This window comes from Oncorhynchus mykiss, chromosome 15, assembly GCF_057628025.1.
Source record: "Oncorhynchus mykiss isolate SJ-2025 chromosome 15, ASM5762802v1, whole genome shotgun sequence".
In the NCBI taxonomy this organism is placed as follows: domain Eukaryota; kingdom Metazoa; phylum Chordata; class Actinopteri; order Salmoniformes; family Salmonidae; genus Oncorhynchus; species Oncorhynchus mykiss.
In genome coordinates this window covers 52,301,352-52,444,965 of record NC_143036.1, presented here as the reverse complement: position 1 = coordinate 52,444,965, position 143,614 = coordinate 52,301,352, and the positions used below count along the sequence as shown (strand labels likewise).

General features: G+C 44.2%; 6 protein-coding genes across 14 annotated transcripts in view; 4 read left to right on the top strand and 2 right to left on the bottom strand.

Annotated features, from left to right (window-relative positions):
* The window catches only part of LOC110490216 (arg8-vasotocin receptor-like), a 5,464-nt gene extending 1,757 nt beyond the window's left edge, over positions 1–3,707 (bottom strand). The window contains exons 1-2 of the mRNA XM_021563483.3: positions 2,566–3,707; positions 1–1,456 (exon numbers count right to left, since the gene is read on the bottom strand). The exon at positions 1–1,456 is cut by the window's left edge and continues 1,757 nt beyond it. Of these exons, the coding sequence (XP_021419158.1) occupies positions 1,152–1,456; positions 2,566–3,496 (1,236 nt within the window). The 5' untranslated portion in view covers positions 3,497–3,707 and the 3' untranslated portion in view covers positions 1–1,151. The remainder of the gene's footprint in view (positions 1,457–2,565) is intronic.
* A 63,942-nt stretch (positions 3,708–67,649) lies between these two features.
* LOC110490212 (SLIT-ROBO Rho GTPase-activating protein 1) lies at positions 67,650–99,021 on the top strand. 2 transcript variants are annotated; one of them, XM_021563475.3, is made up of 23 exons: positions 67,650–68,293; positions 82,685–82,880; positions 83,015–83,069; positions 83,186–83,293; positions 84,611–84,673; positions 85,262–85,453; positions 85,566–85,694; positions 85,805–86,026; positions 86,162–86,263; positions 86,765–86,962; positions 87,059–87,143; positions 87,421–87,448; positions 87,565–87,598; positions 87,679–87,739; positions 87,896–87,973; positions 88,059–88,193; positions 88,820–88,925; positions 90,522–90,743; positions 90,964–91,037; positions 91,419–91,599; positions 91,999–92,112; positions 95,038–95,356; positions 96,921–99,021. In XM_021563475.3, the coding sequence occupies exons 1-23, from the start codon at positions 68,227–68,229 to the stop codon at positions 97,332–97,334; spliced, it is 3,183 nt and encodes a 1,060-aa protein (XP_021419150.1). In that variant the 5' UTR covers positions 67,650–68,226; the 3' UTR covers positions 97,335–99,021. The 2 variants fall into 2 exon arrangements, with proteins under 2 accessions (XP_021419150.1, XP_021419149.1); XM_021563474.3 differs by having other exon boundaries at positions 95,035–95,356.
* Positions 99,022–99,180: 159 nt separating this feature from the next.
* Positions 99,181–106,474, bottom strand: LOC110490215 (KICSTOR subunit 2). Of its 2 annotated transcripts, none has more exons than XM_021563482.3 (3): positions 105,945–106,474; positions 102,924–103,212; positions 99,181–102,246 (listed from the first exon to the last, which is right to left on the bottom strand). In XM_021563482.3, exons 1-3 carry the CDS (start codon positions 106,183–106,185, stop codon positions 101,427–101,429), a joined length of 1,350 nt encoding a protein of 449 aa, XP_021419157.3. In that variant the 5' UTR covers positions 106,186–106,474; the 3' UTR covers positions 99,181–101,426. The 2 variants fall into 2 exon arrangements, with proteins under 2 accessions (XP_021419157.3, XP_090056425.1); XM_090200299.1 differs by lacking the exon at positions 105,945–106,474 and adding an exon at positions 105,253–105,397.
* On the top strand, positions 105,570–117,297 carry parp12b (poly (ADP-ribose) polymerase family, member 12b). 3 transcript variants are annotated; one of them, XM_090200298.1, is made up of 8 exons: positions 105,570–105,669; positions 108,126–108,261; positions 109,454–109,718; positions 109,818–109,913; positions 111,622–111,748; positions 115,763–115,931; positions 116,277–116,397; positions 116,625–117,297. In XM_090200298.1, the coding sequence occupies exons 3-8, from the start codon at positions 109,529–109,531 to the stop codon at positions 116,723–116,725; spliced, it is 804 nt and encodes a 267-aa protein (XP_090056424.1). In that variant the 5' UTR covers positions 105,570–105,669; positions 108,126–108,261; positions 109,454–109,528; the 3' UTR covers positions 116,726–117,297. The 3 variants fall into 3 exon arrangements, with proteins under 3 accessions (XP_090056424.1, XP_021419155.1, XP_090056423.1); XM_021563480.3 differs by lacking the exon at positions 105,570–105,669 and adding an exon at positions 105,982–107,715; XM_090200297.1 differs by lacking the exons at positions 105,570–105,669; positions 108,126–108,261 and adding an exon at positions 108,943–109,288.
* Positions 117,298–117,528: 231 nt separating this feature from the next.
* LOC110490211 (UPF0606 protein KIAA1549) lies at positions 117,529–133,946 on the top strand. Of its 2 annotated transcripts, none has more exons than XM_036944487.2 (21): positions 117,529–118,004; positions 118,651–118,873; positions 120,938–122,263; positions 122,520–122,605; positions 122,852–123,020; positions 124,253–124,383; positions 124,518–124,704; positions 124,955–125,014; positions 125,118–125,272; positions 125,408–125,585; positions 125,800–125,984; positions 126,226–126,431; positions 126,515–126,645; positions 128,268–128,464; positions 128,543–128,787; positions 129,107–129,254; positions 129,385–129,585; positions 129,911–129,963; positions 130,052–130,179; positions 130,263–130,417; positions 130,586–133,946. In XM_036944487.2, the coding sequence occupies exons 2-21, from the start codon at positions 118,744–118,746 to the stop codon at positions 130,811–130,813; spliced, it is 4,299 nt and encodes a 1,432-aa protein (XP_036800382.2). In that variant the 5' UTR covers positions 117,529–118,004; positions 118,651–118,743; the 3' UTR covers positions 130,814–133,946. The 2 variants fall into 2 exon arrangements, with proteins under 2 accessions (XP_036800382.2, XP_036800380.2); XM_036944485.2 differs by having other exon boundaries at positions 129,385–129,687.
* A 190-nt stretch (positions 133,947–134,136) lies between these two features.
* Positions 134,137–143,058, top strand: svopl (SVOP-like). 4 transcript variants are annotated; one of them, XM_021563467.3, is made up of 17 exons: positions 134,138–134,305; positions 134,552–134,712; positions 135,411–135,569; positions 135,680–135,771; positions 135,888–135,986; positions 136,086–136,157; positions 136,287–136,411; positions 136,497–136,560; positions 136,633–136,758; positions 136,964–137,092; positions 137,172–137,245; positions 137,466–137,665; positions 142,079–142,190; positions 142,330–142,411; positions 142,535–142,624; positions 142,753–142,866; positions 142,978–143,058. In XM_021563467.3, the coding sequence occupies exons 2-17, from the start codon at positions 134,646–134,648 to the stop codon at positions 142,987–142,989; spliced, it is 1,617 nt and encodes a 538-aa protein (XP_021419142.3). In that variant the 5' UTR covers positions 134,138–134,305; positions 134,552–134,645; the 3' UTR covers positions 142,990–143,058. The 4 variants fall into 4 exon arrangements, with proteins under 4 accessions (XP_021419141.3, XP_021419142.3, XP_021419144.3 ...); XM_021563469.3 differs by having other exon boundaries at positions 134,147–134,305; positions 135,404–135,569; XM_021563466.3 differs by lacking the exon at positions 134,552–134,712 and having other exon boundaries at positions 134,137–134,305.
* The last annotated feature ends 556 nt before the right edge of the window (positions 143,059–143,614 follow it).

Here is a 143,614-nt window from a genome sequence, read left to right as displayed (position 1 = left end):
AACGTCAACAAAACTAAGGAGATGATTGTGGACTTCAGGAAACAGCAGAGGGAACACCCCCCTATCCACATCGATGGAACAGTAGTGGAGAGGGTAGTAAGTTTTAAGTTCCTCGGCGTACACATCACAGACAAACTGAATTGGTCCACCCACACAGACAGCATCGTGAAGAAGGCGCAGCAGCGCCTCTTCAACCTCAGGAAGCTGAAGAAATTCGGCTTGTCACCAAAAGCACTCACAAACTTCTACAGATGCACAATCGAGAGCATCCTGTCGGGCTGTATCACCGCCTGGTACGGCAACTGCTCCGCCCACAACCGTAAGGCTCTTCAGAGGGTAGTGAGGTCTGCAAAACGCATCACCGGGGGCAAACTACCTGCCCTTCAGGACACCTACACCACCCGATGTCACAGGAAGGCCATAAAGATCATCAAGGACAACAACCACCCGAGCCACTGCCTGTTCACCCCGCTATCATCCAGAAGGCGAGGTCAGTACAGGTGCATCAAAGCTGGGACCGAGAGACTGAAAAACAGCTTCTATCTCAAGGCCATTAGACTGTTAAACAGCCACCACTAACATTGAGTGGCTGCTGCCAACACACTGACTCAACTCCAGCCACTTTAATAATGGGAATTGATGTAAAATATATCACTAGCCACTTTAAACAATGCTACTTAATATAATGTTTACAAACCCTACATTATTCATCTCATATGTCTACGTATATACTGTACTCTATATCATCTACTGCATCTTTATGTAATACATGTTTCACTAGCCACATTAAACTATGCCACTTTGTTTACATACTCATCTCATATGTATATACTGTACTCGATACCATCTACTGCATCTTGCCTATGTCGTTCTGTACCATCACTCATTCATATATCTTTATGTACATATTCTTTATCCCTTTACACGTGTGTGTATAAGGTAGTAGTTTTGGAATTGTTAGTTAGATTACTCGTTGGTTATTACTGCATTGTCGGAACTAGAAGCACAAGCATTTCGCTACACTCGCATTAACATCTGCTAACCATGTGTATGTGACAAATAAAATTTGATTTGATTTGAACATACGACAGCCGTCGTCGCTGTGGCACATAAACTGAACCATATGGACAGTGTTTAGTGTGAGCACGGGGTCAAGACTCCACCGGGATTGATTGACAGTTCCTGTGGGAGTGGTGAATGCAATCTTTGCAAGAGCTTTTCTCTGAGCTCCGCCGGGGTAGGGCCGGGAGTGGTACCCGGGTCAGGAGTGTGGTGTGGCGGATGCTGCTGTTCGAATCCTGATGGCCGAACCTGTGGAACAGCCTCCGGCAGCACGGCAGACAGTGGACCATGTCAGAGAGGAGGTGGCCGCTGAAGATCATGTAGATCCACGGGTTACAGCAGCTATTCAGACTGGCCAGCAGAGCTGAGATGATGACTGCGGTGTTCTCGGAGTCTGGAGAGAGAGACACGGGGAAGAGGGGGTGTCGGCCAGTCAGTGAAGGAGAAAACATTCAAGCTTGTTCTGTTTATCTACTAGCAGTGACACACACTATTTATGCATACTCTCGAGGGAGTCTCAGCAAGCCACTAGTTCTGAAGGGTCACTGACTCTCCAGCAAAATATTTAATTAATGTTTGGAGATCTCCAGGAGAGATTAGAGTCAGTGCATCCATCTCTCCTGGAATAAGTCAAGGGATCTGAATAGTTTCCTAAAGCACTGTGGTTTTAACCATATTTTTTAGGTTATACAGTGTTTGTTCACATTTACTTTGTTTACTAACATTGGCGTAAAACAAGCACATGTTTTCGGTTCTAATGTGGTACGACAGTTTATAGGGCATTTATGAGTTATATTCTTCAATAATCAGCGGGTACGTATTCTTCACTTATAAGTCTAAAAATAGATGAACAACTGATGATTGCCTCTAAGATGAATGCACCAACTAAGACCGATGGTCGTTTTCACAACTGTCTGTCACACCTGCACAACGGTTGCTTTATGTATGGCCTTTAGGTGATTCTGCTGTTTTTCTATTCCGCACTGTCCCATAAATCAAGCCACAGCAGATGGAATAACATCAGCTCCATTCAGACCTCATCAAGGCAATGGATTATGAGTTAATGCACAGAACTGATCGTCAAATTACTTCCAGTAAGATATTTTTGTGCGCGGTTATTCCATTGCGGTCACAAGAATGTACCCCAGGACTCCAGTTTGCACAGTCTATAGCTCAAGTAATGCGTATTGACTGTCTGTATAGTCTATTTGTTTCAGTTAGGTCTATGTATCTGAGAAGGAGTCATAGAGTTTTTGTCTCACTATATCCGTGGTAAACTGTTGCGTAAAAGCTATCTAAATTTGGAGAGCAGTGAAGCAGATTTTAGGGAAGCCCCTTGGGTAATGCATGAAATATGTGCTGATGCTGTGCACTATCACCAACATATTATTCAGTAAGTAGGCCTAAGCAATAATAGAATGTTTAAAATCACAATAAACGGAGACATGGCACCAGCGCGCGCTGCCACTAACTCACAGCTCAGAGCCGAAATACAACACTTACCATCCCACGAAAAGCTCTCATCCCACACCGACCACATCTGTACGGTGAAAAACGGAGCCCAGCACACCACGTACGCCAGCACGATCACGAAAGTCATCTTCACTGTGCGCAGCTTGGCGCGCGAGATTGTGGTGATGCTGCTGACTGAACTCTTTCCGATCAGCCTATTCTTGGTCACAAGTGCCATCGCAATCGTGCTCTTCTGGGTCTTGTACTTTATGTTCAGCCAGATGGATCGGCAGATGAAGCCGTAGCAGAGCATGAGCACGGCCACGGGCACGAGGAAGATGCCCACGGTGATCCAGGTGATGTAGGCGCGCACACCCCACGGCTGGATGAAGTGTCCCCAGCAGTCATACACGGCCGAGCCCGGGCGGACCTCGCTCAGTGAGAAGATGAAATACTGGGGCATGCTCAGGGCAAGACTACACACCCAGGTGGCCCCGATCATCATATAGGCGCGCTGCGTGGGCTGGTGAATGTTCTGCATCGGGTGACAGATTGCGATGTAGCGGTCCAGCGTCATCATCACCATCATGTAGGTGGACGCGAACATCCCTAGCACCTGCAGGTGCTTGACGATACGACACAGAAGGTCAGGCCCGTAGAAGCGGAAGGTGATCTCCCAACAGAGCTGCGGCAGCACCTGGAAAAAGGCCACAGCCAAGTCCGCGAGGCTCAGGTGTTTCATGAACAGGTGCATGCGCAAGGGCTTCCGTCGGCTCATGTACATGGCCAGCAGCACGCTCAGGTTCCCCACCACAGCCACGAAGAATGTCACGCTAAGCACCGTGATCTCGATCTTGGCGACCTCCTCGTTCCGGCCAAACGGGTCGCTGGAGTTCCCAAAAGTGCCGGTGTCGTTCCCAGGGTCCTCCATCATCCCCGGCTTGCCGGTAGGGTCGAAGCCTATGTTCACATTTTCTTCCATGAGGGTGAGTGAGCTCTCTGAAGGGAAGAATGCGTCTCCGGAGAAGTGCCTGACTCTCCTGAACCAATCCGCGTGCACGACACCTGCTGCCACCTAGCTTTAAATTTGAGCAATTCTTAGTCTATCGTCTACATAAACTCGCTCTTTGCGCACAGACCAACATTTGTGTTGGCTTGGCAAAGATGTGGAGCACTTCATGGTGTGAAACTGTATCTGTGCGCAGTCGCCACCAACCCTTTTTAAATAAGTGTATACCCCAGAGACCGCCAATACCCTCCTCGTCGCCAACAGCCTCTAAACAGCCTAGGACACAAAAACAACAGCAGAGAGAAACAACATGTATGGCAAACATTATTGTTTGTATTTGTGGAATTTCTCTGAAAGAGTCGTTACCACTTGCAAGTAAATAGGGAACACATCGATGTTTTATATTGTAAATGTCTCCAGAATCTGTACTACAAAGCCCAATAACGAATGGTGCAATCAGTGGGTAAATATTCACAATGTGCGCTACTGGTCAGTATTCCATATCCATGTACTTATCAAACCTCTAAGAATCATTTTTGAAAAGGTAACAACAATCTTTTTTAAAACATGTAAGGTGACCCATTTTTGTATTTGAGATGATGAGATGTTCTGATGTCATGTAATGTTTTTCTGTGATGTTTATCATATTACTGTGATACCAGAGGGACTTTTCCACATTGTGTGGACCAGGGACGTCGCTAGGCCTATTTTAGGGGGGCTTTATCTGTCGTCTTGTGAAACAGTGGATGTATAGAATCTAGCTAGCTGAAGTATTAACTGTAAATTGAATGTACAATTTTGTAAGCATGCCATGCAGATAGATTTAATAACGTAGCTAGCTAGCTATGTTCTTGCTTAGTGTGCAGTGATGGAACAAATACCTGTATGCCTATGGATGTGTAGCTAGCTATCTAGCCGATCTGTGTATAGACCCAGACGTTTGGTATACATATTAGTTCAGAACCTAGCTATGAACCTCAGCTATCGTAGCCAGTTGTATCAACTTCAAAACAGTCTGAATTACATTAATGAAGCCTATGGATTGAGTAGAATATAATAAAACTTTGCCAAGGATGCAAGTTGTATATACATGTAGTTATTACCATAATTGAGATCCCCACATTGTAGTCTGTACATTTTAATATATTCACTGATCATGTACTCTACCTTGGCATATAAATGTGCAGTTCAGGTATGAATGTCTTTGAGATTATTTTTTAGTCATATCCAATAACAGGAGTATCAAATTCCAGTCTTTGAATGACTGTGTCTGCATGTATGTATTACAATTATACACTTCAACAGGGTTTGCTAATTTTGGTCCTGGGACATCAATAGTTACACATTGAAGCTAATAGACTAGAAACAGGATTTAAATAGTTAAAGGCTGGTTTGTAATTCATATATACAGAAAAACAGTACACTACACTTCCAATGCATCATGTAAATAATCTAAAACTGGTTCATCTCAATACCGAATGCCCTTCATCTGCATTGATCTGATAAACACAGGATAGTTGTAGTATTTAATCAAATTAGACTTAATTTCAACCAGTAGAGAATGTAAAATGCTTTATTGAAAATCTCATTATCCAAGTGTTATAAATACATGCATTATAAATATTATAATGGTAATGTTATAAATTCAAGTTCAATCTGTACTTCAATGCACATCTGTTGTGCATTATGAAGAAAGAGGTGGCGGGAGAGGTGTAAAAGGGAAAGGGAAAGAGGTAAAACATAGGAGCAGGGAAGGCAGCATATGATTCATGAATCACAGTGCTACCTAAATATTCTCAGTTCCTCACCATTACATAAGTATCACTCGACAGCCCAAAGGTTATCTTAAAAGCAGGTGAGGTGGCGATGATAGGACTGGGGGTTGGCATCCCCTCTCACATCAAAACATATCTGCAGACAAGAGACAGATGGAGAGAGAGCATGTTTAAGCCTTATTTTTATTCTAACGTTGTTAGTCATCAATCAGGAAGTGAAATGCAAAACTGACCTTGGATCATTAACTCTGGGACTACTTCATCTCTATTTCAATGTAAAGCATCTCTTTAATAATACTTCATGTTGACCTGACCAAGTGACCTCTAACCTCTGATCATGTTGTGCCCTCTATGTAGCCAGTTCAGATGTGGGAGGGGTTCACTGACACAGCTGATATAACCTAGAGGATTTAGGGAGAAGAGAGAGGGATGAATTGAACGAGACTGTTATTGAAAAATAAGGTAGTTAAAGTGACTGTGTTCAAAAGGAAGCTCTGTGCGGCCTCTCCTAGTGTCCACACCACACTAAGTGGCTGCAGAGTACTTAATGCAGAAAAACATGAACGGACACACGGGACAAACAATATAGAGTAGTTATAGAAATAATGAATTATCTTACTATTCTCCATGGTTGGCCCTCTTGCCTATTTTTTGAAGGTGGAAGGAGCCACAGTTATACACCTAATCCTGCTTACTGCACAACACAATCCATCAATCATATTGATACATGAGTGTGTGGGTTATAGCGTGTCTAATTGTTTTTTAAAAATCAATATGGGTGATTTAAAATAGCCTGTTTTGTTTCTGTACAGACATCACACCCTTGGCTAAACAGCACCCTCATCTGAGAAGTTGAAATCAAAGGGAGAGAAACTGGGAATTGAATAACTGCTGTTGACATCGTTAAGTAAATGGAAGAATACTCTTATTGCAATGTCAATGGCTCTTAAAAGAGCCTTTGGTTGTGCATAGTGTAGTCAATGGTGTTACCAGGGAACAGCAACATCTTCGAAGAAGTAGGAGGTGAAGATCTCCCGCACATAGATTTCCTCTCTTGCTGCGTTGTTAGACCCCATCCTTGAAACATCTCACAGAGCAGCAGACGTCTACTCTGGCACACGGCGGCAAGCTGCACATCCCCTCCTGGTCCTCGTGTCCATCCTCATCAAGTTATGCAGGACACAGGTAGCCTTCACACACCTGAATTCCCCCAGGAGGCAGTCCCAGGTGGCCCTGGTCACCCAACCTTGCAGTGCCCTATATGTTAACTGTAGGCAATCGTTTTGAAGGAATCTCCAGTTACAAGGTATCTGTAGTAATATGGAAGACAATGTAATTATTAGACTTTTACATCACTGGGTCATTGTGGATTACTAAAGTATAATATCCCTTATAACAACTCATGAAAACATTGGATATCAAGATGAATGGGCACACACGTGCATATATAGCATGTGACAATAACAGGATCATATCAAAGAATGAATACAGAAATACCACTCGAAGCTTGATGAGTTGATCAACTGAATCAGCTGTGCTGAGACCCCAGGACTGAGAACCACTGCTCTTCATATGTAGACCGGCTTTCATAGCTCTCTTTATCTGAGGACAGAACACCTCACAAGAAACAGACTTCATTATAGTCCAATTATACCGTACTGAATGTTATGTTACTATTACCTCTGTCCTCACTTCAAAGGACAGGAACTACACAAAAGTACCTGCCCTATCCAGAATAGCCTACTCTCTCACTTTTGACAGTTCGGCTGCTATCCTTTCCCGCTCCTCCATGGCTGTTAGCTAGCTAACTTACCTACAAATGCATTTGGAGTTAGTTTTTTACAGTGATAAATAAATCAAGATACCGAGCTAATATGAGGTTAGGTAGCTGGTGATATTTAATTAACTTAGCTAGCTATCTATACATTATGTGAAGTTGGCAAGCTAGCCAACTAGCTAGTTCATTTAGCAGCTCATTTGAGTTAGCCTGCACTGTAGCTAGTTAGCTAATAATACGTCGTTTTTTCTTACATTTTTGAAATGTATTTACTTTACTTGAATAGGTTCTCCCAGCCATGTAGATAATTTGAAACAGGGCAGCAAAGTTTGTTTGTCACTAGAGCGTTTTAGAGGACCTGCCCACCCATGGCACTGCCTCCCTCTGACTGCTGAAAATGATCCCTGGTCAGGTCGTCCACCTCTCTTGTCTTCTAACATAAGATACAACATGTGTGGGGTGTGTGAAACACTCCTCTACTTACTGAGCTCTTCTGATCTGAATTACAACATTGTCCCTGTAACCTTACAACAATTCCAATGTTTAATCTATATGCAGAGAGTGAAAACCAGCAGAGAGTGATGTGATGCAGCTCTCACAGAAGAGCATGTTTCTCATGTCAAAGAGTCGGAACCAGAGAGAGAAGGCCAGATGAGTGGTGAGTTATGTAACATATTGTTAGATGACAAACAATGAAGGGTAATGGGAATGTCACAGTATATGGATTCATGAAACTGGCCAGTCATTAGGCATGTCAGACTCTCACTGCAGGCAGTGATACATCATTCAACTCCATGTATCAAATCAAATATACACATATTTAGAAATGCTTGTGTTCCTAGCTCCAACAGTGCATTAATATCTAACAATACACAACAATACACACATCTAAAAGTAAAATAATGGAATTAAGAAATACAGAAATATAAGGACAAGCAATGTCAGAGTCCGGAGTATAAATATTTACTTAACAAAAATATAAACGCAACATGCAACAATTTCAATGATATTCCTGAGTTGGAGTTCATATTTAAATAAATTAAGCCCAAATCTATGGATTGCACATGACTGGGCAGGGGCGCAGCCATGGGTGGGCCTGGGAGGGCATAGGCCCACCCACTTGGGACAAGGCCCATCCACTGGGGAGCCAGGCCCAGCCAATCAGAAGGAGTCTTTCTCCACAAAAGGGCTTTATTACAGATTGGAGTATTTCTCAGTTTCATCAGCTGTCTGGGTGGATAGAATATATAGTATATCTGTAGAACACCTAGGATAGAATACTATTTGTACAGTAATAATTTAATAGGATGGCCTTGACTAGAATACAGTATATATATGTGAAATGGGTAAAACAGTGTGTAAACATTATACAATTTATCAGTGTTCCGTTATTAAAGTGACCAGTTTTCCATGTCAATGTTCATAGGGCAGCAGCCTCTAAGGTGCAGTAACCCGCTGGTAGCCAGCTATTGACAGTGACTAAGTTCAGGGCCTTGAGATAGGAGCTGTTTTTCAGTCTCTCGGTCCCAGCTTTGATGCACCTGTACTGACCTCGGGTGGCTGAGGTCCTTCATGATCTTCTTTGCCTTCCTGTGTCACGGGTGCTGTAGATGTCCTGGAGGGCACGAAGTGTGCCCCCGGTGATAATATAGGCAGACCGCACAACACATCACTGACAATCTGAAATGGTTCACCCACACAGACAATGTAGTGAAGAACCCTCTGGAGAGCCCTGTGGTTGTGGATGATACAGTTTCCGTACCAGGCGGTGATACAGCCCAACAGGATGCTCTCATAGGTGCATCTGTAAAAGTTTGTGAGGGTCTTAGTGGCCGAGTTGCATTTCTTCAGCCTCCTGAGGTTGATGAGGGGCTATTGTGCTTTCTTCACTACATTGTCTGCGTGGGAGGACCATTTCAGATTGTCAGTGATGTGTACACAGAGGAACTTGAACATTTTCACCTTCTCCACTGCGGCCCCGTCGATGTGGATACAGCTGTGCTCTCTCTGCTGTCTCCTGAAATCCATGATCAGCTCCTTCATTTTGTTGACGTTGAGGGAGAGGTTATTTTCCTGGCACCACTCCGCCGGAGCCCTCACCTCCTCCATGTAGGCTATCTCGTCATTTTTGGTAATCAGGCTGTTGTGTCATCTGTAAACTTGATGATTGTGTTGGAGGCGTGTTTGGTGTAATTTTGCTCATGATATGTGTTTGATATGTGTTTGCGGCATATGACACACATGATTTGGTATGGTCTCTGCCTCAATTTATCTCTCTAAGTGGCCCCCAGTGTCAAAGAAATTACCAGGCCTTTGTGTGAGTGAGCACAGCCCTGTGGAAGACTGTTGAATCGAGCAGTGCCAGATCAAAATATACAGTCCACAGGAGTGTGTGTATGGGGTTGTGTGTGCGTGTGTTTAGCAGAGAGGTCTGGGTCTGTCAGACCAAAGCAATATGAAGCTATAGTGAGTGTTGTTTGACTCAGAATCCACTGAACAATAGCTGAGTCATTGAGTTTGTTTGGGGAGAAGGAATAGGCTAGGAACCTAGAGGGCTGGTATATAAGCCTATTCAACCAAAACAATCATTAAAAACCCTAAAAGCTCAGGAAGAGGAATATTGCATTCCACTTATTCACAAAAAACTTTTTTACGTGTTCTATAGAATAGAGCCCCTGAGTCTGAACTGAAAACAAAAGTAATAACTATAAGTAGTAACTATATTTGAACCACTGTTCCGGGAAGGAAGTAAAACATATATTTCTAAATCATTTAATTCATGTGTTTTTGTGAGAGCAATGAGAGAGAAGAGTCTCCATGTTGCCTCAACATTGCCCAGTGGTCTGTAGAAGAACAGGTTGTTCTTTGAGATGTTCTGCTGGGGAGTAAAATCAAATAAAATTTTATTGGTCACATACACATGGTTAGTAGATGTTATTGCGAGTGTAGTGAAATACTTGTGCTTCTAGTTCCGACAGTGCAGTAATATCTAACAAGTAATCTAACAATTCCACAACAACTACCTAATACACTCAAATTTAAGTAAAGGGAGGTAATAAGAATATATACAGTGGGGAGAACAAGTATTTGATACACTGCTGATTTTGCAGGTTTTCCTACTTACAAAGCATGTAGAGGTCTGTAATTGTTATCATAGGTACACTTCAACTGTGAGAGACGGAATCTAAAACAAAAATCCAGAAAATCACATTGTACGATTTTTAAGTAATTCATTTGCATTTTATTGCATGACATAAGTATTTGATCACCTACCAACCAGTAAGAATTCCAGCTCTCACAGACCTGTTAGTTTTTCTTTAACAAGCCCTCCTGTTCTCCACTCATTACCTGTATTAACTGCACCTGTTTGAACTCGTTACCTGTATAAAAGACACCTGTCCACACACTCAATCAAACAGACTCCAACCTCTCCACAATGGCCAAGACCAGAGAGTTGTGTAAGGACATCAGGGGTAAAGGCTGGGATGGGCTACAGGACAATAGGCAAGCAGCTTGGTGAGAAGGCAACAACTGTTGGCGCAATTATTAGAAAATGGAAGAAGTTCAAGATGACGGTCAATCACCCTCGGTCTGGGGCTCCATGCAAGATCTCAGGGGGGGATCAGGGATCAGGGATCAGCTCAGAACTACACGGCAGGACCTGGTCAATGACCTGAAGAGAGCTGGGACCACAGTCTCAAAGAAAACCATTAGTAACACACTACGCCGTCATGGATTAAATCCTGCAGCGCACGCAAGGTTCCCCTGCTCAAGCCAGCGTATGTCCAGGCCCGTCTGAAGTTTGACAATGACCATCTAGATGATCCAGAGGAGGAATGGGAGAAGACCATGTGGTCTGATGAGACAAAAATAGAGCTTTTTGGTCTAAACTCCTCTCGCCGTGTTTGGAGGAAGAAGAAGGATGAGTACAACCCCAATAACACCATCCCAACGTGAAGCATGGAGGTGGAAACAAAGGGGACAGGACGACTGCACCGTATTGAGGGGAGGATGGATGGGGCCATGTATCGCGAGATCTTGGCCAACAACCTCCTTCCCTCAGCAAGAGCATGTAAGATGGGTCGTGGCTGGGTCTTCCAGCATGACAACGACTCGAAACACACAACCAGGGCAACTAAGGAGTGCTCCGTAAGAAGCATCTCAAGGTCCTGGAGTGGCCTAGCCAGTCTCCAGTCCTGAACCCAATAGAAAATCTTTGGAGGGAGCTGAAAGTCCGTATTGCCCAACCCCGAAACCTGAAGGATCTGGAGAAGGTCTGTATGGAGGAGTGGGCCAAAATCCCTGCTGCAGTGTGTGCAAACCTGGTCAGGAACTACAGGAAACGTATGATTTCTGTAATTGCAAACAAAGGTTTCTGTACCAAATATTAAGTTCTGCTTTTCTGATGTATCAAGTACTTATGTCATGCAATAAATGCAAATTAATTACTTAAAAATCATACAATGATTTTCTGGATTTTTGTCTCTCACAGTTGAAGTGCATTATTAAAGTGACTAGTGATCCATTTATTAAAGTGGCCAATGATTTCAAGTCTGTATGTAGGCAGCAGCCTCTCTGTGGCAGTGAATGCAGTTTAACAGTATGATGTCTTTGAGATAAAAGCTGTTTTCAGTCTCTCGGTCCCAGCTTTGATGCACCTGTCCTGAGCTGGATGATAGCGGGGTGAACAGGCAGTGGCTTGGGTGGTTGTTGTCCTTGATTATCTTTTTGGCCTTTCTGTGACATCGGGTGCTGTAGGTGTCCTGGAGGGCAGGTCGTTTGCCCCCAGTGATGCATTGTGCCGATCAAACCACCCTCTGGTGAGCCTCGCAGTTGTGTGCGGTGCAGTTGCCGTACAAGGCGGTGATACAGCCCGACAGGATGCTCTCAATTGTGCATCTGTAAATGTTTGTGAGGGTTTTAGGTGACAAGCCAAATTTCTTCAGTCTCCTGAGGTTGAAGAGGCGCTGTTGCGCCTTCTTCACCACACTGTCTGTGTGAGTGAACCATTTTAGTTTATCCTTGATGTGTACACAGAGGAACTTAAAACTTTCCACCTTTTCCACTGCTGTCCCGTCAATGTGGATAGGGGTGTTTTGTTGACATTGAGTGAGAGGTTGTTTTCCTGATACCACACTCCGAGCGCCCTCACCTCCTCCCTGTAGGCTGTCTCGTTGTTGTTGGTAATCAAGCCCACTACTGTTGTGTCGTCTGCAAACTTGATGATTGAGTTGGAGGCGTGCATGGCCACGTGTAACCGATGTGAAATGGCTAGCTAGTTAGCGGTGGTTCATGCTAATAGCGTTTCAATCGGTGACATCAGTCGCTTTGAGACCTTGAAGTAGTGGTTCCCCTTGCTCTGCAAGGGCTGCGGCTTTTGTGGAGCGATGGGTAACGATGCTTCGAAGGTGACTGTTGATGTGTGCAGAGGGTCCCTGGTTCGAGCCAAGGTTGGGGTGAGGAGAGGGACGGAAGCTATACTGTTACACACGCAGTCATGGGTGAACAGGGAGTACAGGAGGGGGCTGAGCCAGCACCCATGTGGGGCCCCAGTGTTGAGGATCAGCGAAGAGGAGATTATGTTTCCTACCTTCACCACCTGGGGACGGCCCATCAGGAAGTCCAGGACCCAGTTATACAGGGCGGGGTTGAGACCCAGGGCCTCAAGCTTAATGATGAGCTTGGAGGGTACTATGGTGTTGAATGCTGAGCTGTAGTCAATGAACAGCATTCTTACATAAGTGTTCCGCTTATCCAGATGGGATTGCCTGCAGTGTGATGGTGATTGTATCGTCTGTGGAGCTATTGGAGCGGTATGCAAATTGAAGTGGGTCTAGGATGGCAGGTAAGGTGGAGGTGATTTGATCCTTGACTAGTCTCTCAAAGCACTTCATGATGACAGAAGTGAGTGCTACAGGGCGATAGTAATTTAGTTCAGTTACCTTTGCCTTCTTGGGTGATGGTGGCCATCTTGAAGCATGTGGAGACAGCTGACTGGGATAGGGAGAGATTGAAAATGTCCGTAAACACACTAGCCAGCTGGTCTGCGCATACTCTGAGGACGCGGCTAGGGATGCCGTCTGGGCCGGCAGCCTTGCGAGGGTTAACGCGTTTATATGTCTTACTCACGTCGGCCAACGAGGAGAGGGGGGGCACGCTTTCCTTGGTAGCGGGCCGCGTCGGTGGCACTCTATTATCCTCTTGTTATCTAATAGTTCTTCCCAGCTGTATGTAATAACACTTAAGATTTTCTGGGCTAGCAATGTAAGAAATACTACATTAAAAAAACTAAATATGGCAAAGTTTCCTAAGGACTAGAAGCGAGGCAACCCTCTCTGTCGGCACCATGTACAGATGATCATGAGATGGTTTAGTAGCCAGTCAGCCTATAGACCATACAGTGTGTGAGGTAATGACAGCACTCATAGTATGACAGACGCCAGCCATACCTCCCAGCATTGTGATGTGTATTAGGTTAACCCCCCAGGTTAGGTTACAGCCTCTACCTTCAACTCACCTCACCTCATTCCTTACTCTCCTCACTCACCACAGGGGTCTGCAGACCCCACTTTGAGAACCCATGCTCTAGTGCACGCATGCACACACACACATACACATGTACTCACTGTCTGGTTGGAATGATAGGTGTGTCCGCAAAACATCAAATCCATTTTTTCAATGTGGTTGACATGATGACAGTTTCCAGGCAGATATAAGGGGTATGAAGGGAATGAAGTTTGATTTGTTGGAATTTTGGCCAACTAAAGTTTTCACCAAAACAAAGGTGTTCTAATGAGAACATATCTGAAGTGCCATTCCCCTGTGCACACTCATAAGCTGTCATTCCTCAAGTCTGGTGTAACGTTCGTCGTCTTCCTCCGATGAGGAGTAAGAGAGATCGGACCAATTTGCAGCATGGTAAGTGTCCATTTTAATAAGACAAACTGAACACTACAACAATGCAAAATAACAAAGTGACACAAACGAAACGGTCCGTGTGGTAACAAACACTAACACGGAAAATAATCACCCACAACTCGAAAGTGAAACCAGGCTACCTAAATATGGTTCTCAATCAGGGACAACGATAAACAGCTGCCTCTGATTGAGAACCATACCAGGCCAAACACAGAAATCCCAAAACATAGAAAAAGGAACATAGACAACCCACCCAACTCACGCCCTGACCAAACTAAAACAAAGACATAATAAAAGAACTAAGGTCAGAACGTGACATCTGGGAACTCTTTGAGATGTTATGAGCTGGGTTGTATTTACAAAAATACTTATTGATAGCTGGTGGTTGGTCCTGGAGTATGAGAGAGCTTATTCTGTGGGGGGAATAGGCAGGGTCTCCTATTGTTTCTGTCTGTTGTATTGTATATCATGTGGGTGTTTTTTTTAGGGAGAGATCTTAGTGAATTCATGTTTTCTCTCTGTGGAGTTCCTATAATGTGTGTGTTTTGATGTTTGAATAGTGTGTTGTGAAGAATGTGAAAGAACAGTTTGCCATCAGTCTCACTGCCAGTGTGGTGTTGCTGTAGTTAGCTTGTCATGACTGTGTGTGTATTTGTGTATTTTTGTTATGTATTTATTTTATGAGTGGTTCCATGTTGGTGTTATCTGTCAGCCATACCAAAACTCATGGGAATCTTTGCATACCTTATCAGATTGTATATACTTTTAACACCCCCTATACACTCTTACACGTGTAGGAACATGCCATTATGTAAAGACTTTGGGATACTTGCGAACATTAGAAACAGCTTACATTTAAACAGTTTCTCTGACTCAAAATGAGCATCAGCTAATTAAAATCATCGATTTACTTGCACGTGATAGGACGTTGCATTGTAGCTGGACCCATCAGATCACCTGGGACACATTAGCCAGGTGCTATATATTGGCCAATAAGAGGCTTTGAAGCGACATTTTGGCCATATTGGCACTCCCCAGAAGAACCAGTCCTCCGTAGGAATATTTATATTAATTGTTTCATAGACAAAATTACATGTATTTAAGTATTTTTGTTGTTGGAGTGGGGACAGTAACATTAGAACTTCTTAAAAATTATACTTTTATGAAAATGATTTAGTATATTTTTTTCATTTTTTATTGTTATGTGTAGCTCACATAATATAATGTAAATGTATGCATTATGGTGTCTGTAATAAAATAAATTGTAGGTATTAATAAATGCATTTCTATAACTTCCTAAATATTTTTTACAACGATGAGGGAGTGCCAAAATGGAAGCGTGGTGGCTTCAGAGCCCACTGTTAATCATCTAGTGTATATATAAATCATTGGTTAGCCCTATACTTAACCATGGAAGTCCAGAGAGGACATATGAATAAAAAAGTAAGTCCCTCATTATTTCGAGATCACAACTTATTTGTCTCATGATCACGACATAACAAAAGTTGTTTTGTCGAGTTCACAAGATAAACTCTATAAATAGGAGTGGACGTATTGATAGATTGACAGTATGGTTGAGGCGGCAGAGCCCACTGTGGATCAGCGCATTTGTTTTTATTGATTGCTACACTAAGGGATGGTACATTTCATGCTAACATCATGCTTTCATTTGTGTTTGGCGCTCATTATCAGTTTATAAGGTAGAATGTTAGCAAGCTAAATGTCCCTTAACTTGAGCTAAGAGTTCTTGGGGCATTTAAGCCCTGAACGATGCCTGACATGCAACCCTGTCTCCCAGGTTGTATGCCACCCCCAAGACCATAGCCAATCACATGCAAGCAACAACACTAGCTTGGCTAGTCTTGTGAGTGAGTAAGTTAGCCAGGTAGTCTTGATAGCTAGCTTGTTATCTATGCTGGTTGTTAGCTTGCATAACTGGTATGTGTACAATTGTAAGGGACACTTCATGTTTTGTGGATAATATTTACATTTACAGTGGGTGAGCTCCATTCCTGACAGGCAGATCAGACTTCATTTCAGCCTCAGAGCTTGATCAGATTCAATATCAGCCTGCAAGCTAACAACCAGCATAGATAACAAGCTAGCTTACTAGCTAGCTAGCTAACTAGCTTACAAGACTACCTAGCTAATTACCTAGCTCACGCTGGGAAACAGGGTTGCCTGTCAGGCATCGTTAAATGCCTGCATTGCGCAACACGCAGCCTTGATTTAAGTGGTTATCGTGCACCTGAACAAACTAATGGATGATGTGTGGTACTTTTGATTATCTCATGATCTCTCCAAAACAACTTTTGTCATGTTGTGATCATGAGATAAATAGGTTGTGCTCTCACGAGGGTACTAGTTAGCTTTTTTGTTTACCCCTTTTTCTCCCCATTTTCTTGGTATCCAGTTGGTAGTTACAGTCTTGTCCCATTGCTGTAACCCCCGTACGGACTCTGGAGAGGTGAAGGAGAGAGAGCCATGCGTCCTCCGAAAAATTACCCAGCCAAGCCGCACTGCTTCTTGACACAATGCCCGCTTAACCTGGAAGCCAGCCACACCAATGTGTCGGAGGAAACACCCTGCACCTGGCGACCGTGTCAGCGTGCATGCGCCCGGACCACCACAGGAGTCACTAGAGTGCAATGGGACAAGGACATCCCAGCCGGCCAAACCCTACCCTAACCAGGATGATGCTGGGCCAATTGTGAGTCAATGTAGAAAATAGTAAAAAAATAAATAACGATAAACCCTTGAATGAGTAGGTGTGTCAACATTTTTGACTGGTACTGTACTGTAGATGGACGTGAACAAAAACTATTCCATAAGAGCATCCTTAACAAAGTCAAGCACTCTCGTTATCATCCTAAAGATGGCAGTATTGTAGTACTAGTGTTAGTTATTTTAAAGAAGTTTATCGCAAGTCTGGACTCGAGCATCCATACCAGAGGAAAGTGTATTGTTTATCGTTCTACAGTACACCTGTCAATCAACTGATCAACACATCCTATGGCACGCTGTAGACCTATTATTAATAAGGTGGTAACCTAACATAGCAGGTGTAAAATTAATGCCTGAGCGGCGTTTCTTTCTTTCCAGTCCTGACGAGAGAACAAAAACTGTCGGGAAGGTCTCATCTGCACTGTTGAACCAATCCAGTAAGTGTGGAGGAGAAGTTAAGATGGAGTGTCACCTTGTTAACATCCAAAAACAGGCTCTCTTTCCATTTCCCCTGAAAACCAGATGCATCCGGTTGATTCTGGCCAAAGGTATCACCCCAATTCACTTTCACTCCTCAAATTTCCTCTAAAGTAAATTTGGCCTATGCTGTAGTTCTGCTTTACATACAGCAATTACCAAGAACAAGCCTGCTTCTTTCTTCGGATAGACTATAAGCTAGTATAAAAAATAAAGGTCCTATAGCTTTTGTATGGAAATCTATCCTGACGGACCTTATGGGTCCTTGAGGCAAATTTGTTCAGCATGTGGAAAGACAGCTACATATAAAGTTTAAACCTAACAGGGTGGCGGATATGAGGGTTTAAATGAGCTTGCTTATAACGGCGCCATCTATTGGCCGATCAGTGCCATTATTTTTGACCAACTTACTTATGGCCTCTAGTGTCTGTGTGCCAAATTAGAAAAAAGTGACCAATCTATGCTTGGTTTATTTGATCATGTCAAGGAAAAAAATTATAATCGCTGTGAACCCCTAATAAGTATCCAACAAGTTATTGTAGTCTGGCTTTTCCTGTGACTCCACAAGATTTAAGAGGATTATCTGAGGCAGCGGAGAGGCCAGGTGCGTACTTGTGCAACATAACAATGGAGACAAACAGGCTTGAGATGTGTAGCCTAAGTTAGAAGCTTATGCATATTAGCCCATTATTCAACAGCTCAATGTTAGGATTACACACACACACACAGTAGTAACCCTCTGTAATATTACCACCTAATAAGTCCCGCAGAATTTTCAATTGATGTACAGTGAAGGGATACAAGCCATCCACTGCTCTGAGGTCAGCTTTGAACTTCCCTATTTCCCCTTGGTGTCTAACCCTTTGATCCTGAATCAAAGATAGACACGAAAGGGTCAAAGGCTTGAGCAGTGAATAGCAAAACAGATGATAAATAGATAAACCTTATCCCTCTCTCCTTCCATCCCTACTCCTCCCTCCCTTCATATTGTGAAGATGAGTCTTGTGTGGTTGAAAACCCACCATCATACAGAGACAGTAATATAACCCAACAGTCCCAAGGTGGGGTTGATTAAATGGAATCAAAATTGATTTATAAAGCAAACATACAGTACCAGTCACAAGTTTAGACACACCTACTCATTCAAGGGTTTTTCTTAATTTAAAAAAAATGTTCTACATTGTAGAATAATAGTGAAGAAATCAAAACTATGAAATAACACATATGGAATCATGTGGTAACCAAAAAAGTGTTCAACAAATCAATTAAAATATATATGTTAGCCACCCTTTGCCTTTGTAACGATGTGAGCTGAGAGTCTGGAAGCAAGTTCAGGGAGTGAGTGTTTAAAAAATTAAATGAATCATAATACAAAACAAGAAACACGAACAAAGCACAGACAGGGAACTGAAACAGCATCAATGACGCCTGGGAAAGAAACCAAAGGGAGTGACATATATAACAAAGGTAATCAGGGAAGTGATGGAATCCAGGTGAGTCTAATGACACGCAGGTGTGCGTAACGATGGTGACAGGTGGGCGTCATAACCAGCAGCCTGGTGACCTAGAGGCCGGAGAGGGAGCACATGTGACATTACCCCCTCCCCGACGTGCGGCCCAAGCCGCAGAACGCCGACCAAAAGGACGATCCCAGGGATCAGGAGCGGACCGGTCGCCTCTGCTGAGGTGCGGGAAAACCTGTCAGTCCGGCTGAGATGTGGGATCATGGTGACTTAGAGCACCAGAGAGAGCATACATGGCGGTACCCCCTCCCCGGCGCGTTCGGCTCCAGCCGCAGGACGCCAACCAAAGGGACGATCACAGGGATCAGGTGCGGACCAGTCACCCCTGCTGATGTGTGGGAACCTGATGAGCCAGCTGAGACCTCCCCGGCTACCTCGATCGAGGCACGGGAACCTGTTCACCCACCTGAGGCATGGGAGCCTATCGAGCACGAACAAAGCACAGACAGGGAACTGAAACAGCATCAATGACGCCTGGGAAAGAAACCAAAGGGAGTGACATATATAACAAAGGTAATCAGGGAAGTGATGGAGTCCAGGTGAGTCTAATGACACGCAGGTGTGCGTAACGATGGTGACAGGTGGGCGTCATAACCAGCAGCCTGGTGACCTAGAGGCCGGAGAGGGAGCACATGTGACAGCTGAGGCATGGGAGTCTATCAATCCTGCTGGAGTATGGAAACCCGTAAATCCATCTAAGGCAGGGGAACCCGTCGACCCCGCTGATGCATGGGAATCCGACAAAGCAGCTGAGGCCTCCCCGATAGCTCTGGTTCTGACACCCAGACCCGACATAACCTCCAACACGAAAACAAAACAAAACTCCCTAATGCTTCCCTTTGGTGGGGCGTCATTCTGTAACAATGTGCACTGAGAGTCGGGAAGCAAAAGGAACACCTACAGTATGTGAGAGTGCTATTCATTGACTACAGCTCAGCGTTCAACACCATAGTGCTCATAGTGCTCATCACTAAGCTAAGGACCCTGGGACTAAACACCTCCCTCTGCAACTGGATCCTGGACTTCCTGACGGGCAGCCCCCAGGTGGTAAGGGTAGGTAACAACACATCTGCTACGCTGATCCTCAACACGGGGGCCTCTCAGGGGTGCATGCTCAGTCCCCTCCTGTACTCTCTGTTCACTCATGACTGCATGGCCAGGCATGACTCCAATACCATCATTAAGTTTTCAGACGACACAACAGTGGTAGGCCTGATCATCGACAATGATGAGACATCCTATAGGGAGGTCAGAGACCTTGCCGTGTGGTGCCAGGAAAACAACCTCTCCCTCAACATGATCAAGACAAAGGAAATGATTGTGGACTACAGGAAGAGGAGGACCGAGCATGCCCCCATTCTCATCGACGGGGCTGTAGTGGGGCAGGTTGAGAGCTTCAAGTTCCTTCATGTCCAGATCACCAACGAACTATCATGGTCCAAACACACCAAGACAGTCGTGAAGAGGGCACGAAAAAGCCTACTCCCCCTCAGGAGACTGAAAAGATTTGGCATGGGTCCTCAGCTCCTCAAGAAGTTCTACAGCTGCACCATCGAGAGCATCCTGACTGGTTGCATCACTGCCTGGTATGGCAACTGTTTGACCTCTGACTGCAAGGGTAGTGCGTATGGCCCAGTTTATCACTGGGGCCAAGCTTTCTGCCACCTTTATACCAGGCAGTGTCAGAAGAAGGCCCTAAAAATGGTCAAATTGTAAGTAAGAATTTCACTGTAAGGTGTTGTATTTGATTGGTTTGATTTAAAAGTTCATTTGTGCAATTTTTTTCCTTCTTAATGATTTTGAGCCAATCAGTTGTGTTGTGATGAGGTAGGGGTGGTATACAGTAGATACCTGTCACGGATTCCCCCGGTACTGCTGCTCATTCCGTGCACCAGTCTTGGATGTCTACTTCACCGGCCTCTAGGCGTCACTGAATCGTCTCATTACGCACACCTGATTCCAATTCCCCTGAATAGTAATTGTATATATGTGCCCTCTTTTCACCCTTGTCTTGTCGGTTATTGTTCCCATGTTCGTTCGTCTTGTGAGTACCTGTGCATTGTTGTTTCGGCTTTCGTGCTGCATGTATTGTGTACTCATTATTACGGGTCTCGTCCCATGTATTGTTATCACGTGTCTTGTCCCTTGAATTTATTAGAGGTTTAACCTCGCTCTTTTGCTTGGGTTACATCCCTTTGTTTTTGTATACGTGTTTGTTTTGGGCTTCGTCCCCGTGTCTTTTCATGGCATGTTGTATTTTTAGGTGGAGTATTAAAACCCCCTATTACGTATTCCTGCGCCTGTCTCCAATCCTTTATAGAACGTGACAATAGCCCTATTTCGTAAAAGACCTAGTCCATATTATGGCAAGAACAGCTCAAATAAGCAAAGAGAAACAACAGTCCATCATTACTTTAAGACATGAAGGTCAGTAAATACAGTGGGGCAAAAAAGTATTTAGTCAGCCACCAATTGTGCAAGTTCTGCCACTTAAAAAGATGAGAGAGGCCTGTAATTTTCATCATAGGTACACTTCAACTATGACAGACAAAATGAGGAAGGAAAATCACATTGTAGGATTTTTTATGAATTTATTTGCAAATTATGGTGGAAAATAAGTATTTGGTCAATAACAAAAGTTTATCTCAATACTTTGTTAATAAATACCCTTTGTTGGTAATGAGAGGTCAAACGTTTTATGTAAGTCTTCACAAGGTTTTCACACACTGTTGCTGGTATTTTGACCCATTCCTCCATGCAGATCTCCTCTAGAGCAGTGATGTTTTGGAGCTGTTGCTGGGCAACACGGACTTTCAACTCCCTCCAAAGATTTTCTATGGGGTTGAGATCTGGAGACTGGCTAGGCCACTCCAGGACCTTGAAATGCTTCTTACAAAGCCACTCCTTCGTTGCCCGGGAGGTGTGTTTGGGATCATTGTCATGCTGAAAGACCCAGCCACGTTTCATCTTCAATGCCCTTGCTGATGGAAGGAGGTTTTCACTCAATCTCACGATACATGGCCCCATTCATTCTTTCCTTTACACGGATCAGTCATCCTGGTCCCTTTGCAGACAAACAGCCCCAAAGCATGATGTTTCCACCCCCATGCTTCACAGTAGGTATGGTGTTCTTTGGATGCAACTCAGCATTCTTTGTCCTCCAAACACGACGAGTTGAGTTTTTACCAAAAAGTTATATTTTGGTTTCATCTGACCATATGACATTCTCCCAATCTTCTTCTGGATCATCCAAATGCTCTCTAGCAAACTTCAGACGTGCCTGGACATGTACTGGCTTAAGCAGGGGGACACGTCAAGCACTGCAGGATTTGAGTCCCTGGCGGCGTAGTGTGTTACTGATGGTAGGCTTTGTTACTTTGATCCCAGCTCTCTACAGGTCATTCACTAGGTCTCCCCGTGTGGTTCTGGGATTTTTGCTCACCGTTCTTGTGATCATTTTAACCCCACGGGGTGAGATCTTGCGTGGAGCCCCAGATCGAGGGAGATTATCAGTGGCCTTGTATGTCTTCCATTTCCTAATAATTGCTCCCATAGTTGATTTCTTCAAACCAAGCTGCTTACCTTAGTTAGTTAGATTACTTGTTGGTTATTACTGCATTGTCGGAACTAGAAGCACAAGCATTTCGCTACACTCGCATTAACATCTGCTAACCATGTGTATGTGACAAATAACATTTGATTTGATTTGATTTGACCTATTGCAGATTCAGTCTTCCCAGCCTGGTGCAGGTGTACAATTTTGTTTCTGGTGTCCTTTGACAGCTCTTTGGTCTTGGCCATAGTGGAGTTTGGAGTGTGACTGTTTGAGGTTGTGGACAGGTGTCTTTTATACTGATAACAAGTTCAAACAGGTGCCATTAATACAGGTAACGAGTGGAGGACAGAGGGGCCTCTTAAAGAAGTTACAGGTCTGTGAGAGCCAGAAATCTTGCTTGTTTGTAGGTGACTTGTAGGAATACTTATTTTCCACCATAATTTGCAAATAAATTCATTAAAAATCCTACAATGTGATTTTCTGGAAGAAAAAAATATAATTTTGTCTGTTATAGTTGAAGTGTACCTATAATGAAAATTATAGGCCTCTCATCTTTTTAAGTGGGAGAACTTGCACAATTGGTGGCTGACTAATTGGTGGCTGACTAAATACTTTTTTGCCCCACTGTATATGCAGTTACCAGCCTCAGAAATTGCAGCCCAAATAAATGCTTCACAGAGTTCTAGTAACATCTCAACATCAACTGTTCAGAGGAGACTGTGAATCAGGCCTTGGTGGTCGGATTGCTGCAAGGAAACCACTATTAAAGGACACTAATAGGAAGAAGAGACTTGCTTGGGCCAAGAAACACAAGTAATGGGCATTAGACCGGTGGAAATCTGTCCTTTGGTCTGATGAATCCAAATTTGAGATATTTGGTTCCAACCGCTGTGTCTTTGTGAGACACGGAGCAAGTGAACAGATGATCTCCGCATGTGTGGTTCCCATCGTGAAGCATGGAGGAAGAGGTGTCATTGTGTGAGGGTGCTTTGCTGGTGAAACTGTCATCCCATCTGATTCGCACTTAGTGGGACTTTAATTTGTTTTTCAACAGGACAATGACCCAAAACACAGCTCCAGGCTATGTAAGGGCTATTTGACCAAGGAGAGTGATGGAGTGCTGCATCAGATGACCTGGCCTCCACAATCACCCGACCTCAACCCAATTAAGATGGTTTGGGATGAGTTGGACCGCAGAGTGAAGGAAAAGCAGCCAACAAGTGCTCAGCATATGTGGGAACTTCTTCAAGACTATTGGGAAAGCATTCCTCATGAAGCTGGTTGAGAGAATGCCAAGTGTGCCAAGCTGTCATCCAGGCTAAGGTTGGCTACTTTAAAAAATCTAAAATATATTTTGATTTGTTTGACACTTTTTTGGTTACTACATTATTCCATATGTGTATTTCATAGTTTTGATGTCTTCACTATTATTCTACAATGGAGAAAATATTTTAAAAACTTGAATGAGTATGTGTCCAAACTTTTGACTGGTACTGTATATTCACGGATTGCAAGTTGCATCACAATACTGTTTTGAATGTTTGATTTAGGATTGATGCCCAACTGAGCATTCTACATCCTCATTGGGCGCTGATGAAGATTTGGTGTAAAGTTCATTACTTTAGCTTTAAAACACAAATACAAATACTTAGCAGGAAAACCTTTTGTAATCATTTTGATGTTGCCAGATTGACTTTAGTTACAGTATTTAGTTACAGTCTTAGCTAGCTAGCTAAGATTAAAGGGAGACCTTCAGATTTTAGCTAGCTAACATTATTTTTGAATAACTTTGCTAGCTAATGACAATATTGCCATCTGTCCAAGATATATTTGACAACATGATTGCAAAGTTGTTTCCTACTAAATATGTGTATACTTTAGCAATGTTATTGTATTCCCAAGCCCCTGTAGTGTAATTTAGACGAAACATTCATTAGCCCTTGTTTAAAGTCCTTAGTCCCCATCCTAATTATGAGCACCAACATGGCTACGTGACTGAGTGACGGTGCAACCCTTATATAATAAATGTTTCATTAAGTTCTGAATAGCACCCCAGACCTAAACCCAAAAAGAGCCAGCTCAGGCAACAGTGGTAAGGGAATACTGCCTAGTTAGAAAAAGCAGATACTTGATTCCAACAGTGTGTTCCTATAATTCACTGGGTCATTGTAATATTTCCCTCATCATGCTGTCCTGGTCTGTGATATAACATCTTGTATGAAAAGTGTGGTGGCTCTGCTAAGCGCGATACTTCTAGAATAAAGAATTGATTAGTGTTCTATTCAAGAGTGGAATGTAGATGGTATGATCAACTCTTGTCTCAGGTAATGGTGTTGTGTGTGTGTGTGTGTTCGCTACCTCGTCCTCATCCTTTCACCCTACTGCAGTAGGGTCATTACCTCTAGGCCCTATGTACATTATTGTTTAATGTTACAGGGGTCAGAGCCCAATGATGATGCATACCCTGTTCTTATCTCTCCATCCTCTTATGATGGACACTCATCCCATCCGTTTTCACCTTTCCCACTCTTCCACATGGTTTTAGATTGGCTTTGAAACCCTTCCATAAATCTGCAGATTACTGCCAAGAGGCACTTAACCCTCCTGGATTTACCACTGCCATTGTCTTCTGTTCTTCATCTCATCGGTCTCTACTGCTTCTCTTCTCATATGTCTCCTCTGTTTTTCAATCTCTCCCTCTCAGACCCCCCACACTGACCGGGCCAGGCCGGCCCAGGCTCTCTTTATGTCATAAAGATGTCAGACACGTTTTGATAATGATGCTATAACAATGTTATAGAGTTAGGGGATCATTTCTCTGGTTTTACCTGTATGACTAGATAAGATGTGTGTAAATGTGTCAGAGAGTCTAACTATGAGCCCTTCAGGCCATCTACTGTCTGCTGCTCAATAATCCACAGCCGCAAATATGTGATAGTCCGCAGGCTCATTATTACACATTTACGAACCTAATTTCATTGGACGCTCACGGGCGTATGTCAAATTTACCGTGCAGCTCGGCGGCTTTGAACTCAGTAGCACACTCTGCTGTGCTCCGCTGAACCCAGTCCTCTGTGTTAATGACTGTCAATCATTATAAACTAATTTAGAGGTAAACTAATACATCAGAAACATTGAACATTCATACATTGAATCAAAGCGTTGGTGTTGGTGACTGATAACGCACCCCAGGCTAATCGTAGGCTAATTACAACAGACTGATCAGAGAGAGAGATGCCAACCATAGTTTGTCCTGTGTAATTAAGCATTTGTAAAAAAAAAAATGTAAAAAAAATTAAAAGTGTGTGTTACAGGCTTTGGTTTTTAAATTTTGAGGTTGGACATTAGCACGTAGGGTGCACCGATTGGTGTCACCTCGTTAGTCAGAACACTGTGCTGGTTGGTCAGCTCGTTAGTGGGAAGGTGTTTCTCCTGTGCTGGCCCAGGTTCTATTTAAGAGTGGCTGGCGCAGTTCTTCAGTTGTCTTGAGAAACATGGAGGGTTAACACCTTTAGTTAGTTCTCCCAATTTGATTTCCAGACAAACAATCTTTTATCTGATCTTCCGTTTTTGTTTTGCGTCCTGTCTTTAAGTTTGGTGTGGGATTTTCCTTTGTTTGCCTCTTCTTGGGCAAATTTAGTGGGTGCTGATAGTGGATGTCTTTTAGGTCCCAGTTCTTGCTGCTAGTCAACTTTCAGTGGACACTCCCATGAGTGTCTTTCAAAACACCTCCTAAATCCCCACCAATTTGCTCTGTTTGTCACGCACTGATCTGTTTCACCTGTCTTTGTTATTGTCTCCACCCACATCCAGGTGTCTCCTGTTTTCCCCATTAGTCCCTGGGTTGTCACAGATCCCCCCGGTACTGATGCTCATTCTGTTCACCAGTTCCTGAGGTCTACGTCACAGGCTTTCTAGGCTTCACTGAACGGGATTCATTATCATCAACCCCGGACTGTCTTGTCTGATTACACACACCTGGCACCTAACTTCCATCACCCGTCCACCCTTTTTTTGTGATTCTGCTGTGGGGAGACCAATCTAAGTCTCTCCGGGTGCTCATTGACTCTGGGGCTGATGAACATTTATGGATGCTACCATGGTTTCTGAATGAGGTATTCTCACTCAACTTCTCTCTGTCCCCATGGATGCCAGGGCACTGGACAGTTGCTCTATTGAAAGAGTCACCCATAGCACTGTGCCCATTCATATACGGGTATCAGGAAACCACAGTGAGACCATAACATCTTCATCGATTTCAATTTTTTATTTCCCCCCCCATGTTCCTGTGGTTTTGGGATTTACTTGGCTCCAGAAACACAATCCTGTTATTGACTGGACCACGAGCTCCATCCTGGGTTGGAGCCCGTTTTGTCATTCTCATTGCCTAAAAGCGTCTCAGCCTTCCTTGAGACGTTCCCCTCAGGACATAAGCAAAGCCACAGATGTTTCTGCCGTCCCCACTGAGTACCATGACCTCCTGGAGGTCTTCAGTAAGGCACGGGCTACTTTTCCTCCCCCGCACCGCACTTATGATTGTGCCATTGATCTCCTCCCAGGCACCACACCACCTCGTGGTTGGCTATATTCTCTATCCAGCCCGGAAACCAATACCATGTTCTTTGTGGAGAAGGCCAAGACCCTGTGCCCGTGCATTGACTACCAGGGTCTGAATGATATAACGATCAAGAACCGTTACCCCTTACCACTCCTCTCCTCAGCTTTCAAACCTCTACAGGGGGCCACCATTTTTTCCAAACTGGATCTTCGGAATGCCTACCACCTGGTTCGGATACGCGAAGGTGATGAGTGGAAGACAGCCTTTAACACAGCCAGTGGACATTATGAGTACCAGGTCATGCCGTTTGGACTCACCAGGCTCTAGTAAACAATATGCTCCGGGACATGCTAAACCGTTTCGTGTTCGTCTACCTTGACGACATCCTGTTTTTTTTCCGGTCTGCCCAAGAACACATTCTTTATGTCAGACAAGTCCTTCAGCACCTCCTGGAGAAACAATTGTTTGTGAAAGCCAAAAAGTGTGAGTTCCACCGCTCTACAATCTCCTTTCTGGAGATGTCATCGCTGATGGAAATGTCCAAGTGGATCCAGAAAAAGTGAAAGCAGTGGTAGAGTGGCCTCAACCTACATCCAGGGTGCAGTTGCAATGCTTCCTGGGGTTCGCTAACTTCTACCTCCGTTTCATTCGGGTCTACAGCACCCTGGCGGCCCCCCTCCCTGCACTCACCTTTCCCAAAGTACCGTTCACATGGTCTCCAGCGGTCGACAGGGTGCCTGCCACATCGGTCGAGCCTTCGTGGACCTGAAGTATCGGTTTCGGCTAACCGGTTGTTTGTACCTAACTCAGTCTGGTCCCTGTTCCTGGAATGGGCTCATTTCTTCAGGCTGACCTGTCATACAGGTTCCTGTCATACCCTAGCCTTCCTACGACAATGTTTCTGGTGGCCCACAATGGTTCCTGGCATTTCTGCCTTCGTCGCAGTGTGCACAGTGTGTGCTCAGAACAAGACTCCATGGCAAGCTCCTTCTGGCATCCTTCAGCCACTGCCTGTCCCTCATCGTCCCTGGTCCCATATCTCTCTGGACTTTGTCACTGGGCTTCCCCCGTCTGATGGCAACACTATCATTTTGGCAGTTGTGGATCATTTCTCCAAAGGATTCCCATTTCATCCCTCTCCCCAAACTACCCTCTGCCAAGGAGAAGGCCCAGCTTATGGTGCAGCACATCTTCCAGATCCATGGACTCCCATTGGACATGGTCTCCCACCGGGGTCCTCAGTTCTCATCTGGAAGGCGTTCTACACCCTTATTGGGTCGTCGGCCAGCCTGTCCTGCGGATTCCATTCCCAATCCAACAGCCAGTCGGAGCGAGCTAACCAGGACCTAGAAACCACCCTAAGATGCCTGGGCTCAACCAACCCCACTACCTGGAGCTGACAACTGGTCTGGGTGGAGTATGCCCGGAACACCCTTCCCTTTTCAACCACGGGACTCTCCCCTTTTGAGTGTTCTATGGGGTATAAACCTCCACTCTTCCCAGAACAAGAGGTCAACGTACCCTCGGCCCAGATGTTTGTCCGACGCTGTTGGCGTACCTGGAGAAGAGCAGACCAAGTCCAGGTATCGTCGACAAGCGGATTGCCACAGGACTCCAGCTCCCCGCTACCGCATTGGGCAGAGGGTATAGCTTTCCAGAGGGTATAGCTTCCCAGCTTTTGGGCAGAGGGTATAGCTTTCTGGACCTGCCCCTTTGGGTGGAGTACCGCATACTGTCCCCCAGTTTCATTGGTCCTTTTCCCATCTCTAGGGTCCTTAGTTCCACTGCTGTCCATCTTGTGTTACCCCGTAACTGCCGTATTCACCCTACTTTCCACGTGTCTAGGATTAAGCCTGTGTCTCATAACCCTTTGTCTTCTGTCTCCGTGTCATCGATGGCCATCCTGCATACACGGTGAAACGTCTCCTGGGTGTTCGACCACGGGGCAGGGGTTTCCAGTACCTGGTTGACAGGGAGGGTTACGGCCCGGAGAAGAGGTGGTGGGTTCCCGCTAGAGACATCCTGGACCCGCTCCTCATCGCCAACTTTCCCCGCTGACATCCCGGTCAGCCAGGTATGCGCCCAGGTAGGACGCCGGGTGGCATCCCTAGAGGGGGGGAGGGGGGTGCTGTCACTTCCTGATCTGTTTCACCTGTCTTTGTGATTGTCTCCACCCACCTCCAGGTGTCTGACCTCGAGCCTGCCTATCGCCTGGTACTGTTTGGACTCTGACCTGGTTTATGAACTCTCGCCTGACCTGCCTTTTGCTTTCCCCTTTTTGGTATAATAAATATCGGAGCCTCCTGTGTCTGCATTTGGGTCTCGCCTTGTGCCCTTATACTGTTTTTTAGACAAGTGAAACACAATCTTTCCTAAATAAGTTCCTCAAAATGATTTTGCATATAGATTATTCAATGCTTCTTTAGTACATTCATCAACATGATGTGTAATGTTAGATTTTCTGTTGTAAGTCTTTTCTCTTTTGTATTTGAAATTAAAATTGTATTGAATGGCCTTTAAAAAGATACATTTAAAGGCATCCCATACGATAATTGGGTCTGCTGAACATGTATTGTGCTAGAATTTTTATGAATTTCTTCGTTTTTGTGAAGAAAGTACTGTCAATCCATAAACCCTGGTTCAATTTACAATATCCCTGTCCTTGTGGAAAGTCTGTCATAGTCATAAGGAGGAATATAAGTTGATGATCTGATTGAAGGACTGCTACTTAACTTGGCAGACTTCAGTAGCTGTGCTAATTTATAGACACTCCTGTGAATCTCAAATGGCTGCAAATCAATCAGGAAGGCAACTTTGTGCAAATTGTCCCCATGGCCTACAAGTCAGAACGTGGGTCTCAGTCTCTCAATGCAATCAAATTCAAACAAGATTTAATACATTGTAAATGATGAATGATAAAAAATAACACACATCCAAAGCAGAGAGCTGCAAATCCAATTAAAGGTCCAATGCAGCCATTTTGGCAGAAAGGTTTGGAACATTGTGATGCCACTATGGAAAGTGGAAACTCCCGCCCTTGCAAATCTGCTGAATAGAAGGTCCTTGTAGATTATATTTTTAACCAGCAACTATCAGGAAATAACACTACACTCTTAGAAAAAAGGGTTCTTCAGCTGTCCCCATTGGAGAACCCTTTGAAGAACTAATTTTGGTTGCAGGTAGAACCCTTTTTTTGTTTCTGGCAGAACCCTTTTGGGTTCCATGTAGAACCATCTGTAGAAAGGGCTCTACATGGAACCCAAAACAGTTCTACCTGGAACCAAAATGGTTTCTTCAAAGGGTTCCCCTATGGGTACAGCCGAATAACCCCTTTAGGTCCTAGATAGTAAATGTTTTTATTGTAGCTATGTTTCCATGCAAATATTCTAAAATCCAAACAGAAATTGCTGCGGCTAAAAATCATTACGTGATGACATGCAGCACACAAAATGTACTTTTTTGCGAATGTTTTCATAAAAATCTAAAGTTCAGTGTGTTTCTATCACATTTTCAACTCTACGGATTGTTTTGTCACAAAAACTGTTGAATAAAATAGCAAATGTGCCAACTCTGGTCTAGGCACGTGCTCTCTACCCAACAGCTCGCAGATACAGTGCGGGTGGGCTAGTCTACATTTAATTGATTATTATGGATAAGAGCGAGAATATTTGAGCGAGTGGCACAGCGGTCTAAGGCACTGCATCTCAGTGCGTCACTACAGACCCTGGTTCAATTCCAGACTGTATCACAACTGGCCGTGATCGGGAGTCCCATAGGGTGGCGCACAATTTGGGGGGGCTTTACTTGGCTCATCATGCTCTAGTAACTGCTTGTGGTGGTCCTGACACCTGAAGGCTGACCTCGGTCGTCAGGTGAACGGTGTTTCCTCTGACACATTTGTGCAGCTGGCTTCCGGGTTAAGGGGGCGGGTGTTAACAAACGTGGATTGGCGGGTCATGTTTCGGAGGACGTATGACTCGACCATTGCCTCTCAAGCTGTTGGGGAGTTGCAGTGATCTGACAAGATCCAAATTAGGGAGAAAAAGGAAGGTAAAAAAAAATGGTATTGGTTGATTGGCCGATACACTTGAGTAGGAGTGCTGATCTAGGATCAGATCCCCCCTGTCCATATAATTGTATTCATCATGATCTAAATCAGGCAAAACTGATAACAGATCAGCACTCCTACTTTGAGGCTTTCAGAGTAATTGTGAAGACTTTCTATGAATGTGGCCTGATTTAGACCTTTTTTGTGAATCGGTCTCTATTCCCCCGAAATGTGACCTGGAATTGTGAGGGTGGGGATGTGGTGGGATTGACGGATTTCACACCCATTCTGGCTCCTCAGAGGAGGAAGGGGAGGACCATCCTCAGTGAAGTTCAGAAAAATCAACATTTAAAAAGTTATCCTTTTTAGATAAAACTACACAAAAAACATATTCACTCCACCAAATAATTGATAACACACTATTATGCAATGAAGGTATACAGTAGCCTCAACAGCACTCTGTCGGGTAGCACCATGGTATAGCCTTAGGACACCTAGCTTCAGTCCTCCTCTGGGTACATTGACTTCAATACAAAATCTAGGTGACTCATGGTTCTCACACCCTTCCATAGACTTACACTGTAATTATGACAACTTCCAGATCACATTCTTCAACCTATCAGAGCTCTTGCAACATGAACTGACATGTCCGCCCAATCAAAGAATCAGAGATTTAATCTAGTACTGAAAGCATACAGTGCATTCAGACCCCTGGATTTTTTCACCTTTGTTGCGTTACAGCCTTATTCTAAAATGGATTACATTTAAAAAAATCTCAATCTACACACAATACCCCATAATGACAAAGCGAAAAACGGGTTTCTAAAAATGTTCACAAAAATAAAAACAGAAATGCCTTATTTACATAGGTATTCAGGTCCTTTGCTATGAGACTCGAAATTGAGCTCAGGTGCATCCTATTTCCATTGATCATCCTTGAGATGTTTCCACACCTTGATTGGAGTCCACCTGTGGCAAATTCAATCGATTGGTCATGATTTGGAAAGGCGCACACACCTGTCTATTATATTAGAAGATCCCACAGTTGACAGTGCATGTCAGAGCAAAAACTAAGCCATGAGGTTGAAGGAATTTCCCGTAAAGCTCAGAGACAGGATTGTGTCGAGGCATAGATCTGGGAAAGGGAACCAAAACATTTCTGCAGCATTGAAGGTCCCTAAGAACACAGTGGCCTCCATCATTCTTAAATGGAAGAAGTTTGGAACCACCAAGACTCTTCCTAGAGCTGGCCGCCCTGTCAAACTGAGAAATTGGGGGAGAAGGGTCTTGGTCAGGGAGGTGACCAGGAACCCGATTAGTCACCCTGACAGAGCTCCAGAGTTCCTCTGTGGAGATGGGAGAACCTTCCAGAAGGACAACCATTTCTGCAGCACTCCACCAATCTAGCCTTTATGGTAGAGTGGACAGACGGAAGGCACTCCTCATTAAAAGGCACATGACAGCCAGCTTGGAGTCTGCCAAAAGGCACCTAAAGTACTCTCAGACCATGAGAAACAAGATTCTCTGGTCTGATGAAACCAAGATTGAACTCTTTGGCCTTAATGTCAAGCGTCATATCTGGAAGAAACCTGGCACCATCCCTACGGTGAAGCATGGTGGTGGCATCATGCTGTGGGGATGTTTTTCAGTGGCAGGTACTGTGAGACTAGTTAGGATCGAGGGAAAGATGAACGAAGCCAAGAACAGAGAAATCATTGATGAAAATGTGCTCCAGAGTGCTCAGGACTTCAGACTGAGGCGAAGGTTCACCTACCAACAGGACAACAACCCTAAGCACAGAGCCAAGACAGTGCAGGAGTGGCTTCGGGACAAGTCTTTGAAAGACCTTGAATGGCCCAGCCAGAGCCCGTTCTTAAACCTGATCGAACATCTCCGGAGAGACCTGAAAATTGCTGTGTGGTGACGCTCCCCATCCAACCTGACAGAGCATGAGAGGATCTGCAGAGAAGAATGAGAATAACTCCCGAAAAACAGGTGTTTCCAAGCTTGAAGCATCATACCCAAGAAGATTTGAGGCTGTAATCGCTGCCAAAGGTGCTTCAACAAAGTACGGCGTAAAGGGTCTGAATATCTATGTAAATGTAATGTTTTTTATTTGGACTACATTTGCAAAAAAAACTGTTTTTGCTTTGTCATTATGGGGTATTGTATGGAGATTGATGAGGAAAAAACCCAGTCTGGTTAATTTTAGAATAAGGCTGTAACGTAACAAAATGTGGAAAAAGTAAAGCGGTCTGAATACTTATATTATATTTTGTGTAACTGGCCTACCTCCAATGCCCAATCATGTCAAAGTGGAATTATGTTTTTAGAAATAATAAACAACAAAAATGAAGAACTGAAATGTATTCAATCCCTTTGTTATTGCAAGCCTAGATACGTTCAAAAACAAAAAGTCTTTATATCTTATAGTCTGAGAACATGGCAACAATGTTGATCGAATATTCTCCTAAACATCAGAAAATGTTTTTGCACCGTCTCTTGAAACTTGTCCAGAACAATATATTGTATACTCTGAGGACCAGAGGGGACTGGTGGGAGGAGCTATTCCATACATTACAATGATCCCATCCTTCTATAGTTTCTCTCACCAGCCTTCTTTGCTGAACACATGGTAACCACATTCTAGGTGAGTTCTGTTTGGCAAAACACGCTAAATTGGTTCTCATTTGGTTTTTTCCAACATACAGTTGAAGTTGGAAGTTTACATACACCTTAGCCAAATATATTTAAACTCACTTTTTCACAATTCCTGACATTTAATCCTAGTAAAAATTCCCTGTTTTAGGTCAGTAAGGATCACCACTTTATTGTAAGAATGTGAAATGTCAGAATAATGGTAGAGAGAATAATTTATTTCAGCTTTTATCACATTCCCAGTGGGTAAGAAGTTTACATACACTCAATTAGTATTTCGGTAGCATTGCCTTTAAATTGTTTCACTTGGGTCAAACGTTTCAGCCTTCTTTTTTTAAATGTTTTATTTCACCTTTATTTAACCAGGTAGGCTAGTTGAGAACAAGTTCTCATTTGCAACTGCGACCTGGCCAAGATAAAGCATAGCAGTGTGAACAGACAACAAAGTTACACATGGAGTAAGTACACAATTAACAAGTCAATAACACAGTAGAAAAAAAAGGAGAGTCTATATACATTGTGTGCAAAAGGCATGAGGAGGTAGGCGAATAATAAAAATGTTGCAGGTTAATAACACTGGAGTGATAAATGATCAGATGGTCATGTACAGGTAGAGATATTGGTGTGCAAAAGAGCAGAAAAGTAAATAAATAAAAACAGTATGGGGATGAGGTAGGTAAAAATGGGTGTGCTATCGGTTAACTGCTCAGATAGCAGATGTTTGAAGTTGGTGAGGGAGATAAAAGTCTCCAACTTCAGCGATTTTTGCAATTCGTTCCAGTCACAGGCAGCAGAGAACTGGAACGAAAGGCGGCCGAATGAGGTGTTGGCTTTAGGGATGATCAGTGAGATACACCTGCTGGAGCGCGTGCTACGGATGGGTGTTGCCATCGTGACCAGTGAACAAGCTTTCCACAATAAGTTGGGTGAATTTTGGCCCATTCCTCCTGACAGAGCTGGTGTAACTGAGTAAGGTTTGTAGGCCTCCTTGCTCACACACGCCTTTTCAGTTCTGCCCACAAATGTTCTATAGGATTGAGGTCAGGGCTTTGTGATGTCCACTCCAATACCTTGACTTTGTTGTCCTTAAGCCATTTTGCCACAACTTTGGAAGTATGCTTGGGGTCATTGTCCATTTGGAAGACCCATTTACAACCAAGCGTTAACTTCCTGACTGATGTCTTGAGCTGTTGCTTCAATATATCCACGTCATTTTCTTACCTCATGATGCCATCTATTTTGTGAAGTGCACCAGTCCCTCCTGCAGCAAAGCAACCCCACAACATGATGCTGCCACCCCCGTGCTTCACGATTGGGATGGTGTTCTTCGGCTTGCAAGCCTCCCCTTTTTCCTCCAAACATAACGATGGTCATTATGGCCAAAAAGTTATATTTTTGTTTCATCAAACCAGAAAAAAGTACGGTCTTTGTCCCCATGTGTAGTTGAAAACTGTAGTCTGGCTTTTTTATGGCGGTTTTGGAGCAGTGGCTTCTTCCTTGCTGAGTGGCCTTTCAGGTTCTGTCGATATAGGACTCGTTTTACTGTGGATATAGATACTTTTGTTCCTGTTTCCTCCAGCATCTTCACAAGGTCCTTTGCTGTTGTTCTGGGATTGATTTGCACTTTTCTCTAGGAGACAGAATGGGCCTCATTCCTGAGCGGTGTGACGGCTGCGTGGTCCCATGGTGTTTATACTTGCATACTATTGTTTGTACAGATGAATGTGGTACCTTCAGGCGTTTGGAAATTGCTCCCAAGGATGAACCAGACTTGTGGAGGTCTACAATTTTTTTTCTGAGGTCTTGGCTGGTTTCTTTTGTTTTTCCCATGATGTAAAGCAAAAAGGTACTGAGATTGAAGGTAGGCCTTGAAATACATCCACAGGTACACCTCCAATTGACTCAAATTATGTAAATTAGCTGTTGTGGGGGTTCTAAAGCCATGACATAATTTTCTGGAATTTTCCTAAATGTTTAAAGGCACAGTCAACTTAGTATATGTAAACTTCTGACCCACTGGAATTGTGATACAGTGAATTATAAGTGAAATAATTTGTCTGTAAATAATAGCTGGAAAAATGACTTGTCATGCACAAAGTAGATATCCTAACCAACTTTCCAAAACTAGTTTGTTAACAAGAAATTTGTGGAGTGGTTGAAAAATGAGTTTTAATGATTCCAGCAATACATACAGTACCAGTCAAAAGTTTGGACACACTTACTCATTCAAGGGTTTTTCATTTTATTTAGACTATTTTCTACATTGTAGAATAATAGTGAAGACAGACTATGAAATAACATGTGGAGTCATGTAGTAACCAAAAAAGTGTTAAACAAATCAAAACCTATTTTATATTCTTCAAAGTAGCCACCCTTTAGCCTTGATGACAGCTTCCTGTTTATTAGTTGCAACACGCATGCACATGGTGCTAGCAACCCAGCTCATCTCGAGGTGATATATTATACCCATGACCCACCTGGCAACCCTGGTCTTGTGGATCAAAGGTGATGTTAGATGTTGTGTAATTTGTCTCCATTGCTCTCACACCCTTCAATCCTTCTTATTTTATCTCCTTCTGTTTTTCAATTCAATTTTATTTTACATTTAAGGGATTTATTGGCATGGGAAACACATGTTAACATTGCCCAAGCAAGTGAAGACGATAATACATGAAAGTGAAATAAACAATAACAATTAACAGTCAACATTACACTCACAGAAGATCCAAAATAATAAAGACATTTCAAATGTCATATTATGTATATATACAGTGCTGTAACGATGTGCAAATAGTTAAAGTACAAAAGGGAAAATAAAAAAATCTAAATATGTATTTACAATGGTGTTTGTTCTTCACTGGTTGCCCTTTTCTTGTGGCAACAGGTCATACGTCTTGCTGATGTGATGGCGCACTGTGGTATTTCACCCAGTAGATATGGGAGTTTATCAAAATTGGGTTTGTTTTCAAATTCTTTGTGGATCTGTGTAATCTGAGGGAAATATGTGTTTCTAATATGGGTCATACATTTGGCTCTGTTTCTCTCCCTCAGTCCTCTCTCTCTCTCACTTCTTCATTGTCAGACAGACCATAATTATCCTACTCCGTAGACACTTCAATACCACTGCCTGTTAGTGAAAGAGCATCCGTGCATGCCTGAGTGCTGGCGTATGTGTTCAGACTATGCAGATTAGGTCAATGTAGTTTTATTGTAGTAGTGTGGTGAAGTGTCATTAACCGTCTGTTGTGGAAACCCAGAAACAAAGTTTATTGGTGCTAGGTGTTGACTGGGGCCATAAAGAAGTTCCGCCAATCAGATGACTAAGCTGAACGAGCCTCTCCATCTCTGGGGGTGTGTCTTTGTTGCTATGCCATCTCTGGCCAGAGTGAACCGCTCAGAACTAGAACCATGAGACAGGTTTATGGTCAATGATGAGCATTCAACCAAGGGTTTATGTAGAGCAGATGGGCATTTTGGAGAGGGACATGTTTTGAGAGCAGTGACCTACAGTACTACAGTCATGCCTCTTTGTGCTAATTCAGACCCGGCCTCGCTTCCACTCTCTTTCTCTCACTCTCTTGATCTCCGTCTGTCTCTCGCTCCCTTTCTCCATCTCTCTTGCTCTATTTCGCTATCTCTGAAACACAAGTGCAAACAAATAGATTCAGTACACTAAAGCTCTAAGTAAAACAAAACGCCTCCCAGGAGGCTTGAGCAAAGCAATGAACATGAACACAAACACACAGCCAACACTGACTTTGACTGTATCATTTAATCTTGACACAAATCAGCGGATAGAGTGAACACTGAGACCTAGACCTACAGGCCGCACTCTGCTCTCACACACACACACACACACACACACGGAAGGGTTACATATCAACACCTAGCATATCTGATCCTGTATTTCTACTGTGTGATGTTGAGCTTTGGGGGACTATACTGAAGAGAACATTGATTATGTGTTGTGTCCAGCGATCCCAGGCACAAACAAGCTACTGTAGATCACTAGCTGTACATGGTCCCTGTCAAATAAACAAATGGAAAGTTTCTCGAAACTTTGCTTGTAACAGTAATCTATGAGCTATTTGCAAAGTAAACAGCATCTTTAAATTAAGCACTTGGGGTTGCTGACCCAAGCACTAACTTCCAGTTCATTGGGAGGAACGAGGTCAGGTCACTCTATATGACAAACAGTTATGGTCTTCTCTGATGTGTTCTCCATTTGGCCGTGTGTCTGTATTTTACACAGTGGTGGATTTAATGTAAAGGAGACATGGGCAGCCGCCCGGGGCGGCATCTTGCCGGTGGCAGCATGGAGCGCCCACACAATTTTTGGGGGAATGGTGACATTTGCGAGATCGGTTTTCTATCGCTCATTTGCACGTCACGTCAATGATATCATGTCACCGTGTGGGACTGTGGGTGAATTAACCGTGTCGGAATGGGCCCCTGATTCTAGTTGGGCCCCTGAGCTAGGTAGGCTACTGCCTGGGAAGGTCTCCCCACTCAGAAGTACGAGATGGGGAGGGGGGTGGGGGTAGGTTGACCTCAGGTCTCCCCACTGGAAGCCCGAGGTAGGGGGAGCGGGGGAATCTATCAAATAGCACCCCTCTAACTTTGTACAGTACTAATGCAATTAGTAAAATCAGTCACACTACGAAATGTTACCAAATAAACCACAATTCATTCATAATACTGTGAATACATAGTTTCAAAGACATATCATTTTCTTTCTGGGTTGTTTTCAAAATCGTTAAGAATAATGTTAAACCAGTCTGCACACCACCAAGGTGAATTGGTTTAGTCTTGACTTTTGGTTGACTGTGTTTGGGGATGGATAATGTATTGATGTTCGAGTGCCAAATCAACACATTTGTTTCTATTTATCTTTGTTACTTCTTTCTGATATTTATGAGTCTTTTTTTATATTATTTATATATATATTATCTATATAAGTATATATTTTTATACTTATATAGGGGGGGGGGGGGTGAACGGGGGGGGGGGGGTTCGCCCAGGGAGCCATACAAGCTAGAACCGCCACTGACTTTGCATCTCGTGCTCTTATGGTCTTATGAAGTCAGGGCTCTTAGTATTTTTAGAAATACAATTCAGAGACAGTTATACTGTTATTACTGTGTGTGTGTGTGTGTGTGTGTGCGTGTCTGCGTGTGCGTGCACGCATTTGTGCGCGTGTGTCTGACATGTCAGTGACGATGTGGCTGAGGGATTCTGTTCCAATGTGATTTTGATCAAATCCATGATTCTTTCCAGCTGTAATCCAAACAACAAGTCAGTCAGTCTCTCCCTGGTCAGTGTACCGGAGGAGCAGCAGTCAGGGAGAGGGAACCCTCTGCACCGCCTACGGTTTGTTTGTCAGCGGCACGGACCACAGCAAAACACATAAGCCATGTTTCAGTGCAATTTTGTGTTATTGATAACAGCGTCTGATTCTGCATCTAGCAATTGACCCCAAGGGAAACTGGACACACGGAAATGTAAATAAGACATTAGGTCCCACACTCTGGACTGTTAAACTCCCATAACTGAGTGAGTGTATGAGTTATATACATGTACAGTACACTATATATGCAAAAGGTATGTGGACACCCCTTCAAATTAGTGGATGTGCCTATTTCAGACACACCCTTTGCTGACAGAAGTATAAAATTGAGCACACCGCCATGTAATCTCTTTAGACAAACACTGGGAGTAGATTGGTCTTACTGAAGAGCTCAGTGACTTTCAATGTATCACCGTCATAGGGCGTCACCTTTCCAACAAGTCAGTTCGTCAAATTTCTGCCTTGCTAGAGCTGCCCCGGTTAACTGTAAGTGCTGTTATTGTGAAGAGTGAAATGTCTAGGAGCAATAACAGCTCAGCCACAAAGGGGTAGGCCACACAAGCTCACAGAACCGGTGAGGGCTGAAGTGTGTAAAAATCAGTTTGGGACTACAGAGTCCCAAACTGCCACTGGAAGCAATGTCAGCACAATAACTGTTCATCGGTAGCTTCATGAAATGAGTTTCCATGGCCAAGCAGTGGCACACAAGCCTAACATCATCATGTGCAATGTCAAGTGTCAGCTGGAGTGGTGTAAAGCTCACCGCCATTGGACTCTGGAACAGTCGAAACGCTCTCTCTGGAGTGATGAATCAGGCTTCACCATCTGGCAGTCCGACGGACAAATCTGGGTTTGGCAGATGCCAGGAGAACGCTACCTGCCCCAATGCATAGTGCCAACTGTAAAGTTTGGTGGAGGAGGAATAATGGTCTGGGGCTGTTTTTCATGGATTCAGGCTAGGCCCCTTAGTTCCAGTGAAGGGAAATCTTAACGCTACAGCATACAATGCCCTTCTAGACGATTCTGTGCTTCCAACTTGGTGGCAACAGTTTGGTAAAGGCCCTTTCAGCTTGACAATTTTCAGCTTGACAATGCCCCCGTGTACAAAGCGAGGTCCATACAGAAATGGTTTGTCGAAATCGGTGTGGAAGAACTTGACTGGCCTGCACAGAGCCCTGACCTCAACCGCATCGAACACCGTTGGGATGAATTAGAACGCTGACTGTAAGCCTAAATGCCCAACATCTATGCCCGACCTCACTAATGCTCTTGTGGCTGAATGGAAGCAAGTCCCGCAGCAATGTGTCAACATCTAGTGGAAAACCTTCCCAGAAGAGTGGAGGCTGTTATAGCAGCAAAGGGGGGACCAACTCCATATTAATGCTCATGATTTTGGAATGAGACGTTTGACCAGCAGGTGTTCACATACTTTGAGCCATGTAGTGTTTGTATACTGTGTGTGTGTGTGTGTATGTGTGTGTGTGTGTTGTATCAGGTCGCTGTTGCTCCTCTGTCTGTTCCACCATCCCTCTACCTTAACATCCCTTATTCCAAGTAGGCCTTTACCCTGCTCCTGTCTCCCTCACTCTCTCTCGCTCTCCCTTTTTCCCCTCGCTGGAGTCTTTCGTGACTTTTAAAAATCCATTATCCCCATGTACGGGAACTGTGTCATTTCACTCTCACACTCACACACTGCTCTGTGGTTTCATCCTGGGCTCTGGTGGTGATTTAAATCTCTAATGGCCACTTAAGGAATTCTGAACAGGAAGGCATGTCCCCGTGCTTTGACTTTCTTTCAAGCCGCCTCACATGTCCGCCTCTGGATCTCCCACTTCCGACACCAATGTAACGAACGGTGGGGAAGGGAAGTGAACAAGGTTTGCTAGCGTGAAAGGCAGACACTATTCGCATCGCGTCAATAGGGTTTACCTTGGTGAGAATTGTAACGATTGCTACAATATAACTCACACACACACACACACACACACTCTCTCTCATAGACACACACTCATACACATACACTCCCTCACTCACATATCTCTGAATTCATTGTCCTATGAGAAGGCCACGCCCTGGCCTTAGTTATCTTTGTTTTCTTTATTATTTTGGTTAGGTCAGGGTGTGACATGGGGGATTTATGTGTTTTGTCTGGTCTAGGGGTTTTGTATGTTTATGGGGTGTTTTCTAAGTCTAGGTGTCTATGTAAGTCTATGGTTGCCTAGATTGGTTCTCAATTAGAGGCAGGTGTTTATCGTTGTCTCTGATTGGGAACCATATTTAGGCAGCCATGTTCTTTGGGTATTTTGTGGGTGGTTGTCTTCTGTCTTTGTGTCTATGCACCAGATAGGACTGTTTTGGTTTTTCACATTTGTTGTTTTGTATTTTGTAGTGTTCACGTTTATGGTCTTTATTAAACATGTTGAACACTAACCACGCTGCATTTTGGTCCTCCTCTCCTTCAACGGAAGAAAACCGTTACAAAGTGAAACCACAGAAGGAAATAGAACACTTCTCTATGGGTGACACAAGGATTCATCCATAAAGATAATGAACCCCTCTCCTCTATATATTATTCATATACCATCTTAGACAGCTTCTGTTAATGTTTGATGCTCATCTTAAATAAGTAATCTCGGAGTCAAATGGTCTGTCATCTCCTAACTGTTCCCCGAGGCATAGCTCGTGGTGCTCATATGGAGTAATCATACCATAGCACACCAAGACAGTCGTGAAGAGGGCACAACAAAACCTATAGTCCCCTCAGGAGACTGAAAAGATGTGGTATGGGTCCTCAGATCCTCGAAAGGTTCTACAGCTGCACCATCAAGAGCATCCTGATGTGTTGCGTCACTGCTTGGTATGGCAACTGCCCGGGCTCCGACCGCAAGGCACTACAGAGGGTAGTGCGTATGGCCCAGTACATCACTGGGGCCAAGCTTCCAGCCATACAGGACCTCTATACCAGGTGGTGTCAGAGGAAGGCCCTAAAAATTGTGAAAGAGTCCAGCTACCCTAGTGGTGCCCCAAGCCATAAGACTCCTGAACAGCTAATCAAATGGCTACCCAGACTATTTGCATTGCTCCCCTTTTACGCTGCTGCTACTCTCTGTTATTATCTATGCATAGTCACTTGAATAACTCTACATGTACATATCAATTACCTCGACTAACCGGTGCCCCCGCACATTGACTCTGTTCCCGGTACCCCCTGTATATATCCTCGCTATTGTTATTTTACTGCTGCTTTTAATTGTTTGTTTGTTTGTTTGTTTTTTTTTTCTTAGAACTGCGTTGTTGGTTAAGGGCTTGTAAACTAAGCATTTCACTGTAAGGTTTACTACACCTGTTGCATTTGGCGCACGTGACAAATAACATTTGATTTGATTTGATATCTGACTAAGTACAGCTCGGTAAATGGACTCCTCCTCACCAGCCCCAAGGAGAGGATACGGTGGTTCTGTCCTTGTCAGCAAAGAGAAACATTTTGATGGCTCCGAGAGTTCCATTTGATCATTTGGATAATGGCACGGTGTCATCAAAGTGCAGGATGTGTGTGTGTCTTTGTATTTTTTTTTTGTGTGTGATGTGAGTGTGTGTTGTTTGGTGAGAGTTTAAGGGTGTGACTTTTCAGCAGGCAGGGAGTGACCACAGGCTCCGGTCAGTATGCTGCTAGCTAGTACTATGCAGCGAGATACCCACCAGACAGTTTATTAGGTACACCACCCCGTTCACCAAAATTGATCGCTCATACAGACAGTCAGTCACGTGGCATTCAGTTGCTGTTCGATTGAATGCTAGAATGGGCAAAACGAGGCGCACCGGATCCAGTATGTCAGAAACGGCCGCCCTCCCGGACTTTTCACCCACGGCAGTGTCTGGGGTTTAATGGGAATGGTGCGACAAACAAAAAACATCCAGTCAACAGCAGTTCCGGGGGTGAAAAAAGTCTCGTTGATGAGAGAGATTGAATGAGAATGGCAAGAATCATGCAAGCTAACAGGAAGGCAACAAACAGAGAAATAACGGCACAGTACAGGAGTGGCGGGCAGAACGACATCTCGGAACGCACAACTCGTCGATCCTTGTCACGGATGGGCTATTGTAGCGACCACACCGGGTTCCACTTCTGCGGGGAATGCTTTCCTGGCACACGTTAGGGCCATTGATACAAATTGAGCAACGATTGAACACCATAGCATATCTAAACATTGTTGCCTACCAAAGCCAATAGAGCATCTTTGGGCTGTTCGCAGTATGAATGTACCACTGTCCAATCTACAGCAACTGCGTGATGTCATCGTGTCAGCATGGACCAACATCCCTGTGGAACGTTTCTGGCACCTTGTAGAATCCATTCCCTGAAGAATTCAGGCTGTTCTGGAGACAATGGGGGGGGGGGGGGGGGGGGTCTAAGCCGGTACTAGGTTGGTGTACCTAATAAACTGTTCGGTGAGTGTATGACATTCACATGGTAGGAAAGTTCCATCTTCGTCACTGTTTCCGCTCAGGTAATGATCATGGAAAGGTTTGATTTAATGTATGGTCTACCCACTCTAACCCCCTGATTTCCTTCTTTCTCAAGCCCCTCTATCTCCCTGCACTACCTCTGCTCTCCATCGCTTGCTCCCTCCTTCTCGACTCCCACCTCTATCCCCCTGCTCTACCTCTTCTCGACTCCCCCCTCTATCCCCCTGCTCTACCTCTGCTCTCCATCGCTTGCTCCCTCTTTCTCGCTGCCCCCCCTCTATCCCCCTGCTCTACCTCTGCTCTCCATTGCTTGCTCCCTCTTTCTCGCTGCCCCCCCTCTATCCCCCTGCTCTACCTCTGCTCACCATCGCTTGCTCCCTCTTTCTCGCTGCCCCCCCCCTCTCCCCCTCATGCCACAGTATGACCATGTCAGCACTCCCACACTCACAGCCCATGTGTGAATCCTGCATCTGCTTTACACTTCCTAATCTATACCAGAACAGTGTGAGTTCACAGTGTGTGTGTCTGCGTACACATAGTATGCGATGTGTATTTGTGTGTATGTGCAACAGCGCCTAGTGAAAGTCTACACACCCCTTCGAGTCTTTCCATTTTGCTTCCTTCGAATTACATTTAAAAAAAGAGATTCCATTCGATTTTTCTTCCTGCAGATCTACACAACCGACTCCAGATCTTCCAAGTGAAGGAAAGTTATAGAAAATGTTTCTAATACATTTTTCTAAAATAATTGCATATGTCCTCACACCCCAGAGTTAATACACAGTGGAAGCACCTTTGGCAGCCGTTACAGCTGGGAATCATTTTTGAATCATATTCGACCAACTTTGCAGAACAATTAGGGTGTGAATGGAATGCGTTTTATTATGCACTAATGGAATTTTTTGGGATATAAATCAACGGTAATGTGATGGCTGGGGATTAATCAGTTGATACATTTTACTGTTTAGAAACGGACTCATTCTCTAGCTCTGTCTCTCTCCATCCCTTCCTCTCTCTCCCTCCCTTATATGGAGCAGTTGGAGTTGCGTGAGGTAAAGGAATGTATGGTAATCTAACTACATATAGAGGAGAGCGGGGTAAGTTTAGCCATTTATTTATTTTTTTTTTTTCACATTCGGCATTACTCCGTCAAGGAGAGAGAGGAAGGGGCATACCGCCCCAACAGATCCACAGATGACGCAATCTCTATTGCACTCCACACTGCCCTTTCCCACCTGGACAAAAGGAACACCTACGTGAGAATGATATTCATTAACTACAGCTCAACGTTCAACATCATACTGCCCTCAAAGCTCATCATTAAGCTAAGGACCATGGGACTAAACACCTCCCTCTGCAACTGGATCCTGGACTTCCTGATGGGCCGCCCCCAGGTGGTAAGGGTAGGTAACAACACATCTGCCACGTTGATCCTCAACATGGGGGCCCCTCAGGGGTGCATGCTCAGTCCCCTCCTGCACTCAGTGTTCACCTATGACTGCATGTCCAGGCACGACTCCAACACCAGCATTAAGTTTGCTGATGACACAACAGTGGTAGGCCTGGTCACTGACAACGATGAGACAGCCTTTAGGGAGGAGGTCAGAGACCTGGTAGTGTGGTCCCAGGATAATAACCTCTCCCTCAACATGATCAAGAAAAAGGAGATTATCGTGGACTACAGGGAAAGGAGGGCGGAGCACGCCCCCATTCCCATCGTCGGTAGTGGAGCAGGTTGAGAGCTTCAAGTTCCTTGGTGTCCACATCACCAACAAACTATCATTGTCCTAACACACCAAGACAGTCGTGAAGAGGGCACGACAATGCCTATTCCCCCTCAAGAGACTGAAAAGATTTGGCATGGGTCCTGAGATCCTCAAAAAGTTTTACAGCTGCACCATCGAGAGCATCACTGGTTGCATCACCACTTGGTATGATAACTGCTCTCTGACCGCAAGGCACTACAGAGGGTAGTGCGTACAGCCCAGTATATCACTGGGGCCAAGCTTCCTGCCATCCAGGACCTATATACCAGGCAGTGTCAGAGGAAGGCCCTAAAAATTGCCAAAGACTCCAGCCACCCTAGTCATAGTCTGTTCTCTCTGCTACCGCATGGCCAGCGGTACCGGAGCGCCAAGTCTAGGTCCAAAAGGCTTCTTAACTGCTTCTACCCCCAAGCCATAAGACTCCTGAACAGCTAATCTAATGGCTACCCAGACTATTTGCATTGACCCCCACCCCCAATTTTGTCGCTGCTGCTAATCTCTGTTTATTAGCCATGCACTAGACACTTTACTTACATGTACATATTGCCTAAATTATCTTGACTAACCTGTGCCCTGCACATTGACTCTGTACCGGTACCCCCTGTATATAGACTCGTTACTGTTATTTTGTTGTTGCTCTTTAATTATTTGTTTTTTTTATTCTTTCTTTTTAACTTCTGTTTATTTTAGTCAATACTTTCCAAACACTTATTTTTCTCAAAACTGCATTGCTGGTTAAGGGCTTGTAAAGTAAGCATTTCACGGTAAGGTGAACTTGACTTGTTGTATTTGGCACGTGACAAATACAATTTGATTTGATGTAGGCACCCTTGTGAAAAGGGTCAGACGAGACAAATTGGACAACATAAAGTTCTGGTGTGATGCTGATGTACGAGTTTGTCCAAAATGTGTATGTATGTGTGAATGGTATGGAATGTGATTATGGAGATGTGTAGTGATGGAATGTTTTAGATATAAAATAATGTGATGTCTGGGGATTAATCAGTCATTACATTTCCCTGTTTAGAGACAGACTCATCATTTGCTCTCTCTCACTCTCTCCATCCCTCATATGGAACAGTTGGGGAGTGGCGTGAGGTAAAGGAATGTGTGGTATTCTAACTACAGATAGGCAATATAGGCAGACGAGAGACAAAGTGTGTGTGTTTGCATGTGTTTGTGTGGTCCAGCTTCCCTCTCAACCTTTTTGAAAAGGTTCTGGTGTGACTCTGATATACGAGTATGTTTACAGAGAATCCCTCAATGTCCCTGGTGACCTGAGAGCATGACCTGACATGACTGGTGAGGGGGTTCAGGCTGAGCCCTCTGTATCTGACCCCCTCATATCAGAGTTTACTAGGACAGGGCAGGGAGAGCGTGAGTTAGTGGACATGGGAAAGCCCTCTTATTGGGTCATCCACCTCAAAGTGAGTCTCACACTGTCAATGGTAAGTCAATGGGGAACTCCCTACGAAGACAGACAGATTGCTCACCTCTTTCCCTCTCTGAACTCCCTGCATCCATCTCTCGCTGATCTCCTGCCCTCCATCCTTCATTCTCTTCCTCTTTAATTTCCTGTAGGCTTGTCTCCTGTAATGGACTGTACTCATTTTTCCTTAATTCAATGTTGATATTCTCACTGGAGCTCAGACAGATTTATTTTCTCACCTCTTTAAGGATTGGGAATCAGCGTGTGTGTGTGTGTGTGTGTGTGTCATTTTGTGTGTGTGTGTGTGTGTGTGTGTGTGTGTGTGTGTGTGTGTGTATTTAAGGCTCTGCCATAGAACAACCTGTTTTCCAAGGCATGCAAAAGTGCAATCTGTTTGAACTCAGGAGAGCGGAAATGAGGGAATGAAAGAGAGAAAATGAGAGGGAGAATGAGAAAAGAAGGAGAGAAAAAGATGAGAGAGAGATCAGGACTGCTGTCTGTCTATTAGTCATACTGGAATGGGATTTCCTCAGGGGGAGAGAGAAAGGAGGCTGTTTATGTACTTTTCTTATGTACAAATACACAGATAAGCTCCATGCACAGATAAGATTGGACAGGAAACAATAGATCAAAAACAGACCATCAAAGCACAAAATGCCTCTAACCATCCACAACAGATCCACAACTCCATATGTTAGTCAAATACACACATCCACTAATTTGTTGCTCTGTACTCATATCTACAGACAGTGAGGGACACGATGCTTTAAGCTAAACACACCAGAAACACAGCCTGCGATCCAAAAACGGCACCCTGTTCCCTATATAGTGCACTACTTTTGGCCAGTGCCCAAGTGCACTATATAGGGATTAGGGTGGTATTTGGGACTAAACCACAGTCTATCTGTCATTCAGATTTGGTAAATGAGGGTTGTGTAACATGGACATGGTCCTCTCCTCTCTCGGTCCGTGGCTAACCTAATAGAGCTGGGCCTGTGGCTGGCTTAAGTGATGTGATGAGGGCACTTACTGCCTGGTTAGCCTGAACAGTCCTCAGGGGCTTCGGGTAGCCTCGTGGGGAGAGGAACAGGGAGTTTCTAGGATTTGTTTAATGGGGTGGCCAAGGGGAGACCAGGAACCAGTCATTGGTGGCCATGGGAAATCAGCAAATTATATCACAAATAGCATTACAAATTGGCTTAAACAATGACGCATTTTATTGAATAAGTGTTTATTTGTATCTGCCTCTTAACCGATAGGCTACCTGTTAACCTTTTTATTGGAACCAATTTTATTTTTGTAAATCAACATTTACCATTTTTATTCCGAAAAAAAAAGACAAATGGCATTGACACAATGATTGGCATCCCGGAGCTAGTGCATGGTTGCACAGCCTTTGGCCAAGATAACTGCAGACGAATGCTTATTGTAGCCAACAATGAGCTTGCTGCACCTTTCTACTGACAATTTGGCCCACTTCTCACCAGCAAAATGCTTTCAATTATTTCATATTTGAGGGTTACTCTCTATTGCCGTTTTCAGAACTCGCCATAGGGTTTGGATGTGATTCAGATCTGGACTCTTCTTTGGCCAGTCCAGCATCACTTAACCATTCATGGGTGCTTTTAGATATGTGTGTTTGGGGTCATTCACTTACTGGAGGACCCACAACCTTCAATGGAGACCCACCTTTTGGACACTAAGTTGAACATTGGACTATGCAAAACACCTGATAATCATGATGCCTTGCACAAGTTCACGGCCCCCAGTACCAGAAGTAGCAAAGCAACCCAATAGCATTATCAAATCTCCTGCATCTTTGATTTTAAGGAGGGTGTTCATGTCATTGAATGCTTCAAATTTGGTTGTTAGTAAACACAGCGCTGATCTGTATTGCCGAAGAGCTTGAATTGTGTTTCATTGGGACACAGAACATTTCCCCCAGGATTTAGGCTTGTTTTCAATTCAAATTAGGCTTTCTTGTGTCTCCTTCAGCAGTGGGATCTTTTTGTATTGTTTATAAAAGATAAAATAACATCTAAACATACATGTAAAAATAGAACACCCTCCAAACAATCAATTATTGGCGAGGTTTGATAATGCTGAGAAGTGCAAGGATGCCAATATATTTTGCCGCAACTGTACATAATGCACGTGCTCAGCACCGGGATTAAAAACTCTAGTTTTCACTCTAGTTAATCATTAGTCCAGCAGCAAACGAGAGCTTCTATTGGACAAATTCAGATATGTTTGTCCCCGTTTCGTTCCGTTTGCTTCCATTTAAGAAACGTTTTTCAACAGAATCGGAAGAATAAATACAAACTTGATCACATGTAAACAGTCAACTTTCATAGCTACATACAAACAGCTCGTTGTATTCCTTCTTGCATCTATGCACTATTTTCCTCTCACCTTTTCCCTTCGCTTGTGGACTCAATGCACAACACATCAGCTGTCTGTGACCAGGCAAAAAAACCTTTCCAAGCCAAACCTTCATATCATAACCGCTACACATAGCCTATATCATTGTCACCATATTAACTAAAGTAATGTCATAGTCAACATAGCTAATAGAACTAAGACATTAGTAAACTCGCTACAATCATGCAGTACAGTGTACAGTCAGTAAGCAGTTTAGCAGTTACGCCGGCGGGCCCCGGTGGCAATACATTTGTAAAACCAAAAGCTTATCTGGACTTGAAAGAGTTCCAGTGTTGGATAGTCATAGCCAGCTAGATAACATCACATTCCTCTTTTTGACCCAAGTGTTTGATTAGGCAAGCTGAATTTTCTAGCTATGTAAGTGAAAGTGAAAAGAAAATAACAAAATATCTCCTCTCTCGCTCCTCCAACTATTGTTGTTCTCTCTATTTACACTGCACTGCAGTGCTAGCTAGCTTATGCTTTCAGTACTAGATTAATTATCTGATCCTTTGATTGGGTGGACAACATGTCAGTTCATACTGCAAGAGCTCTGGAGGATGTCCTCCGGAAGTTGTCATAATTACTGTGTAAGTCTATGGAAGGGGATGAGAACCATGAGCCTCGTAGGTTTTGTTTTGAAGTCAATGTACCCAGAGGAGGACGGAAGCTAGCTGTCCTTTGGCTACACCATGGTGCTACAGAGTGTTCTTGAGACTACTGTACACCTTAATTGCAAAACAGTGTGTTTTACTCAATAACTTGGTGAAATGTTTATACATTTTGTATAGTTTTATCTAAAAAAAGGATAACTTTTTTTAATGTTTCACTATTTTTATGAAATTCACTCAGTAGGATGGTCCTCCCCTTCCTCCTCTGAGGAGCCCCCACTGATTCAGATATAGTAGATCTCTGTTCAGTATCACTTGCTTGACCAGTTGTCTGGGACTGGGATGTTGTTTAGAAGTACCAGTTCGTAGGAAAGTTCTCTGCATTTGAAGCCCATGAAACTGGACCACCAGATTTGTGATATGTTAAGCAAGCTAAGACTCCATGTCATCAGATAAAACATTGTGTGCCCCTGCTACTCTATCATAGCCTCTCTTTTGCACAGATACATGCTATTTTTGTCAATGTACCCCTTCAGGGTCATTCAGTTTATTTTTCTATGCTTGCTGCTGCGCTAATGGATTTCTTCCCTTCTCTTACTTCCTTGGCTGCTCTCTCAAGAACCTCAAGGGTGGCCAGACCCATGCTTGTTTTATGTTTGTGTGACGCACACAAATATACAGTGCTGCTTGAAAGTATGTTAACCCCTTGTGCAATTACAGATTATTTAAGTTTTTGCCATGAATTCATTTAGAACCAGTCTTTTTGATCTGACATAACAGGTTTATATTCATCAATACCATATGTGACCTGTTTCAGGAAACTAGGCATATGCCGCGTGTCACTACTTCACAGGAGAGCTGTTTGAACGTAAACATTTTTTAAATTAAAATTCGTTTTTTTGGCTGAAATGCCTTCTTGAACATGTGAACTTTCATGTGCCTTAATAACAAAACGTGTATGCCATCTGTAAATATAAATCAAATTATAAAAATTACGAGCCTAGTTGGTTTAGCCACAGAAAAAGTCAACAACCTTCCCGCTAGCCATGATTGGCTGAGATAATGAGTGGGCTTGACATGCTGAGAGATGAGCTTGGATTGGGTTGCCATATAGCACACTTCTGTCTATTTGAGCTCGTCAGTATGTGTAGGTCTAACGCTGCTTTAATTTTTTTTGTTGTGTAGTAAAACTGCATAAGTGTGGCTCTCCACTTTCTGGAGGACCGAGTTTTGAAATCGGTGGAATTCGAGTATGATAGCTAAGGAGATGGAGAAAACACCTGTCTCCCGATTACATCTTCAAACTAAGGGCAACCATGGCATCCATGACAGGCTCAGGTCAGGAGACGGGTAAGATAGTCTAGCTAGCTACATTTTCAGATATTACACGTCTCTAATTTTGACAAAGTGGTTTCATTTCAAGTTACTGTTAGCTAGCTAACGCTAGCTGGCTGGCTCGCTATGTATATGATCTTAATATTCCTATCTCAGAGCCATTTGCTTGGCTAGTTATAGCCTAATGTTAACTAGCTAACATTAAACCTGGTTGGTTAGCTACCTGCAGATTCATGCAGGGTAGAAACGTCATGAGTTGGGATTATGGTTCATTGTTTAGCTAGCTACATGTCTTAACAAAATACTCCACTATGCAAGTATCCATTTCAATAGAATGTCACTGCAACAAATGTTTCAGAGCACTCTCATCTGAGTGTGCCAGAGCGCAGAATAACTGATGAATTTACAAAACGCTCAACACCTGTTGAATATGGCTGGTGTCAGTAAACGTCGGGGGAATAAAACATAATTGTTGCCAGGAGCACAGTTAGTTAACCAACGCTCTGGATAACATGAAAACAGCCTAACCAGCTCTGCTAGGGTGAGTAAAATGGTCAGAGATTTGGTCGGGGCTAAAGCTTAAGATGATTCTTATGGCATTGCACACAGTCAAAGTGAAACAGAGTGACTTGACACAACGGGCCAAGCAAGCTGTACAAACAAAACGGAAATGACACGGGACGTCTTTTTAATGAAAGGGGTTGCAGTCTGCCGTGAAGCGTTCATATATGTATACGGAGGACATATACGGAGGACGTTAGATGGCTGGCTCGCTAGCTGACATTGCGTTTATGATCTGTGTGTAGTAATGTTCTCAGAATGCCATTCTGTTTTTCTGCTACACGCATGATTTTTCCTCTGCACCAACATTGGTATAGAGGAAATCATGCATGTAGCAGAAAAACTACATTAAAAAGGAATTAGTGCAGGTGCAAAAATAAGTGAACCCCAAGTTGCATTGGTTAAATCAAGTAGGTAAGTAGAATCAGGTGGGTAAATAATTGGGTACCAAATGAACCAATCAAAGGAGAGATTGTTAGGAAAGAGTTTGAGCGGGACTCTGATAAATAGAGATAAGAAATGTGGTAAGTTTGGTGTTACCCATCCAGGTGAATGCAAAGCAGACCATGCTGAGAGGAAAGGAGATCTCAGAGGACATCAGGACGAGGGTGGCGAGGGCACATCAGTCTGGGGAAGGCTACAAAATCATCCCAAAAAGATTTGAGCTCCATCAGTCCACTGTGAGGCAAATAATGTATAAATGGAGAGCCTTTAACATGACAGCAACTCGGCCTGGAAGTGGACACCCTTCCAAAATATCTCCAAGAGCCACAAAACAATAATAAATCAGGTAAAAGCCAACCTAAACATAACATGTAGAGATTTGCAGACCTCCCTTGCTGCATCTCAGGTAACTGTGCATGCTTCAACAATAAGAACACGGAATCGAAATGACATTTATTTAACTTGACAAGTCAGTTAAGAACAAATTCTTATTTACAATTGACGGCCTACCAAAAGGCCTCCTGCTGGCACAGGGGCTGGAATAAAGAAATAAAAAATATAGGACAAAACACACAACAAGAGAGGCAACACAACACTACAAAAAAGAGACGTAAGACAACAACATAGCAGGGCAGCCATCCATGGGAGGGTTGCTAGGAAGAAGCCTCTGCTGTCAAAGAAAGAACCAAACTGCCCGTCTTAACTTTGTCAGAGACCACCTGGACAAATCTGAAGGTTTCTGGAAGTCCATTCTCTGGACCGATGAGTCCGAAATTGACCTTTTTGGTCACAATCAACACCGGTATGTTTGCCGAAAACCCAACACTGTCTACCACCAAAATAACCTTATCCCAACAGTCAAGTGTGGTGGTGGGAATGTCAAGATCTGGGGAAGCTTTTCCTCCTCTGGACCTGAACGACTACACATTATTATTAGATGTTTTACCTTTATTTAACTTTAACCTTAATTCCCTTAATTTAACATTAAAGGAACCATTAATTATTAGGTATACCAGGAGATTCTTGAACAGAAGGTCAGGCCATCAGTCAAGGAAGTTGAGCTGGGCCAAAAATTAGTCTTCCAACAAGACATCATTCAAGCAAATCTACCAAAGGGCTCAGGAGAAACAAGATTGGTGTTTTGGATTGGCCAAGTCAAAGTCCTGACCTAAATCCAATCGAGATGCTGTGGCAGGACCTGAAGCGGGCAGTTCATGCCAGCAGTGGCGGATTTAGGTAGAGGTGACATCGGCAGCCGCTCAGTACAGCATGTTGTCGGGGGGTTAAACGGGGCACCCGCACAAATTATTTTTGGAATGGCGACATTTGCGCGATTGGTTTTCTATCGCTTATTTGCACATCACATCAATGATATCATGTCACCGTGTGGGACTGTGGGTTAACTAATCTTGTCAGACTGGGCGCCCTGATTGGTAAGGTCTCCCCACTCAGAAGTACGAGATGGGGGGGGGGGGGGGGGGGCAGGGGTAGGTTGACCTCAGGTCTCCCCACTAGGGGGAGCGGGGGAATCTATCAAACAGCGCACCTCTAACTTTGTACAGTACTAATGCAAATTAGTAAAATCAGTCACACCACGAAATGCTACCAAATAAACCACAATTAATTCATAATACTGTGAATATATAGTTTCACACACATATTGTTGTCAAGGGGTGCGTAACTGGTGGCATGGAAGTCAAACGCAGGAGAGCAGAACGTGGTAAATGACCGGAGCTGTTTAATGTACATAACTACCGGCTTACAAAAGTAACAAAACACATGGGCACAACAACCCGTATCGCACCAGTCACATAAAGCACACGTACTTACAATAAACAATTCCCGACAAGGACATGGGGGAAACAGAGGGAACATGTACAACATGTAATTAGGGAATTGAAACCAGGTGAGTGCGACAACCAGACAAAACAAATGGAACATGAAAAATAGTTCCAGGTTAGGGTTTGGTAGGCCGTCATTGTAAATTTCAATTTGTTCTTAACTCACTTGCCTATTAAATAAAGGTAAAATATGTTTTTTTATCTGGTTTGCACTTAGTGGGACTATCATTTGTTTTTCAACAGGACAATGACCCAACACACCTCCAGGCTATGTAAGGGCTATTTGACCAAGACAGAGAGTGATGGAGTGCTACAACAGATGACCTGGCCTCCACAATCATCTGACAACCCAATTGAGATGGTTTGGGATGAGTTGGACCACAGAGTGAAGGAAAAGCCAACATGTAATGTGCAATATTAGACTCAAATTATTGAGATGGTTAACTACATAGTCCATGAGTTTGGTGATCTTTGAAAGCAATTGAAAATAGTTTTAACCCGACTGAAAAACTGTTTGGTATTTTCCCCATTGTAAGTAATGGATGTTGGCTAGGTTGCTAATGGTTTATATGTAAGAGAAGGGATTAAGATGGCGTCTGAACTTTTTGTACAATGTTTTACGTCCTATTTGTTTTATTTTCTATGAACAAAGGCTCAGTTTAGTTCAGGTAATACAGTATATGTGATGTCACGATAAAATATGTTGTTAATATTTATATGGAAATAGCATTTAACAGTTTGCTAGATTTATGCTAACCAAATTTAGCTTGGCTAAGGACTAACTAGCTCTAGTCTAGGTTAGTTGGTTTCAGTTAATGTTAGCTGACATGTTAATGTTTATGATGCAATGGTTGTAGCATTGTTTAGCACAGGCCTCCAGTCATTTATAGCGGTTTCTAAATTGACACTAATAGTACATTTAAGCAATAAGGCCCGAGGATGGTGTGGTATATGGCCCATACACCACGGCTAAGGGCTGTTCTTATGCACTATGCAATGCAGTGTGCCTGGACACAGGCTTAGCTGTGGTATATTGGCCATACATCACAAACCCTATAGCTTTTATAAACCGGTTACCAATGTAATTAGATCAGGTAAAATACATTTTTGTTGTACTCCTGGTATATGGTCTGATATACCACGGCTGTCAGCCAATCAGCATTAAGGGTTCAAACCACCCAGTTGACAATGAGTTATATATAATGTGAGTGTGTAGATGTATGGTGATAATTTTTTGGAGACCTTTTATTTTTGATACTTGGTTATGGAATGGGAAGAATTAATAATACAATGAAGTTGTAATCTACTGTTTAATTGATTTTGAGAAGATTAACAAAAGAGAACAATATTTTAATACATCTTGGAGAGTGCCTACTACTAAACACTAACGTTTCTCCATCTCATCATCTCACCCTGTTAGTTCAGGTTTCTCATCTGCTGACCACATCTCAGTCCAAGGCGTGTTACATTTGTATACATTGGGCGGGAAGATAGTCCATTTTTATTGTTACAAAGCAGATATCTTGAGTTCATACGCATGTTACATTGCAAAAATACTATTAATATGGAGGGAATTCCAACCTGAGTTATTCATGAGATAATGAAACTTAATTCCCGTTTGATTCACTATGCTTATTCTGACCTTGAATTTAAGCATGAGAATGTCATACTATTCACCCGCTATTCTATAGATAGTCCATATTCTGACATATTCCCTCATAATGTCACCATATTTACCCGCGATGAAACCGTGAAAAAAGGTTGAGCGAACCGGATCCAAAGTAGAAAAAACAGCTTTCTTTCCCCCTCCCCAATAGAAATAACAGCATTCTCCAATCACTGTAATGTATAAATCGATAAAGAGATAGGTAAATGAGTAATCCGTTTGGAGACCGGGATTGTAAATACAAAGAGTAATTGTTTTAGATTATTTTTCCTTATGATCCCTGGAGACTAATGTGAAACCAGTCATAAGGAAGCAAACTGAAAATCATTACAACATGACATGTATTGCGGCCCATTTTCCACAGTGAAGTAGGCTATAAATAGCTGTGCCTTTATTCAACATTTTAATTGTAATTTGCGGGGATGAAATTTGCAGACCCAAGGGAAGGGAAAGGAAAATCGAGTCAGTTGCAAAGCATAATGCATTCAACCAAAATGTATCTTCTGCATTTAACCCAACCCCTCTGAACTAGAGAGGTGCGGGGGCTGCCTTCATCGGCTCCGGGTAGCAGTTGTTGTTGGGGGTTAACTACCTTGCTCAAGGGCAGAACAGAAGATTTTTCCACCTTGCCGGCTCGGGGATTTGAACTAGCGACCTTTCGGCTACTGGCCCAACGCTCTTATACGCTAGGTTGCACCAAGCTATAGGCTTTTGTAACGCCGAACCGATCAAGTTGATTTTTGCGCATTATTTTTTAATGATATGCCCTGCCTTTTCTCAGTTGTATTTTACAATTAGTAGAATGTTAAATATTAGCCAATATCAGTAATGCCCATATAATTGTAACTTTAGTGTTAGTTTCCTTCAATGTGTAGACTAAATGTTGCATCATTCCATTCCGTTAACCTTTCTCTGTCACATCCGTGTAGTTGTTCCGGAGGGTCGCTATAGTAGATCATATTAGGCTAACGTTGTGCAATAATTTGGGACATGTAGCCTATATGAATCCTTATGGAATGCAGACCATACGTAGCCGTATGGTCTGGAGCCTGGCGCACGGTTCACGATGACTGACCTTGGTCATTACAGTTCCGTTATTACTGAGGATTAGGGTAGATTTGTTGGACTAGCCAATTGTTCAACCCCTATTGTACACTTTTTTCACCTTCCAATATTTAACGGTTTGAACTTGAATATGGCAACTTTCAGGATGAATTCAACCCCCAAAAATTATTCAGCAATACATTGTGTGTAAAAGCTCTCCAAATTACATTCCTAACCTTAAAATGTGCCTAAATAATCTACAAAATCAGAATAATTTTTAAACCAGCTGGTGCCGAAACGGAGACAAATATGCATATATTTAGATGGCTTCCTTTCATTGATCACTTATATTCTGAAACTGTTATTTCGATGCATTCTAGTGAGTCGGTGACCATATTAAAAGGTATTTAAAGGGATGGCTTAAGGTTAATGTATTAAAACTAAATTGAATGAAAACTCTACTAGAAAATCTGTTGGCCAGCAAGTGGGAGGGTTTTCAGCGGTTTAATCAAATGTATTCAGACTGTGGAAGGGAACCATGCCTGCAAAGTCGGTTACGCGTCTGCATAAGGTAAGTCTGAATACCAATTACTGAGAACTGCGTAGTAATGACATGCGTAGGAAAAACGTACATTTGCTAAGTCTGAATCGGCTCCATAAGCATAAAAGAGACAATTTACCCCATGGACATTGGCTCAAGTTACCCCAAGGCAAACATTTGTACTATTTTAGCCAACACAGCAACAAGGATGCACTTTCATTCTAGGTTTAAGACCTCATATTGTAGACCCCAACTGATGTAATGAACAATCTTAAAATTATATACTTATGTTTCATGATGCTTGCATCTAAACCAAACACATTCATTTGACTTTGTGAAAATCTGTTTAATGAACCTAACTTGGTTACCACCTGTGTTGGGGAGTAGTGAACTACATCTAGTTCAATTAATGTCTTTAACTACATTTTGCAGTAGGTGGAAGCTGAACTAAATTTGAATCTAGGTAGTGTTTTCAGTACTTACTTGTTTGCCATGCAGCAGTGTAGCTAACTACTAGAACTACACACTTTTTTTGCTAAACTAAAATATGGGTGAAGTAGGCAATAATATATTTTTCAGCATCAGACCTGCCTAATTGACACTTGAATTTTTGGGGGGTGTTTTAATAGGCTAAATTACACATTTTGTTAACATATGACCCCACAAAGTAGTTTGGATGGAGTGAACTACTTTTTAAAAGTAACTATAGTTAAGTAAACCATTTTTCTTAAGAGTAACTTTAGTGTAGCTTAACTTCTTCCAGTGTGAAGTAATTGGTAGCTTGGTAAACTATATTTTCAGTGTAGCTTCCCCAACACTGGTTGCCACTTTTCCATGTGGTTTCTTCCTTCAGACTCCATGAAATGATGACATCTTCCTAAATATTTGGTCACATGATTAATTGTGTATGGTTTCCGCGAAACAGGTTCAACGAACCCTTTGGCTCAACTTAACCCACTCTCCCCTACAGCTTAGCTGGCATAAACAGCAATTTTGGGGCAGCAATTTTTCACCTAACCTTTACCTGGCGATAACATTACGTCCTCTCAACCTGGAAGTTACCGGTGTCTTCATCTCCCATCGATAGATGGAACGTAAGAACTTAGAAAATTCTCTTAATAAATTGAATACATTTTTGCTCCATGGGGTAATTAAATTCATGTAAATAAATGATAGTGAGAAGCTGAGACTCTGACTGGATGAGACGTCCATCAATGTCAACAGTGCAGGTTTGTTTGCATGAACACCATAGTAACAGCATACAGCAATATTACTCATAGCCTATATGACTGACTATGCACAGATTCCTGCAGATGAGCATATGCTCTGAACCTCTCAACCAGGCCCAACATGATTGATTGTTCTCTGTCTGTAAAGGGCCTGTGTGGGTGCAGAGTATTATTCCAGCCCAGTAGCATGAAGTGCTTTGAACCTGATCATGTAAACCCCTCCCACAGTATAATATCCTACATCCTCTCTATCCTTAATTTATCAAGCTAGATATGGGAGACCACTAGGGCCAACACAACAGCACTGCCTGCCAGTGGGGTTCTGACATATTATTTAAAGGGTAATTCTACCACTTGTCAACCTCATATTCATTATCTCCACCAAGAAACCATGTATTATATAAATATCTATACACACTATTCTATAAAGAGCTAGGTCCAGAGGATGTATAAGTGGAGTAACTAGCAGGACTCTGCTGGCATCTGGTGGCAGGGCCATAGGCAAGACTGCATCCTGAAGAGGGTTCTGTAGATATGTATAGTGTCACTAGATGGCAGACCAGTCTGCATCAACACACTGCGGGATGTGCAAGTCCTGGGGGCAGTGTAGATGTAAATCTTGGTGGGGCAAAGTAAAAAATAAACAATAAATAATAATGTTTTAGATTCATGCCAGCAAACCCACTACACAACACTAAACAATACATTAATTGCACTATAACGGTGACAAACGGTTCCCACAAACTGTTAGGGTCTACATAAAGCTGTCCCAACAGCAGTAGTTTCTTTTCAGCACCCTGGAGTGAATCCTTACCACCGCTATACCTGGCTATCAGCAGAGACTTGTCTGGCAGCGAAACAGTTGATTCAGCCTCATTTACTGCCTTTAAAAAAATAACAATAAATTATGATATTACTGACTTGCTTAACTTCTTGGTGACAGGGGGGCAGTATTGAGTAGCTTGGATGAATAAGGTGCCCAGAGTAAACTGCCTGCTACTCTGTCCCAGATGCTAATATATGCATATTATTAGTAGTATTGGATAGAAAACACTGAAGTTTCTAAAACTGTTTGAATGATGTCTGTGAGTAGAACAGAACTCATATGTCAGGCGAAAACCTGAGACAAATCCAACCAGGAAGTGGGAAATCTGAGGTTTGTAGTTTAATTTAAGTGATTGCCTATCCAATATGCTGTGTCTATGGGGGCAGATTGCACTTCCCAAGGCTTCCAGCAGATGTCAACAGTATTTAGAAAGTGGTTTGAGGCTTCTATTGTGGAAGGGTGTCGAATAAGAGCTGTTTCAACAAGTGGACTAGGCTGAGGCCAATCAGTTGTTTACTGCGTGGTCACGCGGGTGCGCCGTTACTTATTTTTCCTCTGTAATGAATAAGCTATTGTCCGGTTGGAATATTATTGAAGGTTTATCATAAAAAGATCCTAAGGACTGATTGTAAACATCGTTTGACATGTTTCTACAAACTGTAATGGAACTCTTTTGACTTTTCGTCTGGATTTTGCGCTCGCGCATTGTGCCTTTGGAATAGTGATCTAAACGCACAAACAAAACGGAGGTATTTGGACATAAATATGGATGTAATCGAACAAAACAAACATTTCTTGTGGAAGTGGGAGTCCTGGGAGTGCATTCCGATGAAGATCAGCAAAGGTAAGTGAAGATTTATAATTCTATTTATGACTTTTGTTGACTTCACAACTTGGCAGGCTTGCTTTTGTGGCTGAACGCTGTTCTCAGATTATTGAATATTGTGCTTTTGCCGTAAAGCCTTTTGGAAATATGACACAGCGGTTGCATTAAGAACAAGTTTATCTTTAATTCTATGTAAAACATATATCTTTCATCAAAGTTTATGATGAATATTTCTGTTATTTGATGTGGCTCTCTGCAATTTCTCCGGATGTTTTGGAGGCATTTCTGAACATGGCGCCAATGTAAACTAAGGGTTTTGGATATAAATATGAACTTGATCGAACAAAACATATATGTATTGTGTAACATTGAGTCCTGGGAGTGTCATCTGATGAAGATCGTCAAAGGTTAGTGATTCATTTTATCTATATTTCTGCTTTTTGTGACACCTCTCTTTGGTTGGAAAATGGCTGAATGCTTTCTGTGACTAGTTGCTGACCTAACATGAAATGAAAATAAAACCTAATATAACTCAAACAGAAAGCATTTGCATTTTTTCGCAGTCCAGGCAGTGCTGAGAGGGATAGTTTGGCCTGCTATATGTTCTGCTTTCGCCGAAAAGCCTTTTTGAAATCGGACACTGTGGTTGGATTAACGAGAAGTGTATCTTTAAAATGGTGTAAAATACTTGTATGGTTGAGGAATTTTAATTATGAGATTTCTGTTGTTTTGAATTTGGCGCCCTGCAATTTCCCTGGCTGTTGGCGAGGTGGGACGCTAGCTTCCCGAACGATCCCAGAGAGGTTAAACAAATGTGGTTTCTACTGACAATTGAGATGTACAAACTATTGTATAAAGGAACGATGAGCGGATCAGAGGCAATCCGTAATTTTTATGAAGACAATGAGCGTGCTAATACGGATGTAGTCAATATAACTATTTGTTAAGTACTTTTGAAATGTACAGCGACAGAATTCAGAACATGGGCCGTTCTTACAGTATTCTCCCTGTACACCAAGTCAGAATCGTAGGATAAATAAAGGGGTCATATAAACAGACAATGAAAGCTCTTACAAAATTCGATAACTTCTTAGGGCTGAGATCCCGCTAACGGGATCGATATGACAACAGCCAGTGAAAGTGCAGGGTGCCAAATTCAAAACAACAGAAATCTCATAATTAAAAATCCTCAGACATACAAGTATTTCACACCATTTTAAAGATACACTTCTTGGTAATTCCACCACAGTGTCCGATTTCAAATAGGCTTTACGGGGAAAGCACCACAAACGATTATGTTAGGTCAGAGCCAAGTCACAGAAAAACACAGCCATTTTCCCAGCCAAAGAGAGGAGTCACAAAAATCAGAAATTGAGAGAGAATTAATCACTAACCTTTGATGACCTTCATCAAATGACACTCATAGGACTTCATGTTACACAATACATGTATGTTTTGTTTGATAATGTTTATATTTATATAAAAAAATCTCAGTATACATTGGCACGTTATGTTCAGTAGTTCCAAAGACATCCGGTGATTTTGCAGAGAGCCACGTCAATTTACAGAAATACACATAATAAACATTGATAAAAGATACAACTATTATGCACAGAATTATAGATACACTTCTCCTTAATGCAACCTCTGTGTCAGAATTCAAAAAAGCTTTACGGAAAAAGCAAACCATGCAATAATCTGAGTACGGCGCTCAGAGCCCAAACAAGCCAAAAAGATATCTGACATATTGTGCAGTCAACAGAAGTCAGAAATAACATTATAAATATTCACTTACCTTTGATGATCTTCATCAGAATGCACTCCCAGGAATCCCAGTTCCACAATAAATGTTTGTTTTGTTTGATAATGTCCATCATTTATGTCCAAATAGCTACCTTTGTTTTCACATTTTGTAAACTAATCCAAAGTCACGTAGCGCGTTCACTAGGAGCAGACGAAATGTCAAAAAGTCCCGTTATAGTCCGTAGAAACATGTCAAATGATGTATAGAATCCATCGTTAGGATGTTTTTAACATAAATCTTCAATAATGTTCCAACCGGAGAATTCATTTGTCTTCAGAAATGCAATGGAACGCAAGCTAACTCTCACGTGAACAAGTGTCACGAGCTCAAGGCATTCCGGCAAAGCCCTGACTCATTCCCCTCTCATTCGGCCCCACTTCACAGTAGAAGCATCAAACAAGGTTCTAAAGACTATTGACATCTAGTGGAAACATGACCAATATCCCACTGTATCTTCAATAAGGAATGAGTTGAAAAACGACCAACCTCAGATTTCCCACTTCCTGGTTGGATTTTTCTTCTCAGGTTTTTGCCTGCCATAGGAGTTCTGTTATACTCACATACATCATTCAAACAGTTTTAGAAACTTCCTAGTGTTTTCTATCCAAATACACTAATAATATGCATATATTAGCAACTGGGACTGAGTAGCAGGCAGTTTACTCTGGGCACCTTATTCATCCAAGCTACTCAATACTGTCCCCAGCCATAAGAAGATAATGACATTTCTCTAAAACAGGCTACAGGCTACATGTGCACCAACAAGTCAGAACAGTAGGCTAAGTTATGAGGCGGAAAGGAACCACATTATTAGGGTGAGGCACATATACTGTAGCTAAGAAAGTAATACTAAGTGTATCTCCCTGGCATATTACATCATTCATGCAGCAGCATACAAGACATTTTTGGACTCAACTTGTTGTGCTGTGCTCACTTGAAAAGGAAGATGGCGCGGCGGTCCTTCTTGTGGGCAAATTTTGTCATCAAAGTCTCATTTCTCAGTTTCCAGTTGTTTTGAACACGGCAGAAGTCATGCTGGATTGACAGCATGACCGATGTAGTCAAACTTTTCTGGCCCATGGTGTTGCATGTGACTGTTTATCATTTTAAGCTTAAACCCAGACTTGGACCACACACCCTCTCCACTGAATAGCAGGCTAGTGATTGCTTTGCAACTGTTGCGGTTAGCCACTGATTCATTCCAAACCACTCATTGTTGAAATTGCGATTTGCAACATGTTGTGTAATGTTTATGTATGTATGTATGTATGTATGTATGTATGTATGTATACACACACACACAGTACCAGTCAAAAGTTTGGACACCTACTCATTCAAGGGTTTTTCTTTATTTTTTACATTGTAGAATAATAGTGAAGACATCACAACTATAAAATAACACATATGGAGTTATGTAGTAACCAAAAAAAGTGAAACAAATCAATATATATTGGCTTTATAGCCTTTGATAGATTTGCACACTCTTGGCATTCTTTCAACCAGCTGGAATGCTTTTCTGTCTTGAAGGAGTTCCCACATATGCTGAGCACTTGTTGGATGCTTTTCCTTCACTCTGCAGTCAAACTCATCCTAAACCATCTCAATTGGGTTGAGGTTGGGTGATTGTGGAGGCCAAGTCATCTGATGCAGCACTCCATCACTCTCCTTGGTCAAATAGCCCTTACACAGCCTGGAGGTGTGTTGGGTCATTGTCCTGTTGAAAAACAAATGATAGTCCCACTAAGCGCAAACCAGATGGGATGGCGTATCGCTGCAGAATGCTGTGGTAGACATGCTGGTTAAGTGTGCCTTGAATAAATCACAGACAGTGTCACCAGCAAAGCACTCCCACACCTCCTCTTCAAAGCTTCACGGTGGGAACCACACATGCGGAGATCATCCGTTCACCTATTTTGCGGCTCACAAAGAGACGACAGTTGGAATAAAAAATCTAAAATTTGGAGTCATCCGACCAAAGGACAGATTTCCACCAGTCTAATGTCCATTGCTCGTGTTTCTTGGCCCAAGCAAGTCTCTTCTTCTTATTGGTGTCCTTTAGTAGTGGTTTCTTTGCAGCAATTCAAACATGAAGGCCTGATTCATGCAGTCTCCTCTAAACAGTTGATGTTGAGATGTGTCTGTTACTTGAACTCTGAAGCATTTATTTTGGCTGCAATTTCTCAGGCTGGTAACTCTAATGAACTTAACCTCTGCAGCAGATGAAACTCCGGGTCTTCCTTTCCTGTGGTGGTCCTCACGAGAGCCAGTTTCATCATAGCGCTTGATGGTTTTTTCGACTGCACTTCTTGAAGGTTCTTGAAATTTTCCGGATTGACTGAACTTCATGTCGCAAAGTGATGATAGACTGTCATTTCTCTTTGCTTATTTGAGCTGTTCTTGCCATATATGGACTTGGTATTTTAACAAATAGGGCTATCTTCAGAATACCACCCCTACCTTGTCACAACAGCTGATTGTCTCAAACACATTAAGAACCAAAAGGACCAAAAGGCTACTCAACAGCTTCTACCCCCAAGCCATTAGACTGCTGAACAATTCATAAAAATCGCCACCTGACAATTTACATTGACGCCCCATGTACAGATTACCTCAACTAGCCGGTAACCCTGCACACTGACTCAGTACCCTCTGTATATAGCCTCGTTATTGTTATTCTTATTGTATTACTTTTAATTATTACTTTTATTATAGCCTCCTTGGTAAATATTTTCTTCTTCTTGAACTACACAGTTGGTTAGGGGCTTGTAAGTAAGCATTTCACAGTAAAGTCTACACTTGTTGTATTCAGGCGCATGTGGCAAACAAAGTTTGATTTGATGGAAAGAAATTCCACAAATTCACTTTTATTAAGGCACATCTGTTCATTGAAATGCATTCCAGGTAACTACCTCATGAAGCTGGTTGAGAGAATGCCAAGAGTGTGCAAAGCTGTCATCAAGGCAAAGGGTGGCAACTTTGAAGAATCTCAAATCAAAAATATATTTGGATTTGTTTAACACTTTTTTGGTTACTACATGATTCCATATGTGTTATTTCATAGTTGTAATGTCTTCACTATCATTCTACATGTCGAAAATAGTAAAAAATAAAGAAAAACCCTTGAATGAGTAGGTGTGGGAAGGTGGTATTTACCACATACGACTGGGAAAAATCCACATGCTGACCTATGACGTAAGCAATTACCTCGATAACAGCATTTTTGGCAGTTAAATGCAACAAAACATTATTTATAAAAAGCAATCTTGGTTTAATATGGTTTTTGAACACTATCATTTGTTTACAAGCATGATAGCTGTACTTTTAGTTTATGGTTGACACAACTTGTTGCCATTAGCCAATCAAATCAAAATCAAATTTGATTTGTAACATGCGCCGAATGCAACAGGTGTAGACTTTACCGTGAAATGCTTACGTATGAGCTCTTTCCCAACCATGCAAAGTTCAAAATAAGAAAATAAAAACATGAGGAATATAATACACAATATTGAATCTACAGTATATACAGGGAGTACCAGCATCATATCAATGTGCAGGGTTATGATATTTGTGGTAGATATGCACAGTGCCTTCAAAGTATTCATACCCCTGGACTTATTCCACACGTTGTTGTGTGACAGCCTGAATTCAAAAGTATGTAAGTATTCACACCCTTGAGTCAATACACGTTAGAGTCACCTTTGGCAGTGGTTACAGCTGTGAGTTTTTCAGAGTAAGTCTCTAATTTCCCCAAACTTAACTCTTTGTATTCAGGACATGAAGTTAATTTCTTTGCCACATTTTTTTCAGTTTTACTTTCGTGTCTTATTGCAAACAGGATGCATGTTTTGGACTATTTTTTATTCTGTTCAGGCTTCCTTCTTTTCACTCTGTCATTTAGTTTGCTATTGTGGAGTAACTACAATGTTGTTGATCCATCCTCAGTTTTCTCATTTCACAGCCATTAAACTGTTTTAAAGTCCTTCCTCTCTAGGTTAGGAAGGACACCTGTATCTTTGTAGTGACTGGGTGTATTGACACACCATCGAAAGTGTAATTAATAACTTTGCCATGCTCAAAGGGATATTCAGTGTCTGCTTTTTTTTATCCATCTACCAATAGGTTCCCTTCTTTGCGAGACATTGGTAAACCTCGCTGATCTTTGTGGTTGAATCTGTGTTTGAAATTCACTGCTGATCTGAGGGACCTTACAGATAATTGTTTGTGTTAGGTACAGAGTTAAGGTAGTCATTAAAAAGGTGATCACTATTATTGCACACATAGTGAGTCCATGCAACTTATGTGATTTGTTAAGCAGATGTTTACTCTTCAACTTATTTAGGCTTGCCATGACAACGGGGTTGAATACGTTTTGACTCAAGACATTTCAGCTTTTCATTTTTAATTAATTTGTCAAAATGTCTAAAAACAATTATTCCACTGACATTATGGGGTATTGTGTTTAGACCAGTGTAACACCACAAAGTGGAAAAAGTCAAGGGCTAGGAAAATACAGAGATTATGTTCCTAGGTCAAGGTCAATACTTTCTGAAGGCACTGTACATGTAGGCAGGGGTGAATTGAAACAATCTACATTTCTCATCGAGTTCAAAGCACGTGAACTCATCCAACTGGTATTTACGGCTTCACAACTGGTAAATACCACCTTCCCACTTGGTTATGAACGCAGGGTAAGTTAAATGTCCAACTAGGCCTATTTTAGGTACTCCAGATATAACTAACTATATTTATGACAATTTTCCATAGGATAATTCTTGGTAGATTTCAGTTAGTTGATTGCCTTTCTAATTAATGCTTGGCTAGAGTGAAATCCAGTACAGTGTCCTCAGAATAAGAATTTTAAAAATCAACATTTGCTGCATTTACACACAGCCCAAATGTGATCTTTTGCCACTAATTGGTATTTTTACCAATCAGATCTTTTGCCAATAATTGGGCAAAATATCAGAATTGGGCTGCCTGTGTAAACGCAGCTATTATGGCTTTTCATTCTCTGTTTCTTACAAGCCCCTAGAGCCCCTTTCAACTATATCCAGTCTTTCTCTGTTAGCACTTAACTCAAAGAGTTTAAATGTGTCTCCTCTCTACAGTGGAAAGTAAGTTATTTTAGGCTACCTGCAGGCACGCACCTGTGTTGCACTGCTGACACAAACCCCCTCTGAATGAATCTCACAAATGACCTAATTAGGATTTTAATAAATGACTCATTAGTCATAAATCCTAATTGGACACGGGTCCTATCCGACGCCCTTTATTATGACCGAGCCACGAAGCACTATAAAGCCTTGTTCACAATGCATGCCTTGGAAAACTGACTGTCCAAACAGAAATTTACACGTGACCAAATCGGATGCGTGTTCAAACAGCCGTCATTTGCTGACTCGGCTACGCTTGTCACCACGAGTGTGTGCACAGTGGTGTAGGCTGATTGGTGGCGGTGCTCGCAAAATCATAGTGTTAGAACACCTTTAAAGCCTTAAAGGAGCAGATGAGCCAACTTTCAAGAACGAGTCCTTTTTGGTTAGCCATAGCAGTCAACTAGCTAGCTAAGTAGCTGTTTGGCTTTAGCACATTCACTGTTTTGTTTGTAAACAATAAACAAGCTAGTTAGCTATCACATGTTCTTGTCTAACTGTCAACCGAGTAGCTAGATATGCCAAATAACAGTCTAAAAACAACTTGAGCGGAAATAATTCAGATTTAGCCATTCAAACAAGTCACATGGCCAAGAAAGATTTGAATCTGATTTCAAACCACCTACAAAATGTTATTTTAAATATCTGATTCCGTGTGCTTTTTGGCTGTTCAGACTGCAGGAAAAAGAACAGATTCAAATAAATAAAATAAGATTTGAGTCACTTCAAACTGCCAATGTGAACAAGGCATAAGTGGTTACGGTAGGCCTTACTGTCAATCATATCTGGGTACCCGCCCCCGAGTCCCACCCTTTCCCATGGCATTGAGCAGCATGCTGGAGCGGAGTAGCGTAGCCCATAGTTTGTGTGAAAGGTTACTACAGTGTTAGATCACAGACACATATTGTTCATAGTACTCACGCAAACACCCCGGGAGAGACTTGTACAGGAGAAACTCCGGCGAACGAGAGACCAGGGTGTGCTCCGCTGGAAAACCTAGTGGGCGTGCACCCCTCTCTTACCGCAGCCCAGTGTGTGTGTAAGCTACTGCCGCTGCCTCTCCCGCGCTCTTTGAGCTCGCTAATGGGAAATTGTTTCTACCTGCTTCCCAGTTGACAGCTCACAGAGAACCCAAACTTAGCATGGCTCAGGCAGTCACTGGTGGCTCTATGGAGAGGGTGATTCTGGATGATTGAGCGTTTTATCCGCCATCCCTTGGGGAGGAATAATACATTCTGTTGTTGCGGCAGTGAGTGGATCTATTCCCTAGTATGTAACCTGTGGTTTGGGATAGCGCCTCGGGCATCGTAGACGCGCGGTGGAGCGGAATAATCAAGGTTTGGACCGTTATCTGATTGACCATCCTTAGTGCGCCGACATGTCGAACCTGGTCAGGAGCAAGAAGGACAAAGAGATAATTGCAGAGTATGAAAGCCAGGTGAAAGGTATGCTTTTTATTTGTTTTATTAGTAAGGCGTCACACGCACGCGAACTTGCACACACTGATATGCACGCACACATATACACCCCTCATACACACCCCTCTCTCATAGGCACATTCATATATATATATATATTATATATATATATATATATATATATATATACACACACACACACACTACACCTGCCTATGTTATGTCTGATTCTACTGCCTCACACAGGGCTTGTTTGGAGAATGGATGTGTAGTGGGGATGACACCTCAGTATGAGACGTCAGTATTTCTGGGTTCATCCTGAGTGCTGCAAGGTGCCTGAGGGGGAGAGGAGAGGGGGAGGAGCGGAATCTGCAGAGCCCTTGATCATTCTCAGCCATGTGGAAGTGTGGGTGTTTGATAGTAGTAGGCTACATTACAGTCAGTGGGTATAGAGTGGAGTAGTAGGTGGGTATAGAGTGGAGTAGTAGGTGGGTATAGAGTGGAGTAGTAGTGGGTATTCACCATAGCTGGGAGCTCTGTCTCTCTCTGTCTTGGTTCTGTTCCACTGTTGGTTTACCTCAGAGGTTGTGACTGCAGCAGGCTCCCCCCGGTGTGTGTGTGTGCGTGACGAACTATATATAACGAGCACTGCACTCTGCATATGGTGGGAGTGGGACACGGCGTAGGTTTCATCGTCTTGTCAACCCCACTGATGTCCTTGGAGAGAGGCTTGATGTGGTTACTGTGACAGTGCTGTAACTATGAACTGCCCCCCCCCCCCCCCCCACCATGATGCCCTGTGGAACAGTATGAGATGAGGGGGACACCTGGGGAGTGCACTGACTGACTGTGCAGGTGTTCCACGTGAGACCGATTCTGTTAAATGTCACGTCTTCCGGATGGACGTTGGATACAGACTTGTATCACGGGTGACCTGGCTGACTACATTGTGTGGTGAGCGTTCTGGCGCCCAGGGCTTCTGAGGCATCACCATCCTACACTGTGTTACACAGAGTGGAAGAGGAGAAATGCAGTAGCTATAAGACTTGTCCTCTACAAGATCATCCGCAGACTCCATCACCATCGTCTACCACCCCGTGACCAGCTCTCTTCATTCACCCATGAACTGACCTTCACCATCTTCGTAGGATGCAGCTGTCAAGGACTTGGCCTCTATTGATTGACCTGTCATGATATATTGCTTTTTTGTTTTTTGATTTTTGAAATGCTTTGAGATTCAATGAAAAGCGCTATTCAAATGTAAAGTATTATTATTATACTGAGGACATTCCAACCAAGATGGTAGCCAGGCCACAAAACTGAACATGGCTCTACACCCATCATAATTACATGGGCATGTTGCAAGGGCTGTGTGGGATGAACTCTTCCTCTCTCACTCGCTCTCACTCACAGCACCACAGAGCACATAAAACATTCTCACTTTATTACCTGCAGTGCCTTCATGCCCACGTGATCACTTATCTCAGAAAAGGAAATGGCTTTCACTTTTCACAGGAAAGAGCTCCACATTGTGAAAATGCCTGATGTCCCCTGCAGGTTGATATCAAAGAGAAAGGAGGAAATGGAGACGCTGTTGGAGAGTTTGGACTGAAATGACGTGTGTGTGTGTGTGTGTGTGTGTGTGTGTTTATGCATTCTGATCAGGAAAGGTCATGAATACATCCTCAGCTCAGCCACGCACACATTGCTGAAATTCTCATCTCTTTCTCTCCCTCCTACGGTGCTCTTTCTGTCACTGAGGAACTCTGAATGCACAGGCTCTTCCCTGGGCACACACACACACACTGAATCGACATCGACACAGTGACTTTGAGTGATTAGATTTAATGGAGAGCACCGGAGAGCGTGTGTGTGTGCGCGCCCATCCCCAGTCTGGCAGCTGGCCAAAACACTTGGGGATGCCCTGCATTACAATGACCACTTAAAGATACAGCACTGCTTTGCTGCTGCTCTCTCCCGTCTTAGCGGAGGTACCTGTATGTATCTGAATTGTCGCTATGTGGCTTTGCAGTCTGCCTTCCCTCCCCGGGCTGTGATTGGTCGGGAGCAGCTGTGTTTATGAGGGGGCAGTTCTATTCACGTGATGATGTCACAGTGAGAGTGTTGAGTGTCACATCATCAGTGAGAGGGTTGATCTGAAGCCCAGGTATACCCAGGTATTCAGACATCTGCTATGTATTCCACCATGCTAATGTCTGGCTGTCTCTGTGTGCAAAGATATGGGAGATTTTTCAAATGTTTGATAACATCAAGTGATGGCTTGGATCATATAAGCCTGAATGATAAATGCAAAAGAGGGAAAGAGAGAGTGGGGAGAGAGGAATGGAAGTAGAGTGGGAGAGAAGAGTGAAGGAGGGGGGGCCCTGTGAAAGTGAGCTCTGCTTTTGCCTGCGTCTGCATGTGTGTACAATTACTGACCCCACATCTACATGCCTGGGAGAGAAGGAGGGAGAGAACGAAGGGGGAGGAGGGAAGAGAGGGAGGAAGCAAATAAGGAGAGAGAGAGCACTCACAACAGTGTGTGGTTGTGAGACTGAAGGAAGAATAATTTGGTGGCCAATGCCAACACTTCTGTGTGTGTGTGTCCCTTTATGATCATCCAGCGGTGTTCTGCCCTTGTGTCCTTGGACCTGGTTGTCATGGAAACGGGCCAGGATGAGATTCCTCTTCCTGTCCAGCTGTGACATCACACACACACCCACCCACTCTCTCCAGGTGTCTAAGCCATAAAAGGTAATCTAGTGTCAGATTGGTGAAATGAATTGTTCCTGGCTTGTGCAGAGTTGTCTTATTCACAATCATACATTCATACCAAAGACACCCTCCACTAATCTTAGACAACAAACAAGAGCAAAATCATTGTGGAAGATTTCTACAATGTCCAACAGAAGTTGTGTATCTCACTCACTCCTCAGGCCCGCTGTCTCACTCCCTCCCCTGTGTCTACCCCTCCATTTCTCCTGTCCTTTCTTAATCCCTCTCTCCCGCCCTCCATCTCTCTCATAGCATGTCTGTCTCTAAGGAGTCATCTTGGACCGCATCCTTTGGCCACAATAACATTAAAGAACACGCACACATTAAACCCACACACCAATCCCACAGTCAGCATGGCAGTGCACACTTCAGTGGTTGTGCTGTTTCAGAGCGAGGGATCTATCTGACACAGGAAGGAGAAGAGAGGACTGGCAGAGAATACACAATGATAACTCTCCCACTTCCCACTCCCCCCCCCCCCCCCCCCCCTTTCTCCTCTCTCTCTCACACATACACACATTATATATTTCTCTCTCCTTACCTCGGTCTCTCCCTTTCACACGGTCTCTCTCACACACACACATGCCCACGCAGACACACCAATCTCCAGGGGACCCTCTCCACTCCACTACCTGTTGTCTTGGCAACCACACACTGTGTGTGAACCATGTGACGAAGGAGGTGAAGACGGAGCTCAGATCTGCCGCATCGACATTGACACACACACATACATATGCACAGATGCGCTTCATAAAGATTCCAATAGAATAATATCATGGCCTTTAGCCTGAAGAATCTGATTTCCAGTCACGCATGCTCTCTCGTGTGTGTGTGTGTGTGTGTGTGTGTGTGTGTGTTTGCACACGCATGCACGTCCCCCACTGTGATAGTGGATATCTAGGGGGCATGTGTTCTAACGCAAAATGGCTGCCATGTGCATCACCCAGGTGGGTGTCTAGCTTCACATTAGTGGGTGATGGAGAGAGGTGTTCCCATCATCTGTAAAGGGCTTTGAGACCTGGTGAAAAACACTATACAAATACAATTCATTAGTATATGGGCCAGTAGTCTGGAAAGGTGTTACTTCTGCATATGTTAGTGAGTGTGTATTACTAGAGGTGTCTGTGTAACTGAATGATTGTGTTTGTCTGTAGAGCTCTGGTTTAGGGTGTGTGCATGTGTAGTGGCTTCCTTTCCTCTTTACCACAGCCACTGCCCAAGCCTGAAGCGGGGTTGTTTGGTACACATACAGTCCACACTCAAGGTTTCCAAACAGCCAAACATTCAACGGCATCCAGGGATATGGTGCAACAAAAATGTTTATTCTTCTTAAATCTAATAAAGAAATTATTCTCCAATCAACTTAAAGCATAGATTACTTGATATGGAAAATACATAATATGACCTGTCTGTATGTATGTTTGTATGGTCAAAAAACTATACCGCACCCGCATCTAGCAAGGACCCCCCGAAGGCCCAACTTCCTGCCTTTATCCTAACACACTTACCACAATACAATGAATGGGCAAGAGGGGGGGTGGGGCAAAAACTATATTTATCTCAATCAGGTAAATATAAATCATAAAGGTACGTACCTAATATTTCATAATGTACATTATTATTTCATATATTTACACAAATGTCCAGCTCGGTATGTTCAGTCTTTTATACAAATATGTCCAAATCGGCTCTAACATACCGGCCCCTAATTGTTGACTGCACTGAATGCACAACAATTACTTAATATTCAAACGTAGAGCCAATACACAAAACATTCTATACCAGAGCACTATTACAGTTCATAGCTATATACAAATATACAAGGTGCCATATAGGAAAATAGTCCATAGATCTCAGTCTGAGTTGAAGTGTAAAGGTGTTCAACTTCCAAAAATGTATGACTATTACATCAAAGAATGTAAGAGTACGACATCAACGAATCAGAGGTGCACGTGATTCTAAGATTTATTGATAGGTCTCTGTAAGATATTGGTCTTAGTCTTAACCATGACGCTCCGGACAAGACCTTTGGCCCCTGGCAACTCCACCACACGCCCCATTAGCCAAGAGTTCTTTGGGGCGGTGTCATCGACGATGACCACAAGGTCACCAGGACTGAAGTTTCTCTTAGTTTTGTTCCACTTGTTCCGCTCCTGCATAAGTGGAAGATACTCCCTGATCCATCTCTTCCAGAAGAGGTCAGTGATATATTGTACTTGCTTCCATCTCCTTCGTGAGTATAGTTCTCTTCTCTGGAATAGTCCTGGTGGCAGGACTGGCTTTGCTTTCAGATGAAGCAGATGGTTCGGAGCCAGGGGTTCTAGATCATTAGGGTCATTTGTTACAGTAGTGATTGGTCTGTCGTTCATTATCGCCTCAACTTCACACAAGGCTGTCTACAAAGCCTCATCATCCAGTACTTGCTCTTTAAGGACTGAATAGAGGATCTTTTTCACAGTTGGATCAACCTCTCCCATACCCCCCCATGGTGGGCTCCAGAGGGAGGATTGAATGACCATGTCACTCCTTCCTTCCGTGATTCATTTTGAATCTTGTGATCCAGCTCTTTCAGAGCTTCTCCTAGCTCTCTGTGTGTTCCAACAAAGTTGGTGCCATTGCCTGTTCTGATACTTGTTACTGGGCCCCTTCGACAGATGAACCTGCGCAGGGCATTGATGCAGGAATAAGTATGCAGATAACTAGCAACTTCTAGATGGACAGCTCGACTCACAAGGCAAGTAAAGATCACACCATACCGCTTCATATGAATGCGGCCTCGCTTCACCTCTATGGGGTCGAAGTAATCTATGCCCACATGGGTGAAAGACGGCAAATCAGGTGACACCGGATCTTGTGGAAGGTCGGCCATCTTCTGTTCTCCAGCTCTAGCTAGCATCCGCCTGCAGAAGACACAGCTCTTAAGGATCATCCTTGCTAAGGAGTTGGCACAGGGTATCCAATATCGCTGGTGAAGTCTAGAAAGCATGTGACCTCTCCCAGAGTGGCCAACCTGCTCATGGATGTGGAGTAAGATCAGTCTGGAGATGTAGGAGTCTTTGGGCAGGATATGATTCTTTAGTTCCGTAGGCATTGCAGCTTTGCTTAACTTTCCTCCTACTCTCAGAATGCCATTGTCAACAATTGGATCAAGCTTACAGATTGAGCCGCTTCTCTTGGCACATTTGTTTTCCTTTCACAACTAGTGTAATTCCTTGTTTAAAGTGCTGTCGTTGCTCAAATCGAATGATGACCTTTTCTGCTTCATCTAGGTCATCCAGACAGACTTTCTTTTCCAAACGTCAGTTTGAACTTGTCAATTTGTTCCTTCAGTGAGTTTGTCAGACTCTGATTTGATCTGAGATCAGTTTGAGAGAGAATTTTCCTTTTCTGGCTTAACTGTAGAAGACGTCTCCGTTTCAGCATCCAGGCAACTGCTTTCTTCAAGCTGTTCCATGTTGAATAGTACCTAATCAGTTCTGGTTGGACTCTTTTCTTCCACACTTGTACTGTTTACGATTACGTCTTTTCTCACCTCTGGATCATCCGGAGGGATGGAGCCAAGCTCCGCGGGGACTTTCGGCCATTGAGTTTCTGGTTTCTCCAGGAATTCTGGTCCTTTGCGCCATCTCTTTGAGTTCAGGAAATTTTCAACATGTAATCCTCTTGAGGCATCATTGGCTGGGTTGTGTTTGGAGTTCAAATACCTCTATTGTTTTGCTTTCGATAGGTCACGGATCATAGCAACCCTATTAGCCACAAAGGTATGGAATCTCTTGGTATCATTGCGGATGTATTTTAGCACAGACTGGCTGTCTGTCCAGAAAGTTGACTTCTCAAGTTCAATCTGGAGCTCCAACCTTAACATCCTGTCCACTCGCACTGCCAATGTTGCTGCAGCAAGTTCCAGTCTGGGGATCGTCATCTGCTTGAGTGGAGTCATCCTTGATTTCCCCAGTATGAATGCAATGTGGACCTTTTCCATACCGTTTGTGAACCTAAGGTAGCTTGCCATGCCATAACCTTGTTCACTTGCATCACCGAAGTGATGCAGCTATGTGGACTTGACAAAAGGTCTCAGGCATCATACACCTGTATCGGGAATCTGGAGAGCTGATCCAGCTCTGAGAGCCATCTCTTCCATGAAATAGAGTGTTCTGCAGGGACTTCGTCCCATCCACACTTTAGCTTGCAGAGCCCTTGAAGAATTTGCTTTGCCATTAATACAAATGGGGCGAGGAAACCTAATGGATCATAAATAGAGCTGGCAGTTGAGAGAATACCTCTTCTTGTAAGGGGTCTGTTCTTGACAGTGACTCAGAAGGTAAACGCATCACTTTCAATGTTCCATCGGATTCCAAGTGCTCTTTCAACTGGCAGCTTTTCTCTGTCCAGGTCCAATTCTTTTATCTGCTTGGCTTTGTGTTCATTGGGGATAGAAGCCAGCAGAGTGCGGCTGTTGCTGACCCACTTGGTCAATTTGAACCCACCCTGAGAGCACACACCCCTGAGGTTTTTTGTGAAAGCTATGGCTTGTTCTTCTGTGGCCACTGACTTGAGGCAGTCATCAACATAGAAGTTGGACTTAACTGTTTGAATCACCTCATCATCGTACCTCTCACAGTTGTCTTCTTTCGCAGTGCAAAGTTTGCACAACTTGGAGAGGATATAGCACCGAAAAGATGTACCGTCATTCTGTACTCCTCCAATCTTTTGTTAGTATCACCGTCCGGCCACCATAGGAATCGCAGGAAGTCTAAGTAATCTTCATGGACGCATACTTGATGAAACATTCCTTCAATGTCTGCCATCATGGCAATGTGCTCTTGCCAAAATCTTAGCAAGACTCCTATAAGCGTGTTTGCCAGGTCAGGGCCTTGAAAGAGTTCACTGTTAAGAGATATACCTTTATAAGATGATGAACAATCAAACACCACTCGTATCGTTCCTTTGCGCTTATGGTGAATGCCATGGTGTGGTATGTACCATACCTTGCCTTTCTGAGGAGCTGTTCTTGTGGTACCTTCTCGGCGTAACCTTTTGTTATCATCTCTTCCATGAAGCCTTTGTACTCTGCAGCGTAACCTTTGTCCTTCTTGAAATTCCTGATAATATTTAGAGCCCACTGCTTTGCCATGTCACTATTGTTTGGCAGGACTACATCTTTGTTGCGAAAGGGCAACGGTAAGTAGTAGTGATGGTCTTTGAGGGTTATGGAGCTTGATACGATCTCCATAAACCTACGATCCTCAGCTGACATCTCACTTTTCTCTTCACTCTCTCTCAGGGAAGTCATGGTTGTAGTGATTTACAAGAAGAACCCCCAGGTCGGCCAGTGAGATACGATTGGCCATCACCGTAGGATGCCCAGATTCTTCTGCCATGGTACAACTGTTAACCTGTTGCGACGAGCAATCCCGTATCCGGGAGCGTAATTATAGCCTCAAGCTCATTACCATAACGCAACGTTAACTATTCATGAAAATCACAAATTAAATGAAATAAATATATTGGCTCACAAGCTTAGCCTTTTGTTAACAACACTGTCATCTCAGATTTTCAAAAAATGCTTTTCAACCATAGCTACACAAGCATTTGTGTAAGAGTATTGATAGCTAGCATAGCATTAAGCCTAGCATTCAGCAGGCAACATTTTCACAAAAACAAGAAAAGCATTCAAATAAAATAATTTACCTTTGAAGAACTTCAGATGTTTTCAATGAGGAGACTCTCAGTTAGATAGCAAATGTTCAGTTTTTTCAAAAAGATTATTTGTGTAGGAGAAATCGCTCCGTTTTGTTCACATTTGGCTAAGAAAACCCCCCGAAAATTCAGTCATTACAACGCAAACTTTTTTCCAAATTAACTCCATAATATCGACAGAAACATGGCAAACGTTGTTTAGAATCAATCCTCAAGGTGTTTTTCACATATCTATTCGATGATAAATCACTCGTTGCAGTTTGGTTTCTCCTCTGTTCAAAATGGAAAAATGCACGCACCTGGAGATTACGCAATAGTTTTGACGGAGGACACCGAGCGGACACCTGGTAAATGTAGTCTCTTATGGTCAATTTTCCAATGATATGCCTACAAATACGTCACAATGCTGCAAACACCTTGGGGAAACGACAGAAAGTGTAGGCTCATTCCTTGCGCATTCACAGCCATATAAGGAGACATTGGAACACAGCGCCTCCAAAATCTGGCTCACTTCCTATATGAAATTTCATCTTGGTTTCGCCTGTAGCATTAGTTCTGTGGCACTCAGACAATATCTTTGCAGTTTTGGAAACGTCAGAGTGTTTTCTTTCCAAAGCTGTCAATTATATGCATAGTCGAGCATCTTTTCGTGACAAAATATCTTGTTTAAAACGGGGACGTTTTTCATCCAAAAATGAAATACTGCCCCCAGAGGTTCAAGAGGTTAAGAGGATCGTTCATCACCCATCCAAAGAGGGTTTTCACTGCATACTATTTATGATATTCCAGGGTTCCATTGCCTTTGGCGCATTTACGCCTATCAGGAGTTCGACGTCGGCATCAATTTCCTTCAACTGAACCTCTCAGGTATGGCCACCTTTTGAGTGGGAATATTCTCTCTTGTCACTGGGATCTTATTTTGGGTGTAGACCTTTGGTAATGCAAGAAATGTGTCACCTTCCACATTGCCAACCTCTAATCCAGATATCTCACAGCTCTTGGTAGGACTCTCCTGCCCCATTGTGTGTAGCAGAATTTCAGTCTCACTGCCTTTAGCTTGCAACTGCCTCATGAGTCTCTCCGTACAAAATGTTGCTGAGCTAACAGAATCGAGAAATGCACAGGTTAACGCAGACTTGCTTCCATTTGCCATCTTTACTTGAACTGGCACAATTGCAAGTGCACAATCTGTACCGGCCCCGGTATCTTCACCAGCTTCCAGTGAAACAAGAGCACTGCTGACAGTCTCCTCCCGCTTTACTGCTACACCACTCGTATCTGCCTTCAGAGATCTAAATCTCTCTCTTCCTTCAATGTGTAGGATAGTGGGGTGCTTTCTTTGACAGCTCTGACAGGTCATCCTTCTTTTACATTCTTTGCTTAAGTGTCCTCTCATCAAACAGCCAAAACAAAGGCCTTTTTATCTCAGAAACTCCACCTTGGCTTCGTGTGGCTGCGCCTTCACCTGTTGGCAGTCGTCCAAGAAATGCTCACCAGAGCAAAATACACATGAGATACTGGGAGCATCAGAAGGGTAGGTGCCTGGTTTCTTGACTTTGAATGTTTGTTCTTTTAGAGGTTTTTCAGGGTCACAATCTGCCACTACAGCTACTGCAGTGGCAAAGCTGCTTCCCCTACTCTTGGACTTGAACTGCTGTCAGCTTCTGTTTTGGTTTAAAAAAAAAACATTTTGTTGGTCAGGGGATCTTGAATATCTTCGTACAACGGATCCTGCAGTATTTTGGTATATTTTTCCATGAACGTCACAAGGTCACTGAACTGGGTCCTCAGGTGGCTTCTCTCTAAAATATCACATGCCGTAGACCTCCATTTTTCCCTTAGTTTGTATGGAAGTTTTGACATGATCAACTTTATGTTGGAGGGAAGATTAAGCTCTTCCATGTGCTGTAGGTCTTGCATAGCGTTACAGCAACCTCTAAGATAGAGTGCATAGCCACCCAGTCCCTTTCCATCATTCGGTTTGATGTTTGTCCAGTTCCAAGCTTTTTCCATGTAAGCAGTGGTGCCAAAGTGTTCCTTTAACATTGCCAAAGTGTTCCTTTAACAACTTCTTAGCCTCTGCATAGCCTCTTCTGGCTTCCATATGCAGACAACTACGGACCAGATCCTTGAGCTGACCAGAGGTGTACTGTTCCAGGTAATAGAGCCTATCCTGGTGACTGCTAGTCTTATCTTCTATAGCATGCTCAAATGCACGCATAAATGGCCTAAAGTTTAGAGGATCCCCGTCAAACATAGGTGTCTCCCTAACAGGGAGTGTGGCCTGTTTGTGCTGTAGTACAAGGAGGTCAGATATTTCATTCCGCCTTTGCATGACAGTAGAGAGGTTATCATGGCTGGTATTATGGCTGATACCCGCAGTGTTGATTCTGTGTTGATTGTTAGACATTGATGTTGGCTGCTGAAGTGTGTGGTTTATGACTTTTCTGAATTGGTTTTGATGGCTTTGTGGTCGGTTGTTGTAAAACCCTTTGTAAATGGGGTCTTTGGAGCTGCTCCTAATGCAGCAAACTCAACAGGTGATGGTTCAGGTTCCTCATAGACCTCGGGTTCCTGGTTCTCAAAATAAGAGTTCATTCCATCTTCTTGGCTTAGAAAATGGGCTGCCACAGCATGGGATTGAGAAGTTGACTCAACACTCTCCAGGACCTTCAGTTTGGCATTATATGCTGCTATGTCCGTTTCCAGTGCCATTTTTTCCATCCTAACATTCAGTTGAGCTTTCTGTTGTTCCAGTTGAGCTTTCTCCAGTTCCAATGCATGCTTGTCCTGTAATGATGCTTGGCGAGCTAGTAGAGCTGCTCGTTCTGCCTCAGCTTTTAGGCGTGCAGAGGACACTGAGGAAGCAGTCTTAGAATACTTGGTTTTACTTGATGTTTTTTACACATTGGAAATGCTGTTGTGTGGTTCAATGAGCGTTTGTGGCTCAACTTCAGCTTTTTTCCATATTTCCACCTCTTTCAGGAAATGTTCATAAATTCTCATTCTTGGTTGATAATAGTTCATGCTCTCCTGTTCCTCCTCTGTGACCAGCTCTAGCACAGATTCATGAGCATTCTTAAAGTAATTGAGAACAGCATCAAATGCTTCAAGACCCTCATTCACAGTTTCAATGTTTCCTCCATCAACAAGAAGGGCTTTTATTTCATTCATTTTGCGTGTACACACTCCAAGTTTGCCTTTCCGGGCTGCATAGAGTGAATTTAGATGCTCCTCTGCCCTCTCCAGTGGAGTTTTATTGGGGATTTCATCCTCCATCATTCACTTTTAGTTCACTCAATTTACAATGACACAGTTGTTGGTTTTTGATTGTTAAACGTAATGCCCCTTTAGACCTCCTTTAATGCTTTAAAACACAATCCTCCAATTTCAGCAAATTTACCCATTTTGAATTGAACATGTGCAAGTTCGGCATTTCAGATGCGTTTTAAACATTTCATCCCATTATAAGTTTTGTCCCTTTTAATGAAGTTTAAACACGCAGTATCTTTAGATCCTTAAACTGTATTCGTTGTGTTGATGCATTGCATTTCCACGTTAGGCCAAATATTAAGACATATGATTAGGCTCCATTGTGCATAGGATCTCAGTGTTTCCCAAACTTAAACTACTTAATTGTTTTCACAGCGCTGTGTTTTGAATTCCATTCACAAGTTTATCAAACATTCCAATTATAAGCGCATTTGCGCTTCCATAATATGCATGATCAAACGATCGCATTGAACAGGGCAGCTCATTCATTCGCAGTGGTTACTCACGGCTGGCGAATTCTAGGAGTTCAAGTCCTTCCAAGCGAGCTGTCCTTATGGTCCGAATGCAATTACAAATAGAACAATATCCAGCGTGTGTCCGAACCGGAGATTTCCTTCAAATATTAATCCTGAAGCGGGGTTGTTAAACCTGAAGCCTGAAGCGGGGTTGTTTGGTACGCATACAGTCCACACTCAAGGTTTCCAAACAGCCAAACATTCAACGACATCCAGGGATATGGTGCAACAAAAATGTTTATTATTTTTATATCTAACAAAGAAATTATTCTCCAATCAACTTAAAGCATAGATTACTTGATATGGAAAATACATAATATGACCTGTCTGTATGTATGTCTGTATGGTCAAAAAACTATACCGCTCCCGCATCTAGCAAGGACCCCCCCGAAGGCCCAACTTCCTGCCTTTATCCTAACACACTTACCACAATACAATGAATGGGCAAGAGGGGGAGGGGTGGGGGGGGGGGAGGTAAATATAAATCATAAAGGTACGTACCTAATATTTCATAATGTACATTATTATTTAATATATTTACACATGTCCATGGAGCTCAGTATGTTCAGTCTTTTATACAAATATGTCCAAATCGGCTCTAACAGCATGTATTTCAAGTAAAATTGTATTTGTCACATGCGCCGAATACAACAGTGAAATGCTTACTTACAAGCCCTTAGCTAACAATGCGGTTAAGAAAATAGCTAAAAAAGAATAACAAATGATTAAAGAGCAGCAGTAAATAACAATAGTGGGGATAAATACAGGGGGTACTGGTGTCGAGGTAATTGAGGTAATATGTACATGTAGGTAGAGTTATTAAAGTGACTATGCATAGATAATAACAGAGTAGCAGCAGCGTTCCCGGAGGGAGGAGGGCAATGCAAATACTCTGGGTAGTCATTTGATTAGGAGTCTTATGTCTTGGGGGTAGAAGCTATTTAGGAGCCTCTTGGACCTAGACTTGGTGCTCTGGTACCGCTTGCCATGCGGTAGCAGGGAGAACAGTTTATGACTAGGGTGGCTGGAGTCTTTGACAATTTTTAGGGCCTTCCTCTGATACCGCCTGGTATAGAGGTCCGGAATGGCAGAAGCTTTGCCCCAGTGATGTACTGGGCCGTACGCACTAACCTCAGTAGCGCCTTGCGGTCAGAGGCCGAGCAGTTGCCATACCAGGCAGTGATGCAACCCGTCAGCATGCTCTCGATAGTGCAGCTGTAAAACCTTGAGGATCTGAGGACCCATGCCAAATATTTTCAGTCTCCTGAGGGGGAATAGGCTTTGTCGTGCCCTCTTCACAACTGTATTGGTGTGCTTGGACAATGTTAGTTTGTTGGTGATGTGGAAACCAAGAAACTTGAAGCTCTCAACCTGCTCCGATGCAGCCCCGTCGATGAGAATGGGGGCGTGCTCGGTCCTCCTTTTCCTGTAGTCCACAATCCTCTCCTTTGTCTTGATCACGTTGAGGGAGAGCTTGTTGTCCTTGCAATACACGGTCAGCTCTCTGACCACCTCCCTGTAGGCTGTCTCAATGTTGTCGGTGATCAGGACTACCACTGTTGTCATCAGCAAACTTAATGATGGTGTTGGAGTCGTGCCTGGCCATGCAGTCATGAGTGAAAAGGGAGTACAGGAGGGGACTGAGCACGCACCCCTGAGGCCCCCGTGTTTAGGATCAGCATGGCGAATGTGTTGTTACCTACCCTTACCACCTGGGAGCGGCCCGTCAGGATGTCCAGGATCCAGTTGCAGAGGGAGGTGTTTAGGGCAGTATGGTGTTGAACGCTGAGCTGTAGTCAGTGAATAGCATTCTCACATAGGTGTTCCTTTTGTCCAGGTGTGAAAGGGCAGTGTGGAGTGCAACAGAGATTGCATCATCTGTGGATCTGTTGGTGCGATATGCAAATTGGAGTGGGTCTAGGGTTTGATGTGAGCCATGACCAGCCTTTCAAAGCTACAGACGTGAGTGCTACAGGTCGGTAGTCATTTAGGCAGGCTATCTTAGTGTTCTTGGGCACTAAGAACGCTAAGGTAACCTGTGTCCATATCAATGCAGGGATGTGTGTAAACATGTCTGATTGGTTTACAGTATGTCTCTCTATAATCGTATGTGTGTATACACTCATAATCAGAGATGCACTGTGTCTGTGTGTAGATGTGCGAGCCCAGCTGGTGGAACAGCAGCGGTGTTTGGAACAGCAGACAGAGATGAGGGTGCAGCTGCTGCAGGACCTGCAGGACTTCTTCAGGAAGAAGGCTGAGATCGAGACCGAGTACTCCAGGAACCTGGAGAAACTAGCTGAGAGGTTCATGGCCAAGACACGCAGCACCAAGGACCACCAGCAGTACAAGTAAGAAGACGTGTGTGTGTGTGTGTGTGTGTGTGCATAGCTCATACTGTATGTGTTTAAGCGTAAACAGTGGCTTAATGCATGTGTTTGTGTTGATTTGAGTGCAACCTCTGCGATCTTTCTCTCTCCTACAGAAAGGACCAGAACTTGCTGTCTCCAGTTAACTGCTGGTACCTGCTGCTGAACCAGGTAATGAAAGTGTTTGTTTGAATGTGTGAAGGCACATATAGCTGACATGTTGGTTCTCTTCATTAAATAGTTGTCTGTGTTTAGGCAATGTAAACACTTGATCTCTCTCTCTCCAGGTGAGGAGGGAGAGTAAGGACCACGCCACCCTCAGTGACCTCTACCTGAACAACGTCATCACCCGTCTCACGCACATCAGCGACGACTCCGCCCGCCTGCTTAAAAGAGTGAGCCAATCACAGCCTCTTCTCATGCACGTGTCACAGATGACTTTCCCAAGGGAATAGAGGGTTTTATAGCTGTAATGACAAGTCTGTTAGTATGAGAGGGAGCAAGAAGAGGACTAGAAGAGTACCTTTCGAAGGAAAGGTAAAGGCTCATATTTCCCCGTGTATTTTCCCAGAAGCCTCTTGGTTTGAGAGGGAGCTATAAAAGGAGCCACAGAGTTAACCTGATGGGCTTTAATCAAAAGTACAGAATCTGCCCACATTTTCCTCTGTGTATTTGAGTGTTTTCCCCTGTGTATGTTCAGAGAAGCCTGCCTCCCGAGTACTGTAGAACACATTAAACACACACACCCACACAAACCCCTTCCGAGTTCAACTCATCATGTTCATTATTAATCTCTCTGTGGCTCCTGTTTTATTAATGAGGGCTAAAGTGCTGAGAGACCTGATAGCTAGTAGCTACATACAGTACGCCTAGACATAAGCTTCGTAACTGTGTTATAACTGCTTATGAAGCTTTGGTTTTAGAAGTGGGGGGACATAATGTTTTGTGTATATTTTTTTACAATTGGATAAACACTCCACTCTACCCGTCCGCTCGGATGCGTCCGCATGGTCCTAAAGCACATCGTTGCCTCGTTTTGTATATCATTCCAATGATACAACTGGGGGGGGGGGGGGGGCAGGACAAAAATGCAATTTCAGAATGTGGGAGGGACATGTCCCCAACCCCAGTGAAAGGTGTGCCCCTGTATGAAGCTCTAGAACACAGATGACACTTGTCAGTCACTGTGAGTGTGCCCAGGATGACACCGGCTGGTGACCATGACACCGCTGAGTTTCTGACAGCCTGGTGTCCATGGTGACAGGCTCAGCTGGTCCGCCTCACAGTAAGAAGGCTAGTGGAATGGGATTAATCCATTCTGGGATTTCAGAGTCATTTGGCTTAATGCAGTATTAATGCTCTACAGAATGCTATAACTCAAACTCCCAAACTGGAAGGAGTTGTTTAATACATGAGGACTCTCTCTCTCTCTCTCTCTCTCTCTCTCTCTCTCTCACACACACACACACACACACACACACAGGAGCTACAGCCCAGCTCCTGTCACCATACGTTTTATTTATGGATTCATCCGTTTCTGGATGTATTTATTTATCTGATTATTTCTCATTTGCAGTGATGACCTGTGTGTGCGTTTCTAAACTCTACAGAGTTCTCCTCCCTTCTCCACTGGGTTGATTAAATATCTCTCCCCTATCTCTTCCTCCGTTCCCCCTCTCTCATCTACCCTCTCCTCCTCCCCCCACTCTCAGAGCAAAGAGATCACCTTTCAGCTGCAGGAGGACTTGATGAAGCTCCTTAATGAACTCTACACCGTAAGTGACATCCTCTATAACTGCCACACGCAGTCTCCATTAAACATTTAACTTCAGGGCTTTTTTTTTTTTACTGTCACTTTTCCTGTGCTTAAGCAAGACATCAAAAACGGCCACGCTTCATTTTAAACATTGCGACATGAACTTTTGAGGAATGAGTCGCTTTTGTGATTTCAGCAAAATGTGCAGCAAAGGAAAGTTGCTGATTGGAGCGTTTAGTTAAGTGAAAGCTTGGCAGCCTTAAAAGCTGCTGGTGTAAATAAAGAAACACATGAGCTAACAAGAACTTAGAGAGGGGACAGATCTGTTCCTAACCTCGCAGGGGAAGGGAGGACGTACAACATTTATCAGGTGCATTTCTATAGGTGATTGTGCTATGAGCAGTAAGGTCACGTTCAGGAGGCACGAAACAAGAGAGAACCCTTTCAAAACGGAGGAGGTACTACCTGAACTTGTCCAACGAGGGGCATTCTTTCTGCCTTCCATGTCAAAACGTTTCCGACCATTAGTGCCTTCTGAACACGACCCAGATGATTTTCCTGGGCAGACTTGTTGACAGATTGATGCATTGTGGGCTGTGGTTGCTAGGTGATGAAGACATACCACATGTACCATGGGGAGACGCTGAATGCGGAGACCAAGCTGAGGGATGCCGAGCGTCAGGTGGGGGTTGGCAAAGTGGGGCCTAGTGGGGGAGTGGAGCCGTTATTCGGCATGCGTATAGAGGAACGCCACCAGAGACGCAACGCCGCCCGAAAGATGGAGAAGATGAGGGAGAAGGTACACAGACCCACGCACTCCTTTCCTGCATTCATTTAGATTTTTTTACGAGTCTCTAAAAAGTCTCAAACTGTTATTTTCTCCCCACCTTCTCTATCTGCTCTCGCTACAGAGGAAAGCTAAGTACTCTGAGAACAAGCTGAAGTCTCTGAAGGCCAGGAACGAGTACCTGCTGACGATGGAGGCCACCAACTCCTCTGTGTTCAAATACTACATCCACGACCTGCCCGATATCATAGATGTGAGCACACACACACAAACAAGCCGATTTCACTTTTACCAAAGCAGTGTTGGCAAAAAGTGTTGGAGAAAGAAAGACACATTACCATCTCATCTCTCTCCGTCACTCAGTGTTGTGACCTGGGGTACCACTCCAGTCTGAGTCGTGCGTTGAAGACCTACCTGTCTGCAGAGCTGAGTCTGGAGGCCTCCAGGCGGACAGGGTTGGAAGTACTGGAGGGGGCCGTAGAGGGCCTGGATCCTGCCCGAGACAGACAGCGCCTGCTGGGCCTCTACCCTACCGCCTTCTGCCCCCCGCCACGCTTCAGCTTCCAGCCCCACATGGGGGACCCGGTGAGAGTGCAAAAACACACAAGCACGCATGCACACATATACATACACTCACACAGACATACGCACACCCAGTGACACACAAACCCCCCAGGTAAGCGCCCAGTCATGCTGTGTGTTGTTCCTGTTTCCTGTCAGGTGACTCAGATAGCCGCCCAGCCACAGGTGCAGGCAGAGCTCACATCTAGGCTGCAGCAGCTCCAGTCACGCCTCTCCACCCTGAAGATAGAGAACGAGGAGGTGAGACACACACACACAGTCATATGTACTTCAGTTTCCCAGTGTGCTTTGCTGTAGTTTGGTTGATTCTCAGACTACATGCTGTGGGAAGAAGGAGAGGAAGGTTGGGTTGATTTTGTAACAGATGTACAAATAAACCTACAAATAAACGGTTTTCGTGCCCTGAAGCTATAGCTTTTTTGGGTTATGTATAGTGTGTTTTTGGAGTGTGGATTACTGTTGAGCAGATTGTATATGGATTGTTGTGGAATGGGAGGGCAGCTGTTGTCTCACCCTGAAGGGCACAGAAGTGTTGGAGACTGGAGTAATGAGCTGCATCTGCAGGTTTCACACACACACACACACACACACACCGTGATTACCATACACAAATAAACATCACCTGCACCATACAGATTTAAGATGTGCATAAACACTCGCTCAAACATCATATCCACAAATACATGAACAGACAATCTGTGAGTGATTACTTTGGTCTAACTCTATTTCCCCTACACCCAGGTGAAGAAGACATGGGGGGCCACTCTCACCACCCTTCAGGACATGACAGTGCTGGATGACTATGACGTTTCCCAGAGTTTCACGCACAGCCCCTCTTCAGAGTCAGTCAAGTCCAGCGTGTCGGACGGCTACTTAAACAAACCCAGCCTCGCCAAGCGCCGTGCCAACCAACAGGAGACTGAGCTCTTCTACTTTACGGTGACACACACACACACACACAGGCTAGATGATATAGACAGTTAGGTAGATGTACAGTTAATGAAAGCTGCATGTTCTTCTGTCTGTGGTCCACAGAAGTTCCGTGAGTATCTGGAGGGCAGTAATCTGATCTCCAAACTACAGGCCAAACACGACCTACTGAAGAAAGCCATGGCCGAGGGTAAGAGACACTCTCTTGCTTTCTCATTCTTTCTCGCTGTCGACCCTCTTTGTCTCTGTTAGCCTGGTCCACCATCTTGAACGCTGCGCTCTCGTTTTGTTTCACTTGAAACCATGTCGGGAAACAGAATGTAAGCTCGCAATATCAGGATGGTTGAACGAGGCTCTCTCTCACTGCCTCTTTTACGGCTTAGAAATATGCCTTGTGTGCTAATGCCCTCCCAGTCTGACAATTAAACTCCTCTCTCTCTGTCTGCCTGTCTTTCACGTCTCTCCAGGGTATATAGCAGACACGCTGACTACCAGGTACAGCTCATCATTGACTGAAGCACTGTTTCTATCTTTTAGATTGTCTCACGTCTTGTCTTTGAGCTCTGCAAAACAAAACTGAGTCACTCTTGTCTCTGTTTCTCTCCTTCTAGCCGTGGACGAAAGAACTCCCATAGCAAACACCAGGTAATGTTTCCACTCTTCCTCCTGCTGGTTGTGTGGTTGGCCTCTGCTGGTTGCTTAATTGCCTGGATGTGTTTTTTTAGGATTCGACTAAAGCCATTCCTCTGCTGGTAGAGAGCTGCATCCGTTACATCAACCTCCATGGTGAGTCCGACTGTTGAAAATAACATGGTGGATCCTCCACTTAGCCTATTTAGGGGCTAGGGGCCAAATCCATACCGCTTACACCTATCAAGCCCTTTCAAGTTCCTCTGATGTGTACTGACTAGACTCTCATAACCGCCTCCCCATCTCCGTCAGGTCTTCAGCACCAGGGCATATTCCGTGTGTCGGGGTCACAGGTGGAGGTCAATGACATCAAGAACTCATTTGAGAGAGGTGAGAGGTCATTGTGAGGTCATCATACTTGTGCTTCCAGGTCAGGGGAGAGGAAACTGACCATGTCCGTCTCTCTGTTGTCAAGGTAATGACCCCTTGATTGACGAGGAGAATAACCATGACATCAACTCGGTGGCCGGTGTACTGAAGCTCTACTTCCGGGGGCTGGAGAACCCCCTCTTTCCCAAGGAAAGGTTCAACGACCTAATTTCCTGTGTCCGTGAGTAGCATTTCCTTTCTCTATGCTGTGGGGAGGTGGCGAGACAGGAGGACAGGGGTCTTTTAATGGGGGGGGGGGTATGTGTATGCAATTAGTGTGTGTGTTTTGAAAAAAATTAACAGCTGTGTAGGTTTTGTGATTTACAGTGACATTTGAACAGCTCTAACATGCAATGTGTTGCAAAAACGACCTCATCAGCAGTCGATACGGCCCATCAAAACTTATTTAAAATGCAACAGATTCCAATTGCTTTGCATGCTTCACTTAAATGCAACTGTTTGTTTTAGGTCTCCATAAATGATCAGCGGCTGTTCATTGACAAAAAGAGCAGTTTTGAAATGCAGTAATAAAAAGTCTTATGAGTAATACATTCCATTTTGGCACTGTCAAAATGGGTCCCTCTCTCTCTCTCTCTCTCTCTCTTCCTCCCACACACAATCTCCCAGTCCCATTTCTTTGTCTTCAACTCAGTTTCTTTCTGTCTTTCTGAAACACACACAGAGCTAGCCGCCTCTCTGTGGGCTGCTTATATTTCAGGATGTGTCAGGATTACACCTCATGAGTTCCTGGGAATATTACTGACAGCTGGTGTGTGTGTGTGTGTGTGTGTGTGTGTGCTCCCACAGGTATAGAGAGCCTGTATGACAGAGCTCAGTGTATTCGTAAGATTCTACTGGGTGTTCCACGGGTGACTCTGGTCGTGATGAGATACCTGTTCGCTTTCCTGAACCAGTGAGTGTCTGTACGCTAACACAGAACCACACATTAACCACGTCTGGGTTAATATAGAACCCACAGAACCAGTAATGAGTTAGTCTAGAACCAGGTCTGGACCAGTCTAGAACCAAGCAGAACCAGGTCTGGACTAGTCTAGAACCAAGCAGAACAAGGTCTGGACTAGTCAAGAACACACAGAACCAGGTCTAGACTAGTCTATAACATAGAAACACACCGATCCAGGTCTGGACTAGTCTATAACATAGAAACACACCGAACCAGGTCTGGACTAGTCTATAACATAGAAACACACCGAACCAGGTCTGGACTAGTCTATAACATAGAAACACACCGAACCAGGTCTGGACTAGTCTATAACATAGAAACACACAGAACCAGGTCTGGACTAGTCTATAACATAGAAACACACAGAACCAGGTCTGGACTAGTCTATAACATAGAAACACACAGAACCAGGTCTGGACTAGTCTATAACATAGAAACACACAGAACCAGGTCTGGACTAGTATAGAACCCAGAGAAGTAGTACTGGACTAGTGTTGAACACACAGAACCAGTACTGGGTTAGTTGAGAACACAGAACCAGTACCGGGTTAGTCTAGAACATATAGGTCTGCAATAGTCTAGATCACACACACAACAGGGTCTGTCTGTATTTGGCTGAACACGATGTCTCATCTCTGCAGCTCCAAATAGAGATGGAGGAGGAAGTGTGAACGGGAGGAGAGGGAGAAGTGTGAGGTGCTGGTGTGATCTACCACAGCAGAGAATGTTAGATTGCAGAATGTTATATTACAGTATTCGGTACGAGTATGATGGACATTCAGTTTACTTCTATTTGTATCCTGGAGTGTTTTACTTCCTGCTTTTATTGCTGGCTCAGTAGCCCACATGTTTTATTTAACATTGTTATCAGGAAGTATTCCAAAAGCATGGAAATCTACATATGTGCTGACACTCCATAAGAGTGGGGATACAAATGATCTTGACAACTGTCACCCCATTTCAATACTACCTTCTTTAGAAAAGATTCATGAATCCTTGGTTAATGTACAACTTTTTATCGTTTTATCTGACAATTGCATTTTTAATATAAACCAATCAGGATTTAGGCCTGGGTGTAGTACTACCACAGCAATTTGATTTCCAAAGCAATCTGACAGACACTCCCTTCATATGTAACTTCATGAAGTTAAGAATCATAAATGACCAAATCCCTTCTCAGGAATGGATAACAATAGGCCTCCACGGATTTGGGAAAATCTGCGTGTTTTTTTTTTGCCTCTAATCTGTGGAACAGTCTGTAGAGTTCACTGCAGTTACATGTGCTGGTGCCACTCGGGCAGTTTACATTAATGATTGAGGACCTCTGTAGTTTAATGTGATTGCTTTTATTCAATACGTTTATTTTGTTATTGTGTGCTGAATTATATTGTTTTATACACAATGTATATGTATACAGGGCTCTGTTGTAAAATAGATTTTGAATCTCAATGTGACTTAAATAAAGTTTTAAAGAAAAAATAAGGGGAAAAAAATAAAGTGATGTGGTGTTTAAGTACTAACATTTGCCCTGTGCCCCCTGCACAGCTTATCCCAGTACAGCGATGAGAACATGATGGATGCTGGGAACCTGGCCATCGTCTTCGGCCCCACCCTGCTGCCCACGCCCGACGCCCTGGACCAGGTGGCCTGCCAGGCGCATGTTAATGAGGTCATCAAGACGGTCATCCTGCACCACGACATCTTCCCCGACCCCCCGGAGCTGCCTGGGCCCGTCTATGAGAAGTGCATGACTGGAGAACAGTACTGGTGAGACAGATGGACTATACTGTATACTCAAGCCTTGCAACCATCTGTGCTTTTATCATTCTGTTCATCCATTTTGTGAAATATCAAGAGGGCCCGGTTCTACCAAGTTTGCCTAGTATTGCTGACTGCTGCAGTTATGGTACTTACACTGCCTTTTTCTTCCTTCTCCTCCCCCACACCCAAACTCTTTCTCTCGCTCTCTCCCCCTCTCCCTTTCTAGCGAGAGTCCGTTCAGCGAGCCGGGTGGGGAGGCGGAGCCCGACGGCGGCACAGAGACTCAGACCAGTGAGGAGGGTATGCTTTGACCTCTACACAATCACCCAGTGGGCTTCTCTCTCTCATCCACCAATGGATAGAGAGCTGTCTCCATGGCAACAGCTAGCATAGAGACCCCCCTCTCTCCCATTGTGGGGGGGAAGGGGTGCAGTGGGGTGATGGTTAGCTAAGACTCTTATGCTCTGATTTCTCTTTCGCGTCCACCTCGTTCCTCATTGGCTGAGCTCGGGCAAGGTCGAGCTGGGGAGATGAGTTATTGACAGGTCCCGATCATACGATCTGGCTCTTATCGCTCCTTTCTCTCTGTCCTTCTGCCTCCCGCTTCCTGCCCCCTCTCTCTGTTTCTCTCTTTCTCCCTCCCCATCTTTCTTTCTCTCTCCGTTTCTCTCGGTCTCTCAGAGGGGGAAGCAGTAGAAGCGGTGGCCAGGTTTGACTATACAGGCCGGTCGGGGCGGGAGCTCTCCTTTAAGAAGGGAGTGACCCTGCAGCTGTTCCAGCGTGCGTCACATGACTGGTGGGAGGGGCGACTCAACGGCACCCATGGCCTGGTGCCTCACCAGTACATAACACTGAAGGACAGGCAAGTACACGGCTACAGCATAGCTAGCACATAGCATACACGCTAAGTAACACAAAAATGCCAAGAGAAGATGTCTGTAAAATATGCCTACAGCGGCATCCCGTTGTGGACTGTTATCAAATTAACTGTAGAATGAGGAATTGAAGTATCAAAGGAACTGCCCAGTTTTTGATTATTTAAACTTGTTTTGGGGGATTTATGGATTGACGACCTAAGTTAATTAAATTGCAGTGAACAATTACTGGACACTGGTATTGATTGACTGATTTGATAATTTGTTTGATTAGTTACAGTGCCCTGATTGGTTGGGTAACAGGTTCTGTTTAAAACTGATTTGGTTAGGGAGCAGGTTCTGTTTAGTGCTGATTATTTGATAAGAGGTGCTGTGTGGTGTTTCAGGCCTGACTCTGCATCGACAGTGGACAGCGACAGTGGGAGCACTAGCAATGACGACAAGAAAGCCAGAAGTGAGCTGAACTCTCCTACTGACAGACAGCCAGAAACCTACAACAGGTCAGTAGCTAATTTGCCTGAGAGGAGGCCAAATTACAGGGGAGGAACTTCTTGATGCAATTAAAGCATTTAATTCTGGGAAAACTCCAGGGCTGGATGGCATACCAAACTTTTTTTTTATATACTCAGAGGACCATTATTAGCATGTTTTAACCACTCCTTTATAAATAGTAGATTATCGGACACTCAACAAGGTCTGATTTCATTATTACTGAAACAGGATCCAAGTAGTATATATAAAGATGCAGTCCATTTTTTATTTTTAATCGGCGGGATCTTACACTTCAATGTTGTGATGCAAAAATTCTAGCTAAATGCTTAGATCATCGAATTAAAAAGGTTTTGTCAGTTATTAATCCTAATCAGACAGGTTGTTTTACATGGACGATATTTTGAAGATAATAAGACAAGTACTAGAAACAATAGAACACGATGAAATATCTGCAAAACCAGATTTGGTTTTCATAGCTGCTTTTGATAAAGTACGACTGGAGTTTATATATAAATGCCTGGAATATTTCAATTTTGGAGAATCTCTTATAAAATGAGTTAAAGTTATGTATAGTAATCCTAGGTGTAAAAAAGTAAATAATTGCTACATCTCAGAAAGTGTTAAACTGTCAAGAGGAGTAAAACAAGGTTGTCCACTATCAGCATATCTATTTATTATTGCCATCGAAATGTTAGCGGTAAAAATTAGATCCAACAATAATATCAAGGGATTAGAAATCCATGGCTTAAAAACAAGTGTCATTATAGGCTGATGATTCATATTTTCTTTTAAATCCACAATTAGAATCCCTCCACAGCCTCAGAGGATCAAGATACTTTTTCTAACCTCTCTGGATTAAAACCAAATTATGATAAGTAAATATTGCGTATTGGATCACCAAAAAAATGCTACTTTTACATTACCGTGTAGTTTACCAATAAAATGGTCTGATGGGGATGTGGACATACTCAGTATACATATCCCAAAATAAATAAATTATCTGACTACAATACATTTTTGCTGAAAGTTAGCAAAAATACAGTGGAAAAATCACCCTGATTAACTTTTTGGTCATATCCTAGCTTACCTATTTGATTATGGTTTTGCCTACACCAAGCGACCTGCTTTTTAAATGATAAACTCAGCAAAAAATGAAACAGCCCTTTTTCAGGACCTTGTCTTTCAAAGATACTTCGTAAAAATCCAAATGACTTCACAGATCTTCATTGTGAAGGGTTCAAACACTTTCACGTGCTTGTTCAATGAACCATAAACAATTAATGAACATGCACCTGTGGAACGGTCGTTAGGACACTAACAGCTCACAGACGGTAGGCAATTAAGGTCACAGTTATGAAAACTTAGGACACTAAAGAGGCCTTTCTACTGACTCTGAAAAACACAATGAAGATCTGAAGTTACTTGGATTTTTACTAATTATCTTTGAAAATCAGGGTCCTGAAAAAGGGACATTTCTTTTGTTTTGCTGAGATATATATATATATATATATATATATATATGGGATACAATCTTCCCAGCTATGCAGATTTTGCTGCGGGGAGGCAGTCATTTTATTATTTATTTTGGTACTGTCCATATGTAGCTCGTTTTTGGTCACAGGTCCAGGAATGGCTGAAGAATTGCAACATTTACCTAGAGCTAACACTGCAAATACTGGGTGATTTTTAAAAGTCAGTCAATTGATAAATAATATAAATATTTTAGAAAAAAAAAAATCTTTAATTTACAATCTGTAGAAACTATGAGAATAGAAAGGTTTAGTACATTTGTGAAGCATCACGGCACAGTAAAGAGATATCCAATATGGATGGTGTTAAGAGATAGATGGGAGGGGTTGAATGGAGCTGAAGGGTGGGACTAATAAGATAAATGTAAAACATACAGGGTTTATAAAATGTATATAGGTTCCGAACTTTTGAAATAACAGTTGCAAATAGAAATCAAACTGGATGGACATCAGAAATAGAGGAAGGCCAGGACTAAAAACAATCAAAATATAACTATTGTGTCTGTAAAATGTGCATAGTATGTATAAGCTGGAAGTAGAAGCCTAAGTGTTGTTTAATAGTTTACTTCAATTGGGGGAGGGGTGGTAGGGTTTGTGGGGAATAATAAAGGAAGATCAATTCTAAAAAGTTATATGTTTATGTATGGCATGTATATCAATACATATATTTACCCCAAAAATATGGGGGATTGGAAGCGACAATCTATCAGCAATATTAAGCTGATCCACCCCATTAAAAAAAACAACAGGTCAGTAGTTACCCTGCCTGAGACCTACAACAGGTCAGTAGTTACCCTGCCTGAGACCTACAACAGGTCAGTAGTTACTCTGCCTGAGACCTACAACAGATCAGTAGTTACCCTGCCTGAGACCTACAACAGGTCAGTAGTTACTCTGCCTGAGACCTACAACAGGTCAGTAGTTACTCTGCCTGAGACCTACAACAGATCAGTAGTTACCCTGCCTGAGACCTACAACAGGTCAGTAGTTACCCCGCCTGAGACCTACAACAGGTCAGTAGTTACTCTGCCTGAGACCTACAACAGGTCAGTAGTTACTCTGCCTGAGACCTACAACAGGTCAGTAGTTACTCTGCCTGAGACCTACAACAGGTCAGTAGTTACTCTGCCTGAGACCTACAACAGGTCAGTAGTTACCCCGCCTGAGACCTACAACAGGTCAGTAGTTACCCTGCCTGAGACCTACAACAGGTCAGTAGTTACTCCGCCTGAGACCTGCAACAGGTCAGTAGTTACCCTGCCTGAGACCTACAACAGGTCAGTAGTTAATAACACACCACCAATCTATAACTTGCACAAAGCTAAGCTAGCGGTTTGTGGAGTGCATATTTAGTCAAGCGCTAATCTTAGTTAACGGTCTATACTTTACGTCTCTCGACAGCAGCCACCGCAGGAAGCGGACTGACATTTTCCGCCGCCCCCTCGGTCGCTCTAAAGACCATGGTAACGTGGGTGTGTTGGAGAGGAACTCGCCGCCCGTCACTGGTCACTTCAGCCCGCGGGAGCTCCTTCTGGGGCGGAGCACTGGCTTAACCCCGCCTTTAGACAGCCCCGAGCGTCGTCGCCGTTCCACTGCTGCGGTGACAGTTACCGTGAGCCGCCACGATTCGCTGCGTCGGCCTGAAGACACGCCCATCCGGCGCTCCAGCAGCGGGCAACACGGCTTCAGCTCCAGAACCCTGGACCCAGACACACTGGCACAGGTACTCTCTCTCTCTCACACACACACACACACAGTTGAAGTCGGAAGTTTACATACACTTAGGTTGGAGTCATTAAAACTTGTTTTTCAACAACTCCACAAACTATATAGTTTTGGAAAGTCGGTTAGTACATCTACTTTGTGCATGACACAAGTCATTTTTCACAGATTATTTCACTTATATCATTGTATCACAATTCCAGTGGGTCAGAAGTTTACATACACTAAGTTGACGGTGCCATTAAACAGCTTTGAAAATTCCGTCATGGCTTTAGAAGCTTCTGATAGGCTAATTGACATAATTTTAGTCAATTGGAGGTGTACCTGTGGATGTATTTCAAGGCCTACCTTCAAACTCTGTGCCTCTTTGCTTGACATCATGGGAAAATCAAAAGAAATCAGCCTCAGAAAAAAGTTGTAGACCTCCACAAGTCCGGTTCATCCTTGGGAGCAATTTCCAAATGCCTGAAGGTACCACGTTCATCTCTACAAACAATAGTACGCAAGTATAAATACCATGGGACCACGCAGCTGTCATACCGCTCAGAAAGGAGACAAGTTCTGTCTCCTAGAGATAAATGTACTTTGGTGTGAAAAGTGCAAATCAATCCCAGAACAACAGCAAAGGCCGCTCAGCAAGGAAGAAGCCACTGCTCAAAAACCGCCATAAAAAAGCCAGACTACAGTTTGCAACTGCACATGGGGACAAAGATGGTACTTTTTGGTCCTCTGGTCTGATGAAACAAAAATAGAACTGTTTGGCCATAATGACCATTATTATGTTTAGAGGAAAAAGGGGGAGGCTTGAAAGCCGAAGAACACCATTCCAACCGTGAAGCACGTTGTGGGGGTGCTTTGCTGCAGAAGGGACTGGTGCACTTCACAAAATAGATGGCATCATGAGAATGGAAAATGATGTGGATATATTGAAGCAACATCTTAAGACCTCAGTAAAGTTAAAGCTTGGTCGCAAATGGGTCTTCCAAATGGACAATGACCCCAAAGTTGTGGCAAAATGGCTTAAGCACAACAAAGTCAATGTATTGGAGTGGCCATCACAAAGCCCTGACTTCAATCCCATAGAAAATGTGTGGGCAGAACTGAAAAAGCATGTGCGAGCAAGGAGGCCTACAAACCTGACTCAGTTACACCAGCTCTGTCAGGAGGAACGGGCCAAAATTCACCCAACTTATTGTGGGAAGCTTGTGGAAGGCTACTCGAAACATTTGACCCAAGTTAAATAATTTAAAGGCAATGCTACCAAATATTAATTGAGTATGTAAACTTCTGACCCACTGGGAATGTGATGAAATAAATCCTCTATTATTCTGACATTTCACATTCTTAAAATAAAGGGGTGCTCCAAACTGACCTAAATCAAGGAATTTTTACATGGATTAAATGTCAGGAATTGTGAAAAAGTGAGTTTAAATGTATTTGGCTAAGGTGTATGTAAACTTCCGACATTAACTGTACATGCAGACACCTGCTGCACACATCAAACTACACTTCATCTTATATGTTCTCTATTTCCTCCACCCTGCCTCGTTCCCGTCTCTCCGTAGGATATAGAGGAGAGTGTGAGTGTGGCTCTGGGGCAGCTGAAGCAGATGGAGCGTGGGGGCTGCAGACCGGCTCCAGACGTGGTCCTGGACACTCTGGAGCAGGTTAAGAACAGCCCAATCACAGCCTGCTCCTCCGAGTCACCCAGCCCCCACAGCACCCCCTCCACCCCAGGGACTCCTGGTACCCCAAGTCCCCTTAGCCCTCTGAGCCCCCTCATTCCTCTCCCTGGCCCCCCTCCCGCACCCCTCCGATCCACCAACCCCTCCCCTGACACCCTGGGCTCCTTCAAGCCTGTAGTGGGGACTCCACTCCGTATGGGGGCTCCACTTCGCCCTCCAGCCCTGAGGCCCAAACCCCTGGTGCCCCCCAAGAGTAATACCCCCCCTCTGCTGGACAAGTCCTGCACCATGTGATGAGCCAAACCAGGCCAAATTAAAGAATAGGAGAACAGGGTACCTGCTTACTGTTTCGAAACCTGAACAAAGGTAGAAAGCGGTAGGACAGATCTGAAACGAAAAGGGTTTTATGTAGTAATACAAAATAATACATGATATACCATGATATTTATGTGTGTTGTCAGGTTGGTGTGTACTCTTGTTGGTGTATAGGAGTTAACTTTCTCCATGTATCGAAGCATTTATCAGAGGGTAGCTATGTAAAATGGGACTGCTGAATGGGAGAAGTACAAGAAAAAAGTATAAGCTAAAGAAAGCAGAACCCTATCCTGTAAAAGAGATGTAGTCACAGATGTGTGGGAAGTGTAGTTCTCCAGTGAAATGTAGTTTCAGTGATGTGAACGTTGATTATGTAATGACAATAGGCTCTTCATCTAATGAAGGTCTATCACCAAAAGGCTGCTGTATTCTTAGTGTAGTTCAATTGGCTGCTGTATCTACAAGCGATTTTCATTGGCGAAGCAAAAGAAAGGGACGATGCGGAGTGATGAGGTGCCTGATGGGTAAAGGGAGGCTCACAGTGTGGAAACAAGGGCGGATGTCTGATGTTTTTTATTTTCTATTTCACTTGGTTCCGCTGCTAAGCTCACTAATGCCTCAACCGAAGCCTCTCGAGGCATTGGTGACAAAACTCACATTCTATTTAACCAATGTTCAGCTATTTTAATGAATGTTCCCGTATTTAATTACGTTCAGCTCTCTATTGAATGTTCAGCGGGCACTAATGTCACAGGGCCAGCGGTGGCGTTAACCCTCACTACTAGAAAACAGCCTTCTCTTGTGTTCAACCGATACACACACTCAGGCCAGGGGAAATCGTTTGGAGGTACAGGGGGTTAGGAGTTTGTAGAGTACGTTTCCCTCAGCCTGGGTATGTGTGATTTCTTTCCCCATTGCCCTGTTTGTCTGTGTGTGTGTGTGTTTTCTCTGCCTGCCCTCGTTCTGTTCCTTTGTAAGTGCGATGGTGGATAAAATGGATTATTCATGTCTGCCTCTAGTACCAGAACATGTGCAGGACAGGGGTGCGTGTGTGCTGGCACTTAGTTTTGTGTGTGGGAATATAGTGTGTCTGTTTGTGTTACACTGAAGTCACTAAATAACCTTAAGTTCACAGTAAGCAAACCGGGTGGGGCTCTTGGGTGTAAATGCCCAAAATACACTTGAACAACAGCACACTGAATGTGTCCTCTTTACTGGGTTGGGAACTGGTGTGTGTGCATGTTTGAGGAGTCCTGGGGATGTGTGTGCCAATGTGAAAGTGCCTTTTTTTTACCCTTTCCTTTGTGGGGAGTTGTAATCCACTCACGCATGTCCTGAACGAAGAGCAGCAGCACTTAGAATGAAATAATCAAAATGTTTTAGTAGAAGACTGAATTATGAATCCTAGAGTTAATCTATTGTGACATTGCACTTTGATGTATAGGAAAAATGGTGTACTTGGCATGTAGCATTATAACATGTGAACAGGTGCATTTTAAGGGATGTTGGCTTCTCTCTGAATGTGTCTGATAATTAAAGGAAATGGTTGTCTGTTAGTGTTGCTGTATCTGAAACTCCTGAGCTTCCTAAAGACGAGCTCTTATAGCCAAATGCATAGTATCGATGTTGTATTTATATTAGAAATAAAAAAAAGGGAAGAAATTAACAAGTGCGTTTTGCATAGTCGAGCCTTCATTATTGCCTTGTTTATCACCTGCTGGGTGTGGGGCCGGGATGGAGATATACTACAGTTGGCCGTCTGAACCCTCAGTCTTAAGAAGCTTCCCGAAAAGTGTGAAATCACCTCTTACACACACACACACACAAAGCTTTTTTTTCTACAGTCATTTTGGAATTAAACAGATAAATAAGTACAACTAAATAGAGGATGACATACCAGGAAAAAAAACTCAACAAATCAAGCACTTCTGTTGACGGTAAACAAACATCAATGTTAACAAAAGTACACAAATTAAGCAAAGGCTTTTTCAGTACATTGCACCATTATATCCCTGACGGGTAGGAAGTTGTCTGGCCTGTGATTGGAATAGAATCAGGTTAAATGTCTCAGTCAGTTCACTGTGAGAAGGCCACACTGCGTCAGTGACGCATCTCTTTTGGTCTGGAACTGATTTGACAAAACAAACTAAAAGATTCCAATCATGATGCTCAACAGAACAAGCAGTTGGACCACGGGTTGAAGCCATTCTCTGAATTAAAACAAGCCAATGTTGAGGTTCTAATTATATTTCAAGTAGTAAAGCAAAAAGGTCCTGGCCGCCCATATTAAGAAGCTAAAACCAATCAGAATGTTGCAACAATGTCACTGGAAGCTTTCCTAATGATTAGACAACTTGTTCATCCTGTCTATGGAACAATGCCTGGTCTCTCTGTTATAACGTTACACGCACACACCCATCTACCCCTTATGGGGTCACAGTCAGTTTATGATGTACAGTGCCTTGCGAAAGTATTCGGCCCCCTTGAACTTTGCGACCTTTTGCCACATTTCAGGCTTCAAACATAAAGATATAAAACTGTATTTTTTTGTGAAGAATCAACAACAAGTGGGACACAATCATGAAGTGGAACGACATTTATTGGATATTTCAAACTTTTTTAACAAATCAAAAACTGAAAAATTGGGCGTGCAAAATTATTCAGCCCCCTTAAGTTAATACTTTGTAGCGCCACCTTTTGCTGCGATTACAGCTGTAAGTCGCTTGGAGTATGTCTCTATCAGTTTTGCACATCGAGAGACTGAATTTTTTCCCCATTCCTCCTTGCAAAACAGCTCGAGCTCAGTGAGGTTGGATGGAGAGCATTTGTGAACAGCAGTTTTCAGTTCTTTCCACAGATTCTCGATTGGATTCAGGTCTGGACTTTGACTTGGCCATTCTAACACCTGGATATGTTTATTTTTGAACCATTCCATTGTAGATTTTGCTTTATGTTTTGGATCATTGTCTTGTTGGAAGACAAATCTCCGTCCCAGTCTCAGGTCTTTTGCAGACTCCATCAGGTTTTCTTCCAGAATGGTCCTGTATTTGGCTCCATCCATCTTCCCATCAATTTTAACCATCTTCCCTGTCCCTGCTGAAGAAAAGCAGGCCCAAACCATGATGCTGCCACCACCATGTTTGACAGTGGGGATGGTGTGTTCAGCTGTGTTGCTTTTACGCCAAACATAACGTTTTGCATTGTTGCCAAAAAGTTCAATTTTGGTTTCATCTGACCAGAGCACCTTCTTCCACATGTTTGGTGTGTCTCCCAGGTGGCTTGTGGCAAACTTTAAACAACACTTTTTATGGATATCTTTAAGAAATGGCTTTCTTCTGCAATATACGACTGATTGTTGTCCTATGGACAGAGTCTCCCACCTCAGCTGTAGATCTCTGCAGTTCATCCAGAGTGATCATGGGCCTCTTGGCTGCATCTCTGATCAGTCTTCTCCTTGTATGAGCTGAAAGTTTAGAGGGACGGCCAGGTCTTGGTAGATTTGCAGTGGTCTGATACTCCTTCCATTTCAATATTATCGCTTGCACAGTGCTCCTTGGGATGTTTAAAGCTTGGGAAATCTTTTTGTATCCAAATCCGGCTTTAAACTTCTTCACAACAGTATCTCGGACCTGCCTGGTGTGTTCCTTGTTCTTCATGATGCTCTCTGCGCTTTTAACGGACCTCTGAGACTATCACAGTGCAGGTGCATGTATACGGAGACTTGATTACACACAGGTGGATTGTATTTATCATCGTTAGTCATTTAGGTCAACATTGGATCATTCAGAGATCCTCACTGAACTTCTGGAGAGAGTTTGCTGCACTGAAAGTAAAGGGGCTGAATAATTTTGCACGCCCAATTTTTCAGTTTTTGATTTGTTAAAAAAGTTCGAAATATCCAATAAATGTCGTTCCACTTCATGATTGTGTCCCACTTGTTGTTGATTCTTCACAAAAAAATACAGTTTTATATATTTATGTTTGAAGCCTGAAATGTGGCAAAAGGTCGCAAAGTTCAAGGGGGCCGAATACTTTCGCAAGGCACTGTATATGACGTAGGGCATCTCTCTCTCAGCCCTTGGAGCCAGGTTTGAGGGTGCTGAATGGTTTGGAGTTCCTCAGTGAGCCAGAGATCTCCTGCAGGAAGGCGGTGATGTGCGAGTCCTTCTCGGACTTCCTACCGTCGAAGATGACCACCAGGGTGAAGTGTGATTCCGGTCGGGTCAGATAGTAAGTGCTCTGGACTTTGTCGTCATAGAAGTGTACCACCTTGTCCGGCGTGTTGAGCTCCGCCTCGAAGTCGCCCATCATCATGATGACGTTGGGCCAGTGCGTGAGCGGCCGCTCACCCCCGGGAAGGGACACCACGGCGGGGAACTGCTCCACCCCCTTGGGCGCCTCGCGGTACGAGTGCGGGTGGTGGTAGCCGTGGCCCTGGAAGCTGTCCAAGCCGCGGTTGTCGAACACCAGCGAGACATTGTTGGCATCGTGTTTGCGGATAAACGAACAGATCTTGCCGTGGTAATCGGGCGCCGTGCGTGCCGTCAGGGCCTTCATGTCTGCGGACACCGTCTGGCGGCTCAGCGCCTCATGGAAGTAGAAGCTGAATTTAGCAAGGAGCGCCCCCTGGAAGCGCTGCAGCCACACGTACAGGTGGGGCGGCTGCACGGCTTTCTGGGACTGGCCTCCGAACAGGTGCTTGCGGGTCTCCCCCTGGCGCTGGAAGAGCTGTCCCCAGGCGGTCAGCTTAGAGCTAGCCCCATGCAGGCTGAGCAGGGCGGGCAGGAAGTGCCACTCTGACACCTGGGCCTGGCAGCGCAGGAGCTGTGTCACCACATCCACCTCTGTCTGGAAGCCCCCCTCCAAGCGGCCCAGGATGGGGTGGTGGAATCTGGGAGGGAGAGGGGAGGAGATGGAGGGGGTCACTGGAGAGCAAGCTATTTCTAATATAAAGGGAGACATGCTGGTGGTGTCAGATGGCAGTCTAAAAACTGATCACACTGCACTACGAATCAATTGTGTTTACTATTCAGTAAAACCAATTATCCTAATGATAAATAGCCTTATTAGTACTAATGCTGATTAATATATTGTAAGAGATGGACTATGGCCGTGGAACAGTATTGGATGTTTCTGGTGTTCTCTGATGCTAAGGATGTGGCGACTGGGTGTGGAGGTGCTGGCCCCGATTAGCAGTTAATATCCTGTGTAGTCTCAATGCTGATTACGTTCCATGGCTGTGTCGACTGCTGTGCAAGAGAGTCACCTTCACCCCTGACTGCACAACCACCCGTGTGTGCCAGATCGTGACTCGCTGCAGTGTGAACTGCACCACAGCCGCACAGTGGGCTTTTCTGTGTTGGGCTTGCTTTGGTTCCGGCTGAGCTAAATTTGATATCTGCTGATTTCAGCAGAAAGCTCCCCACCCCTCCCTCCCCTGTCATGCTCCCCCACCCACCCCTCCCCCTGCATACTCTTGCCATCTCTTTTTTCCTGCAATTTCTCAGCCACACACACTATTACAGCCTGCATGCACAGCTGAGCTGAGACATGACACGCCCCACACACCTGGAGCTGTATTTCTGCACCACTGCCTCGAGGGTGGCGACCAGCTCCTCAGAGTTGATGTTCTTCTGGCTGCCCAGTGCATGCATCTTCTCGTACAGGTCAGCCATCTCCATGCGGGCCTGGGTGAAGTGGCACAGCTGCTCCGACAGGTGAGACAGCAGGTCCTCCAGGTAGGAAGCGGAGCCTGGCTGGGCGTGGCGCCCCATGGTCACCACCTTCCTCAGCGTGTTGAACAGGGAGGTGTAGATGGTGCGGATGGAGTCCTTGCGGCTGAAGAACGACTGGCCGCCTGCAAGAGTATGTTATGATCCTGATTAACATATTGGAGCAACGTAGAGAAAACAGTCCATGTTGGAAATTGTTGTTTGGGGAGCTATAGCCTAACGTAGCTGACGTAAAAAAACACACCAGAGCGGAATTCCAACAACCGTTTTTCAGGGGAAATGGAAGTTAGGTTAAATACTGTATCTGTGAAAACCAGAAACATCCGTTTTCAGCCGACCCCTCAGAGAGTGGGGTAGACACGATGTGCTGTCTTTTTGTTCGGTGGGTTTTATCTGAGGTTGGCATCCAACGTTATGGTGCATTGCCGCCACCTACTGTACTGGAGCGTTTAAACTAATTTCCTGTATCCCCTTCTCCCTCAAACTAGATCTAAGCCTCTCTCTTACCCTCTGATTCTGCCCAGACTGGAGCAATACATGCTCAACTGTCTGTTTCCTCGCAATAATCACACTTTCCTGTTGGATGCTTTCCTATCACATTTAAGGACCTATTCAACCGGCTGTGTCCCACCTTTAATCTTGTAAAAATAGTCTCCCTTCCTGCTGTCCTCCCCTCCCCTGACATTCCTCTGTACTTGAAATAAATGCCTGCCCTTAGTATCTATTCCACTAATCCTGCCATCGCTGCACCATCACTGTCCATATCAGGCTTTTTTTTACCTCTGCTGTGCTCATTGAAACTACAACATCAAACATCCCTACTACTAAGTGCTTGTTTAGCCAGTACATCAACTGCCTCATTCCCCTCCAACCTCACATGGGCTGGGACACAAGTAGATATTATCTGTATAACCATCTGTCTAATCCTGCCATAGGTTTGTAGTACCTCAAAGCAGGTCTTGTCTGCTACGTGAGCTAAATCATTGACTTCCTCCACACACTTCAAGTCCAACGGTATGGCCATCAGCTCCTCCGTATATACAGTCAGATGATCTGTACATACGTTCCCCCCATTCCTGCACTACAAATGCGGACCCGGTGCATCCTGTCCTTGGATCTTTCGAACCATCTGTGTAAATGGCCACAAAATCCTGGCACACAGTATCCAGACATCTCTTAAACAAATCAGATGGATCAACACGCTTCATATCTTTCGATAGTCTCTCCAACACTTCTTGATCAACTACTGGAGCTGGGAGTAGACATGGTGGATTTACAGGAATAGCTAACGTTGGACTAAACTCCCCTCCATACAGTCCCATCTCCCCCTTGCCTGGGTATTACCCACCCAAAGTTCATATTCTGTCCTCGCTCATGTTCCCAGCATGCCTGTAAAATCCCTATTGCAGGATGAGACACCCCATGTCCCTGTAGGTTGACCCAATAATTAATTGCCAGCTGCTGTCTCCTAATCTGCAATGACATATCCCCCATCTCCACCTGTAGTGCAGCCACTGGGGGCATATCCCCCACCTCCACCTGTAGCGCAGTCACTGGGGACGTCCGAAACACCCCACTACATAGAGTCCTTGTCCCTGTATAACATCTAGCCTTTCCAAGGAGGTCCGAGCTGCCGAACCATACTCTACACCGCCATAGTCTATTACAGATCGGATCAATGCAACATACACAGTCCTCAATGAGGAACGCCCAGCCCCCCACTCCTTCCCCGTCAGACAGCGCATCACATTTAGCACCTTCTTACTTTTCCACCACGCTATCAATGTGTTCTGCCCAGGTCAGTCTCGTGTCAAAGTACACCCCAAGGAACCGGAAGGACCCCATCCTCTACAAGTTTTTTTTCATATGACCTCAAACATACCACATCTCCCACCTTCCTCCTGGTAAAGTGAGTTCTCTACAGAGAACTTTAATCATCACATTAATGCCCACCGCTCTACCTTATCAATTGCTTCCTGTACCTTGCTGGCTATGTATGGCACATTTCTTCCCCATCATCTGAAAATAACGACCTCCCAATATCCGGCCATACCTGAGAGTAAACATCATTGACCATAATTGAGAACAGAGGTCTAATCACGCTCCCCTGCTATGTACCATTATCCACCAGGTAGCTGCTTGATAGAGAATTATCCCACCCTCACCTGGATAGACCTTCCAAACAGGAAATCCTTGATCCAGTTGTACGTTTTTCCTCCTACCCCCATAATATCGACGTTATATTAGCTGCTGAATACACACGTCATACAAATGTGGGCTTGCTGTTAGAAACCTACACTTCAACGTTCTATTATGGAACGTGACTTTCTCGCCTGGATAATAACGCCATGGTGATACTAGTCCCACTTGTGATAGGGTGGGTATAATTTTGTGGGACGTTCCAACAGGAATCTGTTCCAAAAACTTCGTAAAGTACAAGGTTGCCAACAAACAACGCATACAAAGTGGCGTCATCAATTCAACTAGTTGACTGAATAGACATCAACTCACCACGTAGCGTATTCTTAATGTTTGTCCATAGGCTACCAGAGTGAGGACAGACATTTCACGGAATAAACGTGGTGAGTGAAAAAATTAAAATAGCCCACTATAGTAGGGAACCTGGTATCTTATTCTGCCGCTATACAACTTCGTATGCGTTGTTTGTTGACAACCTTGTTCTTTACGAAGTTTTTGAAACAGATTCCAAGTTGGAAAGTCCCGAACATTATTCCCACCCTTGTAATAGGTTACAGTAATTGCACTGAGGGGTGTCATTTTGCCTCACGAATGAGTTTTGTAGTGAAACAAAAAAGTCATTTTCTGTTCGTGCGTGTTTACATGGGGTACTTTTTACCCAGCTTTTGTCCCAGGAACGTCATGTTGTGATAGGCCTTCTCCGCTGCGGAAAGGTGTGCGAAGGCGGCGAGGAGAGCGGCCCAAATGGCCCCTGCGCTCTTGCTGCTGTCCTTCTCTTTCTCCACATAGTCCTTCGCCCGGTCGAACGAGAACATTCCGAGCTGCGTGAAGAAACTCTCCAGAATCGCCCGCTCACGTGGCACCGGCCGCAGTTCGTCCTCACTCGGAGCCTCCGTCATGCTTTTAGGGGAGCTAATACAGCAAGTTAGCTAGCTATTCGATTCATAAGTCATTGCCGTACTAAACTGGTCGCGTACTAGCTAGATGCTACTGCTATCATGCTAGCTAGCCATCCATTTTTTAGCAACACCACTCTCGGCCCAATCTGTCAGAAAGTAGTGTTCATTTAATACTGGCATAGAACAAACAATGTTGCGTTAAATATAAATGTGTCTACAAATGTAACTAGCTTTCCGTAGACGCCATCTTGGTTTCATATCACAATACTACAGCAAATCAGAAGTGACTGGCGGGACCGTGGGAAGAGTTGCAATCTGAACCTGTAGCGCCCTCTTCTGGCTTGGAGTGGTTCGAAACTACAAGTAGATACAGAAACACACGAATGGAAATATGAAAATAAATAGTTTCATTCCATAATTTTCGTTGGATAGAGCCATGTTAATATTTAAGTACTTACCAAGCTGTAGGGAGTGTCATGTCATCCCTATGCCATATTAACGAAACACCACCATTTATTTTCTCGTTAATAGCTGCGTTCTGTTTTGTATGATGTAAGAATGTTCTTTTTTTTTTTTTTACACCTGGATTTATCGTACAAAACATGCAAACAGACACTCAACGTAACACAATTTGGCTGTTAAAGTATCCTTGAACACCCTAGCAGCATTTGACATGAACTATTATTGACTGATTTCAATAGTCTAGAAAAAAAATGTAATCTGCTAAAACCTTACACAGCACATTTTTTTTGCCACACATGCAAGAAGAAGGTAAGGGTTATTGTTTAAGGTTAGGGTAGGGACGTCCCAAGGGTACTGGATGGCACGGACCACTTTTTCATCTCACGCTGTTAATCAGTCACAGATGGATGAAGTAATCAGTGACCACAGACCCAGAGAGAGAGGGGAAAATTACACCACAACGACCAATAATGTTTATCAATAGTATAATATAGAGGCTAAAACTGATTGTGTGCCATATTGGTAACATATTATTTGAAAATAGAATGCTTGATATTTAGAATCGGAACACTTTCCACTTTTATCCACAACGGGGCGACAATCGCCATTGCATTTCTGTGATGCTCTGAATTGAACTCGATCGCCCCTGCGTGGAGAAAAGTAGAACTACTAGCACTGACAATCTGTTGCTGGTTTGCTGCTTCCGCCTTCTCATCCGCAAATGAGAGAGGCACCAACAATGTCCAGCTACTCCAGAGTAATTCATCATGCCACCAGTATATTATGCAGCAACAAGGGTTCCCTGGCCCTCCAGCAATTGCACAGGAAAGTATTCCAGCGTGTTGAAATAACCGAGGACGACTTTTGGTACATCGTGAAGAAGTGTTCTCGGTTTGTTGCGGTGCGGAACCGAGAGAGGACGGACGAATGGGGGACTGACTGTGTGATTGTCGCCAAAACGTCGCTGCGACTGTGTAAAAATTACACAAAACAAGATTGCAGAGATTGCCAGGAGCTTCACCTTTGCAAATATTTTGTTTATGGAAACTGTAGATTTGGGAAAGGCAGGTAAGCGAAACCTCGACCGTGGTGAGTAGTTTTTGCTAGGTTGAAGAGGGGAGTGGCTAGCTAGCAGCAGCGTAGCATATATGAGAGCCATCACGCCCCCTTTTATTCTGTATTGATCAATCTGGACAAATAACACCTGCATCCTCTAGTCTAGTCCACTAATGTATGAAAACTTGTGTTAGCACATTTATTAATATCATCAGGTATATTATAAATACAACATATTGCCATATGATGCAGAATTGCCTATTTGCTTAGATTCCTTGATTTGGAACAAGGCATATCATGATCATGAGTTTTCAGTAGCCTACACAAAAACAAAATGATGCTTGATGTCTTTATGGTACACTCCTGTCTGTTTACCTACTCTACTCCAGTCTGTGTGTGTGTGTGCTGTTCTCTCTCTGTAGGAAGCAGTGTAAGTTCTCCCATGACGTGCGTTCAGAGCATAACTACACGCTCCTGAGGGAGTGCACTCTGCATGAGCTGCACGAGGATGACCTGTTCCTGTTACTGCTGCAGAATGATCCCACCCTGCTGCCTGAGGTAACACATACACACATACACCAACAGATTGCAACCCAAATAAATGCTTCACAGAAACACACACACACACAAAATACAGCACAGGCCGCTCCTCTACAGACTAGAGCCCCACTACACACTAGAGCCCCACTACACACCTGGATGGAGCCTTACCAGGGCCTGGCGGTCTCCATTAAGAAATGAGCCCAGTTCCAATCCCTAGCACCTCTCCCTAAGCCCTTGTAGACTTTTTCATATACCCTTTCTCCCTTAGATGAATACAGTAGAAATGCAATGCTGTGTCTCATGCTCTCTTTGTGTGTGAATTTGTCTGTCTTGCTCCATGAAGTCTTGCTCCTTTAAGTAAAATGTGGGACGTTTCTGCATTACAGGTTTCTGCCCTCAGGGAGTGTAGCAGTGTTCTGAGTGCTCTTTGTGTACGAGCTCATGGGTAGAAGGCGTAGATCTATTTTTCTCTCTCACTCTTTTTATCTCTCTCTCATTCTATCTCCCCAAAGAGGGAAGGACAGGAGTAGCTTACATCCTGGCATTCCAGAGAAGGGAATTCTGGACAAGTCTATAGGCAGGTTCAGTGCCAGTGAGAAGTGAATCCTGCACACTGATTGGACGATACCGCTCCGAACTAGATGCACCCGTAATCTGATTGGACAACTATACGGAGACAAACAAGTTTCTCAAAAAGAAAAAGGAAAAAAACGCGTGTTTTCCGAGAGTAATGTTGGCTCATCCAGTCTAAACAAATATCACAAGTAAATCGATGAAAAGGTTGAAAAGACAAAAGAAAAGAACACTACGAATACCATCACGTCCAGCCTAAAGCCCAGTGTGGGTGAAGAGTGATCTGAGATGAAGACAAGCCACCTTGAACCTGTGGGACTTCTTGTGTGTTAAAAAAAAAAAAAAAAAAAAAAAAAAAGCAAACAAAGAATATTATATTTTTTTAAAGAAAAAAAAAAAAAAATGGAAATATAAAAACTTACGCTGTTGATGTGGGTTTGTCCCCAGGAAGTATTCGTTACCCAGAGAGGTAAAGTAGAACTTCTTGGTGTGTGAGGTTAGATCATTTTTTGGCCGGTGACCATGTAAGCCTTCTAAAGGCAACTGCTTGACCCAGCCCCTCTGGTTGGCTATGTGTGACTGCATTTCCATGATGATTGTCTCTGACGTTGTTGCCGTGTGTTCCTGACGTCAGGTGTGCTCTCACTACAACAAGGGCTCCGGGCCCCACGGCGCATGTACCTTCAGGGACAGCTGCACCAAGGTGCACATGTGCATGCACTTTGTGCATGACGACTGCATGTTCGGGCCCAAGTGCAAGAGGCAGCATGTCATCGACCAGCATGGCCGCCGCATGCTGGAGGAGAGGGGCCTTAGCGGTGACATCATCAACGACCTTCCCTTCGTCTACCAGAACCTCCACCGCCTCAACACACCCACTACACCCTACACTGCTAAAGGTACGTAAATCCCTCACCTGGAGTGTGTGTGTGTGTGTGTGTTCTTTTGGCTTGATCTGCAGTATATGTGCATAATCCCTCTGTATATGTGTGTTTCAGAGCGTGTAGGTGAGCTGGTCTCCAGTCCTGTGGTCAAGAAAGAGGACAGGAAGGAGATTTGTCTGCATTTCATACGCAAGAACTGTAGATTCCAGGGTGAGCTCTCTTCTCCTCGATGTGAAATATTTATTTATTTTTGCCTGTTCAAATTGTATTTGTCACATGCGCCGAATACAACAGGCTACCCCCACTCTCCCCAGGCTATGAAACTATGAAAAAGTGTTAAAGGAATCAAAATCTATTTTTATATTTGAGATTCTTCAAAGTAGCCACCCTTTGTCTTGATGACAGTTTTGCACAGTCTTGGCATTCTCTCAACCAGCTTCATGAGGTAGTCACCTGGAATGCATTTCAATTAACAGGTGTGCCTTGTTAATTTGTGGAATTTATTTTCTTCTTAATGTGTTTGAGCCAATCAGATGTGTTGTGATAAGGTAGGGGTGGTATATAGAAGATAGCCCTATTTTGTAAAAGACCAAGTCCTTATTATGTCAAGAACAGCTCAAAAATGCAAAGAGAAACAGAAAATGCCATGAAGCGCTATGATGAAACTGGCTCTCATGAGGACTGCCACAGGAAAGGAATACCCAGAGTTAACTCTGCTGCAGAGGATAAGTTCAGTATAGTTAACTGCACTGCAGATTGCAGCCTAAATAAATGCTTCACTGAGTTCAAGTAACAGTCATAACTCAACATCAACTGTTCAGAGGAGACTGCGTGAATCTGGACGTCATGGTCAAATTGCTACAAAGAAACCACTACTAAAGGACACTAAGAAGAGACATGAAACGTGAGCAATGGACATTAGACTGGTGGAAATCTGTCCTTTGGTCTGATGAGTCCAAATTTGAGATTTTTTAGTTCCAGCTGCCTTGTCTTTGTGAGACAGAGAGTAGGTGAACGGATTATCTCCACATGTGTGGTTCCCACTGTGAAGCATAGAGCAGGTGGTGTGATGGTATAGGGGGGCTTTGCTGGTGACACTGTTGGTGAATTATTTACACACTTAACCAGCATGGCTACCACATCGTTCTGCAGTGATACGCTATCCCATCTGGTTCGCGATTAGGGGGACTATCATTTGTTTTTCAACAGGACAATGACTCAATAACACATCCAGGCTGTGTAAGGGCTATTTGACCAAGAAGGAGAGTGATGAAGTGCTGCATCAGATGACCTGGCCTCCACAATCACCCAACCTCAACCCAATTAAGATGGTTTGGGATGAGTTGGACCGTAGAGTGAAGGAAAAGCAGCCAACAAGTGCTCAGCATATGTGGGAACTCCTTCAAGACTGTTGGAAAAGCATTCCTCATGAAGCTGGTTGAGAGAATGCCAAGAGTGTGCAAAGGGTGGCTACTTTGAACAATCTAACATTTATTTTGATTTGTTTAACACTTGGCTACTACATGATTCCATATGTGTTATTTCCTAGTTTTGATGTCTTCATTATTATTCTACAATGTAGAAAATAGTTAAAAAAAATAAAGAAGAAACCTTGAATGAGTAGGTGTGTCCAAACTTTTGACTTGTACTGTAGGTAGGGATAAAGTGATTGCATAGATAATAAACAGCGAGTAGCAGCAGTGTAAAAACAAAGGGAGGAGGGGGGGGGGGTTCAATGTAAAGAGTCTGGGTGGCCGTTTGATTAATTGTTCACAGTCTTATAGCTTCGGTGTAGAAGCTGTTAAGGAGCCTTTTGGACCTAGACTCGGCGCTCCCCTTTTGGTATATTTTCTATGCTTTTGGTATGTTTGGTTGTGGTTCTTTCATGCTTGTTTGTGTAATGTGTTTGTGTGCCCAGACCAGTGTATCCGTGTGCATTTTAACTTGCCCTATAAGTGGGAGGTGTTTGATGGGAACGGCTGGATACGCCTGCATCACACTGAGGACATCGAGAGAGCCTTCTGTGACCCCCGGAACACACACAGGTCAGGGTTCACCACTGCCCACTAAAGTTGAAAGTGGACTCTTTCGCACCTTTCAAACCAAGACATTTTCCCTCCAACTTTAGCATCCTGCTAACTTTTATTTCCGCGAACCAACCTAGTCATGATTGCGGTAAAATTCTGCCTACGGCCTAGTATGAAATGTCGCCGTAATGCACTATGCTCTTAAAGGAAAATTCCACCTGTATTTTTGTATTTTGAAAGTTCTATATCTTAACTTGATTGCTGACATGCAAAATAATTTGGGATTACATCAACAATGGACTAATGAAACAAATACCAAAAGATAGTTTTTGGGAGTTTTTCTTTAAGCTCTTGATGGTAGCTCGGCAGCGCACTCACTACTCTCCTCCTAGCTGTTCCAAACTTTGCGAGGCATGTCACTTCACCCATCTCTTCACCATGCCCAGCACATTAACTGTTTTCTTAACCACACCTGGAAATATTCATAAATATTTACTTTGGGAATAAATGTCACTGAATGATGCACATATTGGAGTAAAGTAGGCTATCTCAATTGAAGGCATCAAATGGTGGCTTACTGAAACTCCGGAAGTCATCATTGTTATAATACATTTGAATTGTAGCCTTACCTGTGTGTGATCAACTATTTTAGCACCGTTTTGCGCGGCTTGGAGACAAGCGTGGGGCCTCTTGATAATTAAATCAATGTCCGAGTGTTATTTTCACTGAATCTCCATTTGGATGTTTGTTAGGCTACAATTAGGCTGTGGAAATGTTAGCGAAGTTGAGGTGAGTGCTGCTCATGATCGTCTTGTCTAGTTGGCTCATGTATTGACACTGTTCAGAACATTTTGCCAGTATGTTATGTGGATTATTTTGCTCTTCAACTTGCAGTCGTTTAGTAGCCTAGTCCTATCTGACCAAAAGATTGGGACTTGTCCTAATCAATGGGATTTTCTTTCACTGAATCTCCGTCTGTAGGATGTATTTGGTTAATTCTCTGTCTGGGAAAATAAGTAGAGGTGGTATAGCTCATCTATTTGTTCGCTCACCTATCACTGATAGAAACATTTAACATGCAATAATGTAGCCTTAATCAAATATAGGCTGCACTCCAAAAGCCTGCAGAAGTTGTGAAATATGAACACGAGACATGCTTTTTAAAATATAGATTGCTACTTTTTTCAGTCGGTTTCATGATAAAGATTCTCTCAATCTAAGACCCTAAGCCTGCTCCCTAACAAAACGGAGTGAGGGTAGGAAAGTGATGAAACGTGGATTTAAAAAAAAAGAATAAATTAAAAAGCATGGGCTTACCTTGGGCTCGGTTTCAAAATAAAACGTTTTATATGACAGCAGTTCCACACTTTTTATACGTTCGTCCCCTACTATAAAATACACTGAACAAAAATGTGACCGACGACCTCGATTCGGTCTTATGTAGCAAAATTTAAAATGCCGTTTTTTTTTTTACATTGGATAAAAGTAGAGACTCGGAGCCACAAAATTGTAAATCGTACGTACACTGCAGTGGAGGAACAATGGGGAAATTACTTCTGTTTCGAAAGTTGATAAACTTGTTACCTCACTTTTGAGAAAATGTCCCTTGAATGTTTTGGTACACCTTTTTCTTTGTCTATTGTTCACACCTTCTTAAGCCATAGCCCCTCCCATCTCTTTTTAATGATTCACATGTGAGGCCACGTGCTGAACAGGGTGAGTAAGCAGTGAGGTAAACAACCAAAGATGAAGACTAAAAGTGCTGAAAGTAGTGGCCTACAATAAAGGAAAAACTCCAGGTGAAATACACTTTATTTAGTCCTTGGCCTATATCCTAATCTGACTGGTGCAGGTCATGTTGTTATTCACATTACCGTCTCTGGCAAACACACACTATATCAAATACAAGCAAAGTGTATTTGTCACATGCACAGGATATAGAAGGTGTAAACGGTACGGTGAAATGGTTATCAAAAATAATGTATAAATATTTTATAATTATTAGATGATGCTTACCCAGAACAGACACACTTGTCTAAATTGATGGGTCATGTGAAACAAATGCTATAACCACCTGCCAGCCACATCTGCCTAATTGGATTGGTCACTATTGTCTAGACATGTTCATGAAATACAATATATAGATGGTCGTAATCACTCCCAGACACACCTGGCTAATCTGCTGGGTCATGTAATCTGGCAAAGTGGAGTCTTTTTGTTTAGACATGTAGCAACAAATGAACCATAATCCCAACCCATACCGCTAGCATTACAAACGGATTGTCATAGCTAGCCACCATGCATGAAATGCTGTAGTAAGAGCCTGCAGGTAGCTAAAGCTTACCAACTAGGTTCAATGTTAGCTAGCTAACATTAGGCTACAACTAGCAATGCAAATGGTTTTCTGAGATACGAGTAATATTACTACACAGATCATACTTGTAACATTAGCTAGCGAGCCAGCACGCTACTGTTCCCTAGCTAGCTAACAGTACGCTTTAACTTACAATGAAAGCGACTTTCTGACTAAATTTGAAATGTACAGTATAATATCTAAAAATGAAGCTAGATTCTTACCCGTATACATGGATGAGCGCTTCACGGCAGACTGGAACCCCTTTTTACTCCATTACAACTTGTTTGGCCCCCGTTGTGTCAAGTCACTCCAGTTCACACTGACCGTGTGCAGAAAGTCGTCCGTCACAACTTTTCCCTCTGATCTTTGTCGATAGTGCCTGCTAAATTGGTTAACTTGTATGCTCTCGTTGACTGGCCCTCGCTTCATATTCGTCACCAAACCCACTGGCTCCAGGTCATCTATAAGTATTTGCCAGATAAATCCCCACCTTTCTCAGCTCACTGGTCACCATAGCAGTACCCACCCGAAGCACGCGCTCCAGGGTGGGTACTGGTCACTGGTCACTCCCAAAGCCAATTCCTTCTTTGTCCGCCTTTCCTTCCAGTTCTCTGCTGCCAATGACTGGAACGAATTGCAAAAAACACTGAAGCTGGAGACTCATATCTCCCGCACTAACTTTAAGTACCAGCTGTCAGAGCAGCTCACAGATCACTGCACCTGTACATAGCCCATCTGTAAATAGCCCATCCAACTACTTCATCCTGGTTTTTTGTTTTTTTGCTCCTTTGCACCCCAGTATCTCTACTTGCACATTCATCTTTTGCACATCTATCACTCCAGTGTTTAATTGCTAAATTGTAATTAATTTGCCACTATGGCCTATTTATTGCCTACCTCCCTTATCTTACCTCATTTGCACACACTGTATATAGACGTTTTCTCTATTGTGTTATTGATTGTATGTTTTTTTGTGTAACTCTGTGTTGTTTGTGTCGCACTGCTTTGCTTTATCTTGGCCAGTCGCAGTTGTAAATGAGAACTTGTTCTCAACTAGCCGACCTGGTTAAATAAAGGTAAAATAAAATACATTCAGGGCACTGTTTCCGAGAGCAGTAGCAACACTTTTGCAGTTCTCCATTGATAACGTTATATCTTTCAAAAAAGCTGCAGTAACAAGGATCATTTACACATACTGAGCAGCTCACGTTATAGACATATAAGCATGCGGAATCGAAAACTGTGATTATTTTTTAAATTATTGAACCGAAACCGAACTTACCTCAAAAAGCACTAATCGCTTACCACTAGTAGTATCCTAAACCTATCGATGTTCCATTTAGCTGGGTGAATGGAATATGAATGACAGTCATCCAATATGGTGTAATAGAAATAAAGCCCTGCTCATGAAGTAAAAAACGTCCTCCCTCGTCTTAAACGGCATCGACCACCACTGACGTCCCCCCATATCGGCCCACATGCACTCTCTCTCCTTAACTTGCCGGCATGTGCACGCGAGATATAAAAGGCTTATCCAAGTAAGAATGTGGTAGAAATAGAACGGTATGAACTGGGTTCTAATAAACATTAGCAGATTTTTTTTACAGGCAACATACCGTAAGTCTGACTGTAAAATTAAAACAATCCATGAATGTCTCTCTCTCTCTCTCTCTCAGTCCGGGCTCTCGGCCAGTAGACTTCCTAACGATGACACAGGAGTCAGACCCAGTGCGGCGCCTGTCCACCGTTTCCTCGGTAACAAAGCCGGCTCACTACATCCTGACCACTGAGTGGCTGTGGTACTACAAGGGCGACCACGAGAACTGGATTGAGTTTGGAAGACCCGTGAGTCTGGAGGGAGAAGGGGAGGCATTGAGTTCTGTGGTGGTTGTTTTGTGGTTGAGATATGGTTGTGAGGATTCAGTGATGTTAAGTTGTATTGGTGCTGTTATGGTTTAAGAGCATTCATTATTGATAAGGGCCACGATTCAATGCAAGGCGCTCTATAGAGCAGAACATTACTCTCGTTTTAATTTAGCATGGGCCGACATGCACAGCGTTTACCATGAATGCTATCTCCACGAATGTCGGGGAAATTACCATTAAAGGGCGCATTGTCAGCAGTCCAATGTGCTGCTCTATAAAACGCCTCGGATTGAATCCTAAAATATGTGCTGGTGTTGCGGTCAGGACGATAAACAGCGTACGACATCCCTCTCGTCCCGGGAGCTGGAAGAAGCGTACCTGGCAGACAGATCTGCTGAGGTCACCATTATGAAAGGTCACCGCAACTACTACCTCAGTTTTCAAGGTAAAGCCCTTGTTACACCCCCAACATGTGCCTGCACTGAAATAGCTGTGTAAGAAATGAACCTGATCAATATGTTTATATTAAAAACATACAGTGACCAGGACGAGGAGTCATTCATCTTTGACCTCTCCCTTCTTTTTATTGTACCCTTCCTTTCTCTACCCTACCCTCATTTCCTCTGCCCCTCTCCTCATCAACTTGTCCTCCACTTTCAAACCTTCCTGCAGACATGTACCAGCGGAACCCCAAACACAACACCAAGAGGAGGGTGCGTCGCCGACCACGCTTCATCTCCATCATGGAAGTGGAGAACAAGACTGCACCGTAGAGAGAGAGAGAAGGGAGAGAGAGAAAATGAATGGGAGGAATACATGGGCAGATCTGTAGCTCTCTGAATGAATGGAGTACCTTTACTCTGGATCTGGTGAGTGGGGATAAATTGGACTGGCTGACAGTCACCCCAATACAACACAGTATGTAAATCACTCAATACCACAGGGATGACTACCAGGTACAACCAGGAAGAGCCAGCAACAGGAAATCTGTGTGTTGATCATTTCAAATAATGTTAGTGATATAATATGCATTTTGTTTGAAATCATTTTTGGGGGGGTTCATTGGGAAAACCTGGTGCATTCAACTGAAGTCTGTTTTTACGTTTCCTGTAAGCAAGTAATCAATATCTAGGTACAACTCATATTTTATGTACAAACTGTCTGACTGTAGACAAATGAGGAAGTAATTTTTTTTGTGTGTGTATATTTTAACATTTAGAATATCTATCAAGTTATGAGTTAATTGCGGTCTGTAGTATATAACTCTTTCCTAGCATGCATCTCTATATTTGTGTGAAGATGTGATAATAAACTATAGGCTGGTCTGCCATGTTTATTTGTGGAATAGTTTTGTCTATTTTATGTTATTAAAGACCATACTCAAACTATCATTTGCATGTATCCCCATGTTTATCATAATTAATAACACAGAAACCTTATTTTGAAGATCATTTGGCCCTAATATTCTACATGAAATCCATATAGATCCATGATTCACAAGGGTCTATGCCTTGCATCAAGCAGGACAAGTTAACCGGTATTTTGAGTGCTATTCTCCAAGCCAATGACCAGGTATGTTGGCACACGCATTTGAGGAATGCTAGGGGTGTTGCAGAGAACGCTCTGCTGCAAAACCATCTAAGCGATGCGCGCCTCCCAATAATAAAGCCAATTATAGCGTGCTCATGATTTGTGTGTGGAATCGAATGTCATTTTCGGGTATTATGGACAAAATTAGAGGCGTTATGATAGATTCCTATTTGAGGCGGACAGTATGATACTGAGACGTGTCCAGAATCTCAGGTTTTCCAATAATGAGCGTGTGACGTTTCACCGCGAGATGAACACGGCGCGGCTTACGTTCAAGTGCTCGGCCGCGAACAGATTCAGTCATTACTGGCGACATTGGGAGTTATTTATCTAACGGAAAAAAACGGGTTTTCAGTTTCTGCAATATAGTAATTGTGTTCGTTCTCTCCTTGCCGGGGAGCGCGTGGCTGCATGGGCCTGGGAGAGGCGTGACGCGCCTATACCGCATATCCTGGATGGCAGGTAGGCTCCATCACATCGCTGTGAAAAAATAGGCTATGGAAAGAAAGAAATGCGCCGAATGCTATAGGCTAACTGTGTGTTTGAGATATTTTGATTAGGCTTTTTTCTTTTATTTCAGTTACACTTAGGTTGGTTTAACATTATCAGCCGATTGTCAGCATTCAGTCTAAAAAAGGCTTCCAAATTTGAGCTATTAACAGCTCGCCCTTTTTATCACTGAAATGTATCAATTTGTCTATTGCTGCGAAAGTGTAGGCATACTGTGGGAAACTGTAAGAATGTCCGCTAGACGAGGTAGCCTAATGATAAAGATAGGATAATAGGTTTGGAATTGTCATGTCCGACAGTATTATAGGTTCATTATGATACAACTAAATCCGTTGGCTATCTCAAATAGACCTAATAAATAAAGGAACTGCACGGTGGCCGTCGGATGTGTGAGATGCATGATGTTTGTTGGCAGCCGTGGCCTAGTATAAGCCTCCCAATAATGGGGTCAGCCAGCTATCAAATGTGTCAGGACACTGGTAAGGCGTCTGTTGCTTTAGTAGCCTAGTTAAAAATAGGCATTAACCCATTCAATGTATCTATACAATGAAGATATTGGTATTATTAGGCCTTTATCTCAATAGATTTGTATTATTAGATATTTGCATATAGGGTCGCCTGAAAGCATGCAGTGATGATGCTATTGAGGAGAGATGGCATCGCACGTGTGTGATGTGACAACTAGCGTGCCATGGAGATTCTGATGAGCGCGTGCTCGAGGATGTGCCCCGGAGTCTCTCAGGGCCTGCGCACTAATTGCGCGCACCTGCTGGTAGCATCCTTGCTGGTGTCCATGACGATGTCAAGCTCACCTGTTGCAGGTACGTGACATTTAATTGTCTTACCCTCATAGTCATGGATGACTGATAGCTTTGAGTCAGAATGATAAGAACTACTGTTCACACCTGGTTTCATCAAGGTACACTGAGACAGGGCCAGTATTTGACTTTCATTTGACTTTCCCAGTATTTGACTTGCCCTTGACTTTTGGAGCTGGCCTTGGTGCTGAATGCACCAACTTCCATATTCACCCCCATCTCGTCACCTAGTGTCTTTCCATCCTTTTAACTCTGTCCATTCATCCTCCTGCATCTCTGTGACTCGGTTATGTCGTCGGGGACAGATGGACAGTGGATGCCTACACACACAGTCATCCCTCAGTCTGTCCCACTCACCGGCCTTGAGGCATCACACACACACACACATACGGCGCATACAAGCACCCCCTCAAAGTCAAAATATATCCTGACTTAAAATAAAGAAATCTGTGGGCGGCTGTGCGACAGGGGCAGACGGCCTGCTGCCCGGTGATGAAGGATGTTTAGCACTGCTGATTGGATCATTGTCCTCACAGCCATGTGGATCGACAGTAGGGTGCTGCATGCTATTCTTAGAAACACAAGTCTTTTCTCTCACCCATCTTCATTCCTGCGGTCTCGCTCTCTTTCTTTCTCCTCTCTCTCTCACTCAATTACTCTTCCCCTCTCTAATTCTGTTTCTCTGTATTTTTTTCTGCTCTCTCCATCACTAACTCCCTCTCTGTATCAATGTAATGCGTGCGTGCGAATTGATCCTGCTGTTGGCTGGGACGCCTCTTGAGCTGTGTGCCGTGTCTGCAGCATACCAATGAGCTTGCCGCCACACAGCACGTGATGCTGCCGCAATGCACGGCAGAGCCTAGTCGAGGCTAGGAGGAGGAGGCAGGGTCCTCGCCATAATGTAACTTACACACACACACACACACAGCAGTATAGTATAGTGTGTGTGTGGGAGAGGATGGAGGAGCAGGGAGAGCTAGGAGATTGTTCATTTATTCTGTTTGAGTCAAGGTAACTATCCCAGAGTGATTATCATACATCTGTACTGTGATAAATCTGTATTGTGATACAGTATATTGTGCATAAAATCATGATAAATGCACTGTGGCACTGGGTGTTTTTCAATGCCTATGTGTGCGTGTAAGACTCCTCAGTGTCCTGTTGAGTGACGATTGTGTGCGCAGGGCCGACCCTCCAAATAAGCGAGAGTCGGGGTCTCAACTTAGTGCTGAGAGTTAGAATGATAGAATACACAAGGTGGCATTTTGAAATTTGGTACTGCATCAGCAGTTTCCCTCTTATGTCAGTCACTCAATTATCCCATGTCGGCTAACATTTTAGCCAGCTATCTAAAAATGTTATGTAGTAATCATGCAGGGCACGTGCCCAGGGGCCCTGACCTCCAGGGGGCCCCCATTGATTTGTTAGTCACTCACCCAGATATTGTATTAACATGGCATAAGTCATATGGCAAAATATGTGGAATTGCTGGAAATTGGCATTAAAACAGAAAATATTCACCTTTTAGCAAAATGTGTATAAATTGCAGGAAATTGGATTTTAAAACTGCAACATTTCTCTCTGCCCCATGACAAAATGTGTAAAATTGCAGTACTTTTTACAATTTGTTATGAGCCAAGAGGGGGAGACACAGATGTTTTGCCCATGAGATAGAAGTCACACAAGCAAATCTCGCTTAGGGCCCCTAAAAGGCTAGGGTCGACTCTGTGTGTGTGTGTGTGTGTGTGTGTGTGTGTGTGTGTGTGTGAGTGAGAGAGAGCTCAGTGCTGGCCTCTATCCTCTGCTCATTGTATTCTCTAGATGGAGTTCAGCTTTAACTAGGTCTCTCAGCCACCAGCAGGGATTCTGCTCAGTCTGCCATGTTCTTACATTAATTTTAACCATGCACACATGTACACGGCCCTGTGAAAAACTAGCGTCCTGTCCAGGGTGTGTACTTGTACATCAAGCTGCCTCGCGCTACAGAAACAGGAGAGGCTCCTGCACTATGGGCCACTCTGGCCTGGACAGTCACACGTGTTGTGACGGTAGTTTATCTCTCCACAGGCGGTGTGGACTCCAACGGAACGACAGCAAAACGGTCCTCATCGCGGTCGTCATCGTCACCCTCTTCCAGATGGCCAGGCGCCACCCCACCCAAAGACACTAGTCCCCATGGTAACACTGACGCTGCCTCAGTGGACGATGAAGCTCAGGGCATACATCTCCTACTGAGACCCCCGGACCTGCTGTCCCCCAGCCACCCCCCTCCTCTGCCCCCCCACAGCCAGCCCACCCTCACCCCGCCCCCGCCCTGGGAACACGCCCCCTCCCTAGAGGAGGCCTGGGGGTCCGGTGACTACCTGGAGACGCTCTCCTTCATGGGCCCAGAGGGGGAGGAACTGGCCCTGGCCACACCCTTACCCAGTCACACATACGACCCTGACGACGTGGCCTCCTATGACACCTCCTTCCCCTCCCGCCCAACCCTCCCCCTGTCCTCCAGCCTCCTCCGACCCTATACGTCCCCCACCTCCCCCCTCCGGGAGGGTCTCCCCTTTACTCACCCTGCCCAGCCTGAGGGATACCCTCACTGGGATGAAGAAGACTATGACCTGGGGGACATTTTTCCTCTGGAGCCCACGGAGCTTCTGCTGCCGGATATGAACAGTCTGGAGTACTACACTAATCTGCTGGCCAGAGAGCGAGACGAGGAGAGGGAACGGGAGAGAGAGAGGGAAAGGGAGCGAGAACAGGAGAAAGAGAGGGAAAGGGAGCGAGAATGGGAGAGAGACAGGGAAAGGGAGAGGGATCGAGATGGAGAAAGAGACAGAGATAGAGAAATTGTCATCCCACCCCCAAAGACCACCCCCAAACTTGGCATCACACCCACCACTACAACAAAAACACACATACACACTCAGCCCCCATCCCCCTCCCCTAGCACAGGGCCCCCTCCTGCCCGGGACCACAAGCACCCTCTTGTCCCCTCAGCAGGTCCCACCCCTCCCCTGACCCTCTCACCCACTCTCTGGGAGGGTCAGGGTACCTCCACCCCTGGAGTTAGACCCACCTCCAGAGTACCCCCTCAGCCTCCTGTTCGGCCCAGAGTCCCCCCAGCTACCCCTGGCAGACACCCTCCACTGCCCCCATCTAACACAACCAGCCTGGCTCGCCCCCCCATGCTGCGACCTCCAGGGAGGGAACCCATAAAACCACCACCACCTGTGACCGAGGTCCCCAGCAACCGACCGATGACCACTACCAAGGCAACCACTGTTACCACGACAACCCCTGGTACCCTGGCGAGCATCACCCGGACTCCCCCAGCCCCTCCAGGACGCCAGTATCTGTGTAACGTCACCAAGCCTGACATGTACCTGGTCAGAGTGGGTAAGCCAACACCAGTAGAACTCAAAGTAGACTAGAGATGGAGGTACATATGAGAGGCAATTGTATGCCAATATTGTAGATGGGGATGCATTGCACTGTTCTGGCCTGTCAATTGTGTTGTGCTAGGATCTCATGGTCACCTGTTTTAAAGGGAGCACATCCCTTGGTTAACATATAGCTTAGGAGTGTGTTTTCAGGGAATGCGTTGGCAATAGTTGAATGCAGGTTGTTTGAGGTTAAACCTGTCTCTTCCTAGTCCTGCCAAAGTCTGGCTCCACTGTGGGCTTTGGCCAGGTCAGGGACATCTTGAAGAGGGAATTCAACCGCTCAGTGGAGTTGCAGGTAGGCCTACTATCAATACTCACTGGGGAAGCTTTGGGGAAAGAGCATGATTGTAATCATGAGATGCATTGCAGGAATGTGCAAATTTGCCCTTCACAAATGTCTTGAAAGCCAATCATGCCTGGCTTCCTTCTCCACTCTCTCCCTCTGCTCTGCTCTCTTCTCCCTCCCAACCTCCTCTCCTCCACTCTCTCCCTCTGCTCTCTTCTCTCCCCCCCCCCCCCCTCCTCTCTCTCCTTCTGCCAGTTCCTGAGAACTCCGTCTAGCCTTGCGTTCCGTGTTGTGGCGGGACCTCTGATCTTCACCGCCATGTCTGTCGTCAACGCTCTGCGCCAATCAACACGAAGCTCCTCCTTGTTCCCCACTGTCTCACCTCTCTACGGCATACCTGATCACAAGTACCAGATACACTCTGGTAGGAACCTCTCTCTCCTCTCTTGCTCTCACTCTCTATCTCACTCTCACACACACACACACATATATATATATATATATATATATATATATAGTGCCTTGCGAAAGTATTCGGCCCCCTTGAACTTTGCGACCTTTTGCCACATTTCAGGCAATAACGCCCAATTTTTCAGTTTTTGAATTGTTAAAAAAGTTTGAAATATCCAATAAATGTCGTTCCACTTCATGATTGTGTCCCACTTGTTGTTGATTCTTCACAAAAAAATACAGTTTTATATCTTTATGTTTGAAGCCTGAAATGTGGCAAAAGGTCGCAAAGTTCAAGGGGGCCGAATACTTTCGCAAGGCACTGTATATATATGAATCGATCCTGCTATAGGACTCATTGAGACCAGCAGGTCTCGAACGACTAAAATGAACGAGTCACTCAGAAGTGAAAGAGATTGAGTGAGTCGTTAATTTACATCATTCGTTTGACCTGCTGGTCGCAATGAGCCCTATAGCAGGATTGATTCACGCTCCTCCGGCTCAGAGGCTCCAGAGACATGGTGGTCAGACCACTTGTCTGTCATATATTGGCACAAGGAAGTAGATCATGATGCAGGCAGCATAGAGAAGAAAAATACATGTTCAGAACTGATCATTGATCTCCTGAATGAACTGAATGTTGTGATGACACAGCTTTGTAGAACCAAAACATACACCGCCTCTGCTCAACAAATTTGTTTAGGGGGGGGGCAGTTTGAACGATATTGTGGCAGTCAAGCAATGCATTCCCCCAGGAGTCGTATGCCTAGCAATCTACTAAATAGACATAGTTTAAATCAAACTTTTACAAGTCTGTCACAAAATGCAGCTCCAATAAGCTATGGTGAACTAGAGGCTTGTAGTAGAATCATGACTTGAGTTTTCAGTTCATCGTTGGCTGGTAGGCGGTCCTTCATGCTCTGGGCATTACTAACTCAAATGAACTGAATTAGTCCAAAGATTTGTTCTTTTGACTGAACGAGTCAAAGTTCTGAGCCGAACTTCCCATCACTAGTGTGTGTGTGTGTGTGTGTGTGTGCGTTTTAGTGCTGCATTGGACAATGTGTGTGTACTGTCAGTGTGATAATCTATAATGTGTGTGTACTGTCAGTGTGATAATCTATAATGTGTGTGTACTGTCAGTGTGATAATCTATAATGTGTGTGTACTGTCAGTGTGATAATCTATAATGTGTGTGTTTTCTAGTGCTGCAGTTTGTGCCCGGTCACGTGGATGTGCGTGTGTGTAACTTCAGTCAGCGAGTGGAGAGAGGACTGCTGATGGCCTACACAGAGACACGCAGACGTGCACATGAATTTGGCAACGTTACTGTACAGGTAAGAGTCGTAGCCGTGAATGTGTGTGTACTAGCCATTTACTAGGGCAGGTTCAGCGGAGCTGAGGAAAGAGATTCAGATCAATCAAAAAGTTTGTCAATCTGTAACGTGTGTGTGTGTGTGTTTACCTCCAGCTTCTGAACATCACCATGGGTCAGGCCAAGCCGCAGGGTGACCAGAAGGTTCCGGTGGACATCACGTTTGCGTTGCGTGATGGGCGGGGCTACCTGTTGGGGTCAGAGGTCAGCGGTCACCTGAGACACCTAAGCACGGTGGAGTTCAGCTTCTACCTGGGCTTCCCCGTGCTGCAGATCGCTGAACGTAAGTCTCACACACACCACACACACATCTCATCTACCCCTCACTGACACTACACGCACACCCCATCTATACACCAGTTACTATCCCACACATGCATGTGCACACACTTATACACTCTCACACCTGGGTGCCGTTTATAGCATCCTGACCATATGCATGTACTGTACTCCCACACATACCCATTCTAAATTAGTTGCGTGCCCCACGGACATCAGTGAAGTAACCTGCTGTCCTGTGTTTGTCTCTCCAGCCTTCCACTACCCCGAGCTGAACGTTTCTCACCATCTACGCTCCTCCTGGGTCCGCACCGGTACGAATGTGGAGAGAATTACCGCGCTAGAGCTGCATGCATGTGTTGCAGTCACGACGGCCGTTTTTGAGAAGTGCATTAGTGTTGAGTGTGTGTATTGCAGTGTTACTGGGTGTCCAGGAGCAGACGGTGACTGAGCGGAGCTTCAAGGCTCGTCTGGAGCGCCGTCTGGCCCTGCTGCTGGAGGAGGGGCTGGGGGACGGGAGTCAACGACCCCGCTGGAAAAGATCCACGGCCGTGGGCAACAACAGCTTACAGGTACTCAACACACTTATCCACTCTCGCACCCACTACTGGTGCTGTTTGTAGCATCCTTACCACATGCACATGCTGTACTCCCCCACACACTACACCACACACACACACACTCTGACTCCACGGCGTTATCTCCAGGTGGTGCGTGTGTCGAGGCTGGCAGGTTCAGGGCGTTCACTGGAAGTGGTGTATTTCGTGGAGGGACCAGAGGGGGAGAGAGTCCCTGCTGATGCCACCGCTGCCACCCTCAACCGCCTGGAGCTGCAACGGGCTGCCATCGTACTGGGGCACCGCGTCCAGAGACCCCTTGCCCAGCGTGAGTCTATGCATGCGAGCGTGCGTGTGCGAGTGTGTGTCCGTGCACCAGCGGGTGGCTTGTGTATGTGGGATTTCGATAAGTTGTATCCAGTGATTCGCAATTGTATGCCCATTTAGGTTGGCTGCACTCATTTCCTAATGTACAGTAGCATATTGCTTAGATAAAAGTGTAAGCTGATTGTATATGTACATACTGTACTTGTCTTCTGTAGCTGTGGAGACCCTGACGGTGCCCCCGTCTGAGACTCAGAGCAGCAGTGTCTGGCTGATTGTGGGGGTGGTGGTGCCTGTCCTGCTGGCTATCTTTATCATCATCATCCTCTACTGGAAACTGTGCGGCTCGGAGAAGCTGGAGTTCCAGCCTGACGCCATCAACACCATCCAGCAGAGACAGAAGGTCAGGGGCAGGGGTGAAGGGTTAGGGGTCGAGGGTCGACCTAGATGAGGGACTGGATTTGTTATCTGACTGGAATTGCATCAAAATAAGAAGGGCATAAGGCTGTAGTCATGCATACATACAGGTCTTGATGTGCTTGGATCTCTACTTGTTCCACCCTTTTCTCTCTCCCCATCTCTCTTTCTCCCCTCTTTCTGTCTCCCTTTCTATACCCCCCCCCCCCCCCCCCCTCTCTCTCCAGCTGCAGGCTTCCAGTGTGAAAGGGTTTGACTTCGCCAAGCTCCACCTGGGGCAGCACAGTAAGGATGACATCATGGTGATCCAGGAGCCTGGTGCCCTCCCTGTGCCCATCAAAGAGTCCACCCCCTCTGAGGGAGGGGATCTCAACACTCCCAAATCCAAGGGCTCCTCCACCAAGGGTGCCCGCGCTAACCGCCGTAGGGGGAGGTTGGTAACAGATCCACAAGCAGGGATACATCCACACTAATCCACAAACCCACACTAACCGCTGTTTTTCTCTGATTGGCCAGACTGTCCCCGTCAGATGGTGACTCGTTAGGTAGCGACCAATCGAGTGGCAGGGAGTCTGCAGAGGAGACCACCAGACACGTGGGCACGCCCCACGAGGGGAAACCGCACCGAAACAAAACGCCCAAGAATGGCAAGAGACACGGCCATTTCTCTTTACCCTGAGGCCTTATTCAGAACATTCTGATAGAAATGTACCATAATAGAACAAACTGGATTCTTTGTCAGGTAGATTACAATGAGGAATCAGGTCATCTCTACATGTATACTATTCTATCTACAATGCCCATGCTGAAACACAGAGGAGAAGAAGTGGTAGAGGGAGAGATTGTGTGAATGAGAGAGTGCAAGTGTGTATATATTTGTGTGTGTGTGAATGTGTGTGTACGTACGTGCGCGTGTCCTAGAGGGAGCTATGCGCTGAATCAGCAGGAGAACAACTGATTAAAGGAGATGCATCAGAGGGAAAAAAAGAGGGAGAGCGAGGGAGAGGGGAAAGAGGAGTGCAGGAAAGCACACAGGATGGAGAGCGAGTGGAGAGGGAGAGGGGAAAGAGGAGTGCAGGAAAGCACACAGGATGGAGAGCGAGTGGAGAGGGAGAGGGGAAAGAGGAGTGCAGGAAAGCACACAGGATGGAGAGCGAGTGGAGGAGAGCGAGGGAGAGGGGAAAGAGGAGTGCAGGAAAGCACACAGGATGGAGAGCGAGTGGAGGAGAGGGAGAGCGAGGGAGAGGGGAAAGAGAAGTGCAGGAAAGCACACAGGATGGAGAGCGAGTGGAGGAGGGGGAGAGAGAGGGAGAGGGGAAAAAGGAGTGCAGGAAAGCACGCAGGATGGAGAGCGAGTGGAGGAGGGGGAGAGAGAGGGAGAGGGGAAAGAGGAGTGCAGGAAAGCACACAGGATGGAGAGCGAGTGGAGGAGAGGGAGAGCGAGGGAGAGGGGAAAGAGGAGTGCAGGAAAGCACACAGGATGGAGAGTGAGGGAGAGGGGAAAGAGGAGTGCAGGAAAGCACACAGGATGGAGGGAGAGGAAGAGGGGAAAGAGGAGTGCAGGAAAGCATGCAGGATGGAGAGCGAGTGGAGGGGGGGAGGGGAAAGAGGAGTGCAGGAAAGCACACAGGATGGAGAGCAAGGGAGAGGGAGAGGGGAAAGAGGAGTGCAGGAAAGCACGCAGGATGGAGAGCGAGTGGAAGAGGGAGAGGGGAGAGAGGAGTGCAGGAAAGCACGCAGGATGGAGAGCGAGGGAGAGGGGAAAGAGGAGTGCAGGAAAGCACGCAGGATGGAGAGCGAGGGAGAGGGAGAGGGGAAAGAGGAGTGCAGGAAAGCATGCAGGATGGAGAGCGAGTGGAGGAGGGGGAGGGAGCAGAAACGGAGGGGAGGAAGAAGCTTGCAATGTGAACATGTCCTGAATCGCTCTCCCACCAAGTGATAATGCTTCTTGCCCCCTCCCCCTCTCTCTGTCTCTCTCTCTGTCTCTCTCTCTCTCTCTGGCCTCCTTTCTTTTTGTTCTGGCCTGGATCATAGGGAGGAATAAGATGGGAATGTCCTCGCTTCATGTTGAGTGGTTCAGTAAAGCTGCAGCTTGCCAGGAAGAACCCAGTTTAGTGCTACAATATTACTACAGTTTACCTTACTCTCTTTCTCCCTCTCTCCTCTCCCTCTCCCCTCTCTCCCCCTCCCCTCTCTCCTCTCCCTCTCTCCCCCTCCCCTCTCTCCTCTCTCCTCTCCCTCTCTCCTCTCCCTCTTTCCCACTCCCCAGTCCCTCCCGCAGGCAGTGGTCCAGATGAGCTGCTCTCCTCTTCCTCCATCTTTGACCACGTGGACCGTCTGTCCCGAGGCTCGTCTGACGGCAGGGGTCGCCAGGCCAACAAGGTCCAGCTGATTGCCATGCAGCCCCGGCCCAGCCCACCACAACGCTCACACAGCCCCACCATCACAGAGAGGGTCAGCGCAGAGGTGAGAATACACACTATTACACACACACACACACCTTAAAACTCCTTAAAATCTTGGTGTGTGTGTGTGTGTATCTAGGTGGCTCTGAGACATAAGTCAGAGATCGAGCACCACAGGAACAAGCTGCGTCAGCGGGCTAAGAGGCGGGGCCAGTGTGAGTTCCCCTCTATGGATGACATCCTGGATGCCTTCGGGCAGGCGCAGGAGGAGGCGGGGCAGGGAGGGTGTCCCCAGCGCCTCTACAGCTCAGCCCATGACCACATGGACAGCATCCTGCACCCCGACCACCCCTCGCCCCCCACCCCAGGGGAATCCAGGAAGAGGTGAGATGGTCGTACATACTCAAACTCTTCGTCTTTCCTCCATGGTCAACTTGTTTCATAAATACCTCCCACTAGCATCAGGTGGTTTTCATTCTTTGTATCAAGATTCTCCTTTTCGTTCTTCTGCATCGACCTCTCGATAGAAGATATTTGCATCCCTTGAACACGGTTTCCCTGTAGATCCCAAAGAATAGTCACGCTGAATATGTGTGACCGATCTGTATTAGTGTCTGTGACTGAATTGGATGGTTCTGTGTGACTCCGTTGTATAAATGTGTCTGTGACTAATCTGTGCCGATGTCTTTCCCTGCCCTGCCAGGGGGAGGCGCTCTCCTCGGGGCCGGCGGAGGAAGCAGGGGAACGGCAGTCTGCCAGACACAGACAGACTGACGGACAGAGACCGCCTACTCACAGACAACAGCGCCACCTACAGGAAATACCCTGGACTCAACAATGTGGCCTACATGGTGAGACACACATACTATGCGCATACTGTGTGTGTGTAGGTGCGCATAGTATGTGTGTCTCACCATGTAGGCCACACACACACACCATATACATGCTCACTCACACTTCCTCCTCTTCTCTCTCTTCCAGTCCGACCCAGACCTACCTCCAGACCACGGCAGCCCCTCCCCTAACGACGAGGTGTTTGACCACGCCCCTCCCCCGCCCCCCTATGTGCCCCCCCAACCGTCCATCGAGGAGGCGCGGCAACAGATGCACTCCCTATTGGACGATGCCTTCGCCCTGGTGTCGCCCTCCTCCCAGGGCAGCGTCAGTGTCGGGGTCACGCAGGTCAGCCCCGCCCTGCCAAGCCCCTCTCCCTCCCCACAGACACACCCATCACGCCAGTGGGGCTCCTACCCCGCAGCCCCCACACACAGCCCCTTCTCTGCGGTAAGAGTGTGTGTTTGTGTGTACTCCCAGGGTCTCTTCTGTGAAGTATGAATCGTGCTGTCTCTCTCTCTCAACCTCTCAGCTTCTCTCTCTCCCTCTTTACTACTTTGCATCTACATGTTTCTCCTCTCTCTCTCTCTCTCTCTTTCTCTCTCTCTCTCTATATATATATATATATATATGTATATATATATATAATGTTCTCTCCCCTCTTCCTGTCCAGAGGTATGCAGAGTTGGGGATGTCTCCCTCGTCAATACAAGGCCTGTCGCAGAGGTGAGACAGATGTTACTATACTACCCAAGCTGAAGTACATTCGGTGAATGTCAGCCTTTCTAAAATCTGGTGTATGTGTGTGTTTCAGGCAGGGCCTGGGTTCAGAGGCCTATGTTACGGAAGAGGAGCAGTTGCAGGATTCTGTCTACGCCAACAGGGGGCAGTATGAAGAGCCTCCCTCCTCCTCCAGACCTCGGCCTGTTGGGGGAAGCACAGGTAAAGGCACCATGGGTGTGTGTTAATTGGGATTAATGTGTGTAGCTAATGATTAGTTACATATGGTGTGTTTGTGTTCTCAGGTGCTCAGCTGCATCACCTGACTCAGGTGGGCTTGTCGAGCCGGATCAGTGCGTACCCTGGGGTGGGCCGCAGCGTCTCTGGGCCAACAGGCTCCAGCTGGAACCAGCAGCCTTTAGACCAGGACCTCTCCAGACCCGGAGCCAGCAGGGAGACTGTGAGTCCAGACTACATGATGACCAACAGGGACAGCATGAGACTGTATTGGGCGGACCATATGTCAGAGATGAAGAGAAACATTTGTTTTCCAGAGGAGTTATCTAGTTTCCAGAGAAGTAATTTGATCTCTCTTACCCCTGTCTCGGATCTATCTCCCTCTCTTTAGGTGCTGTCGTTCCCTGAGTTCTCCTCCTCCGGTGTGTTTCAGATGCCCAGCTCCTCTCTGGGAGACCATTCTGTCCCTCCAATGCTCCTGGCCCCTCCCACTCCAGAGTTCTCCCTAGACGAGTCCTCCCCCTCAGCCCAAAGCTCCGCCTCCCTCATCAAGGCCATCAGGGAGGAGCTACGACGGCTCGCCCAGAAACAGGTTGCTGTGGCCAGCAGTTACTCCTAGACCAGTGTGAGCCCCTACCCCAAAACTGGTCAAAACTACTGACTCTAAACTGGTCCGAACCAGTTTGAACTACTCATCCTAAGCAGGTATGGATTGGACGGAACCACTACCCCAAACTAGTTTGAAACAGTCAGAACCACTTTCCCTAAACTGGTGTAAAGAGGCTCATAATACTATTCATAAGCTGGTCTGAACAAGACTGAACCAGTCTGCATCAGATACGATTTCCTTACAACAATAACATCACGGTTCTTTACAGGGTTCTTCTCTCTGTAAAGGTTCCCCGTTCAACAGCACAGTGTTTCCACTGGACAGGAGGATCGAGTTTGTTTTCTTCAGTTCCATAGAAATGCTTCCTTGAGAGGGGTCGTCTCTACCCTTCCTGACCTCGTGTATGTGGTGCTAAACCTCAGCCTCATGTCTCCTGTCATTAAGTTAACCACGCATTGCCTTCAACACACATTCATCATCAGCCATATTGGTGAGGTCTTCTCCATTCATCAGCCATATTGGTGAGGTCTTCTCCATTCATCAGCCATATTGGTGAGGTCTTCTCCATTCATCAGCCATATTGGTGAGGTCTTCTCCATTCATCAGCCATATTGGTGAGGTCTTCTCCATTCATCAGCCATATTGGTGAGGTCTTCTCCATTCATCAGCCATATTGGTGAGGTCTTCTCCATTCATCAGCCATATTGGTGAGGTCTTGCACTGTAGAGAGATTTGGAGTATAGTATACTTTGGGCACGGGGGACTTGAATATACAGATGAAAAAAGTATATGAAAAATGAAAATATTAGTAGATATAAAAATCCCAAATGAGCACAATATGAATTAATAAGGGTGACCAATGGAGTATTGAAATTGTATTTATTTTTTATTGCTCTGAAAGTATACTTTTAAATCCTTTTATTTTGTTCAAAAGAAGATGAAAAAAGACCAATACTGTTTGGATGTTCTATGGCTGTATTCTCCCTGTGTTGGCGCTCACTGTTGCCGTGGAGCTGATCATAACGTTGTTTATCGCAGTGGAGACGTCGCTTAGCATAGTCGCTCCCTGCCCGTGTGTTCATGTGTTGACGGTACAAAAATGAAGAAGGAAAAACCATGGATTTGCAGATATAATGTGTGTGTGTGTGTGTATATATATATATATATATATATATATATATATATATATATATATATATATATATATAGCTCTTTTCAGTAGGTGTCAAAAGACTTGACATGGGGCTAACCTATCGCATCCACCACCAATGTGACCTTCTGCGGCAGAACAAAGGCATTTCTGGGGTGATGATTGACTCTGTCAAATTGTGATAGTGTTTCTCTTGTGAAATTCAAGATTGGAATAGGAATGATTGTATACAATGGTATGAACATCGACAAACGTGTTGCAAAGGTGATTTTGAATTTGGGGATTTTGATGGGGTGGTTTATAGCGAGTGAAAAACACTGTCTAATTTAACCCAAATGGCTTCCTTTCTTTATCTCCTTTTCTTGGTCAGCTCTTATCCAAATGGATGTAAAGGTGAACCTCTCGAAGGAGGTGGATCTAGGAAACAATGCTATTTAGGACAAATCGACATATACTATACTGTAGTAGTTGGTGGGTTTGGTGGTGGTTAGGAAGTGCTCTTTGTCTCCATCTGCTGGTGGTATGGCTGCATGGCTGGCTTCCATCTCTGCTTCAGGCTGTTTTCTCTGTGGTCTTATTGGGTTTGGTCAATGGTCAGTAATGTGTGGGTTTGTGCAGGCGAGAGAAGGTTTGCCCATACAGCTCTGTGCTCTAGCAATCTACAGCATGTTGACTACATTTGAGGCTTCGGCTAGCTAGCTATTAGTGATGTGACCGTTAATTGTTGTCTTCTCTCAGGCATGCTGCTAAAATAAGAACTTTTTTTTTAAACAAAAGTTCAACTGAAGAGTTGTAACACAAGTAAAGAGGTGAGAAGTGCCATCCGAACATGATCCATCCAAGCACATAACACATCATAATAATCAAGCAGTAGAAAATATACAATATGTTGGTGTTATTCTCTTGTTTTGCTTTTTCTAATAATATTTTTGAACCTAAATGAAAATTGATAACAATAAAAATAGTATATAAAAGAAAATGAATATAAGCGTAAAATATGTCAAACTATTTTATCTGTGATTGCTCAATTATATGGACAGCCTTCCAACAGAAGGACTAACACATCATCTTCCCTGTGGACCAATCCTGATTCAGAACTCTTCATCTGCTGGGACTTATAACCTTCCTGATTGGACCTAGTACATGTCAATAAGGCTGTGGGATTATACGGAGAGTGGAGTCACGGAGAGTGTGTGTGCACGGACGACAAACCGATTCACCTGGTGCTACTAAGTAACTTACAATAACAGACCCCTCTCTCCCTCTGTACAGGGGGTTGGAGTGTGTTGTCTGCTCAGTCTAACAGCATCTCTCACACAGCCTATACCGACATGGGGAGCACAGACACACTGATGTTGATTGATATTCCTATCTAAAAAGATAGGATTCTCTTGTCACTTCAAGCTCTGGACTTTGAGTACCTGCGGGCGTCTCATGAATGTTTCATAGATCTGTGTTTTCTAGATCTGCGTTTCATAGTTCTGTGTTTTCTAGATCTGTGATTCTCTGTGTGTGTCTCCAGAGTGTCGGAGCAGGTGTGTTGTTGGCCCTGATATCATATGCCTATACTCTGTCTCCAGAGGGTATGTGTTTTGTTTACCTTTGAGACTGGGGCGGGCTCATCTATAGGCCACACCATGGGGCGTGTCTTTGTAGTAGACGCTCGGGTGTATTAAATGTCAGACCAGGGTGGGGTTCCTGCCCGACTAGATTCACAGACACTGCATTGCGTCAACCAATGGTCGCATGCCACCGCATCGACTGCTCAGTCAAAAATCACATGTTGTGGTTAACTGGAATGTTAAACACCTATCCAGCTGTTGTGAGGTCTGGCATGTCTGCAATGTTGTCGGGCAGGACCACCAATACCTGTTTTTACAGCTCTCTCACCTTCCCACTCTTCGTACCTCTCTCCTTCTGAGCTGCATCCCCATGGTGTATTGAGTCTAAATGATGTGTCAATCAAACATTAAAGAAATGTGTTTAAACTCAGCCTTTGCTGTCTTCATCTTTTTTTTCTCTACAAAAGTGTAAAAAAAATGATAGTATTTTAGTTGCTGGTACCTTTTTGTTGTTGTAGAGATTGGCTAAGGTTTACAGGCGAGTGCAGCTGTGGAACAGAAGTCTTTCTGTTTAGTTTTGCACCTCCTTCCCAATTCTGATAACTGATACCTAACCCTTCTGTCCCTTCCAACACACACACACACAGAGGGGGGAGAAACAACAGGATAAACCTGACTGAATAATGCCTCAACTATTGTCAACCCATAACCTGCAACCCAACCTCTCTCCTGTAGCTTTGCTCTCACCAACACACACCGGCAGATATCTATCTATCTCAACAATACCAGGTAGGCTAAAATATATTAATGTCCAAGGCAAGTTGTAATTCTCGTTGGGTAGTCCTGTTTGAATATAATTTATCGTGGACAGAAAAGGAAGTGGCAAACTTTCGCGATCATTTTACTTATGGGAAAACCGAGATCGGTTTGAATAGGGTTGTTTATGAACTTTTACAATATTTGAATACTAATTATCATATGTAGTTACAGACGTCGTTAGGCGGAACCTGAAAACGTGTCGTCTGACTTTTTTAGGGGTGTTGTCATCAACTTCCTGATTTACCTGTCCCAAGGTGGGCAGAACTCGCCGAGTTTCTGCGTTGACATTGATTCTCAAGATGGCTAATATATGAAAAGTTATTCATCAGGACAAAGAGCCGTCTTCAATAAAGTTGCGAATTCATCACAAAGAGCAGGTAACAGTGATTTCCCGCGGTGCTGTGATTTACCGCATAGTTTACTTAGTGCATTATTATTGATGTGCGGTTAACGTCGCATAATAAGTCTGCGCTGTTCAATGTATGATAACGTTCAGTATATATATTTTTTTTAATTGAAAACTTTGCCGAATATTTGTAGTTTTATTTTAGCGTTTCTAAACGTTATTACAGAGTGTCGGGATTGTAGTTAACATGGAGTCAGCTGTGGTCCATTATGTTCTGAAAATACAAGAGAGGGAAGCTGTAAACCCGCTTGGGCCCCCTTGTGTTATTGAGAGCTAGTTGACAGGTAGACTTAATGTTGTTGGTTATGTTACATTATGGCCAGCTGACGATGTTATATGTTGTGGTAGGTTTTTGGCAGGGCATCGTATCTGTAATAATATTAAAGGGACAATTTGCGATTTCTACATCTATTTTTGCACAGTAAAACTAATTGATTCTTAAACAAAATAACTTTGACATGCTTCATGAGCTAAATTCAACTGACCCCCTCAGAACTCAAAATAAGCTTGTTTTAACTCCGTTGTTTGTAAACAATTTAATTGTTAACAAACTTTATAGCCTCAAAACATAATTAAAGCTATAATTTTGATCTCATGGGTCCTTGCATCCATAGCTCTGTCTGTGCATAAGATTTTATATTAATAGTTTGGTAATGGTGTAGACTGCAGTGTCTATGGGCAGTGTAGGGAGACAGAGGAGGTCTTCCATGAAGACTCAGCTGGTTAGTGCCATCCAGCTAGAGGAAGTGGAGATGGAGGTCAATAACCCTCACCAAGAGGTCAACGGCCTTTACCAAGAGGTCAACAAACCACACCAAGAGGTCAAAGGTGAGTGCCGCTCATAAACCACCCAGTGGGTAGAGTGTTTGGTCATGTGCTGGGAATGGATAATGTGGGGGCGAAGTGTGTGGGATTTGAACTTTGACCTTGTGTTTCAGAGCCGCAGACGTACAGTGTGGAGGAAGCGGTGGAGACCATCGGCTTTGGTCGCTTCCATATTCTGTTGTTCATCATCATGGGCAGTGCCAGCGTGAGTGTCTGTGTGTGTGTCTAGCTGTCTGTCTATTTGTCTGTCAGTATGTAAGTGAAAAAGACTCTTGATAAAGGATCTACACAAGCATATAAGCGTGCATGTATTTATTGTAGATAGCGGAGGCCATGGAGATCATGTTGCTGGCCGTGGTGTCTCCTGAGATCCGCTGTGAATGGCATCTGGACGACTGGGAGGTGGCTCTGGTCTCCACGGTGGGGAAATACACCAATGAGCATGCAGATACATTTAAATATGTGGTCGTACCTATTAAACATGTATATGATATAACTTCCTGTCTGTCTCTGTCTCAGATGGTGTTTGCAGGGTTCATGGTGTGTGGAGTGCTGAGTGGATACGTGGCCGATAGATATGGACGCTGGAAGGTATGTCCCTTTTACAGATTTATGTGATGAACTAAAGATGAAATCTTCCAGAAACTGTTTTTATCGGTTTTAACCATCTGTGTCGGAGTGAATGTGTAGATGTGTCTGACAGTCTATCAATCTATCTAGGTGGTGTTTGGAGGTTCTTTGTGGGCAGCATATTTCTCCCTGCTCACCTCCTTCTCTCCGTCCTACGGATGGTTCATCTTCCTTCGCCTAATGGTGGGCTGTGGCGTGGCCGGGTGCTCCCAGGGGTAAGACTGACACACACACACACACACACACCTAGTTCCCTGTTCTGTGACATGTTGTTACTGATGTCACTCTCCTTTCTCCTAGGTTTGTCCTAAAGACCGAGTTTATCCCTGCAAGCTACAGATCCTACCTGCTACCTCTCGCCTCAGTAAGTCACCATAGCCTCACTTAGCCATCATCATCACAGTTGTTTCAGCTTTAGTTTTGTCTTCCCCTTTAGATCTTCTGGATGGTAGGCTCCATGCTCATCATCCTGCTGGGTATGACTGTGGTTCCAACGCTGGGCTGGCGTTGGATGATCCGCCTGTCCGTCATCCCCAGTGTCATCCTCCTCCTTCTCTTCCAGGTAGGAGTCCCGCCTCCTCTGAGTCTCAGCAGCATCTCTCTTTGACACGCCCCTAACACTCTGGGACTCTCCTTCCCTACTCCTTCTCTATCCCCTCCACCCCCCTTCTCTCCCCATGACTCCCCAACTTCAGAATAGTGTTGAGACTAGCCTCTCTGACACTCTCATCCTGGTTAACTTTCCTGGCGTGCCCATGTGTCTGTAGCTTATCCCGGAGTCGGCTCGCTACAACGTGTCAGCAGGGAACGTGCAGGCTGCCGTGGAAACACTCCAGCGTATCGCCAGGATGAACAGGGCCTCCATGCCACCAGGGAGCCTCGTGGAACCTGTGGTGGTGAGTTGTGTGTGTGTGTGTGTGTGTGTGTGTGTGTGTGTGTGTGTTTATTGAAGTCTCTGTGGTGTATGTGTTTCAGAAAGACAGGGGCAGTTGGCGCCTCCTGGTCAGTCCAGCATTCAGGAGGACCTCCCTACTACTGTGGTACTCATGGTAATGCCCCATACACTTTTCCTTCTCCTCCTACTTCCCTGTTTGTATTTGAGTATGTGAGGACGGTGTGGTGTGGAAGGGTGAATGACATTCTATTTTTCAACATCTATACGTGTGCTCTAGGTTTGTCCTTTTCTTACTGCAGCTCTGCGCTGTGAAGCTCTAACTGTGTGTGTGTGTGTGTGTGTGTGTGGTTGTTTAATGATTTATGTGTGTCTAGGTTTGTGGCGTCCTTCTCCTACTATGGCTCTGTGTTGAGCAGCTCTGAGCTGCTGGAGAAGAACCTGCTGTGTGTGACAGACGCTGATGCAGAGCACCAGCAGAAACACAGCCACCCAGAGGACGGGCTGTGCTACTGCATTCCCTTCGGCTTTAGCGACTACCAGACCCTCCTCATCAGCTGTCTAGGGGAGGTTGCCCGTGAGTGAGGGGTTGGAGGTGGAGAACTATGGGTGTGCGCGTGCATGTGTAACACATGTCCAGTGAAGACAAGAAGATTGGTCTCGGTACCAGTGTAACAGATCGTTCTTAGTAACTGTCTTGCATTGTTTTTAAAGAAAGGAATACCCAGCCTGCGGTCCCAGTTGATTGGTGTTTATTCTGACAATAGACATTAAGGAATCACATTAGATGTGCAGGACAACAGTATGTTGATGGCTGTAGATTCATGATTCGTCTGTTAGAATGGAAAAAAACTGAATTAGCAGGGAGCTAATGCAACCATTACAATTAGAGCATGCTAGCTAACTCGCTCTTACAGCAATAACATACAATTAGAGCATGCTAGCTAACTATCACAGCAATAACATACAATTAGAGCATGCTAGCTAACTATCACAGCAATAACATACAATTAGAGCATGCTAGCTAACTATCACAGCAATAACATACAATTAGAGCATGCTAGCTAACTATCACAGCAATAACATACAATTAGAGCATGCTAGCTAACTATCACAGCAATAACATACAATTAGAGCATGCTAGCTAACTCACTCTTGAAACAGCAATAACATACAAAAGCACATCCCAGGATATCCCAAATATCTAACAGGCACTATATATACAGTTGAAGTCGGAAGTTTACATACACTTAGGTTGGAGTCATTAAAACTTGTTTTTCAACCACTCCACACATTTCTAGTTTTGGCAAGTCGGTTAGGACATCTACTTCAAATCAAAGTTTATTTGTCACATGCGCCAGAATACAACAGGTGTAAACCTTACAGTGAAATGCTTACTTACAGGCTCTAACCAATGGTGCCAAAAAAAGGTGTGTGTGTGTGGGTATGTAAAGAAATAAAACAACAGTAGAAAGACATTTGAAAAAAGAGTAGCAAGGCTATATACAGACACCTGTTAGTCAGGCTTATTGAGGTGGTATGTATTGTGGGAAAAGTACTTTGTGCATGACACAAATAATTTTTCCAACAATTGTTTACAGATAGATTATTTCACTTATAATTCACTTTATCACTTATAATTCACTTTATCACAATTCCAGTGGGTCAAAAGTTTACATACACTAAGTTGACTGTGCCTTTAAACAGTTTGGAAAATTCCAGAAAATTATGTCATGGCTTCAGAAGCGCCTCATTTTAGTCAATTGGAGGTGTACCTGTGGATGTATTTCAAGGCCTACCTTCAAACTCAGTGCCTCCTTGCTTGACATCATGGGAAAATCAAAAGAAATCAGCCAAGACTTCAGAAACAAAATCATAGACCTCCACAAGTCTGGTTCATCCTTGGGAACAATTTCCAAATGCCTGAAGGTAACACGTTCATCTCTACAAACAATAGTACACAAGTATAATCACCATGGGACCACGCAGCCGTCATACCGCTCAGGAAAGAAACGCATTCTGTCTTGTAGAGATTAATGTACTTTTGTACGAAAAATGCAAATCAATCCCAGAACAACAGCAAAGGACCTTGTGAAGATGCTGGAGGAAACGGGTACAAAAGTATCTATGTCCACAGTAAAACGAGTCCTACATCGACATAACCTGAAAGGCCGCTCAGCAAGGAAGAAGACACTGCTCCAAAACTGTCATAAAAAGCCAGACTACGGTTTTCAACTGTACATGGGGACAAATATTGTACTTTTTGGAGAAATGTCCTCTGGTCTGATGAAACAAAAATATAACTGTTTGGCCATAATGACCATCGTTATGTTTGGAGGAAAAAGGGGAGGCTTGCAAGCCGAAGAACACCATCCCAACCGTGAAGCTCGGGGGTGGCAGCATCATGTTGTGGGGGTGCTTTGCTGCAGGAGGGACTAGTGCACTTCACAAAATAGATGGCATCGTGAGGATGGAAAATTATGTGGATATATTGAAGCAACATCTCAAGACATCAGTCAGGTAGTAAAAGCTTAGTCGCAAATGGGTCTTCCAAATGGATAATGACCCCAAGCATACTTCCAAAGTTGTGGCAAAATGGCTTAAGGACAACAAAGTCAAGGTATTGGAGTGGCCATCACAAAGCCCTGACCTCAATCCTATAGAACATTTGTGGGCAGAACTGAAAAAGCGTGTGTTCAAGGAGGCCTACAAACCTGACTCAGTTACACCAGCTCTGTCAGGAGAAATGGGCCAAAATTCACCCAACTTATTGTGGGAAGTTTGTGGAAGGCTACCCAAAACGTTTGACCCAAGTGAAACAATTTAAAGGCAATGCTACCAAATACTAATTGAGTGTAGGTAAACTTCTGACCCACTGGGAATGTGATGAAAGAAATAATAGCTGAAATAAATCATTCTCTCTACTATTATTCTGACATTTGACATTCTTAAAATAAAGTGGTGATCCTAACTGACCTAAGAGAGGGAATTTTTACTAGGATTAAATGTCAGGAATTGTGAATAACTGAGTTTAAATGTATTTGGCTAATGTATGTAAACTTCCGACTTCAACTGTATATATACAGTGGTGAGAACAAGTATTTGATACACTGCCGATTTTGCAGGTTTTCCTACTTACAAAGCATGTAGAGGTCTGTCATTTTTATCATAGGTAGACTTCAACTGTGAGAGACAAAAATCCAGAAAATCCCATTGTATGATTTTTAAGTAATTAATTAGCATTTTATTGCATGACTTAAGTATTTGATCACCTACCAACCAGTAAGAATTCCGGCTCTCACAGACCTGTTAGTTTTTCTTTAAGAAGCCCTCCTGTTCTCCACTCATTACCTGTATTAACTGCACCTGTTTGAACTTGTTACCTGTATAAAAGACACCTGTCCACACACTCAATCAAACAGACTCCAACCTCTCCACAATGGCCAACACCAGAGAGCTGTGTAAGGACATCGGGGATAAAATTGTAGACCTGCACAAGGCTGGAATGGGGTACATGACAATAGGCAAGCAGCTTGGTGAGAAGGCAACAACTGTTGGCGCAATTATTAGAAAATGGAAGAAGTTCAAGGTGACGGTCAATCACCCTCGGTCTGGGGCTCCATGCAAGATCTCACCTCGTGGGGCATCAATGATCATGAGGAAGGTGAGGGATCAGCCCAGAACTACACGGCAGGACTGGTCAATGACCTGAAGAGAGCTGGGACCACAGTCTCAAAGAAAACCATTAGTAACACACTACGCCGTCATGGATTAAAATCCTGCAGCGCACACAAGGTCCCCCTGCTCAAGCCAGTGCATGTCCAGGCCTGTCTAAAGTTTGCCAATGATCATCTGGATGATCCAGAGGAGGAATGGGAGAAGGTCATGTGGTCTGATGAGACAAAAATAGAGCTTTTTGATCTAAACTCCACTTGCCGTGTTTGGAAGAAGAAGGAGGATGAGTACAACCCCAAGAACACCATCCCAACCGTGAAGCATGGAGGTGGAAACATCATTCTTTGGGCATGCTTTTCTGCAAAGGGGACAGGACGAGTATTGAGGGTAGGATGGATTCGGCCATGTATCGCAAGATCTTGGCCAACAACCTCCTTCCCTCAGCAAGAGCATGGAAGATGAGTCGTGGCTGGGTCTTCCAGCATTACAATGACCCGAAACACACAGCCAGGGCAACTAAGGAGTGGCTCTGTAAAAAGCATCTCAAGGTCCTAGAGTGGCCTAGCCAGTCTCCAGACCTGAACCCAATAGAAAATCTTTGGAGGGAGCTGAAAGTCCGTATTGCCCAGCCCCGAAACCTGAAGGATCTGGAGAAGGTCTGTATGGAGGAGTGGGCCAAAATCCCTGCTGCAGTGTGTGCAAACCTGGTCAAGAACTACAGGAAACGTATGATCTCTGTAATTGCAAACAAAGGTTTCTGTACCAAATATTAAGTTCTGCTTTTCTGATGTATCAAATACTTATGTCATGCAATACAATGCAAATTAATTACTTAAAAATCGTACAATGTGATTTTCTGGATGTTTACATTTTCTGGATGTTTACCTCTACATGCTTTGTAAGTAGTAAAACCTGCAAAATCGGCAGTGTATCAAATACTTCTTCTCCCCACTGTATATCCCACACACATCAGGACATAGTGAACTCGTACACATTGTAAATATGAAAATAGAATATAGAATTTCAGAACATAACCTACCGCTTGCATGTAAATATCAGACGGGAAGGTATTTACTTTCACTATCTCTGCAAGCGTAACCAATGGCATTAGCACCTTATTGATATGTAAATTTAACCAACCAGTAGAAATACATATTTCTGCAGTGTCAGGTGGAAACCCTGTATGTGTGTGTACAGCTGTGGTCAGATTAACTATTTTTTTGTTTTGCTGTCTGAATAATAGTACTATTTGTGTGTAAGTCTGATTCGTTTTTGTGCTTGCTCTCTGTCTCTTTCTCTCTCTGTCTGTCTCCAGTCATCCCTCTGAATATTTTCCTGTTGAACGTGTTTGGGAGGAAGTTGAGCATGGTTCTGCTGGAGCTCATGGCAGCTCTGTTCTTCATGCTGGTCAACATTTGCTCTACTATGTATGCACTGTAAACACTTGGGGTGGGGGCGAGGTTATTTGACTGTTTTATTTAGTCAATAATTTCAAATACAGTATCAATACTTTTGTTCATCAGATTCTCTCTCTGTCACTCACTCTCTCGCTCGCTCTCTTTCCAGGTTTGGTTTTACCATTTTGCTGTTCCTGATCAGGTCTCTGGTCTCCATGAATTTCAATGTGGTTTATATTTATACTGCGGAGGTATGTGGACACAACTTTTACATTCCAGGCGTAGATTTACTGTGAGTGTATAACAATGTGTTGTACAGACCTCTCTCAGGTGTATACCGTGTGTGTGTCTGATGACTCCTTCGGGTCTCTCAGGTGTACCCGACTGCGGTGCGTTCTCTCGGGATGGGTTTCTGCACTTCTTTCAGCCGCATCGGAGGCATGATCGCCCCCTTCATAGCACAGGTCTGTGACTGTGTGTTGTTCATGTTGGCTGATGGTTGTGTGTGTTTGTATTAACATGTGAATGTGTGTTACAAGTGTTTATCCTTCAATGTGGGTGTCTGTTTAATGTTTGACTTTGTGTGTTGTAGGTGTTGATGTCACACTCAGTGATTTTAGCTTTGCTGCCATTTACTGTGGCCTGTGTGCTTTGTGCCGTTGGAGCCTTTCTACTGCCTATCGAGACAAAGGGACGAGCACTACTGGTACGACACTGTCTGTGTTATTGTGTGACATTAAGACAATACTCTGTATGTGATCTACAAGTCATGGTTGTGTTACTTTATTTCATTCGATTCACTTTCTTCTCTTCACAGCAAAGTTCCTGACTGTGTGCATGTGATTATCAACACATTCATGTCATTGCATATTTACCCATTAAAAGTTGTATACTTTGACCACTGTCTTTTTGTGTTTTAAATTATCTAAATATTGATATTTCAGAAAGTGTGCATGTACACTTGAGTGAAAATAACTAGTCAGGCAGGGGAATTCAGTCTCACTTCCCATCACTAGATGATGACATTACCCCGTAGGGAGATGTCGCTGTCATCTATATAAATTATAAGACAAAGTTCTAATCCAATGGGGTTATGTGAAATCTTACGCAAACAGTGGGAGACTTGGTTGGGTTTCATTGGAAAGGTTGAGAAGCCCAGTCATGGAGAGGTTCATGTTAAAATTAGACTTTAACACCACCCGCAGCTTAGTGGTGTGTGTGTGCGAGTGTGTGTGTGGTGGGGAGCGGGCATTATACTGAAGTAGTTACTGGGAATATAGTATGGATCAGTGAATGTGATCAGGTATTAGCTGCAGCTTAAGCCATGGGGGCAGGGGTTAGCCACAGTGTCCAGCCATAGATTCAACCCTGTGTGACTTTTTCACCCACCCTCTCATTAGGCTTGGGTCTTCAGCTTTGGAAAACATGGATCATTTTGGGTTAGCAAAGATTCA

Bases quoted from the DNA above. Each gene is read 5' to 3' on its own strand.
- LOC110490212 (XM_021563474.3), top strand. From the start codon at position 68,227: ATGTCGAACCTGGTCAGGAGCAAGAAGGACAAAGAGATAATTGCAGAG. The intron at 87,144-87,420 runs GTAAGAGACACT...ACGTCTCTCCAG, and splicing joins GAAGAAAGCCATGGCCGAGG to GGTATATAGCAGACACGCTG. The intron at 87,740-87,895 runs GTGAGTCCGACT...CATCTCCGTCAG, and splicing joins CCGTTACATCAACCTCCATG to GTCTTCAGCACCAGGGCATA.
- LOC110490215 (XM_021563482.3), bottom strand. From the start codon at position 106,185: ATGACGGAGGCTCCGAGTGAGGACGAACTGCGGCCGGTGCCACGTGAG. The intron at 103,213-105,944 runs GTAAAAAGTACC...ATACTCTTGCAG, and splicing joins GTTCCTGGGACAAAAGCTGG to GCGGCCAGTCGTTCTTCAGC. The intron at 102,247-102,923 runs GTGTGTGGGGCG...TCTCCCTCCCAG, and splicing joins GTGCAGAAATACAGCTCCAG to ATTCCACCACCCCATCCTGG.
- parp12b (XM_021563480.3), top strand. From the start codon at position 107,369: ATGAGAGAGGCACCAACAATGTCCAGCTACTCCAGAGTAATTCATCAT. The intron at 108,262-109,453 runs GTAACACATACA...TCCTGACGTCAG, and splicing joins ATCCCACCCTGCTGCCTGAG to GTGTGCTCTCACTACAACAA. The intron at 116,398-116,624 runs GTAAAGCCCTTG...ACCTTCCTGCAG, and splicing joins CTACTACCTCAGTTTTCAAG to ACATGTACCAGCGGAACCCC.
- LOC110490211 (XM_036944485.2), top strand. From the start codon at position 118,744: ATGGAGATTCTGATGAGCGCGTGCTCGAGGATGTGCCCCGGAGTCTCT. The intron at 128,788-129,106 runs GTGAGATGGTCG...CTGCCCTGCCAG, and splicing joins CCAGGGGAATCCAGGAAGAG to GGGGAGGCGCTCTCCTCGGG. The intron at 129,964-130,051 runs GTGAGACAGATG...TGTGTGTTTCAG, and splicing joins ATACAAGGCCTGTCGCAGAG to GCAGGGCCTGGGTTCAGAGG.
- svopl (XM_021563466.3), top strand. From the start codon at position 134,200: ATGCCTCAACTATTGTCAACCCATAACCTGCAACCCAACCTCTCTCCT. The intron at 135,772-135,887 runs GTGAGTGTCTGT...TATTTATTGTAG, and splicing joins TCATCATGGGCAGTGCCAGC to ATAGCGGAGGCCATGGAGAT. The intron at 137,093-137,171 runs GTGAGTTGTGTG...TATGTGTTTCAG, and splicing joins GCCTCGTGGAACCTGTGGTG to AAAGACAGGGGCAGTTGGCG.